Genomic DNA, 144,179 nt, shown 5'->3' with positions numbered 1-144,179 from the left:
TCTGTTTTCATCGATATGAACGTAACGCAGAATTTCAGAAACCTGATCTTCATGGGCAATATCTGGAGTTGAATCTAGCATTATGCTAAAATATTTTGCGTCCTTAATTTCGGAAATTATATTTTTCTTGACAGTTTCACCAAGAAGATTGATTATTTCGTTTTGAATTCTGTTGGACAAGTAGGTGACACTTTTTGGTTTCTCTTTCCCTCTCTGCAAGTGTTTTGCTAAGATGTCATCATATTTGCCAAAAGTCTGATTGTTGCTAGAAAGTTTCCTGTATTTTCACTGACTGTCTCCCCTGGCTCTGATAACCCAGATATCCCTTCTCCTCAATGTCCACGATAGGCCAGATTCTGTTTTGCCAGAAAGGATATAACCTCGACAATCCGTTCAGTTATAGCTTTCCATCTTTTCTTTTCAGCAGACTTTTGCTGTTTCATTTTCTATCTCAACATTTCATTTTCTATCTCAAAAACCGTAAGACGCATGAGAAAATGGGAAGAAAATGGTAAACAATCGGTCAGTTGCAGATGGATAAACCATATTTCATTTCTTTGTTCCTTCGTATCAAATTATTTCACACTGATTTCCACTGATAATGTTGTGCAATTTATATCATAGACTTGCAAATTAGTGGTATCTGTATTCGAATATTAGAATGTTAAGGAATAATGTCTTCTATTCCGAGATTAAATGCCATAGCAGTCCTCTGATCATCCAGGCTTCACTCTTACTACATCCCATGTAAATATTTCATTAAATATCACCAAAAAACCTATAAAAAACGTAGTTGCACCCGTTCTAGAGCTATTCACTGACCTGCGTAGGTAAAAGAACTAATCTAGATGCACAAAAAGCTGAAGAAAAGACAAGTTATGACTCGAGGAAACGCAGGAACGAACAGCCACGTCTGCTTGTTGCTTTTGATGGTTGCACCACGTACATCATGCGCATGCGTGTGGGGGGATGGGGAGAAGCACCATTTTCTCTAGACAGAAAGGGTACACCATGTTAAAGGAATAAAGGGCTAACAACTGCCTCTGCAGTGCGGTGAGCCTCCAAAAATTGATTTATCACCGCTGAAATTTTAAAATTACTATCTTATTTCCTTCTCTGGGGCAGCACGGTGGCCTAGTGGTTAGCACAACCGCCTCACGGAACTGAGGTCCCAGGTTCGATCCCGGCTCTGGGTCACTGTCCGTGTGGAGTTTGCACATTCTCCCCGTGTCTGCGTGGGTTTCGCCCCCACAACCCACAAAATGTGCAGAGTAGGTGGATTGGCCATGCTAAATTGCCCCTTAATTGGAAAAAATAATTGGGTAATCTAAATTTAAAATTTAAAAAAAAAAAAAAAAAAAAATTATTTCCTTCTCTGATTGGATGCCCCCATCCAATGGATGCCCGGGGCCAATGCACCATCGCACCCCCCCCCCCCCCCCCCCACCTCTGCACGCCACTGCTTTCTCCTGAACTTTATAAACGACTACTGGGCGGCAAATATAGCTATGGTCAGGAAATGAGTAGTGGGGAAAGGTTCGGTGTGGGAGCGGGTGGAGGCAGCCTCATGTAAGGGTACGGGTTTAGGGGCACTACTACTGGCACCCTTGCCATTACTCCACAAGCCCGGTAGTGGTGGCGGCTCTGAGGGTGTGGGGACAGTTGGGGAAGCACATGGGGCTGGAGGTGGCATCGGTGTGGGCATCGATATGTGGCAACCACTGGTTTGCTCCATGGGGCTGAATGGGGGCATTTCGGAGGTGGCAGCAGGCGGGGATCAAGCAGTTTGGGAATCTGTTTATAGATGGGGGCTTTCCGTGTTTGGAAGAGTTGGAGGAGGACTTTGAGCTGCCCGGTGGAAATGGGTTTCGCATACTTGCTGGTGAGGGACTTTGTGTGGAGGCAGGTATCGACCTTTCCGCATCTACCGGCCCAGGGGCTACAGGATAAGGTAGTGTTGAAAACAGAAGTGGCGGAGGGGAAGGTATCGGAAATCTATAAAGAGCTTATGGATTGGGAGGGAACCCAATAAGGGAGGTAAAGCGGAAATGGGAGGAACAGTTGGGTGGGAGTTAGAGGCTGGGTTATGGGAGGAGGTCTTGAGGCAGTCAATGCAGCCTCGTCATGTGCCAGGCTTAGCCTGATACAATTTAATGTGGTCCACAGGGCACAGATGACCGTGGCCCGGATGAGCAGGTTTTTTTGAAGGGGTGGAGTATAGGTGTGGGCGGTGTGCGGGTGGGTCTGCGAATTATGTCCATATGTTCTGGGCATTTCCGAAGCTTAAGGGATTCTGGCAAGGATTTGCCGACATTATCTCGTAGGTCCTGAAGGTGAAGGTGGTTCTGAGTCCGGAGGTGGCGATCTTTGGTGTGCCAGGAGACCCGGGGGTCCAGGGGGCGAGAGAGTCCAATGTCTTAGCCTTTGCCTCCCTGGTGGCCCGGAGACGGATCTTGTTAGCATGGAGGGACTTGGAGCCCCCAAAGCCAGGGGCATGGGTTAATGATGTCATTCCCCTGTTCAATGCCATGCGATTAGAGCTTGTCACCAAGGGATGTGACCTCAGTTACTCCAAATTGGCACTTTTGCTTGTTGATTTCTCCTGATGCTCGTGAGAGCTTTAAGCGACCTCATATTGTGCTCTTCTATGGTTAAGCCCCAACACGATGATATCATCACCTACACATGTGCACCTTCAATGCCTTCAATAATGTGCTTCATGGTGCGGTGAAAAATTTCTGATACCGTAATTATGCTAAACGGCATTCATAGAAAGCTATACCGTCCAAATGGCGTATTAAAAGTGCAGTACTTTGTACTCTGTTCCTACCAGGTCCTAGTTTTAGGTCTGATTAAAATTGGGCATTTTAAATTAAAGAATTGGGCACTTTAAAACAAGACAGTCACTCCAGCACCAGGAATTCGAACTGGCCAAGTTTGAATACACTAAAGGTCAAACAGGCTGCCAAAACATCTCCAGACCTGCCCTGTCATTGGATAGGCATATGGACGATAAGGGAATAGTGTAGAGGGACTTTAGAAGAGTTTCACAGGACTGTGCAACATCGTGGGCCGAAGGGCCTGTACTGCGTTGTAATGTTCTATGTTCTGTCAATTGGTTATCAAGAGATAATCGATCCAATTGATATGCACCGATCTAATGTTGCAAACCCAGGCAGGGCCAAACTCTCGGATACCCAGAGTCCACGCCATCACCTTATTTGGTAAAGATGTATGTGCGAATAACACCTGGGGCAGGCGCAGGTGACCTGTCTATCGGGCATCAATTGGATCATTGGACACTGAAACGCCCTCTCGATACCCCATTGGCAAAAGGTCACCGGAAGTGGAAAAAGGGCGCGAAGCCAAGGGGGGATAAAAGTAGTCTCTCCGGACCCCTTGGCATTAAAGACTCGACATGGGAGGTGAGGAAGGAAGGAAGGAAAGAAGGGAGGGAGGGAGGAAGGGAGGAAGCCTGAGTTAAGAGGGCTGAGTTAAGTGAATGAAGGAGTAATAGAGACTTAGACCAATAAAATTGGGTCATAAGCTAGGTGTCTGGAATGCAAGGTTTACAAACTGTATTTAGCATTAGGATTGCCAAGAGAATTGGGAATACTCTGTGTGAGGGAATTTAGTGCAAACCGGACCACGATCCCGATCAGGAGAACCCTAAATTTAGAAGTAGTAATGGCCAGTCGTGGCGAGTGGGAGGAAGCCCTCCGTACATCTTTGAACAGTAAATGGCCCAAGTGGCTGCAGTGGGGTGTCACCCCGAAATTGGATCATGGATCCGAAGGAGAAAATCGTTGTTGTCACGCCCATACAAAGGTGGGTAAGTGGGCCCTCAAACTAAGTGAGGCGATTGCGATCGCAAGTTGTCTAGAACAATTCCATGAAAATGAGAGGGAGGTAGTCAGTATTAAACAGGACAGAGAAGGCCAGACATCCAAATTGAGGGCAGACAAAGAGGTCAGTGCTACTCAGCTAGCACAGTTATAACAAGACATGGTGGGCGCTACCGTGTGCATTCACCAATTAGAAGCTGACGTAGCACCGAGCGAGGAGAGATACCGGCTTAATCTCATTCAGATGAGCCAGTTTCAGGCTCAGTACAATAAAGCTAATCAAAAGCTACAACACGCCATCATAGAGAAAGACAATGCGCTAACAAACTTGAAATAAGTCAAATTAAAATGCAGCGACCTGCAGGCTGCAGTAAATGTCTTACACCAAGCAGGGAAAGAGAATGGTGCCAGTACAGCGGTCCATACAAAATGCCTGCGCGGGATACAGAAACTACAGTCCCAATTAACAGACATTCCGAGGATAATGACCCAGGGGTAGAATGGGAGGAATTAGAAGAGGGTACCTGCAGCTATGCGACAGCCAGCCCCACTACCGGTTGGGGACCCCCCCACATTCGTTCCAAGCGGCGGAGCCCACCACACCCCCTGCACTATTCCCTGAACCAACCCCCATCCCTATGAATCCGGTCACCACCCACAGACAGGATGGACAGAACCCCAATGTAACCTCCGTAACACCCTACACCATGACCCAGCTCACCGACATAGTGATGCGACTATCAATTCACTCAAGACACGAGAGGACGTAAACTGTGGCTTTAATCAATTGAGCCTGCCTGCGACCAGAAGAACTGAGGGCAGACTCATAAGACCGCAGCACTTTATACTTCTGGTAGTGGGAGGGGCCATGGGCGGAGCCAAGGGTGGAGTCCTGTACAAGCTCCTCATCTCCCCCTGTGGGCAGAGCCGCGCAACGGCTCACAGATGGAGCCCACAGGGACACAGTGATACACAGTGTGAATTATGCATTATACATTCACCACACATAGCAAAATCAATCGGGGTATTTGAACCCTCCGGGGGCCCAAATGCACTTTTTGACAATGTCTCATAGTACTGGGTTCTAAATGGCCTGGATGAGGCAGAGGAGGTTAAACTTATTTTATTATGTTTGAGCCCCGCGATTTGTTCACCCTACCCGCTTCCCAAAATATAACTGGAGGCACGCTACCAAAGATCAAAGCAGCTGTTCTGACTGTTGTAGGGTACAATAGTGGCGACTCGGTGAACTGTTTAAATAGCTGCCAACAGAAACAAGGGGAACATCCGATGGCAAGAATCCATGATCTGGTTAGATATGCCCAATGAACTACCTTAAATTGAATCAGGCTGAGTCTAGTGCATGAGGAGGTGGAATTCACTGTGTGTAGTGTCTCGCTCCACCCTCCCCCTCTCAAATAACTGACCCAGCTCCCTCTCTGACTCCCTCTTGACCTCATCCAGTGGAACCTATTCCATCGACACAAGCCAAATATAAATATCTAACATCTTTCCTCCCCTACATGAAGCATGAAAATAACTATACCTATCAATGAGAGTGAGGGTGCCAAGGGGAAGGAACAAGTCTCCTTGTGTACAAAGTCGTGGACCTGATAATATCGAAACAGGTTAGCTCTTGTAAGCCGGTTGTCCAACCACTCCTCAAAACCAGCAAACTTCCCATCTATAACCAAATCCCAGAACTGCTCCAGCCCCTCCTCCCTCCACGTCCCAAACGATGAATCCAAAGCTGCTGGTCCAAAACGAGGATTTTCACAGATTGGGCCAACAATGACAAATGACCAGCTTAAAATGCTGACTAAACTGTCTCCATAATCTCAAGGTGGCCACCACCACTGGGCTGGAAATCCATTTTGCCGGGGAGACCAGAAGGGGAGCCGTAAACAAGGCTCTCAAACTGGAACCTCTGCAGGCACACCTCACGATCCATCCCCACCCCCCCCCTGAACCCCTCCACATCATCTCAATATTCGGAACCCTATAATAAAAAACACATTGGGCAAAGCAAGGCCTCCCGACTGCCTACCCTTTTGCAAAAACAGTCTGCGAATTCGTGTGGTCTTACCCACCCAAATAAGAGAAGATATAATTTTCATGACTTTCACAAAGAAAGGTTTAGCGAGGAAAATTGGAAGGCACTGAACCAAAAATAGAAACGTTGGGCGGATATTCATTTTTACTGACTGAACCCTACCCAGCAAGGTCAGCGGGAGGTTTTCCCACTTCTTCAGATCAGCCTTCACTGCATTGATCCCCAAAATTTAGATTATGGAGCGAGGCCCAATCATGGGCCATGCGATTCCCAGCTATGCCTGGACCTTGCCAGGCGAAAGGGTAACCTCTTAGGAACAGCTCCACTCCCTGAGAGATTCACCAGAAAGCATTCACTTTTGCCAATGTTTAGTTTTGCCCTAAGAAGGAGCCAAACCTCCCAAGCAGCTTCATTATCTCCTCTGCACAGGAGAGAGGGTCCATCACATACAACAAACCGTCCGCATACAATGACACTCTATGCTCCCTCCCCCCTCCCTCTCTATTACCCTCAGTGCTATGGCCTGAGGCTCAATTGCGAAGGCAAACAATGGCAGGTACAGTGGACACCACTATCTCATGCCTCTCTTCACGTGGAAATACTTCAAACTCAGAGCATTTGTATGAACGCTCGCGGTGGGGATCCTAAATAAGAGCTGGATCCAAGCTATAAATTTAGGCCCAAAGCCAAACCTTCCAATGATCTCAAACAAATAACCCCACACCACCCTATCAAACGTCTTTCCCGCATCTAATGAAATAATCATCTCCTGCTCAGGGGCTGGAGAGGGAGACAAAACAATATTAATCAGTCTCCGAACATTGACCGACAATTGCCTACCTTTAACAAACCCTGTTTGCTTCTCCAACATAATCCCTGGGAGGCAGGGCTCCAAGCATACAGCCTTGAGATTCGGCAACAACTTTGTATCTGCGTTTAGTAACGAAATAGGGTGATACCACACTCTGTCGGATCCTTCTTTAAGATCAAGGAAATCACGTCTGCGCCAATGTGCCCGGCATCATCCCTAGAGACTTAGAATCCTTAAACATTTCGAACAGCAACAGGGATGTGGAACTGAATTGAGAATTAGGGATTTAGTTTTCTATTTGCCTTGGGGGACCGAGGGTTCTGTGACAAAATTGAAAAAGTAATCGAGGAATATATAAGTTTTAACTGCACAGGTGAGGTGTTCAAGGCGGTTGTCTGGGAAGCTTTAAAGGCCGTGGTGAAGGGTGAGATGATCTCGTTCAAGGCTAGGCTAGACAAAGAGGAGAGGTTGGAACTGCAGAAGGTAATAGATGAGATGTTGGAGGGCGACAGGAGGTATGCAGAAGATAGGGACCCAGTGCAGTTGGAAAAGAGGACAGAACTCCAGGCGAGCATCAACTGAATATCTACCAGGAAGGCGGTATGCCAACTGAGGCGAGCAAGGGGGCAGTTTACGAGCATGGAGAGAAGGATGTTGGCGCGTCAGCTCCGTAGGGAAGCTGCGGCAAGGGAAATTGTCCAGGTGTGGGACAGGGCAGGGAAGTTGGTGGTAGCTCCAGATCAGATTAACAAGTTATTTAAGGAATTCTATGAGAGGTTGTGCAGGTCAGAGCCACCTGAGGGAGGCTGGGAGATGCAGGAATTTCTAGATGGGCTGGAGTACCCGAGGTTAGTGAAGGGGGACAGGGCTACATTAGAGGTGACGTTAGTGGAGCAGGAACTAAAAGATGCGATTGGGAGGATGCAGTTGGGGAAGGTGGCAGGGGCCGGATGTGTTTCAGGTGGAATATTATTAAAAATTCAAAAATAAGCTGGTACCGCTGATACTTGGGATGTTTGAGGAGGCGATAGGGAAGGGGATGTTACCACAAACTTTGGGGCAGGCATCGATTTCCCTGTTATTTAAGAAAGATAAGGATCCGACGGAGTGTGGGTAGTATAGGCCCATATCACTTTTAAACGTGGACGCAAAGATATTGGCGAAGGTACTGGCAGGTAGGCTAGAGGAGTGCCTCCCGAAGGTGATATGTGAGGATCAGACGGGGTTTGGGAGAGGGAGGCAGCTTTTTTCGACCATTAGGAGGGTTATTGAACGTGGTTACGGTACCAGCGGAGGGGAAGGAAACAGAGGTGGTTGTGGCATTGGACGCCGAGAAATCATTTAACCGGGTAGAATGGGGGTACTTGATGGCAGTTCTAGAGCGGTTTGGAATTGGATCCAGATTTGTGGACTGGGTAAAGCTATAATGTAAGAAGCCGAGGGCCAGTATCCGCACAAATAACATGCGGCTGGTTTAGCACAGTGGTCTAAACAGCTGACTTGTAATGCAGAACAAGACCAGCAGCGCGGGTTAAATTCCCCTACCGGCCTCCCCGAACAGATGCCGGAGTGTGGCGGCTAGGGGCTTTTCACAGTAACTTCATTGAAGCCTACTTGTGATAATAAGCGATTATTATTATTATCAGCTCAGAATACTTTTCTCTCCACAGTGGGACTAGGCAGGGATGTCCTATGTCCCCGCCCCTGCTGTTTGCACTCGCAATTGAGCCATTAGCTATCACATTAAGAAGTTTGGGGATATGGAAAAAGATAGTGCGGGGGGGGGAATAGAGCATAGGGTGTCCTTATATGCCGGTGACTTGTTATTATACGTGTCAGAACCGAGTCTGTCAATAGGGGGAATACTGGAGCTACTTCAAGTGCTTGGGTCTTTCTCGGGGTACAAATTAGATCTAGACAAGAGTGAATATTTTGTGGTGTCTCTGCCAGGGGTTGGGGGGGGGGGGGGGGGGGGGGGCTGCCATTCCGTAAGTCAGGGACTCGATTTAGACACCTGGGGGTGCAGGTTGCTCAAGATTGGAGGGGGGCTCCGTAGGGACTAGTTTAGTGGGGAGGGTGAAAACTGATCTGGCAATGGTCTCCCTCTGTCACTGGTGGGTTGGGTGCAGGTGGTTAAAATGAATGTGCTGCCGCGATTCCTGTTTATTTTCCAATGCTTCCGATTTTAATGCCAAAGGCATTTTGTTTTAGAGAGATTGAAGGGATGATTACCTCGTTCATATGGGGTGGGAATGTGGCCAGAATTAAAAAAGTGCTACTACAGAGAGGAAGGCAGGCAGGGGTTTTCGGTCTTCCGAACCTCATGTATTACTACTGGGCAGTGAATGTGGAGAAGGTACGGAGCAGGGTCAGAAGGGTTGACTCCCAATGGGTTAGAATGGAGAAGAGTTTGGGTCGGGGGTCGGGATTGAAGGCGCTAGCGACAGTGTCACTGCCGACAGCCCCGGGGAGATACTCAGGGAGTCCAGTAGTAATAGCTTTGTTGAGAATTTGGAGGCAGTTTCGACAGCACTTCGGGTTGGGGGCAGGGTCAAGGGAAATGCCGATTCGGGCGAACCATGGATTTGAGCCAGGGAGGTGGGATGGAAAGTTTCAGAGATGGGAGGAGAAAGGAATTAGGACACTAAAAGATTTATTTCTTGGGGTTGCTTTGCGGTATTGAAGGAGCTGGGAGCGAAGTATGGGCTGGAGCAGGGAGAAATATTTAGATACATGCAGGTTCGAGACTTTGCCAGAAAGGAGATACAGAGCTGCCCAGTGGAGCTGGCTCCCACATTGCTGGAGGAGGTGCTGACCACAGGGGGACTGGAGAAGGGGGTAGTATCGGCGGTTTTGAGGCGGAGAAGGCACCACTGGAAGAGTTCAAAGCAAAGTGGGAGGACGAGATGGGAGAGGGTATGGAGGAGGGGTTCTGGTATGAGGTGCTCCGGAGGGTGTACGCCTCCACCTCGTGTACGAGGTTGGGGTGATACAGCTGAAGGTGGAGTATCACCTTACAAGGGTGAGGATGAGCCGGCTTTAAGGGGGTAGAGCACATGAAACAGGACCCAGACTCTTGGGAGGCCATATTGGGGGTGTCGGACCAGCCGGGGTTGAAAACGGGCGCGGAGGCAGATGTTGTAGCCTTCGCCTCATTGATCGCCCGAAGGCGGATCCTGTTAGGGTAGAGATCAACCTCTCCACCCTGTGCCCTGGCGTGGCGGGGGAACCAGCTGGAATTCTTGATGCTTGAAAAGGTCAAATTTGATCTGAATGGAAGGATGGAGGAGTTCTACAATTCATGGGCGTTACTCATTATGCATTTTTGAGAATTGGATCACATCGAACATTAGGGGGGAACTGGGAGGGTTGGGGGGGGGGAGGGTCTGTATGTGTTAATGGTGACTACGGGTGATTCTTGTTTCCTTTTTGTCATTTGTTTATGTTAACATGCGGGCTAATGTTTGGGGGTTTGGTTGGGTGGGATCGTTGTTATTGATATGGGGATTGACATTACATTCGTTACTGATTATTGTTTATTGTTGGTTGTAAGTTTCGAAGAAAATGTGAAAAAGGAGGTGAATAAAAATATTTTTAATAAGCTTTCTATTTGCCGATTTTCTTTAGATTAAACATTAGCTGGAATTCTCCGGCCTTTGGGATGCTCTGTTCTTGCCGGCAGCGCTCCCTCGTCTGCAGGGTTGGCTTCAATGGAAATTCCCATTGACAAGCGGCGGGAAGAGAGAATCCCACTGCCAGCGAACGATGCGCCAACTAAAAAAACACACGGCTAGGGACGACAGAATCCCTGTTTGCTGCTGGATTAATTAAGGTCACAAGGGGGCGCCAAATGTATGTTTTATTGTACAAGGTTCAGGAACTTGTGAATGTAAAGTTTTTGCATTTGGATTGGCGCTTAGGCCTTTGCATCAAGTGCAGGTTCAGACCCCACACAGTGTCAGGAGCAGCCACCAGAAATTGATTTTGGCTGATTACGTCAATTGGTGGTCAGGAGAGGCGGGGGATGCATTACTATCCAATTAAGGACAATGGGTAAGCTATTGCGATATTCGACACCCTCTCAGCACTTCTAAAATATTTGAAATAAAAAATAGCCACAGGTGCTCAAACTTCGTTATGGAGGAAGAGTCTGATTGGGCCTTCCTAAAAAATGGCTTGAAGGGGGTTCTTAAGATGAGACCTCTTAGAACTAGATAGCTAGGCTAGCACTGGAATAGCTCAACATAAGTTAGTTTATTGAGGGCAGCACGGTGGCTCAGTGGGTTAGCCCTGCTGCCTCATGGCGCTGAGGTCCCAGGTTCGATCCCGGCTCTGGGTCACTGTCCATGTGGAGTTTGCACCCATGTTTGCGTGGGTTTTGCCCCCACAACCCAAAGATATGCAGGCTAGGTGAATTGGCCACGTTAAATTGCCCCTTAATTGGAAAAAATGAATTGGGTATTCTAAATTTATACAAAAAAAGTTAGTTTATTGAGGACTGAAACTAACCCTAGAAAATATATCCAGTAAGCATTAAGCATGTACTCTTAAAACAAGTCATTAAACTCTTGCTAATAGTGGCCACAATGTATAGTGGGATTTAAGCTAACTAACTTGACCACATTCCTGAGAAAGACAGAATCACACAGAAATAATGTGGTTAGCAGAAACACATCCAGAGGAAGCTGCTCTTATCAGCAGCCCGAGACATCCGATACACAGACAGACAATGGTACAGTTAAGAACCAAACTAGGACAAGGAGAAATGGGAGTGCGGAGAGTGAAGGACAGCAGCTGAGGGGTCTTGATGGCCAGGAGGCAGGACATGACTACCCCATAAGCTGATCATGCAATTACCATGCTGCCTAAAATAAAATTCATTGGTCAAAGTATAACCTATAGCTACAAGGATTGGACCGAGCCCTTCTGAAGCAGGGCTATTGATTTTTGGAAATTGTGCAATTGTTGAACCAAAATCAGTGTAAAGCAGAGTTGGTTTTGGCACTGACCCAAATCACTCTCCCTCGTACATTGGCCAAGCTTGGAAAATGAAGCCATCTTTGTGTTAGCTGAGCCGTAATTAAGAGGGGAAATCCCCCATGGGAAACACAGCTCAATACTTAGCCTCTGAAAACACTCCTACATGGCTCTGAGGTGAGAATGGTCTGATATGACCTTTGAGCATTACTCCTCCCATTAAAATTTACAAAGGTAACACTTAAGTGGCACTGGAGCGTGTCCAGCGGAGATTCACACGGATGATCCCTGGAATGGCGGGTCTAACATATGATGAACGGCTGAGGATCCTGGGATTGTATTCATTGGAGTTTAGAAGTTTAAGGGGAGATCTAATAGAAACTTACAAGATAATACATGGCTTGGAAAGGGTGGACGCAAAGAAACTGTTTCCGTTAGGCGAGGAGACGAGGACCCGTGGGCACAGCCTTAGAATTAGAGGGGGTAAATTCAGAACAGAAATGCGGAGACATTTCTTCAGCCAGAGAGTGGTGGGCCTGTGGAATTCATTGCCGCGGATTGCAGTGGAGGCCGGGACGCTAAATAGCTTCAAGGCAGAGATAGATAAATTCTTGATGTCGCGAGGAATTAAGGGCTACGGGGAGAATGCTGGTAGGTGGAGTTGAAATGCCCATCAGCCATGATTGAATGGCGGAGTGGACTCGATGGGCCGAATGGCCTTACTTCCACTCCTATGTCTTATGGTCTTATGGTCTTATGGTCTAAGTAGTTTTTTAGAAGGGAACTTTTTAATTATTATAAATGTACACATGTAAGAAATTGAAAAGCCTTCTACAAGTTAGATTTTGTATATTTGTACTTATTATGCAAAACTAATAATTTTCTGTGGTTGAAATCTTCATCACAATGAGAATGTGATGGGCAGCACGATGGCACAGTTGTTAGCACTGCTTCCTCACAGCTTCAGGGTTTCAGGTTCAAATCCGGCCTCGGGTGACTGGCTTTGTGGAGTTTGCACTTTCTCCCTGTGTCTGTGTTGGTTTCCTTCGGGTGCTCCGGTTTCCTCCCACAGTCCAAACATATGCAGGTTATGTGGATTGGCCATGCTAAATTGCCGCTTAGTGTCCAAAAGGCTATGTGGGGTTACTGGGTTACAGTAATAGGATAGAGGTGTGGGCTTAAGTAGGGTGCTCTTTCCAAGGGCCGGTGCAGACTCGATGGGCCGAATGACCTCCTTCTGCACTGTAAATTCTATAATTCTATGAATGTTTCTCAGGGATCCCTTCAGTTCTCTTGGGAGGTGACGAGGGTTCTACGGCTGGAAAAGTTTGGAAAACCCAGCATTAGACCACTTTTGTTTCCTAATAGCAAGTTAAGATTTAAGCTAAAGTAAAATGTATAATGCACATGAACATTCAAACATATATTGCTTTATATATGATTTTCTGATTATAAAAGTAGTATTATTGCATGTTTTCCTGCACATCTTATTCCAAAAGTCCTTCATGCATGTTTTTCTTCTCACTAACTCAAAATATATCAGAATGAAAATAAACGTCACAGTGCAATAAAACAATACCAAACCTCTTCACACTATTAAAAACAGCATTGTGATATTAGAAATAAAAGTTGTCATTATTCCTCATTTAAACTGTTTTTACCGACATGCACTAATGTCAGCTGCCAGCGTTTGCTTCACACCATTTCATTCTGTCCCATATCTTCATAATCCTTTAGTTTTATATAAATTTTAGTCAATCTGCAATGACATTGCTCAAATGTGTCAGAGGATTCACTGATTTATAATAATGTGCTTGTGTTTCCTGCATAAAGGACACCATCAGAGCAACTGCGTTACATGTCTGAATAATTAAACTTTATTTTTATTAAGTGCTTTCCTTCAAATCTTTATTCGTGTTTTGGGAATTGAATCTACAGCTCTACTCAGTGCTCTGTGAAAATTGTACATGAGAGGCCTTATTTATATAAACATCTAATTCCTTTACATACATTTAAAATGTATCCTATTCTCATTTCTTATTACTCTTTAAAAGTTGAGAATGTGCAGAAAAATGCATCACATCCAGCTGGATATTTCAGTCTGGAAATTCCTGGGGGACCTGTTCTGCTGCGGTGTAACAGAATAGAATCCCCATTAATTCTAGCTTCTGACCAGGAACATCATCACAAATCTTTTCCCCACTTTTTGGCAACAAACAGAAATGTCAATCCTCCAAGAAAGGTAACCATCTGCTTCTGGGGTTAATTATATTAGCCTGCTGAACATGTGAGATAAGAGTGTGATGAAAGGGGAATAAGGGTAGTCAAAGTTTCAAGTAGGAGATCTCTTTGTGGAGGTTAAGTACACTCCTGATAGCCAATTGGTGAAGAAAGAACCAGTCTACAGTTAGAATATGTTTATTTGCAGAGTGAAATATTACAGGTATACATCTCATGACTCCCCCAACCAATGTGTGAGTAAATGTCTCTTTATATTATTTTAATAAACTAAAAATCAATAAATTAAACAAAATGAGCAGAAATTACAGCTCCTCCTCGGACATTGTAACTAACACAAAACATCAAACAAAGCTTAACTAACTAAACCAAGTAAGAAGTCTTACAACACCAGGTTAAAGTCTAACAGGTTTGTTTCAAACACGAGCTTTCGGAGCACGGCTCCTTCTTCAGGTGATTTTTGTCAAGACCTCAGCAATTTCCTCTCTAGCCTCCTTCAGTATTCTGGGGTAGATCCCATCAGGCCCTGCGGACTTATCTACCTAAATATTTTTCAAGACGCCCAACACCTCGTCTTTTTGGATCTCAATGTGACCCAGACTATCTACACACCCTTCTCCAGACTCAACATCCACCAATTCCTACTCTTTGGTGAATACTGATGCAAAGTATTCATTTAGTACCTTGCCCATTTCCTCTGGCTCCACACATAGATTCCCTTGCCTATCCTTCAGTGGGCCAACCCTTTCCCTGGCTACCCTCTTGCTTTTTATATACGTGTAAAAAGTCTTGGGATTTTCCTTAACCCTATTTGCCAATGACTTTTCGTGACCATTTCTAGCCCTCCTGACTCCTTGCTTAAGTTCCTTCATACTTTCCTTATATTCCACACAGGCTTCATCTGTTCCCAGCCTTCTAGCCCTGACAAATGCCTCCTTTTTCTTTTTAACAAGGCCTACAATATCTCTCGTTATCCAAGGTTCCTGACATGTGCTGTATTTATCCTTCTTCCTCACAGGAACATGATGTGGAGATACCAGTGAACCCCCCACCATCTGGCCTGGACTTGCCAAATCCTACCAACTGTCCTGGCTTGAGACAATTCACACCTCTTTAACCTGGGATCACCCCCTATCTCTGGATCTGTAATGATTTGATTATCCCAAATGCTCGCATTCCAAGCATCTCTGACTTTGTCTATATAAATGATTCTGGAACATACCTCTCCATTCACCTGAGGAAGGAGCAGTGCTCCAAAAGCTCGTGTTTGAAACAAACCTGTTGGACTTTAACCTGGTGTTGTAAGACTTCTTACTGTGCTCACCCCAGTCCAACGCCGGCATCTCCACATCATAACTAAACCAAAGCATAGTCATAGAATCACTAGTGCAGAAGGAGGCCCATCGAGTCTGCACCGCCCCTCTGAAAGAGCCCCCATCCTATCCCATAACCCAGTAACCCCATTTAACCCTTTGGACACGAGAGGAAATTTATCATGGTCAATCCACCTGACCTGCAAATCTTTGGACTGTGGGAGGAAACCGGAGCACCTGGAGGAAACCCACGCAGACACGGGGAGAACGTACAAACTCCACACAGACTGTGACCCGAGGCTGGAATTTTACGCAAGTCCCTAACGCTGCGAGGCAGCAGTGCTAACTACAGTGCTACCATGCCACCCTAATTAAACTAATTCAGCAGGGGCATGGGAACCTGGATTGTAGTTTTGGGGTACGGGAGATTGAGAGTAGAGAGGTCAGGAGCACAGATTTGACTTCGCAGGAGGGCGCCAGTGTTCAGGTCGGTGGTTTGAAGTGTGTCTATTTCAATGCCAGGAGTATACGAAATAAGGTAGGGGAACTGGCAGCATGGGTTGGTACCTGGGACTTCGATGTTGTGGCCATTTCAGAGACATAGATAGAGCAGGGACAGGAATGGTTGTTGCAGGTTCCGGGGTTTAGGTGTTTTAGTAAGGTCAGAGAAGGGGGCAAAAGAGGGGGAGGTGTGGCGCTGCTAGTCAAGGACAGTATTACGGTGGCAGACAGGATGCAAGATGGGGACTCTTCTTCCGAGGTAGTATGGGCTGAGGTTAGAAACAGGAAAGGAGAGGTCACACTGCTGGGAGTTTTCTATAGGCCACCTAATAGTTCTAGAGATGTAGAGGAAAGGATGGCGAAGATGATTCTGGAAAAGAGCGAAAGTAACAGGGTAGTTGTTATGGGAGACTTTAACTTTCCTAATATTGACTGGAAAAGATATAGTTCGAGTACATTGGATGGGTCGTTCTTTGTACAATGTGTGCAGGAGGGTTTTCTGACACAATATGTTGACAGGCCAACAAGAGGTGAGGCCACATTGGATTTGGTTTTGGGTAATGAACCAGGCCAGGTGTTAGATCTGGAGGTAGGTGAACACTTTGGAGACAGTGACCACAATTCGGTGACCTTTACATTAGTGATGGAAAGGGATAAGTATACCCCGCAGGGCAAGAGTTATAGAAGGGCAATTATGATGCCATTAGACATGACTTAGGATGTGTAGGTTGGAGAAGTAGGCTGCAAGGGTTGGGCACACTGGATATGTGGAGCTTGTTCAAGGAACAGCTATTGCGTGTTCTTGATCAGTACGTACCAGTCAGACAGGGAGGAAAGGGTAGAGCGAGGGAACCGTGGTTTACCAAAGAAGTGGAATCTCTTGTTAAGAGGAAAAAGGAGGCCTATGTGAAGATGAGGCGTGAAGTTTCAGTTGGGGCGCTTGATAGTTACAGGGAAGCGAGGAAGGATCTAAAGAGAGAGCTAAGACGAGCAAGGAGGGGACATGAGAAGTCTTTGGCAGATAGGATCAAGGAAAATCCAAAAGCTTTCTATAGGTATGTCAGGAATAAAAGAATGATTAGGGTAAGAGTAGGGCCAGTCAAGGACAGTGGTGGGAAGTTGTGTGTGGAGGCTGAGGAGATAAGCGAGATACTAAATGAATACTTTTCGTCAGTATTCACTCAGGAAAAAGATAATATTGTGGAGGAGAATGCTGAGAATGCTTTATCCTAGGATTCTCTGGGAAGCAGGGGAAGAGATTGTTGAGCCTTTGGCTTTGATTTTTAGGTGATCATTGGCTACAGGAATAGTGCCAGAGGACTGGAGGATAGCAAATGTGGCCCCTTTGTTCAAGAAGGGGAGTAGAGATAACCCCGGTAACTATAGGCCGGTGAGCCTAACGTCTGTGGTGGGTAAAGTCTTGGAGAGGATTATAAAAGATACGATTTATAATCATCTAGATAGGAATAATATGATTAGGGATAGTCAGCATGGTTTTGTGAAGGGTAGGTCATGCCTCACAAACCTTATCGAGTTCTTTGAGAAGGTGACTGAACAGGTGGACGAGGGTAGAGCAGTTGATGTGGTGTATATGGATTTCAGTAAAGCGTTTGATAAGGTTCCCCACGGTCGGCTATTGCAGAAAATACAGAGGCTGGGGATTGAGGGTGATTTAGAGATGTGGATCAGAAATTGGCTAGTTGAAAGAAGACAGAGAGTGGTGGTTGATGGGAAATGTTCAGAATGGAGTTCAGTTACGAGTGGTGTACCACAAGGATCTGTTCTGGGGCCGTTGCTGTTTGTCATTTTTATAAATGACCTAGAGGAGGGCGCAGAAGGATGGGTGAGTAAATTTGCAGACGACACTAAAGGTGGTGGAGTAGTAGATAGTGCGGAAGGATGTTGCAGGTTACAGAGGGACATAGATAAGCTGCAGAGCTGGGCTGAGAGGTGGCAAATGGAGTTTAATGTGGAGAAGTGTGAGGTGATTCACTTTGGAAAGAATAACAGGAATGAGGAATATTTGGCTAATGGTAAAATTCTTGGTAGTGTGGATGAGCAGAGGGATCTCGGTGTCCATGTACATAGATCCCTGAAAGTTGCCACCCAGGTTGATAGGGTTGTGAAGAAGGCCTATGGTGTGATGGCCTTTATTGGTAGAGGGATTGAGTTCCGGAGCCATGAGGTCATGTTGCAGTTGTACAAAACTCTAGTACGGCCGCTTTTGGAGTATTGCGGGCAGTTCTGGTCGCCTCATCATAGGAAGGACGTGGAAGCTTTGGAATGGGTGCAGAGGAGATTTACCAGGATGTTGCCTGGTATGGAGGGAAAATCTTATGAGGAAAGGCTGATGGACTTGAGGTTGTTTTCGTTAGAGAGAAGAAGGTTAAGAGGTGACTTAATAGAGGCATACAAAATGATCAGAGGGTTAGATGGGGTGGACAGCGAGAGCCTTCTCCCGCGGATGGAGGTGGCTAGCACGAGGGGACATAGCCTTAAATTGAGGGGTAATAGATATAGGACAGAGGTCAGAGGTGGGTTTTTTACGCAAAGAGTGGTGAGGCCGTGCAATTCCCTACCTGCAACAGTAGTGAACTCGCCAACATTGAGGGCATTTAAAAGTTTATTGGATAAGCATATGGATGATAAGGGCATAGTGTAGGTTAGATGGCCTTTAGTTTTTTCCATGTCGGTGCAACATCGAGGGCCGAAGGGCCTGTACTGCGCTGTATCGTTCTATGTTCTACGTTCTATAAATCATAGTCATAGAATTATACAGCACAGAAAAGGACCTTCGGCACACCGCGTCTGGGTTGGTCAAACACAACTACCTCACCATTCTAATCTCATTTTCCAGCACTTGGCTTATAGCCTTGTATGCCCTTGAAGCCTATGATGCACACCATCCCCTGCGCCACCACTGGCTGCAGGGTTGTCTTTTTATCTGGCCTCAAGTAACCATCTAGTCAATGCCCTCCACCTGTATGTACATAACCTCAATTGATCCAATGATCACAGAGGACTGAGGTACTAAATCAGTGTTTTATATCTATCTTTACCACAGACACTGCTGCTGTCAATGTTAAAGTATAGGTAGCAGAGAAATTGGATAGGATAAAAATAGATAAAGAGGAGGCATTAAAGGTTTTTCAGTGTTCAAAGTAGAAAAGTCATCCAGTCTGAATAAGATGAATTTTCAGTTGATGAGGGAAATAAGATTAGAAATTACAGAGTTTCCGGTACATGTTTCCAATTTTCCATCGGCCAAGAGTGGTTTCAGAGGAAAGGAGGAAGAAAACCCTGCATTTTTGTAGCGCCTTTCACAGCATTTGGAAATTCAGAATTCTTTACAACCAATGAGGTAGTTTTCAAGTGCGGTCACCATTGGAAATATAGGAAATGCGACAGCCAGTTTGGGCACAGCAAGCTCCCACACACAGCAATGTGATACTGCCCAAATAGTCTGTTTTTGTGAAATTGATTGAGGGATAAATATTGAGCAGAACATTGGGGACATCTCCTCTGCTCTTCTTTGAAACAGAACCATGGGATCTTTTATATCTCTGAGAGAGCAGGGAGGACCTTGGGTTAACATCTGATCCAAAAGCCACTACCCTCTCGGTACTGCACGAGAGTGTCAACCTAGATTATTGCACTCAAAGAACAAAGAACAAAGAAAAGTACAGCACAAGAACAGGCCCTTCGGCCCTCCAAGCCCGTGCTGACCATGCTGCCCAACTAAACTACAATCTTCGACACTTCCTGGGACCGTATCCCTCTATTCCCATCCTATTCATGTATTTGTCAAGGTGCCCCTTAAATGTCACTATCGTCCCTGCTTCCACCACCTCCTCCGCCCAGCGAGTTCCAGGCACCCACTAACCTCTGTGTAAAAGACTTGCCTCGTACATCTACTCTAAACCTTGCCTCTCGCACCTTAAACCTATGCCCCCCAGTAATTGACCCCTCTACACTGGGGAAAAGCCTCTGATGATCCACTCTTTCTATGCCCTTCATAATTTTGTAGACTTCTATCAGGTCACCCTTCTACCTCCGTCATTCCAGTGAGAACAAACCGGGTTTATTCAACCGCTCCTCATAGCTAATGCCCTCCATACTAGGCAACATCCTGGTAAATCCCTTCTGCACCCTCTCTAAAGCCTCCACATCCTTCTGGTAGCGTGGCGACCAGAATTGAACACTATACTCCAAGTGTGGCCTAACTAAGGTGCTATATAGCTGCAACATGACTTTCCAATTCTTATACTCAATACCCCAGCCAATGAAGGCATGCAGGCCGTATGCCTTCTTGACTACCTTCTCCACCTGTGTTGCCCCTTTCAGTGACCTGCGGACCTGTACACCTAGATCTCCCTGACTTTCAATACTCTTTAGAGTTCTACCATTCACTGTATATTCCCTACCTGCATTAGATCTTCCAAAATGCATTACCTTACATTTGTCCGGATTAAACTCCATCTGCCACCTCTCTGCCCAAGTCTCCAAACAATCTAAATCCTGCTGTATCCTCTGACAGTCCTCATCGATACCTGCAATTCCACCAACCTTTGTGTTGTCTGCAAACTTACTAATCAGACCAGTTACATTTTCCTCCAAATCATTTATATATACTATGAACAGCAAAGGTCCCAGCACTGATCCCTGCGGAACACCAATAGTCACAGCCCTCCAATTAGAAAAGCACCCTTCCATTGCTACTCTCTGCCTTCTATGACCTAGCCAGTTCTGTATCCACCTTGCCAGCTCACCCCTGATCCCGTGTGACTTCATCTTTTGAGAGAGAGAAATACAGCACCGAACAGGCCCTTCGGCCCACGATGTTGTGGGGCAGCAGGGTAGCATGGTGGTTAGCATAAATGCTTCACAGCTCCAGGGTCCCAGGTTCGATTCCCGGCTGGGTCACTGTCTGTGTGGAGTCTGCACGTCCTCCCCCTGTGTGCGTGGGTTTCCTCCGGGTGCTCCGGTTTCCTCCCACAGTCCAAAGATGTGCGGGTTAGGTGGATTGGCCATGCTAAATTGCCCATAGTGTCCTAATAAAAGTAAGGTTAAGGGGGGGGGGGGTTGTTGGGTTACGGGTATAGGGTGGATACGTGAGTGTGAGTAGGACGATCATGGCTCGGCACAACATTGAGGGCCGAAGGGCCTGTTCTGTGCTGTACTGTTCTATACTTTTATCCTAGGTTAATCAGAGAATTTTGGACACTAAGGGCAATTTATCATGGCCAATCCACCCAACCTGCACATCTTTGGACTGTGGGAGGAAACCGGAGCACCCGGAGGAAACCCACGCACACACGGGGAGGATGTGCAGACTCCACACAGACAGTGACCCAAGTCGAAATCGAACTTGGGACCCTGGAGCTGTGAAGCAATTGTGCTATCCACAATGCTACCGTGCTGCCCTCAAGAAGAATTATCTGCACTCCATTATTCTACCCTAATCCATGTACCTATCCAATAGCCACTTGAAGGTACCTAACGTTTCCGACTGAACTACTTCCACAGGCAGTGCATTCCATGTCTACCATGAGGGACCTTGTCAAAGGCCTTACTGAAGTCTATATGGACAACATCCACTGCCCTACCTGCATCAATCATCTTTGTGACCTCATCGAAAAACTCTACCAAGTTAGTTAGACACGACTTCCCCTTCACAAAACCATGCTGCCTCTCACTAATATGCCCATTTGCTTCCAAATGGGAGTAGATCCTGTCTTGAAGAATTCTCTCCAGTAATTTCCCTACCACTGGCGTAAGGCTCACCGGCCTGTAGTTCCCTGGATTATCCTTGCTACCCTTCTTAAACAAAGGAACAACATTGGCTATTCTCCAGTCCTCCGGGACATCACCTGAAGACAGTGAGGATCCAAAGATTTTTGTCAAGACCTCAGCAATTTCCTCTCTAACCTCCTTCAGTATTCTGGGGTAGATCCCATCAGGCCCTGCGGACTTATCTACCTAAATATTTTTCAAGACGCCCAACACCTCGTCTTTTTGGATCTCAATGTGACCCAGGCTATCTACACACTCTTCTCCAGACTCAACATCCACCAATTCCTACTCTTTGGTGAATACTGATGCAAAGTATTCATTTAGTACCTTGCCCATTTCCTCTGGCTCCACACATAGATTCCCTTGCCTATCCTTCAGTGGGCCAACCCTTTCCCTGGCTACCCTCTTGCTTTTTATATACGTGTAAAAAGTCTTGGGATTTTCCTTAACCCTATTTGCCAATGACTTTTCGTGACCATTTCTAGCCCTCCTGACTCCTTGCTTAAGTTCCTTCATACTTTCCTTATATTCCACACAGGCTTCATCTGTTCCCAGCCTTCTAGCCCTGACAAATGCCTCCTTTTTCTTTTTAACAAGGCCTACAATATCTCTCGTTATCCAAGGTTCCTGACATGTGCTGTATTTATCCTTCTTCCTCACAGGAACATGATGTGGAGATACCAGTGAACCCCCCACCCCCCACCATCTGGCCTGGACTTGCCAAATCCTACCAACTGTCCTGGCTTGAGACAATTCACACCTCTTTAACCTGGGATCACCCCCTATCTCTGGATCTGTAATGATTTGATTATCCCAAATGCTCGCATTCCAAGCATCTCTGACTTTGTCTATATAAATGATTCTGGAACATACCTCTCCATTCACCTGAGGAAGGAGCAGTGCTCCAAAAGCTCGTGTTTGAAACAAACCTGTTGGACTTTAACCTGGTGTTGTAAGACTTCTTACTGTGCTCACAGGATCATGCCAGTCCTGAATTCCTTTAAACTGACACTTGAAAGCCTCCCACTTGTCAGATGCTGATTTACCCTCAAACATCCACCCCCAATCTAGGTTCTTCAGTTCCCGCCTAATATTGTTATTTACATAGAATCTACAGTGCAGAAGGAGGCCATTCGGCCCATCGAGTCTGTACCGGCTCCTGGAAAGAGCACCCCACCCAAGGTTAACACCTCCACCCTATCCCCATAACCCAGTAACCCCACCCAACACTAAGGGCAATTTAGCCTGGCCAATTCCACCTAACCTGCACATCTTTGGACTGTGGGAGAAAACCGGAGCACCCGGAGGAAACCCACGCACACACGGGGAGGATGTGCAGACTCCGCACAGACAGTGACCCAAGCCGGAATCAAACCTGGGACCCTGGAGCTGTAAAGCGATTGTGCTATCCACAATGCTACCGTGCTGCCCCAGTTATAATTAGACTTCCCCCAATTTAGCACATCCACCCCAGGACCACTCTTATCCTTGTCCACCAGCACTTTAAAACTTACTGAATTGTAGTCACTGTCCCCGAAATGCACCCCTACCATCTGGCCGGGCTCATTCCCCAATACCAGGTCCAGTACAGCCCCTTCCCTACTTGTACTGTCTACATATTGTTTTAAGAAGCCCTCCTGGATGCTCCTTACAGACACTGCCCCACAGAAGGGCAGCACGGTAGCATTGTGGATAGCTCAATCGCTTAACAGCTCCAGGGTCCCAGGTTCGATTCCGGCCTAGGTCACTGTCTGTGCGGAGTCTGCACATCCTCCCCGTGTGTGCGTGGGTTTCCTCCGGGTGCTCCGGTTTCCTCCCACAGTCCAAAGATGTGCAGGTTAGGTGGATTGGCCATGATAAATTGCCCTTAGTGTTCAAAATTTCCCTTAGTGTTGGATGGGGTTACTGGGTTATGGGGATAGGGTGGAGGTGTTAACCTTGGGTAGGGTGCTCTTTCCAGGAGTCGGTGCAGACTCGATGGGCCGAATGGCCTCCTTCTGCACTGTAAATTCTATGATCTAAGCCCCTAGCACTAAGTGAGTCCCAGTCAATATTGGGGAAGTTGAAGTCTCCCATCACAACAACCCTGTTGTTTTTACTCTTTTCAAAAATCTGTCTACCTATCTGCTCCTCTATCTCCCTCTGGCTGTTGGGAGGCCTGTAGTAAACCCCCAACATTATGACTGCACCCTTCTTATTCCTGATCTCTACCCATATAGCCTCACTGCCCACTGTCCTCCCGTAGTACAGCTGTGATATTCTCTTTAACCAGTAGCGCAACTCCGCCACCCCTTTTACATCCCCCTCTATCCTGCCTGAGACATCTATATCCTGGAACGTTTATCTGCCAATCCTGTCCTTCTTTCAACCAGGTCTCTGTAATGGCAACAACATCATAGTTCCAAGTACTAATACAAGCTCTAAGTTCATCTGCCTTACCCGTAATACTTCTTGCATTAAAACATATGCATTTCAGGCCACCAGACCCGCTGTGTTCAGCAACATCTCCCTGTCTGCTCTGCCTCAGAGCCATACTGGCCCTATTCCCTAGGTCTCCCTCAATGTTTTCACCTTCTGACCTATTGCTCCGGTGCACACCCCCCTGCCATACTAGTTTAAACCCTCCCGTGTGACACTAGCAAACCTCGCGGCCAGGACATTTATGCCTCTCCAGTTTAGATGCAACCCGTCCTTCTTATACAGGTCACACCTGCCCCGGAAGAGCTCCCAGTGGTCCAGATCTCCCAGTGGTCTTGCACCCTGGCACCAGGGAGGCATCATACCATCCTGGAGTCTCTTTCGCGTCCACAGAAGCGCCTATCTGTGTCCCTGACTATAGTCCCCTATGACTATCGCTCTTCTGCGCTTTGACCCTCCCTGCTGAACATCAGAGCCAGCCGTGGTGCCACTGCTCTGGCTGCTGCTGTTTTCCCCTGATCGGCTTTCCCCCCCCCCCCGACAGTATCCAAAGGGGTATACCTGTTCGAGAGGGGGACAACCACAGGGGATTCCTGCACTGACTGCCTGCCCATTCCAGTGGTCACCCATTTCTCTGCCTGCACCTTGGGTGTGATCACATTTATATCACTATCTATGCTATCTATGACGCTTTCCGCCACCTGCAAGCTCCTAAGTGCATCCAACTGCTGCTCCAAACCATGTAGTCTGTGAGGAGCTCCAGTTGGGTGCACTTTCTGAAGTTTAAGCCATTCGGGACGCTGGCAGCCTCCTGGACCTGCCACATTTCACAGTCAGAGCACTGCACTCCTCTAATTGACATTGAGTCAATTAATTAGTAAATTAAATTAAAAAGTTTTTAAAAAGTTACTGTTAACTATATGTTTCCTCGCACTAGATTTCGACTATAAATGTGAAAGCTAAATACAGTCCTCTCCGATCTCTGGCTTAGATACCCCTCTAAATTATAATTAAGTAATGAGTAATTATGTTTAATTAGTTTAACAATGCTTAATTTTTAAATTTAGTGCAGTTTCCCAACCAGCCAATCAGGTCGCAGCTTTACTGTGATGTAACTACAGTCCCCCCCCCCCCCCGCCACACACACAATTTGAAAAGGTAATAAAAATAAATAAAAATCACTTACCTTCCCAGGTTCTCAGGTGCTCTCTGGTTCTCTCCCTGCAGATTAAAAGTTACAGGCCAGAAGAAAGAGAGAGAACAAAACAGTAGGGAAAAAGCACCTTCTCCCACTCTGCACCGAATTACCTCACTGCACCAAATTACCAAGTTCCAAATTCCCACTCTGGATGTGTCTCACTCCAGCTGTGTCTCCTCTTCCAATGCTTCAACTCAGAGGAAAGACTGTTACCAATTGTGCCACAATAGATATCCTTGATCAATAAAGGCGAGCCAATACATTCAGCAATTACAGCGAGGAAACATTTATAAAGAATAAACCAGGGTTAAATTAATTAGCGTTTGGAAAAATTAATAAATGATTAATTTATAACGGATTTAATAAATGAAAGCCCGCATAGATTTGTTGAAGATTTTATTACTTGACTGAATTCCTGAAGAAATGGAGATGATTGGTAAGGACAGTGCATGATGTTGTAAAAGAGGAATCCAGAAACACGGATGCGGAAGTATAACATGAAAAACAAAATTGAAGCCCATGGGACCAGAGACAGTGGCAGCAGGAATACAAATTGGCTAAGGGACACAACAGAAAGTAACAGCCAATAGTTGATTTTCAGATTGGAGTGAAGTGCCCCAGGGGTCAGGGTTGAGCTAATTGTTAATTTTGATACATATATATTAATGAACTGGTGTACAGGGAATAATTTTAAAGATTGTAGGTTGCACAAAACTTAGACATACAGTAAACAGTGAGAAAGACAGTAACCAAATTCAGGGGGCATAGATAGCTGGGTGTAATGAGCAGAAACATGGGAGATGAAATTTAATGCCGAGAACTGTGAAGTAACTAATTCTGGTCGAAAGAATAAGGAGGCAATATTGATGATATGATACGATTTTAAAAGGGGTGCATGAACAGAGCGTCTCAGTGATCAATGTTTGCAAGCGTTTGAACTTGCGAGGACAAGTTAAGGCAAATGGGACCCTTGGCCCCCCAGGTAAAATCCCCCTTTTGTTGCTTGCCCTGTGCACATGGGTCCCAGATTCCTTGCAGAGGGTGACACAGTGGTTAACACTGTTGCTTCACAGTGCGAGAGTCCCAAGGTCGATTCCCGCTTGGATGACTGCGGAGTCTGCACGTTCTCCCTGTGTCTGCGTGGGTTTCCTCCAGGTGCTCCGGTTTCCTCCCACAAGTCCCGACAGACGTGTTTGTTAGGTGAATTGGACATTCTGAATTCTCCCTCTGTGTACCTGAACAGGCGCTGGAGTGTGGCAATTAGGCGATTTACACAGCAACTTCACTGCAGTCTTAATGTAAGCCTACTTGTGACAATAATAAAGATTATTACTCAGAGAAAGGGATTTCTGATTACAGTACATTGCCGTGTACAAGTCCATTGAACATCTGTGGACATTTTAAGTGTCATGAACAATGGGTGCCATTAAGTTCAAAACCCATGCCGATTGATTCAAATTTCGAGAATTCATACCCACCTAGTAAGAAAACATTTTTCATTCAAACTCAATAAACACGAAGTAAAAGATGTTTCCTATAATTGAAGGAAAGTTAGAGGCGGCAGCATTTGAGAAGAATCCTGTACTGTTTTAATATCGCTGCGTACGTTTGATTATGCACATTTAGCAATGAAACTGAAACTTGTTTCTGTTCCAAATCGGAATGAATGTGGGAGGTACCGAGTGAGTGATAAATTAGGAGTGTCCTGAATATTAGTGCAGAGAGCTGGGGTCACTCTACTCTGAAACACTCGGTTTATAGTTTCTCCAGAGGGGGATCAGAAGACCTGATCAGGGAGACACTTTCCGCACCGTAATAACTGATTGAAATAAGCACTATGAATTCCATTATAAATGCGGAAGGAAATGACTAAAACAAGTTTGTTGAGTGACGCCTTTCATTAACTTGCAGATTAACAAGAGAGGAAGAGCCGAGAAAAAAAAACAACAGCAAAAGTGAAAGAAATGGGGAAGAAATCGAGGCCACGGTCCGGAGACAGTCCTGAAAGTAAGGGTTTGTAAAGTTGTTATCGAATGAATTAATAATCAACAAATGTCGTTAACCCGCTCTGCCTAGAAACATCCGTGGCGAAGGAAGTCTTTATTTTTTTTGTATCTCCAACTGCACACATACACTTGTCAGAAAACAGCTAAAAGGATTCAGTCGGCAGCCACTGCTGAAAACGAAGCTATAAACCAGGATAACAAAATATAACACCTAGTAAAATGGTCCAACGCAGAATATATTCAAAGAAAATCTTCGAAAGGAAATGTTTAAAAATGTCTTGGTCAAGAGGACCCCGGGTAACTGTACGGTGTTTCCGTGGGTCTCACCCCCACAACCCAAAGATGTGCAGGGCAGGTGAATTGCTCTCATTAAATTGCCCCTTAATTGGAAATAGTTGGGTACTGTCAAGTTATTTTTTAAAAAATACTTGGTCAAACAACAACCTTTTTTATAAAGCACCTTTAAAAACAGTAAAATGTCCCAAATCAATATTAAAAAATCCACGGGCGCTACCAGGGGCGCGATTCAACGCAACGGAACGTTTTTTGGCACGATTGGTGGGGTGTTTTGCGACGGCCATGTTGGCGAGATCACGGACGGTATTCAACAGCACTTAGTGCCAAAAATGAACTCCCACAAGATTCTCACCAATATTCGCTGCCTAGCCCCAGCTGCTCACCACTAACAAGGGGGAGCTGCTTTTAAACAATCCCAGTCAACACTCAAGCATGGCTGGGCCCGCACATGGGCTGTCTTAAGTCTCTGTTGATGTTCCTGCCGCCGCTTTCTTCGCCGTCTTGCCGCCTGGCCTGCCACCAGCACCGCGAGGGCAGCCTCTGCTGGGTCCAAGATATTATTCATCTTGTGTAATATCTGGAGGAATGTGAGGATGTGAGGCTGACTGATCTGCCTCCCATTCCGGGACACTCCATTCCCCCATAAATCACCCCCCCCCCACATCCCCTAACATCAGAAACCTCCTGCCCATGCACTTCCGGCCGCAGAAGGGGCCCCTGATCACCGGACCCCACACACTGTACCCCAGACACCAGCACATAACGTTAGCATTGGTCTGCTGCCCGGTGTACACACCTGCCTTCTGGTCATGGAAATGTCCCCGGTGCTAGGCCCCAGCCCTAGGTTTTCAGATGTCGGCTGCTGCATTCGTGGTGTTGCTTCCTTGAGTGTTCAGGCACAGTGTCCAGGCATCACCGTCTGATTGGGATGCTAAACAATAATTTTCACACACCTCATGGCACCCCTACCCATGGGAATTCACTTGGGAGCTGTGAAGTGCTCACTTAATTACGATTGCCAATTCCCAATTAGCAATAGCCTTCAGCCACATGGCCAGGATTAGTGGGAGTTTTGGGTGGTCGGTGGGGCAGGCAGTCAGGGGCTGGAATTGCCCCCGTAATGGGTACACATGATCCAGCAACTGCTATAGCAGTCCCGTGGGAGCTGAGATTCCCCCCCCCCCCCCCACCACCACCCCCCCGCCCCAACAAGCACTGGGGCAGCAACCTCAGTGCCCCAGGCTGATTTCCTGGCAGTGAAGATGGTTACTCATCTCTTCAGACCCCCACAACAGCCATTCCGCCAGCTTCACATTTTTTAAAAGGTGTACTAATTGGTGCCCAGTTGACCGCTTGCTGGGGAGGCAGGTAGATCAAGGGAGGCCATTTGATAGGGGGTCTTTCCCGTTAATTGTATGGAGATTAGCTTTAAGTGGGATCTTAATTTTGCCAATGGGAGCTGGCCTGTTAGATTGTAAACCGATCGTCGCCTGGCGCGGTTCTCGATTTTGGCCTCTCCCGTGATCTAACGCCCATTTTACGCTCTCGCTCGAATGGCCGCGGTCATTAAATTGCACTCTTAATCACCCTTGGGTGTTTCTCTCCGGGCTAGCCCACACTTAGAATTACTTTCATCACTGGGGAGCTGAACCTGCTGGCAAGACCAGCTCCTCAGAGAACGGGCCACCATTTTGGAAGGTTGCCCCAATCTCGAAGTGGACTTGAGGGTACCCCACACCGCCCACCCATGGGCAATGTCACCTCCCACACATATGGGCATTACCCCACATCCCCCCATGTGAGGACACCCCGCTATGGGGTCACTGAGGCCCCCGTTTTCAGGCCTTCCCACGCCCACTACCAGGACCCCATCCTTCAGCCCCCCAACCTACCAGATTCCACTTCATTCATGCCGTACACCCCGCTACTCTTCATACCCCCCTCAACCTACCCTTCATAGGCAAGGCCCCCTCAGGCACAAATGTTGGCAGTGCCACCCTGGCACCGCCACCCTGGCACCTTGAGTGTGCTCCTGCTGACTTACCAGTGCCACCCAGACACTGTTGCAATGTCAGACTGCCAGGGGCAGAGCCATGGTGCCACCCTACCCTGTCCCTGCCCACCATGGGCCTCCGGTGGCCTGGGAGACACCCCTGCGTGTTGTTCAACCTGGTCCACATTTGTGTGAAACAGTACTAAATGGCGCCTTGCTGGGGTCTCCCTGGGGAGTGTTAGATGCTGGGAGCCGGTTAGATCTGGTGTCAGCACCTTTAAGTGAGTTTTAAACCCCCTTAGGCATACAAGGCCCATTGTGGGCGGGATCCTGATCGCGATGCCTTGCAAGATCTGAAACTTCTGGTGGCAACTCTGAGGGAGTAAGTCGCACATCTGCCGGCTCCCGCTCGTTCCCTCTTGCCAACTCAAACTTCTCCTCCAGCACCCTCAAGCTAGGGAAGCTCCCTTCCAGGAACAAGTCCCCCATCCTCTCAATTCCCGCCCTTCGCCATACTCGAAACCCCCCATCCAAGCGCTCCGGGGCAACCCGGTGATTGTCACATATTGGGGCCCAACCCGATATTCCCCCGGCTCCAACGTACCTCCTCCACTGACCCCAGATCCTCAAGGCCGCCACCACCATGGAACTGGTGGAATATCACGCCGGCGGGAACGGCAGAGGTGCCGTTATCAACGCCCCCAGACTGGTGCCCCGACATGAGGCTGCCTCCATCCGCTCCCAATCCGCCCCCACCCTCACCACCCACTTCCTTATCATGGCTATGTTGGCCGCCCAATAGTAGTTGCTGAAGTTTGGCAGGGCAAGTGTACCCCTCTCCCCGATTCCACTCGAGCATCACCTTCTTCACTCGCGGGGACTTACCCGCCCAGACAAAGCCCAAAATGATTTTATTAATCCTCTTAAAAAGGACCGCGAGATGAAAATTGGGAGGTATTGGAATACAAATAAAGATCTCGGTAGGACCGTCATCTTAACCGTCTGCACCCTCCCAGCCAGCGACAGCGGTAGCGCTTCCCATCTCCGAAACTCGCCCCTCATCTGTTCGACCAACCGGGATAATTCAACTTGTGTAACCGGCCCCAGTCGCGCGCCACTTTTATCCCATGGCACCTAAAGCTGTCCCCCACTAACCTGAACGGTAGCTCCCCCAGCCGACCCTCCTGACGCCGTGCCTGAACTACAAACATCTCGCTCTTTGTCATGTTCAGTTTATATCCTGAAAACCGGCCAAATTCCCCCAAAGTCACCACGATCTCAGCCATCCCTGCCCCTGGATCTGCTACATATGAGCAGGTCGTTCGCGTACAGCGAGACCCCATGTTCCACCCCCCCCCCTCCCCCCCCCCAAACCAGCCCCTTCAAGCTCTCAGAGAAATTGCCAGTGACTCTATAGCTAACGCAAACAGCAGTGGGGAGAGGGGGCATCCCTGTCTTGTCCCCCGGTGCAGTCTAAAATAGTACAAGTTCGTCCTAGTCATCCTTACACTAGCCTCCAGGGCCTGGTACAACAGCTTAACCCAGTCGATGAAGCCCCTACCGAACCCAAATCATCCCAGCACCTCCCACAATAGTCCCACTCCACCCGGTCAAACGCCTTCTCCGCATCCATGGCCACCACTACCTCAACCTCTCTACTCTCTGGGGGCATCATAATCACATTGAGCAGCCTTCTTATATTGGCCACCAAGAGCCTGCCCTTGACAAATCCGGTTTGATCCTCCATAATCACATCTGAAATTAAAAAAAAGAAAATCGCTTATTGTCACGAGTAGGCTTCAATGAAGTTACTGTGAAAAGCCCCTAGTCGCCACATTCCGGCGCCTGTCCGGGGAGGCTGGTACGGGAATCGAACCGTGCTGCTGGCCTGCTTGGTCTGCTTTAAAAGCCAGCGATTTAACTGAGTGAGCTAAACCAGCCCCTCTGGTAGACAATCTTCAATCCTGGAGGCCAAAACTTTGGCCAGCAGCTTGGCATCTACATTAAGCAGTGAGATCGGCCTATAAGACCCACATAGCTCCGGGTTCCTGTTCCACTTCAATATCAACAAAATAGTGGCCTGTGACATCGTTGGGGGCAGCACCCCTCTGTCCCTTGCCTCATTGAAAACCTTGACCAACAACGGCCCTAATATCCCCGAGAATTTCTTGTAGAATTCCACTGGATACCCGTCCGGCCCCAGAGCTTTACCCGACTGCATTGCCTTCAAGCCCTTGTTGCTCGTTTTGGGTGAGTGTGCTTAACACTCACTTGGCTCTGTTTCTCGTTCTAAGCTCTGGAGTCGCCAGGTGCCGTAAAGACACCGTCACAAGTATCAAGGTCAAGTTCAAAGCAATAAAGCTGTACACCAATTAGTAAGTCCAAAACAATTAGAGTTTATTATAACACAATTATAATAACACTCATGCACACGCTAAAGACTAACTTACTTCTACCACTAAACAACTAATACTTATCTAAGAAGGAACTGCGAGGTCAGGGAACAAGGCCTTTGTTCCGTTCTGGGCTGCAGGCTTCGGGTCACTATCGGTCGGCAAGGGTATAAGTAATGCCGGGGTCAGGTAGCGATCGTCGTTAGGCACTTACTTATTGGCGGCTTCAGTTCAATCGGCTGATGGAGAAGACAGGGGTCTCGAGGCTGGATTCAGAAGCCGGAATCAGGAGAAAGAATCAGAAGACTGAACCGTGCGTGGGACCTCTCTTTATAGGTCCCAGGGGTCCGCGCCTCTTGGGGCGGGCTTCCTCAGGATCGATTGGGCCTCTTCCCAATCGATATGGTTTGAACTCCCCAATCCTAGGGCCGTCCCTTGATGGCTGGGGCGGTTCTTAGGACCCATTGTCCTGGGCTTCTCTGGCTCCATCGTGTCTGGGCTGCTACTGTATTAAAAGTATCAATTGATACTTAATTGTATCCATTGTACCTGGGACTGCCCGGTATCACCTCATTACTCTGTTAACGGCTTTCCCATTTACAGCGCTGCCTGATCTCTGCAGCTGCCAGGAAACTGGTTTCTGAAATTGTTTCAATGCATAATTGCTTCTGCAAGCAGTTTGCTCTTTAACATGTCCGTTTACCCTGCACTCTTTGCAGTCTTCCATTTTGTGTCCGTTTGTGGCCATCTTAGGTGGCTACACCCTCAACTATTTCTTCGGCCCTGATCAGGACCCCCAGCTCATCCACCAGCTCCCTGCCCACCCTTGGGAAGGTCAGTCCGTCCAAAAAGCGTCTCATCCCCTCGGGCCCCGTGGGGGGTTCCGAACAATAGAGTCTACTGTAAAGTCCCTGAACGCCCTGTTTAGCCCTGCCGAGTCCCCTACCAGATTCCCATCCCCATTAACCACCTTTTCTATTTCGCTGGCCGCCTCCCTCTTCCTAATCTGCTGTGCCAGCATTCTGCTGGCCTTCTCCCCATGTTCATAAAACGCATCCCTCGCCTTTCTAAGCTGCCCCACTGTCTTACCTGTGGACAACACCCCGAACTCCGCCTGCAGCCTCCGACATTCCCTTAAGAGCTCCACCCCCGGGGTCACCGCATACCTCCTGTCTGTCTGCAAGATCTTCTTAACCAGCTGGTCTGTCTCTGCCCTATCCGTCCTGTCCCTATGAGCCCGGATCGAAATCAGTACCCCTCTCACCACTGCTTTCAGCACCTCCTAGACCACCGCAGCTGAGACTCCCCCCCCCCCCCCCCCCCCACGTGTCATTGACCTGCAGGTAGTTCTGCATGCACTTCCTCACCCTCTCGCACACCGCCTCGTCCGCCAACAAACCCACGTCCAATCTCCATTGCGGGCGCCGGAAGCTCTCCTCACAAACCTGAAGTTCCACCCAGTGTGGGGCATGATCCAAAATAGTGATGGCCAAATACCGCATGTCCATCACCCCCGCCAGCAAGTCCCTGCTCAAAATGGAAAAATCAATCTGGGAATAGACCTTCTGCACATGCGAAAAAAAGAAAACTTCGCTCCCCATCGGCGGCCTAAACCTCCATGGATCGACCCCCCCCCCCCCCCCCCCCCCCCCCCCGCCATCTGCTCCATGGACGCTTTGTCATTGCTGGCACTCTCCCCGTTTTCGAACACGACCGGTCCAGGCCGGCGGCGATGACCGTATTAAAATCCCCTCCCACCACCAACTTGTGCGAGTCCAGATCCGGTATCTTCCCAAGTACCGTCTTTATGAATTCTACATTGTCCCAGTTTGGCGCGTACATGTTAACCAAGACTACCTTCCTCCCCTCCAGCTTACCGCTCACCATGACATAATGCCGCCCCCCGTCCGAGACTATACTGCCCACCTGGAATTGCACTCGCTTATTGATTAAAATCGCCACTCCTCTAGTCTTGGTGTCCAGCCCTGAATGAAAGACCTGACTGACCCAACCCTTCCTTAGCCTCACTTTATCCGCTACTTTCAGGTGTGTCTCCTGCACCATCACCACGCCTGCCTTCAAAGCCCTCAGATGCGCGAACACACGTGCCCTCTTGACCGGCCCATTCAACCCCCTAACATTCTAGGTGATCAGCCCCCAGGCAATGCGCCGCGCCTCCATCGGCCCGCCTCTTGGCAGCCCCCACCCCCGACCTCCTCTCTGTCCCAAAACCTAAGTCCCTCCCTCGTCAGAGTAGTAACTACCCCCCCCCCCCCGCAGGAACACCGCCTTGTAACCTAACCCCTGCCATATATTGAACATATACACCACCCCCCCACTGTGCTTCCGTAGACTAGCTCACCCAGCTAGCCTGGTGACTCTCGCCTCTGGCGCCAAGAAATCTCCCACCTATTGTTCCCTACTCTCCTCCCCCCCCCACCACCACCCTCCGCCCATGGAAACCACTTCCCTCATCAAACCGAGACTGAACAATCTCACAATTACCATAGGAGACAACCCAAAACAAGAAACCCACAAAGAACCCCCCAAAATAGTGCAAATCAAAATAATAAAAAGTCAAAAGCCCTCACCAGCCATCCCCACCAAAATACCGAAAACCCATAGAAACCGAATAACTTTTACTTCCCCATCTTTCCCCAAACTTAAAAGCGGAAGAAAAACGACAATCAAAACATATACACATCACTCGTAAAAGTTAAAACTTAAAACCAAAAAGTTCTCAGTTCTGCACCAGCCCCTTCTTCTTGGCAACGTCCATCTTGTCTTCGGGTGATTCAAAATAATGGTGCTGGTACTCGTGCGTAATCCACAGACGTGCCGGGTAAAGCAGCCCAAATTTCACCTTCTTCTGAAACAGGATCTCCTTCAATTACCTGAACCCTGCCTTCCTTCTGGCCATCTCCACACTCAGGTCCTGGTAGACATGCAATATGCTATTGTCCCATTTGCAGCTCCTAGTATGCTTATCCCACTGGAGAACACACTCCTTATCCAAAGGTCTGTGGAACCGGACCACCATCGCCCTTGGGGGGGTCCGCTGGCCGTGGCTTCCTCGCCATCGCCCTGTACGCCCTGTCCACCTCCAATGGTGGGGGAAAAGCCCCCTCCCCCAGAAGCTTCTGGAACATACTCACCACAAACATGCCAGCATCAGCCCCCTCAGCCCCTTTAGGGAGACCGACAATTCTTAAGTTCTGCTGGCGAGCTCTGTTCACCAGATCCTCCAACTTCTCCAGCAGCCTTTTTACAGGTGCGGGACTTTCTGCGCAGGCAGGTATCACCCTTCCCACTCTTGCCACTAAGGAGGATCCAGGATAGGGTAGTGTCTAGGGGATGGGTGGGAATGTCTCGGACATCTACAAAGAACTAATGGGGGCGGAGGAGACGCAGACCGAGGAGCTGAAGCACAAGTAGGAGGAGGAGCTTGGTGGAGAGATGGAGGACTTATTATGGGCGGACGCGTTGAGCAGAGTCAACACGACTGCTACATGCACTAGGCTCAGCTTGAGCTAATTGAAGGTGGTCCACCGGGCCCATATGACAATGGCCTGGATGAGTAGATTCTTTGGGGTGGAGGACAGGTGTATAAAATGTGCGAGAATACCAGCGAAACATGTCCACATTTTGTGGGCGTGTCCAAAACTTCAGGGATATTGGCAGGGGTTTGCGGACGTCATGTCCAGAGTATTGAAAACAAGGGTGGCAATGAGTCCGGAGGTGGCGAGTTTTGGGTTGTCGGAAGATCCAGGAGTCCAGGAGGAGAAAGAGGCAGACGTTCTGGCCTTTGCCTCCCTGGTAGCCCGGAGACGGATATTATTAGCTTGGAGGGACTCAAAGCCCCCGAAATCGGCGGCCTAGTTAACCGACATGGCGAGCTTTCTCCTCGGCCTGGAGAAGATTAAGTTCGCCCGGGGGGAGGGGGGGGGGGGGGGGGGTGCACGCCACACGCACCTCAGCTCGACCTCATCACCCTTCACACACACAGGCACTCACTTCCCACCCCACCACCGCACGCATCGGACAGAGCACAGAGGCAGCTTCCGTAGGTGTAAAAGTGAGTTTAATGACAGACAGTTCATACACGTGCCCTAGCCATGTATGGGGGGGTTGCTTCTCCCACCTCCCTCCACAGGCGCCGGGTGGTGTTGGCAGCGACCCTGCGGCCTTGTCGGGGTACAAGGCCTCCCTCCTTTGTACCACGGCATCCAGGAGCATCTCCATGTCACGGTCCTGGAATTTTGGCGCTGCGCGGGGATGGGGCCATCTTCCCGCGTTGGCCTGTGTCTGTGCGGGTGGCATCTCTTTAAGAGTAACGTGGCGTCAATTACGCTGCGCGCGTCTGTGGCTCCATTCCAGGCTGCGCCGTCACACTTCCCGTGACTCCCATGCGAGCCCCTTCCGTGGCACACTTTTTATTATACGCACTTTTGCTCAGCTCGACGCTGGAGTTGCTCGCACCGCTTTTGACGCCGGCGTCAGAACTTGGCCGCGATATCGGAGAACCCCGGCCCATGTCAGCATTTGACTGAGTAAGGGACCGAGGAGCCCTAGCAAATGTGGAGTCAAATGGAAGCGACCCGGGGGGAGGGGGGGGGGGTGCACGCCACACTCACCTGAGCTCGACCTCTTATCACCCTTCACACACACAGGCACTCATTTCCCACCCAACCCCCGCACGCATCGGACAGAGCACAGAGGCTGGTTGTACTGGTTGTAATCATACCTCACACAAAGGAAGATGGTTGTGATGGTTGAAGGTCAATCATCTCAGACACAGGATATCACTGCAGGAATTCCTCAGGGTAGTGTCATAGGCCCAGTCATCTTCAGCTGCTCATCAATGGTCGTCCTTCTATTGTAAGTTCAAGAGTGGGGAAGTTCGCTGATGACTGCTCAATGTTCAGCACCATTCACGAATCGTCAGATACTGATATAGTCCATGTCCAACTTCAGCAAGATTTGGACAATATCCAGGCTTGGACTGACAAATGATAAGTAACATTCGGACCACACAAGGCATTACCATTGACCAAAAACTGAACTGGACTATCCATGTAAATAATGTGATTACAAGAGCAAGTCAAAGATTAGGAATCCTGCGGCAAGTAACTCACCTCCTGACTCCCTAAAGCCTATCCACCATCTAAAAGGCACAGGTCAGGAGTGTGATGGAATATTGCCCACTTGCCTGGGTGCAGCTCAACAACACTAAAGACTGTTGACACCATCCAAAGAAGCCCACTTGATTGGCACCTCTTAACCATCTATGAACAGTGGCAGCAGTGTGTATCATCAACAAGATGCACTGCAGGAACGCACCAAGGCTCCTTACACAGCACCTTCCAAATGGACAACCATTACCATGTAGATGTATCAGGGCAGCATACACAAGGGAACACCACCACCTGGCAGTTCCCCTCCAACCATTCACCATCCTGACCTCGAAATATATTGATTCCTTCATTGTGACTGGGTCACTATTCTGGAACTCCCTTCCGAACAGCCTTTGCGTGTACCTAAACCACATGGACTGCAGCAGTTCACGATGGCAGTTCACCACCACTTCCTCAAAGGTAATTAGGAATGGGCAATAACTACTGGCCTAGGCAGCGAAGCTAACATCCCGAAAATGAATAAATAAAAATTATTTACTTATGCTATCCCTGATTGGTATTCCCGATTAGCATCGATGTTGGGATTGACAACAAAAGATAGGAAAATATTTGAACTCTTCAGCTTGATTTCGCAATATCCAACCTTGTGACATGTATAACATTGTGACATTGTAGCACAGTGGTTAGCACTGTTGCTTCGCAGCGCCAGGAACCGGGTTTGATTCCTGGCTCGAGTCTCTGTCTGTGTAGAGTCTGCACGTTCTCCCTGTGTCCGTGTGTGTTTCTTCCGGGTGCTCTGGTTTCCTCCCACAAGTCCCAATAGACGTACTTGTTAGGTGAATTGGATATTCTGAATTCTTTCTCTGTGTACCCGAACAGGTGCGATAGTGTGGCGACTGGGGGCTTTTCACAGTAACTTCATTGCAGTCTTAATGTAAGCCTACTTGTGACACCAATAAAGACTTTATTATAAACATAAGTTGCTTATTTATATTTATTTAAAATTACCACAGTAAAACATTTGTTCTGTGACATGTATTCTTTTTTAAAATTAGTGTGAAAAATGCAACAGAATTCCACAGAGATAGGGGGCAGGATTCTTTGATCCTGAGGCTAACAGGCCCCCAGGTTCAGCGATCCTGTGCCCTACAGGGGGCCAGCACGGCACTGGAGTGACTCACGCAGCTCCAGCTAACGTTACCGCCGTCAAATGGGCGCCGCGGGCCTGCGCATGCGCGCTGTGACCAGCGCAAACCCGCGCATGCGCGCTAGTTGCCTTCTCCGCACTGGCCTCAATGCAACATGGTGGAGAGCTACAGGGGTCCAGCGCGGAGTAAAAGAAGCCCCCATCAGGAGAAGCTGGCCTGCCAATCGATAGGCCCCGATCGTGGTCCAGGCCACGATGGACGCCCCCCCCTGAGGTCGGACTCCCCCCCCTTCCTCCCACCTGGCTGCCCCCCTTAGGATGGACGCCGAGGTCCCGCCGGGTAGGACCACATGTGAATGGCGCCGGCGGGACTCGGCCTACCTCGCCGGTCACTCGGCCATCCCACGTGGAGATTCGCTCGGGGGCTGCGGTGACCGGAGAATCGGGGGACCGGCATCGCGTGAATCGCGCCCTACCCCCCCACCCGTACCCCGGCGATTCTTCGACCCGGCCCGGGGTCAGAGAATCCCTCCCAGGAAATCTGGAATACACACAGGTACATGGAAACGAGCATTCATTTGTTTATCGTCTGTCAAGAAACTCCACGATTTCTACATTAGTGATCACTGTTATTGAAGTTTTTATTTATAATTAGGTTTTTCCGGAATAAAAAACCAAGGAGCCACTTGCTACCTGAATACATTGCTTCAGACTCTCTACATGACTCCTGAAATGAAGGAAACTATCAGCAGGTCTGTACAGTTAATTAAATAATAATGAGCTTCCAAGTATATCTCAGCCACATGTATTCTAATGAGTTTGAAGTGTAAAATGTTTTAGGTTTGAATATTTACATACTAAAAGCAAGTAATGCGTTATGTAAAAGTCATACTCTACTGGAAATGTTTAACATTATTAAACAAATAATCCTCCCATTAGATTTGTGCAAAATCCTCCGGAAACGCTTGATAAGAAAACCAGCATTTGCTACCACCTTGATGCACTGTTTACAGATTTAGGTGCAAAAAGGACAGCACAAACACGTGGGATTACAAGGAACCTGGGCATGAGTGAGAAAGATGGTAAGTAACAACATGCAGCAAAAGCCAATATATATCAGCTGCCAATTATCATGAACAATAGTATATCTTTTAAAATGTCACATATTTGCCAGTTCATCAAAAGCATTCTTTTTTAAAAAAATGTTTTTATTCCAAATTTTTCAATAATTTTTACAAAACACTAGAAAAAAGAAGATAGTGCAAAGAAAACAAAGCAATATATCAACAAGAACCACTTAACCCTCTATCCAGCCAAGAATTTAACAAACAAAACAAAATGGGGCACACGCCCCTAACAAATAATGTGAAAACAGTTCACCCATCCCATCCACTGCCTCCACCCCCCCCCCCCCCCCCCCCCCCCCCCGGATTGCTGCTGCTGCCGTCCTTCACCTATCGTTCCGCGAGAAAGTCAAGGAACGGTTGCCGCTGCCTGGAGAACCCCTGCAGAGACCCTCACGAGGCAAACTGTATCTTCTCCAACCTGAGAAATCCTGCCATGTCACTGACCCAAGCCTCCACGCTTGGAGGATTTGCATCCCTCCACATTAACAAGAGCCTTCTCCGGGCTACCAAGGAGGCAAAGGTCAGGACTCTGGCCTCTTTCGACACCTGCACTCCCGGATCATCCGATATCCCAAATATCGCTATCCCCCAGCTCGATTTTACCCGCGTGTCCAAGATCTTGGATATAGCCTTTGCAAAGCCCCTCCAACATTCCGTAAGTGCCGGGCATGCCCAGAATATATGAGCATGATTAGCTGGGCTCCCTGAACACCTCACACACCTGTCCTCTACCCCCAAAAACTTACTCATTCTCGCCCCTGTCATATTAGCCCAATGCGCCACTTTAAACTGAATCAGGCTAAGCCTGGCGCAAGATGAGGAGGAATTGACCCTGCCCAGGGCGTCAGCCCACAGGCCCTCATCCAGCTCCTCACCCTGCTCCTCCTCCCACTTGCCCTTCAGCTTTTCCACTGAGATCTCCTCCGCCACCTGCAGCTCCTGGTATATTTCCGATATCTTGCCATCCCCAACCCACACGCCCGAGACCTGTCCTGTATCCTCCGAGCAGGCAGCTGTGGGAATTCCCGCACCTGCTTTTTCACGAATACCCGAACCTGCATGTACCTAAAGGTATTCCCCGGGGGTAGCCCAAATTTCTCTTCCAGCGCCTTCTGACTGGCAAAGGTACCATCAATAAATAAGTCCCTCATTCTTTTGATTCCCGCCCTATGCCAACTTAGGAACCCACCATCTATCGTACCTGGAACGAACCTATGATTGTTCCGTATCGGGGTCCAAACTGAGGCCCCACCTGCTCCCTATGCTGTCTCCACTGCCCCCAGACCCTCAATGTCGCCGCCACCACCGGGCTCGTGCAAGCGGCAACGGTGCCGTCACCAGTGCCCCCAAGCTAGTGCTTATACAGGACGACACTTCTCGCCATATCCACGCCGCCCCCTCTCCCTCCGTTACCCACTTCCGAATCATAGACACATTCGCTGCCCAGTAATAGCTGCACAAGTTCAGCAGTGCCAACCCACCTTCCTCCCGACTGCGCTCCAAAAACAGTCTCTTATTTGCCCACACAAATCCGGTAATACTCCTATTTACCCGCTTAAAGAAGGACTTGGGGATGAGCATAGGCAGGCACTGGAAGGCGAACGGGAACCTAGGGAGAACCGTCATTTTTAGTGACTGCACCCTACCCGCCAGGGAGAGTGGCAACACATCCCACCTCCTAAAGTCCTCCTCCATCTGATCCACCAGGCGCGCTAAATTGAGCTTGTGTAAAACCGCCCAACTCTTGGCTGTCTGGCTACCCAAGTACCGAAAGCTCTTCTCCACCATCTTGAGCGGTAGCTCCCCCAATCTCCTTTCCTAGCCCTTCGCAGGCACCACAAAAAGCTCGCTTTTCCCCACATTTAACTTGTATCCCGAGAAGTTTCCAAAATCCCTAGGAATCTGCATAACCTCCCCATCCCCTCCACCGGATCCGCAATATGCAAAAGCAGGTCATCCGCATACAGTGAAACGCAGTGTTCCATCCCCCCACCCCCGGACCAATCCCCTCCAGTTTCTGGATTCTCTCAACGCCATGGCCAGCAGCTCAATCGGCAGTGCAAACGGCAGGGGGGGGGACAAAGGGCACCCCTGCCTCGTTCCACGATATAACCTGAAATACTCTGACCGCAGCCGGTTTGTCGAAGCACTCACTACCAGGGCCTGGTACAACAATTTGACCCATCCTATGAATTCCTCCCCAAACCCAAACCTGCCTCACACCTCCCACAAGTACTCCCACTCCACTCGATCAAAGGCTTTCTCTGTGTCCATTGCCGCTACCCTTCTGCATCCTCCCCCCCCCTCTGAGGGCATCATGATCACATTCAGGAGCCTTCACACATTCGTGTTCAGCTGCCTGCCCTTCACAAACATCGTCTGATTCTCATGAATCACTCCCGGGACACAATCCTCAATCCTAGTTTCCAGGACCTTCGCCAACAGTTTAGCATCTACATTATGAAGCAAAATTGGCCTATAGGAGCCGCATTGCACGGATCCTATCATGCTTGAGGATAAGCGAGATCAAAGCCTGCGACATCGTCGGGGGAAGGATTCCCTTTTCCTTCGCCTCAGGTTCTCAGCAACAGCAGGCCCAACAGCTCCAAGAACTTCCTGTAGAACTCAACGGGGAATCCATCTGGCCCCGGGTCCTTGCCCGACTTCATACTCCCCAACCCCTTAGCCAACTCCTCCATCCCAATCGGAGCCCCCAATCCCTCTAACCGACCTTCCTCCACCTTTGGGAACCTAAGTTGGTCCGGAACTGTCACATCCAGTTCTGACTCGTACAATTCACCGTGGGCGCAATTCTCCGCTCCCCACGCCGGGTGGGAGAATCGCGGGAGGACCGGGCGAATCACGACACGTCGCCCTTGCACCCTCTGCGATTCTCCCACCCCCCAAAATGGCGTGTCGCGTTTTGTGACACGCCGCTTGGAGAATCGGCGCTTGCCGTTTCTCACGGTGACTGGCGATTCTTCTGCCTGGATGGGCCGAGCGGCCTGATGAACCCGACCGGTTTACGCTGACGTCAACCACACCTGGTCACTGCCGGCATGAACATCGCGCAACCGGTAAGTGTGGGGCCTGTGGGTGGCGGAGGGAGGATCGAGCACCACGGGTGTGCTCTTCAGATGTCTGTCCCGCGATTGGTGCCCACCGATCGTCGGGCCGGCATCTCTAAGAGAGGCACTCTTTTCCCTCCGCCGCCCCGCAAGATCAAGCCGCCATATCTTGCGGGGCAGCGGAGGGGAGGATGGCAACCGCGCATGCACGGGTTGGAGCTGGCCAACCTGCGCATGTGCGGCTGACGTCACTTAGGCGCCGCTGGCCGCGTCAATCTCGGCGCGCTGCTTTGACGCAAGCGTCAAGGCCCGGTGCCCGAGATTTGCGTACCGCCGCTCCTAGCCCCGGGGGGGGGGGGGGGGGGGGGGGGGGCTCTGACGCCGGAGTGAAACACTCTGGGATTCACTTCGGCGTCGGCTGTTTCTCTCCGTTTCGGAGAATCGCGCCCCATAAAAGTGCTTAAAGACCTCATTTATTTTAGCTGGACTCCGCACCGTGTCCCCCCTCCTATCTCTAATTCCCCCAATCTCCCTAGCCGCCTCCCTCTTCCGCAGCTGATGTGCCAACATCCGGCTTGCCTTCTCCCCACCGTCATATACTGCTCCTTGTAGCTTCCTCAACTGGGCCTCAGCCTTCCCCATGGTTAGCAAGTCAAACTCCGTCTGGAGGCTCCGACGCTCCTTCAACAGCCCCTCCTCGGGGGATTCCACATATTTCCTATCCACCCTCAGTATCTCCCCACCAATCGCTCCCTCTCCATACTCTCCCTCTTCTCTCTGTGGGCCCTGATTGAAATTAACTCCCCCCTGACCACCGCCTTCAGCGCCTCCCAGACCACACTCATCGACACCTCCCCATTACCATTGGCCTCCACATATCTTTGGATACACCACCGTATCCACCCACAGACCTCCTCATTCGCCAGTAGTCCCACGTCCATTCGCCACAACGGGTGCTGACCTCTCTCCTCCCCCATCTTCAGGTCCACCCAGCGTGGGGCATGGTCCGAGATCGCAATGGCCGAGTACTCCACCCCCTCCACTTTCGGGATTAGCGCCCTGTTTACCACAAAAAAAATCTATCCGCGAGTAAGCCTTGTGTACATGGGAGAACAAGGAAAACTCCCTCGCCCTTGGCCTAGCAAATCTCCACGGATCCACTCCCCCCATCTGGTCCATGAACCCCCTCAGGACCTTGGCCGCTGCCGGTCTCTTACCCGACCTCGATCTCTGACCGATCCAGTGTCTGGTCCAGAACCGTATTAAAGTCCCCCCCCGCCATTATCAAACTACTTGCCTCCAAATCCGGGATCCGACTCAACATCCGCTTCATGAACCCTGCATCGTCCCAGTTCGGAGCACACACATTCACCAGCACCACCCGGGCCCCCTGCAGCTTACCACTCACCATAACATATCGACCCCCTTTATCCTCCACAATACCCGCCGCCTCAAATGCCACCCGCTTACTCACCAAAATTGCGACCCCCCCTGTTTTTCGCATCCAACCCTGAGTGAAAAAACTGTCCCACCCATCCCTTCCTCAGCCTAGTTTGGTCTGCGATCTTCAGGTGTGTTTCCTGTAGCATGGCTACGTCTGCCTTCAGGCCCCTTTAAGTGCGAAAACACTCGGGCCCTCTTGACCGGCCCGTTCAAGCCTCTCATGTTCCACGTGATCAGCCGGATCGGTGGGCTACCCGCCACCCCCCTGCCGACTAGCCATCTCCTTTTCTAGGCCAGCCACGTGCCCACGACTCCCGCACTCTCCAGCCCCCCAGGCGGAGGCTCCCCACCCAGACTCTCCCTCTTACCGTCAACTCCCCCTCACTCAGCACAGCAGAAACCCAGTTCCTCCCCCTAAACCCCCCCCCCCCTTCCCTGGCCAAGCAACTGCTTAACCCCCCTACCCCCTCCATTGCACTCCCGTAAGCCAGCTGACTCATGCTGACCCCGGCCGCTCCCGCCTCAACCTCCGATCCCCTTTTGGTTTTCCCATCCAAATCACCCAGCCCTCCCCCCACCAAAGTGGGGTAGTCACCCCCCCCCCCCCATATAGACCAACGAGGACATCGAACACAGCCCCCCCCCGCTTCAGGTACCGCCCCCACCATTTCGCGGGAAAAAGCCACGCTCCCTGCCTGGGCTGACCCCGCCCCCTGTGGCGCAGTTCCCTTTAACTGCAACCTCACCCCAGTCCCCGAGGGCCCCGGGCTACGGGCCCCCCCATTCCCAAGAAAACACGGGGGAAAAAAGAAGTAAACCCCAGCCGAACAAGCATCGCCCCCACTCCTTCATCAACATCCCACATAACATACTGCAAACCATTAATTCAAGTCCAGCTTCTCGTTTTTGATAAAAGTCCACGCCTCATCCGGCATATCAAAATAGTGGTGTCGGTCCTGGTATGTGACCCACAGTCTCGCCGGCTGTAACAGCCCGAACTTCACCCCCATCCCGTGGAGGATCGCCTTAGCCCGGTTGAATCCTGTCTGCTTCTTGGCCAGCTCTGCACTCCAGCCTGATAGATACGGATCTCGGTATTCTCCCACCTGCTACTCCGCTCCTTCTTCGCCCATCGCAGGACACAGTCCCTGTCGGTGAAACGGTGAATCCTCACCACCATCGCCCTCGCCGGTTCGTTCGCCCTCGGCTTCCTTGCCAGGACTCTGTGCACTCCATCCAGCTCCAGGGGCCTCGAGAAGGCCCCCGCACCCATCAGCGTGCTCAGCATCGCGGTCACATACGCCCCAGCATCCGACCCCTCCACGCCATCAGGGAGACCCAGAATTCGCAGGTTCTGCCTCCTCGACCTGTTCTCCAGGTCCTCCAGCTCCTCCTGCCATTTTTTGTGAAGCGCCTCGTGCGCTTCTACTTTAACCGCCAGGCCTAGAATCTCATCCTCGTTGTCAGAGACCTTCTGCTGCACCTCCTTAATCGCCGTCCCCTGCATCTTCTGGGTTTCCACCAACCGTTCAATCGACGTCTTCATAGGGGCCAACATCTCCGCCTTCAAGTCAACAAAGCAGCTTTTTAAAAACTCCTGCTGCTCCCGAGACCACTGGGCCCATGTTGCCTGGTCCCCGCACGCCACCATCTTGTTTTTCGTGCCCGTTCTCCTCTCTGCTCTAAAGCCATTTTTTTGACCGCTCCGCACCTGGTCCACTCCATACAGTGCTGGGGGACCCTCACTGCTACCTTCCCACACCGGGAATCATCAAACAAATGCCGCTGAGGCTCCTTAAAAGAGCCCAAAAGTCCGTTATCGGCGGGAGTTGCCGACCGTGCGACCTACCCAGGCATAGCCGCAACCGGAAGTCCCATCAAAAGCATTCTAAATGTTCTACATCAATGTTACTATTAAGTTACTCAGCTGGATTCTCCGTTGGCAGGATCCTCCACTTCTCCGGCAGCGCACTCATGGACACGGATTTCCTGATGGCGTGGGAGTGCTCACAATGGGAAACCCCATTGGCTGGCTGCCGGGAATGAGGATCCGCTGCCGGCGGGGATGCGCCGCACCAGAAAACGGGTGCGGAGGGACGGAGAATCTGGCCCACTGTCTTTGAAATCATGTGAAATGTTCATCTGAAGTACCTTTCTCTGACATTTTATCAGAAGATTTACCGTAGATCGTGGCTCGAATATGACTTCCCAGAATGGCGTTTGATTCTGTGCCAAAAATAAAATGAACTGCTGGGTTTGGTGTTTTGGTTGCCACTTTGAAATGTTAAAAAATGCATAATATTGGTAATTCAGATCAAATCAACGTGACACATTTTATTAAATTAACTAATTCTACAAACCTACCTCTGAATACAATCAAGGAGCACAATTATTCCAAAACAATTCTAAGTGTTGCCCCTTGTGAGAAAACATAGAACATAGAACAGTACAGCACAGAACAGGCCCTTCGGCCCTCGATGTTGTGCCGAGCAATGATCACCTTACTCAAGTCAACGCATCCATCCTATACCCGGAACCCAACAACCCCCCCCTAACCTTACTTTTTAGGACACTACGGGCAATTTAGCATGGCCAATCCACCTAACCCGCACATCTTTGGACTGTGGGAGGAAACCGGAGCACCCGGAGGAAACCCACGCACACACGGGGAGGACGTGCAGACTCCGCACAGACAGTGACCCAGCCGGGAACCGAACCTGGGACCCTGGAGCTGTGAAGCATTTATGCTAACCACCATGCTACCGTGCTGCCCACAAGTGGTGAGATTCCCGCTGGGTGGGTCAGTGAGATCCAGATCACAATCCTGTCACACATAGCCATTTTTTTGGACCTTGGGGAGATTGCTGCCAGGAAAGAGATGCGCAGAACCGAAAGCCGCTGGCGAGGCTGGCTCTTCGGAGATCAAAGTGAGAGGCACTCTGCTTGGGGGCCCTGTGTGAACCCTGTTTGGGGGTTCTCCTGCTATTCCCTGGGAATAGTGGGATGTGTACCAGGCACAATGCGGGCAGACAATTGCCCCCAGTATGTTCTAAAAATCATCAATGAAGCATTTTTATTGTCTTTGTCATCCAATGTAAACAGTTCATCAATTTAATTCTGAATCACTTTGGCGATGGATCCCACTCTGGATCAGATTTGGCATTTTCAGTTTCAGAATAACTCCGCTATTACAAATCATCTTTCTGTCCATGCATTTCTTTGGAATATTCTGCATTTTTGAATATTCTGATGATTAGTTTGTGCATTAATAGCATCCCATAATTTGATAACTAAACCAGACAAAACATCAAGTGGGGCAATTTTCACTTTTTTAAAAAAGATTATTTTCTCCATCAACCATCCACCTAGCCCATTCAGCATGGGTGCCTTGTTTAGACACACATCCACACAACTGCAATTTAGCTGTTATTTCTTTGGAGGTAACTTGTGATCATAGAATGATAGAACTTACAGTGCAGAAGGAGGCTATTTGGCCCATCGAGTCTGCACTGACCCTTGGAAAGAGCACCCTTCCTAAGCCCATACCTCCACCCTATCCCAGTAACTCCACCTAACCTTTTTGGACACTAAGGGCAATTTAGAATGGCCAATCCACATAACCTGCATTTTTTTGGACTGTAGGAGGAAACCTGAGCACCTGGAGGAAACCCACGCAGACATGGGGAGGACATGCAGACACAGCGCAGTGTCTTCCACACTAATAAGCTGTGTCCTATACATAAGTCACTGGGATGGCTCTTCTATGCAGTATTGATCCACAACTTCACTGCATTCTCATCCATCCATCCACAGTCACGGCCATGCAAAAAATAACTACGGGGAACTTGATTTTCGGCTTGGTTTCACATTTGAAAGTGACCATAGATTTTAAGTTTGTTTCATTGGCCACATAGGTTAGTTGCACCATGAATCTTCACTTCTCCTGTCCTCTGGTTTGCACTCGAACCTTTGTCTAAACCTTCTCACTCCACAGTTCGACAGTTGGGCTTATCGTAATTCATCCATGTTGCCAAAGTGACATCATGGTATTCATGGGTAGAATTTTAAGGGTGGCAAGCAATTGGAGCTCGCCATCCTGAGAGTCGGTGCCTAATGCGCAGTCACCATCTCTTTAAATGCCACTGCCATTTAACGCTCACTTGAGATCAGCGAACAACTCTTCAACTCGGCCAGGCAGAGCACTGCAGTGGCCAGAAGCGGTACTGCAGCGTTCTGTTTGAGATTAAGTCCCGGGACTTTTGAATAGGTAACTAAAAGGTATGTCCTGGGGTGGAGGGGGCTAAAAATTGAGACTGGGCTGGATAAAGCCCTTTAGTAGCCACTTAAGTGCCTTAATAGGTCTCTCGCCCGAGGCCCTGCCTGCCCAAACTTGAATTTGCATCTTGGTGTGGGCGGAAATCCTGTCCATTCACTTATACACTACCGTCCCGCAAACCGCCCCCCTCCCCCGCCGCCGCCTCAGCACTCGCCTCAGGGAGAGCATAATGTTTTGCCCATTTTGCTGCTGTCTGATGTTCTTTGCTGGAATCTGGTAATTTTGTTAGTCTCTGAGTAACCTTTGTTTTTTTGATGCAATGCTGTAAATTTTATTTCCATAAAATGACTTTACCAACGAGCAATTATACTCATTTAAATATTCATTCACAGGATTTTCCCGACGCCCGGGACCTAACAGCTGTACCTGGGAGATCTCACCAGGGCGCCATTTAGTCCTGGTTTCTGCAAACATCGACCAGTCATAATGGCACCTGGGGAGTGGTCTCCCAGGCCGTTAGAGACCCCAGGGTGCTTGGAGACAGGACAGCGTGGCACCCCGGCACTGCCAGCTTGGCACACTGCCAGGGTGGCCGGGTAGCACTGCCAAGCTGACGTGGGCACTGCCAGGGTGCCCAGGTGCCAGGTTGTCACTGTCAGGGATCAGGTCTGAAGGCCCTTACGAGGTGGAGTGGGGCGAGGAGGTGTTCCCAGGGGCCTCCTCGAGGTTAGGAGGGAGGGTTGGCTGAAAAGGGAGGGGAAAGATTGACGATACAAAACGATGCCCCAATCTGCGAGGAGCTTTTCCTTCTTTGCTCGCCAGCAGCAAATGACTTAAGTGGCCTTGGCAGAGAGAAACTGCCCAGGGCAAAAAAATGTCAAAGTCCTGTTAAATTACGGGGTGTTACTTGGAACTGCAGTTGCCAAGAAACACCCCGCTAAACACGTTCAAAACCGGGCGCAGATTTTTTTCCAGTTAAATCGCACCCATTGTATAACTGAAAAAATAATACATATCATCATTTATGGAGACTAAATTTTCCTGTATCATACATTGGCGAATTAAGGACTGAGGTAATGCACGTTAATTTGTCGTATCCTAGCTTTCTTATTAATGAGAACCTGCTTGTCAGAAATTGTATTATTTTGCACCTCAGAGCGGGTGATAGATTTTTTAAATTATAAAGTGATTTTAATTATTTATTTTATTTCCACACTGATAATTAATTAATTAATGCAACTGCTAATCTCTGAGAAGTATCCGGTGTTGACATTGTAATACTCCAAATGTCATTCTCTATGCAGGCACTATGTTTTGCAATACCACTGATTGTTTCCTGAATTTTTAACAATAAATATAGCTTTTATTCCAAGTTTAAAATAATTGAATAGAACTCTAAATATTACTTCTGGTTTATCTTAAAGTATTTGAACAACAGGATATAGAAGAATATTTCAGACGGATACTGAATGAAGTTGACAAAGAAAGTAATGGGTCCTTCAATATATTGCAGGTGAGCCTATAACCAAGCAGAGATTTTAAAATCAATTCTTACATGTTAATAAAGTTGATCTAAGCAAGATTTGATCCTGACCGTCCTCGAGGTTCTTTATCTCGTTGACAAGTGTTGCTTCAATCACTTGCATGAAAATGACGACATCTTTGGTAGGATTCTTCGCTGCCTGATGCCGGAATGCAAAACGCAATTGGGCGGAGAATCGGTTCCAACCACGAAATCGCGGCAGGCGCTGATTTCACACTAAATTGCAATTCTCCAGTGTCTCGACAGTGGCATCAATACGCTCTAGGACACAATAACAATAACCACCATTGGCATATCATTAGTGGGCCCGACTGCTATTCTCCACCTCCAATTGGCCGAATTCCCGACGGCACGGTTCACTTGTGATGCACGATCAATAACTCCCGAAGTGGGATTGGAGGACAATTGAATGCTTTATTGGACTAGATGTTTCCCCCAGCAGCGCAGGTACACAATGCAGCAGCTAGGGACACAGACTCTTATACTCCACCTTACTGGGTGGACCCAGCAGGCAGGCTTCACCAATGGTCTTACAGTATCAGGTACCTCCAATATCAGGTACCTCCATTGGAAGTCCAATCCCAGGAGCATGGCAGTGCAGAGGTGAGGAAGGACGTAAAGTCGGAAATTCTTAAATTCTCTTCCCTGGACTGTGAGGGTAGCTATGCAGTACCCTTTGATCTCTACAGAGTGAGACCCGGAGGCCAGGGAGATTCTTTGCTTAACTGGGTGCATGGGAAGGGAGCAGCGCCTTATCGAGTCGGGGTGTATAAAGCTCTCTGTGCTCCCGGAGTCGATCAGGCAGAATGTCTTGTGTCCGTTGATGAGAACAGTCATCGTGGCGGTTTGGGTCTGAGACTGGTCCAGAGTCACCGAGGTGAGTCATGGCAGAAGCTGGGTTTCCTCGGGCGGTGTGCGGTCATCCGAATCGGGGTCCTGAGACTGCAGCCAAGATGGCGGTGATGTGTTGGGTAACCTGGGTCTATGTGGACTGCGTTTGATGCAGTGTAGAGAGAGACAGACTTCCAACACTTGATGAGATGCAACACGATTTTATTTAACATCTAACTATATTACATGCTTAACTGTGGGTTGACACTATGCTGATTTGACTGGAGACCTGAGGCTAGCCTGACCAGACTAACTGACTACCACATGGTGTTTGCACTGGCTACTGCTCACGAGCTCTGACTATCTCAGAGGCTGGATCCCGAGAGAGCGGGAAAACTGGTGCCCTCTGGCTTTATAGTTGTCGTGCCTGTCTGGTGATTGGCTGCTGTGTTCTGTGTGCTCACTGGTCATCCTGTGTGTCAATCACTGCCTGTCTGCACTCCATCATGTACATGGATGTATATTATGACGGGCGGCGCCCACGGGTCGCACATGGCTGGGGTGGACAAGATGGCGACGCCCACGTATCGCACGTGGTCCCTGGGGAACAAGATGGCGATGCCCGGGGTCCGCACGTGGCTTGCGGGATCGAAGATGGCAGCGCCCACGGGCCGCATGTGGCCTGCGATGAGAGTTGTGGCGGCGGCCCCGATTCGCCCCCGGAGACAACAGCGACCGCCCGGGCCTGGCATACCGCCACAAAATGCCCCTTTTTGCTACAGCCTTTGCAAATTGCGGAGCGGGCCGGGCAACGTTGCTGGGGGTGCTTGGCTTGCCCCCAAAAATAACAACGGGGCACCCCGGGGTTGCCTGGCAGCCGCGCGGCACAAGCATGTGGGGGGATGGGGGATGCACCGGGGTCGGCCGCAGGTGGGTTCCATGCTGCCCATGGGGCTGCCACGCGGTCGAGGACGTATGCTCAGGCGTTGCGGGAGACCACATCTAGGGAGCTTGCGAGGGCCCGTGCCTCCTTGAGGCCTAGTGTCTCTTTCTCCAGCAGCCGCTGACGGATTTGGGAGGACAGCATACCTGCAATGAATGCGTCCCAGATTAAAAGTTCGGTGTGGTCGTTGGCTGAAACTTGCAGACAGTCACCGTTCCTACCTAGTACCAGAAGTGCGCGGTAGAATTCGTCTAGCGATTCCCCTGGGATTTGTCATCTGGTCGCAAGCAGATGTCGGCCATAAACCTGATTTACTGGGCGGATGTAGTGTCCTTTCAACAGGGCCATCGCGGCCTTGAAATCGTCCGCATCCTCGATGAGGGTGTAGATCTCTGGGCTCACCTTTGAGTAAAGAACTTGCAGTTTCTGATCCTCCGTGGGTGCAGTTGTGGCCGTCCTGAGGTACCCGTTGAAGCACACCAGCCAGTGTTTGAAGGTTGCCGCTGAGTTTGCCACGTGGGGGCTAAGTTGCAGATACTCCGGCTTGATGCGGAGCTCCATTCTTCAAATCTAGTCCAATAAATTGATGCACGATCAATAACTCCCGAAGCGAGATTGGAGGACAATTGAAGGCTTTATTGGACGAGATGTTTCCCCCAGCAGTGCAGGTACAGAATGCAGCAGCTAGGGAGACACAGACTCTTATACTCCACCTTACTGGGTGGACCCATCAGGCAGGCTTCACCAATGGTCTTACAGTATCAGGTACCTCCAACACCAATAGTCTTACAGCATCGGGTACCTCCAACCTAGGTACCGTAATACCCCTAATACCGACTATCACAACCTGAAACTGGTGCCACAGCTGATGAGGGACAGAGAGGAGATTGGTCACAGAGAGGAGTGAATGTGGGCTTCTGGCACGGCTGCCTGGAGTGGACGGGGCCTTACTAGGGCTGGAGTGTGTGGTGGTGGCGGGGGAACAGGCCATGTGGCTAGGGTGACCCCCACATGACTGGGAAATGTCCAGGCACAGACCGCCATTGCTGCGGCCTGCAAGACAGCCATCTTGCTGCGCACCACTGACCACCCACCTTGACCGATAGTTCTGCAGAGTAACACCGGCCATATGGATGCCCGACCCACCGTGTACCCCAGCTCCCACCCTCCAACATACCTCCTCCCCGGCCACCACCCGCCGGCATGGCATCACGCGGCCCACCCAAGGGCAATGCCCACAGTAGCCCCTACAGGGGCGTAGGACAGGGGCAGCAGAGTGCAATGTTGGCATGGGTAGCGCCAGCCAACGCCACCCCTAGCAGCAGGGACCAAAGGCCAGAAGGAGGATGGGGGGTCATGCAGGAACAGGCTCCGCATGTAGCCTATTGGACCTGGTTGTGCACGGGGGTACACACCATGCTAACATGTCGGCCTATCACCTCATGCAGACAATGGATATTGCAATACAGCCAGAAATGGTGGCCTTCCCGCTGGTTGCAGCAGCCCTGGGGGATGCCCTGCGTCTGTGCGAGTTGGACCCGCTCGAGGAGGAGGAAGCTGTAGCAGCAGAGTTTGCAGCAGCGAAGCGTGCCGCAGAGGAGTAGGAGGCAGCCGCCCAGGGTGGAGAGCCAGCTGTCTAACAGCCTGTTGTCTGCAAGTGATGAAAGGCCAACATGTTAGCATGGTGCGTACCCCGTGCCCAACCAGATCCAACAGGCAACATGGTACCTCCGGTTGGCACTGCGGGCTCAGCCCCCACATGTTCCCAACACTTCCTCCTCTCCACACCCCAGGTCCCGTTGGTGGCCAGAACCATGGGGGCCTCTAGCCCTGGTGCACCTCCCTGCTGCCAGGAGTACAATTGGCTGGCAGTGCCCTTGCCAGCGGTAAGCTCCAAGGCACCCATCCGGCATCCCATAGGGGCGACTTTGGGCACTGCCCTGGATGGGCCGCCTGATGCCCCACCACCGAGTGGCGGCCGATTGGGGGGGAGATAATGGTGGAGGGTGGAGTCTGGGGTGTGGGGGTGATGGGGTGGAGGGTGGGGGTGGGATGCAGGGGTGGGGGAGGTCTGGGGCGTGGCGATGCGGGGATGAGAGCACTCTGCGTCACTCTGCAGAACCAGGGATCAAGGTGGGTGGTCAGCAAGCTGGCCGCCTTGCAATGATGGTCCATGCCTGGGCACTGCCCAAGTCCTGTGGAGGAACACATGGCCTGTTCCCCACTACCACCCCCTCCCGGCCCCCCACCCCAGCCAGCCCGGCCAGTGCCCGGCCCAGCAGCCCATGGTTGCCCCTTTCTGTGTCCCACCTCCTCTCATTCCCTCAACGACCCCGGCGCCAATTTCACAGTTTTTAAAACAACAAGTGAACCTCGCCGTCGGTTATTCGCCCCAGTGGAGGCGGAGAATCGTGGAGAATACCGGGTTAGAACCGCTAATGATATGCCAAGGGTGTTTTATTTATGTGCGTTTTGGAATGCGTTGATGCCGCTGTTAAGGCACCGGAGAATTGCGATTTGGCGTGATATCGGCGCCCACCAAGATTTTGGCATTGGAACTGATTTTCTGCCCAACCCCGATTCCTGATTCCGGCGTCGGTCAACGGAGCATCCGCCCTTGGTATTGTATTTGTCTCACTCCCATCTCCAACTGAAATTCCCTTTGAGCATAACTCCCACCTGGCTCTGTGACAGAGCTGTACAAATCCTCTAGCAAGACAGCAACTAACATGAACACGGTGAAGGGCAATTCAGTTAGGCTTTATGTCTCTGGTGAAGCATGGGTAAAATGAAAATAGTCAAGAGGCGCGATTCTCCTCCCCCCACGACGGGTCGGAGAATAGCGGGAGGGCCTTCCCGACATTTTTCCCGACCTCCCACTATTCTCCCCCCCCCCCCACGGCCGCCCCATGACACGAATCGCAGCTCGCCATTTTTTTACGGTGAGCAGTGATTCTCCCATAGCCGATGGGCCGATTTCCCAGGCCTTTACGGCCGTTTTCATGAACGGCAACACACCTGCTCTCACCGTTCGTGAAAACGGCCGCAAAGTGCCGTTCTGGGTAACCATGGCACCGATTGGCACGGCCGCACCACGGCCGTGCCAATGGTGCCATGGGCCCGCGATCGGTGGGCACCGATCGCAGGCAGCTGGTCCGAACCCCGCGCACTCTTTGTTCATCCGCCGCCCTGCTGGATCAGTCCGCGGGGCGGCTGAGGGGCATACCGGCCCGCGCATGCGCGGGTTTCACGCATATGCGTGATGACGTCATCCGCGCATGCGCGGGTTGGAGCCGTCCAATCCGCGCATGCGCGGCTGACGTCATCGTGCGCGTCAGCCGCCGTTAACTTTGGCGCGCGGGCTTAGCAAATTTTGCTAAGCCTGCGATGCCGAGGTTCACGGGGCCCCACTGCTAGCCCCGACTGGGGAGCAGAATCGGGTCCCGGGAGGGGGCGCGGAGGCTGCCGGGAAACACGGCCGGTTTCACGGCAGCCTTCACGACTCTCCGCATTTGCGGAGAATCGCGCCCACGATTCCCTGTTTTGATTGCTGCAGAGAGAACATGGGTGGATTTTGGTTGAAGACAAAACTCTGATGCCTCCTTGATGAGCAAATAGCAATCTGGGCTCACACATGAAGAAGAGTCCTTGTTCAAAATACCACGGGAATGTTCATTGCTATGGAATCACATCACGGCATGCATGCATAGAAACATACATAGAAAATAGAAGCAGGAGGAGGTCATTCAGTCCTTCGAGCCTACTCCACCATTCATTATGATCATGGCTGGTCATCAAGTTCAATACCCTGATTCCGCCTTCCTCCCATATTCTTTGATCCCTATCTAATTCCTTCTTGAAATTGCACAACAGTTTGGCCTCAACTATTTTTTGTGATCGCAAATTCCACAGATTCACCACTCTCTGGGTTAAGAAATTTCTCCTCACCTCAGTCCTCAAACGATTAATTCTAGTTCTGGACTCCCGCACCATCGGGAACATTCTTTCTGAATCAAACCTGTCTAATTCTGTTAGAATTTTAAAGTTTCTATGAGATCCTCTCTCACTCTTCTGAATTCCAATGTATATAATCCTAACCGATTTCGTCTCTCCTCATATGACATTCCTGCCATCCCAGGAATCAGTCTGGTAAACCGTCGCTGCACTCCCTCCATAGCAAGAACATCCTTCCTCAGATAAAAACACTGTTGAGTTCATGGAAGGCGCCACACAGGAAGTGTAAGGAATGAAAGATTTATTTACAGTAAAACAAAAACTCTATGTACACTTATTCCAGAAAGGACTAATAGCGCCCATCCCACATTCGGGCCGTGGTTTTTATGTCCTGGTTTGCTCTCTCTAGGGTTATAATCTCAGGATTACTCTCTGTGCCACGTGCCAGTGAGGCTAGAAATAGGATAGTGCAGCTAAACACGTGGCTAAACTGGTGGTGGATGAGGGAGGGTTTCAGATTTCTGGATCTTTGGGATCTCTTGTGGGGCAGGTGGGACCTGGACAAGAAGGACAGGTTGCATCTAAACTCGAGGGCCACCAATATCATAGCTGGGAGGTTTGCTAGAGTGACTCGGGAGGATTTAAACTAGTGTGGCAGGGGGGTGGAAACCAGAGCATTAGCTTAGAAGATGTCATAACTGAAGGGGAAATAGAGAACAAAAATAACATCACCCTCAGGTAGAGCTAAATAGGTGACAAGTGTGAGAAGGGAGGTGGTCAATGCAAAATTGAGGGTGTTGTATCTTAATGCGTGCAGTATATGGAACAAGGTAAATTAAATTGACTGAGACGATGTTGTGGGCATCACAGTGACGTGGCTTCAAGGGGATCAGGGCTGAGATCTAAATATATAAGGATATGTGTCCAATCAAAACAACAGGCAGATGGGCAAAGGGGGCTGGGTCGCATTGTTGGTAAGGAATGAAGTTAAATCGATAGCAAGGAGTGATACAGTAGTCCCCCGTTATAACGCGGGTGTTGGGGTCCAAGACAGCCACCCGCGTTGCATCCGAGCCGCGGATATCCACGATGGGGGTTTTAAATTTATTAAAAAATCTATGCATGCGCTTCCCATTGTGAGTCTATGGGGGGCGGGGGGAGAGGTCAGACCCCCGTAGACTCACAATGGGAAGCGCATGCATAGATTTTAAAATAAATTTAAAACCCCCATCGTGGATCTAATTAGAAACTTACAGAAACTAACAGAAACTTACCAGGAACTCTGGTGGGTTTCACCAAACTGGAGGAAAGGATTGCCTTTCAAAAATATGTTCTGACCGCCACCGGTTTAAAGAACCTGTCTGCTGTGCACTATCTCACTGAATCTCCCTCCAGCCGGCAGTGTCAACTTCAGCGGCTGGCTCACTTTGATCCGGAGAGGGAAGCTGACAGTTGGGGTCCATAAGCCCCCCCGCCGTATATCGCGAACCGCAGTATTGCGGAGCGTGGTATAACGGGGGACTACTGTATAGGGTCAGAAGGCAGAGAATCTCTGTGGGTAGAGTTGAGAAATCGCAAATGTAAAAAGACCCTGACGGGAGTTATGTACAGGCCCCCGAGCAGTAGTCAGGATGTGGGGCAGAAAATAAATCAGGAGATAGAGAAAGCATGTAAAAAAAGCAATGTTACAATAATCATGGGGGACTTCAATATGCAGGTGGACTGGGAAAATCAGGTTGGTAGTGGATCCCCTAAAAGGAATTTGTGGAATGTCTAAGAGATGGTTTTTTGGAGCAGTTTGTGACAGGCAATTCTGGATTTTGTGATGTGCAATGAGGCAGATTTGATTAGGGAATGTAAGGTGAAGAAACCCTAAGGGAGCAGTGACCACAATATGTTACAATTTAGCCTCCAGTTTGAGTAGGAGAAGCTGGAATCAAATGTAACAGTATTACAATTAAATAAGGGTAACTACAAAGACATGAGGGAGTAGCTGGCCAGAGTTGATTGGAAAGGGAGCCCAGCAGGGAAGATAGTGGAACAGTAATGGCAGGAGTTTTGGGGGGTTATTCAGGAGGCACAACAGAAATTAATCCCAAGGAGGAGGAAACATGCAAAGGGGAGGACAAGGCATCCATGGTTGACGAGGGAAGTCAAGGACAGCATAAAACCAAAAGAAAAAGCATACAAAGTGGCAAGGATTAGTGGGAAGCCAGACGATTGGGAATCGTTTAAAAGCGAGCAGAGGACAACTAAAAAAGCAATAAGGGGAGAAAAGATGAAATATGAGTGCAAGCTAGCTAGTAATATTATAGGAGATAGGAAGAGTTTTTTTCAATATGTAAAAGGTAAGAGAGAGGCAAAAATAGACATTGGATCGCTGGAAAATGTGACTGGAGAAGTAATAATAGGAAACAAAGAAATGGCAGAGGAACTGAATAGTTACTTTGCATCAGTCTTCACGGTGGAAGACACCAGTGGGATGCCAGAGCTCCCGGAGAATCAGGGGGCAGAGGTGAGTGCAGTGGCCATCACGAAGGAGAAGGTTCTGGGAAAACTGAAAGGTCTGAAGGTGGATAAATCAACTGGACCAGATGGACTATACCCAGGGTTCTAAAAGAGATAGCCGAGGAGATTGTGGAGGCATTGGTTGTGATCTTTCAGGAATCACTGGAGGCAGGAAAGGTACCAGAGGACTGGAAAGTGGCTAATGTAACACCGCTATTTAAGAAAGGAGGTAGGAAGAAGACGGAAAATTATAGGCCGGTTAGCCTGACTTTGGCCATTGGTAAGATTTTAGAATCCATTTTTAAAGATGAGATTGCGGAGTACTTGGAAGTGCATGATAAAATAGGACTGAGTCAGCAAGACTTTGTCAAAGGGAGGACATGTCTGACAAATCTGTTAGAGTTCTTTGAGGAAGTAACAAGGAAGTTAGACAAAGGAGAACCAGTTGACCTGATGTATTTAGATTTCCAGAAGGCCTTTGACAAGGTGCCGTATAGGAGGCTGTTAAATAAGTTAAGAGCCCATGATGTTAAGGGTAAGATCCTTGCATAGATAAAGGATTGGCAGAAGGAGAGAGTGGGGATAAAGGGATCTTTTTCAGGATGGCAGCCGGTGACTAGTGGTGTGCCTCAGGGGTCTGTGCTGGGACCACAATTTTTCACAATAATGATCTGGAAGAAGGAATTGAAGGCATTGTTGCTAAGTTTGCAGATGATACAAAGATCTGTGGAGGGACAGGTAGTATTGAAGAAGCAGGGGGGCTGCAGAAGGATTTGGACAGGCTAGGAGAGTGGGCAATGAAGTGGCAGATGAAATACAATGTGGAAAAGTGTGAGGTTATGCACTTTGGAAGGAGGAATGGAGGCATAGACCAGTTTCTAAATGGGGAAATGCTAAGGAAATCAGAAACACAAAAAGACTTGGGAGTTCTTGTTCACGATTCTCTTCAGGTTAACGTGGAGGTTCAGTTGGCAGTTAATAAGGCAAATGCAATGTTAGCATTCATGTCAAGAAGGCTAGAATACAAGACCAGGGATGTACTTCTGAGGCTGTATAAGGCTCTGGTCAGACCCCATTTGGAGTATGGTGAGCGGTTTTGGGCCCTGTATTTAAAGAAGGGTGTGGTGGCCTTGGAAAGGGTCCAGAGAAGGTTCTCAAGAATGATTCCTGGAATGAAGAACTTGTCGAATGAGGAATGTTTGAGGACTCTGGGACTGTACTCATTAGAGCTTAGAAGGATGAGAGGGGATCTTATTGAAACTTACAAGGTACTGCGAAGCCTGGATAGAATGGATGTGGAGAGGATGTTTCCGCTTGTAGGAAAAACTAGAACCAGAGGACACAATCTCAGACTAAAGGGATGATCCTTTAAACAGAGATGAGGAGGAATTTCTTCAGCCAGAGGGTGGTGAATCTGTGGAACACTTTGCTGCAGAAGGCTGTGGAGGTCAAATCACTGAGTGCCTTTAAGACAGAGATAGATAGGTTCTTGATTAATAAGGGTATCAGGGGTTAGGGGGATAAGGCAGGAGAATGGGGATGGGAAAAATATCAGCCATGATTGAATGGCGGAGCAGACTCGATGGGCCGAGTGGCCTAATTCTGCTCCTGTGTCTTATGGTCTTATGATGAGGGAGCTCCGCCTCTCAGAGGGGAACTTCATACTCCTCGAGACTTACGGCAAACCTAATCAGCCCCGCCCGTGAGTCTTGTGTCGGTAATAATAGACACCAAAATGGCACATAGTACTTCAGGTGTGGCCTTACCAATACCCTGTACAATTGCAGGAAAACATCCCTATTCCTATACTCAAATCCTCTTGCTCTGAAGGCGAACTACCATTTGCCTTATTTACCATGCTCCTGCCGCTTCTTTCAGCGACTGATGCACAAGGACACCAAGGTCTCCTGAGAATCCATCCCAATCAGTTTACACTTATTCAAATAATAATCCGCCTTCCTATTTTTGCAACCAAAGCATATATCCTCACATTTATCCACATTATACTGCATCTGTCATGCATATGCCCACCCACTCGGCCTGTCCAAATCCCACTGAAGCATCTCTGCATCCTCCTCACAGCTTATCCTCCCACCCAAGTTTGTATCAGCTGAAACTTTGGCAATAATACATTTAGTTCCCTGGTCCAAATCACTAATGTATAATGTGAACAGTTGGGGTCCTAACAGATCCCTGTGGTACCCACTAGTCACTGCCTGCCAATCAGATAAAAAAACATTTATTCCAACTTTTTGTTTCCTGTCTGTTAACCATCTCAAGACACTACCTGCAGTCCCATGCGCATTAACATGGGAAACCTTGTCGAAAGCCTTCAGAATGTCTAAATAAACCACAGCCATCAGTTCTCCCTGGTCAACTTTACCAGTTACATCTTCAAAGAATTCCAGTAGATTTGTCAAGCATGATTTCCCTTCATAAATCCATGATGACTTTGTCTGATCACACCACTGCATTCTATATGCTATGAAATCCTCGGTAATGGAGTCGAACGTCCCTACTACCGATGTTAGGCTCACTGGTACCCAATTATTTTTTTCCAATTAAGGGGCTATTTAGCACGGTCAATTCACCTACCCAGCATATCTTTATGTTGTGGGGGCGAGACCCATGCAGACATGAGGAGAATGTACAAACTCCACATGGACAGTGACCCGGGGCTGGGATCGAACCCGGGTCATCGGTGCCGTGAAACTGCAGTGCTAACCACTGCGTTAATGTGCCAACCTGGCTCACTGAACTATAATAATAATAATCTTTATTAGTGTCACAAGTAGGCTTAGATTAATACTGCAATGAAATTACTGTGAAAATCCCCACACTCCGGCGCCTGATCGGGTACACAGAGGGAGAGTTCAGAATGTTCAATTCACCTAACAAGCACGTCATTCGGGACTTAGCTCCCTGTTTTTTCTCTCTCTACCTCCCTTTTTGAATAGCGGGGTTATATTAGTTGCTCTCCAATCTGTAGGAACCATTCTAGAGTCCAAAGAAGTTTGGAAAATAAGCACCAATGGATCTACTATTTCTAGGGCCACTTCCTTAAGTACTCTGGGATGAAGATTATCAGACCTTATCCACATTCAATCCACTTAATTTCCCCAAAACCATTTCTCTACTAATACTAATTTCCTTTAGCTCCTCACTAAAAGTTGTGTTTCTCAGAACCTCCAATATATTATTCATGTCTTCCTTTTGAAGACAGAACTAAAGTACAAATTTAGTTCCTCAGCCATTTCTTTGTTCCCCACTATGAATTCCCTCGTTTCTGACTTTAAGGGGTCTACATTAATTTTTATTAATCTTTTCCGCTTTACATATCTATAGCAACTTTTACAGTCAGTTTTTATGTTCCCCACTAGCTTACTTTCACATTGCATTTTCCCCTTTTTAATCAATCCGTTAGTCTGCCTTTGCTGAATTTTAAATTGTTCCCAATCCTCAGATCTATTTCTTTTTCTTGCTAATTTGGATACACATATTTGAATCTAATACTATCTCTAATTTCCCTTGTAAGCCATGATTTGGCCACAGTTCCCTTTCTACTCTTGGGCCAAATAGGAATTAAACGACTTTTAGAGTTCACCTATTTGTTCCTTGAATGCTTGCCATTGCGTGTCCATTGTCCTTTCTTTCAGTAATATTTCCCTGTCCATCATAGTCAACTCATGCTTCATACCATCATAATTACCTTTATTGTGATTCAGGACCCTGGTCTCAGAGTCAACTACCTCATTATCCATCTTGATAGAGTACTATCATATTATGGTCATTCATCTCTAAGGGTTCTCTCACAACTAGATTATCAACTAATTCTTTCTCGTTGCACAACACCCAGTCCAAGATGGCCTGTTCTCTTGTTGGTTCCTCAATGTATTGGTCCAGAAAACTATGTGGTATACACTCAGAAATTCTTCCTCTATTGTACTGTGACTAATTTGAGTCCCCCAATCTATATGCATCATCATCTAAAAGATACAAGGGGAAAGGAAGAATGGAAATAACAAAATAAATGTTTCTTTGTTTCTTTAGTCATTGAGGAAATGTGAAGGATCGTGCAGAGGGGAGAAAAAAATATGGAAAAGGTCAAGATTCTTATGTAATCTTTTTTTCCAGATCTACCAAAGTAACGTGATTAATTCGATGACATGTTTGAAATGCGCGATTGAAACCCCAGAGAAATGCCCTCTTTTGGATATCCCTTTGCCCATTCGCTCATTTGAACATTCATTTAATTTCAAATGTGTGGTAAGTAGCACATCAATGTACTTACTTATAATTTCAGCAAATCCTGTTTAATAATAGGTCCACGTGAGCGTTAGCATCAAACTGCAAATAGTTAATGCTGTACCAATCTGGAAATCTAGGCTACAAATTCATGTCCTGACCTTTTGGTATTCATCTGAGGAAAAATCATCTTTTTCCTTTGCAATGCACCTGTTTCTGACCTCAGTCCATATCTTGGCATTTAAGCATGTAGTACAGGCACATTTGCCAGTATAGCACCTATGTGGCACATACTTAAGCGTACGAGGGATGGTTGAGGTGGAAGGGGGGCGGGGAGGACGACTGCAGAATTGGATCCAGCCCAGCAAATGTAAAACATTTTTTAAAGGACTTGTGGCTCTGTAAACCAATTCCTGAATAATGTCAATTTCACTGTGATTGATTTCACCATCAATAGGGACATTGGTTAGCACTGCTGCCTCACAGTGCCAGCGATTAGGGTTCAATTCCGGCCTTGGGTGACGGTATGGAGTTTGTATGTTCTCCCCGTGTCTGCGTGGGTTTCCTCTGGGTGCTCCGGTTTCCTCCCACAGTCCAAAGCTGTGCAGGTTAGGTGGATTGGCCATGCTGAAATGTCCCCTTAGGGTCCAAAGATGTGCAGGTTAGGTGGGGTCATGGGATTGTGGGGATTTACATAGATTTACATATAGAATTTACAGTGCAGAAGGAGGCCATTCGGCCCATCGAGTCTGCACCGGCTCCTGGAAAGAGCACCCTACCCAAGGTTAACACCTCCACCCTATCCCCATAACCCAGTAACCCCACCCAACACTAAGGGCAATTTTGGACACTAAGGGCAATTTATCATGGCCAATCCACCTAACCTGCACATCTTTGGACTGTGGGAGGAAACCGGAGCACCCGGAGACAACCCACGCACACACGGGGAGGATGTGCAGACTCCGCACAGACAGTGACCCAGGCCGGAATCGAACCTGGGACCCTGGAGCTGTGAAACCATTGTGCTATCCACAATGCTACCGTGCTGCCCCCTAATATGGCAGGGCAGTGGGCCTTGGTAGGATGCTCTTTAGAGGGGCGGTGCAGGCTCGATGGGCCTCCTTCTGCACTGCAGGAAGTCTATCTCAAACCTTATGCGAGGGCTCCATTACAATCTTTTCAAGACAAATCACCTAGAATAACATTGGGCTGGATTCTCCGGTTGCCGACGCCAAAATCATGTTCGCCGCTTGGCCGGAGAATCAGTTCCCGACCAAAGCGGGGTGGCCCCACTTTCGCGATGATCCGGCCCCTCCAAAACAACGTCCTCACAGAGTATGCTGTGCCATGTATTGACAGCTTCAGGACATTGCCTGAGGCCCACGCCCCGATGCTCCGCCCCCAACTGGCCGAGTTCCCGACGGCGTCGGTCGTATGTGGTCTCATCTGTCGGGAACTTGGAGTGGCGACTGCGGACTCAGTCCAGCGGCACCACAGTCGGGGGAGGGCCGATCCGCATGCGGTCTTAGGCAGGGGCTGGGGGCACTGTGGGGTGGTGGTGCCGGGCACGTGAGCCGGCCAAAGTGGGGGGGGGGGGGGCACTATTTTGCGGGCCGGGTCAGCGAGCGGTTTCTGCCATGTAGCACGGCGGGGCCAATACAGGCTGCCGCCATGCGTATGTACGGCCAAGGACCCGGCAATTCTCCGGGCCACATCGGGAGCTAGAGCCGGGTTCTCTACGCTGCCGGCATGCTAGCCCCCAGTAAAACGGGGAATCGGTGACCGTTTTATGCCATTTTTTCTGGTGTAAAACACCAACGTTCCAACGCCGGTGTGGGGACATAGCCCCAGAGATTCGGAGAATCCAGCCCACTGTCTTTCAATAAATGAGAAAGCCATATTTTGAATCCAACACAGCTACATAAACTTCACTGAGGCTCAAAGCAGTCTTATTCAAAAAATGGAAATTGTCTGGAGCACATCACATCCAATAGCAATTTCTACCTATGTTGATCCATGTGTGTTCCAGGTTATCTTTAATCTTTTCCAGATGCTGCGGCATAACTACCAAGAGGCAAGCCTGTTGAACCACTTGCTCTTTTGCCTGTGATGATCTTGGCAGGCATCCTTTGGTTACTGGAGACTTTCAGGGACTCTGCATAGTGAGAGAACCCTGCTCAATGACAGGTGTCTCCTGTGCTACTTCATCTCCCTGAGACACCGGTGTCACTGGAAGGGGCATGGATGACAGGCTGACAGCTTCAGCTTGCCCCGAGAGGAAACCTGAGAAACTGACAGTTGCTTCCCATTTGCCTTCATGAGGTTCACTTGTACCTCCTGCTCTCTGGCAGAGAGTCCAGGTACCTTATCCTCTATTGCTGTGACACTAGTTGCTTGAGCTGAGTGACAAGTCAATAGTATGCAGTTCAGCTTCATCTCTGGCAGTTACTGAGAGATTGCTGAATATGGCTCTCAAGGTGAGTTGCCAGTTTCTTGATGGAAGAAGACACAAGAGGGAGCAATTAAGGGGCAATTTAGCATGGCCAATCCACCAACCCTGCACATCTTTGGGTTGCGGATGTGAGACCCACGAAGACACGGAGAGAATGTGCAAACTCCAAATGGACAGTGAACTGGAGCCGGGATTAAACCTGGGTCCTCGGCGCTATGAGGCAGCAGTGCTAACCACTGCGGCACCATGCCGCCCCGATTGCAGCACTCATGACCTGGATGGACTCCTCCATTCCCTTTACCAGAGTGCCCCATCTCTGGTATCTCTGCTAGATCTTCATGCATTTCCAGCCTTAATGATTTATCCTCGAGCTTGCTATCAGCCTGGACTCAACATCACCCAGTGCTTCTCCACTCCTCTAAGTGTCAGGGTTCTGGTCTGTCACAGCCTCATGCGTCCACTCTGGCATCAGTGTGGTGGTCAGTCTAAGTATCCACATTATTTAGTCATAGAACAAAGAACAATACAGGACCAGGCCCTTCAGCCCTCCAAGCCTGCGCTGATCACGTATCCCATCTAGACCAACCGTCTGTATCCTTCTATACCCCGTCTGTTCATGTGCCTATCCAAACAAGTCTTAAAGGTTGCTAACGTATCTGCCTCAACCACCTCACGGCAGTGCATTCCAGGCCACCACCGCCCTCTGTAAAAAACATCTCCACTGAACCTTCTCCCCCTCACTTTGAACTTGTGCCCCCTTGTAATTGTCATTTCCGCCCTGGGAAAAAGCCTCCAACTGTTCACCATATCTATAATCCTAATAATTTTATGAACTGCTATCATGTCGCTCCTCAGCCTCTGTCTCTCTAAGGAGAACAATCCCAGTTTATTCAATCTCTCCTCATAGCTAATACCCTCCATACCAGGCAATAATCTGGTACATCTTTTCCGTACTCTCTCCATAGCCTCCATGTCCTTCTGGTAGTGCAGGGACCAGAATTGGACACAGTATTCCAAATGTGGCCTAACCAACGTTCTATATAATTGTATCATGATTTTCGAGCTTTTATACCCGATACCCTGTGCTATGAAGGCAAGCATGCCATATGTTTTCTTCACCACCATTTCCACCTGTGCTGCCACTTTTAAGGATCTGTGGACCTGCACACCCAGATCTCTCTGTGTCTCTATGCTCTTGATGGTTCTGCTATTTATTTTATAGATCCCACCTGAATTGGATCTACCAAAATGCATCACCTCACATTTATCCGGGTTAAATTCCGTCTGCCATTTCTCTGCCCAATTTTGCAGCCTATCTATATCCTGTTGTATTCTCTCACAATCTTCATCATTATCCGTAACTCCTGCAATCTTAGTATCATCCACAAACTTGCTAATCAGACCCACTATGTTTTCTTCCAAGTCATTTATATATATTACAAAGAGCAGAGGTCCCAGAACTGATCCCTGCAGAATACCACTAGCTACAGACCTCCATTTGGAAAAACACCCTTCCACTGCTACCCTCTGTCCTCTATGGCCAAGCCAGTTCTGAATCCATCCAGCTAGTTCACACCTGTCCCTATGTGATCTGATCTTTTGCACCAGCCTGCCATGAGGGACCTTATTAAATGCTTTACGGAAGCCCATGTAGACAACATCCACAACCCTTCCCTCGTCAATTATTTTTGTCATCTCCTCAAAAAATTCAATCAAATTAGTGAGACATGACCTCCCTCGTACAAAACCATGCTGTCTGTCGCTAATCAGACCATTCACTTCCAAATGTGCATCGATCCTATCTCTGAGAATCTTTTCTAACAATTTCATTATCACTGATGTCAAGCTCACTGGCCTATAATTACCCGGATTATCCTTGTAACCCTTCTTAAATAACGGTGCAACATTGGCTATCCTCCAATCCTCTGGGATGTCACCTGTAGCCAATGAGGACACAAAGATTTCTATCAGAGGCCCAGCAATTTCATCTCGTCTCTTTCAGTAAGCTAGGATAGATGCCATAAGGCCGTGGGGATTTGTCTACCTTAATGCTTTTTAACACACCTAACACTTCCTCCCTCGTAATAACGACATGTTCTAAAGTGATTACACATCCCTCTGAGACACCACCAATCAACATGTCCCTCTCCTTTGTGAATACCGATGCAAAATACTCATTAAGGACCTCACCCCTCACCGATTTCCTCTGGTTCTACACATAAATTACCTCCTTTGTCCTTGAGTGGGCTTACTCTTTCTCTAGTTACCCTCTTGTTCCTAATAAAACGCCTTGGGTTTCTCCTTAACCCTGTCTGCCAAGGACATTTCATGACCCCTTTTTGCGCTCCTAACTTCCTGCTTGAGCTCTTTTCTACTTTCCTTGTATTCCTCAAGTGCTTTATATGTTTTTAGTTGCCTGTACCTCACATATGCATCTTTTTCCTTTTTGACAGTATTCTCAATTTCCCTGGTCATCTATGGTTCCCGAATCCTGCCTTTCCTGTCCTTCCTTTTTACGGGCATATGCCTGTCCTGCACTCCTATCAACTGCTCCTTAAAAGACTCCCACATGCCAAATGTGTATTTATCCTCAAACAGCCTCTCCCAAACAACAGCCTCCAAATCCTGCCTAATCTGGTTGGAGTTAGCCTTCCCCCAATTTAACTCTAGGACAACACTTGTCCTTTTCCATGAGTATCTGAAAGCTTACGGAATTGTGGTCACATTACACCACATGTTTTCCCACTGCAACTTTGATGACCTGGCCGGGCTCGTTCCCTAGTACTAGGTCCAGTATAGCCCCCGCTCTAGTCGGATTATCCACATATTGTTCCAAAAAACCTTCTTGGCCACACATAACAAATTCCTCACTATCCAGACCCCTATCCCTCAAGGATTTCCAGTCAATATGAGGAAAAGTCTCCCACTACAACAACCCTATTATTTCTACATCTATCCAGAATCTGCTTACATATCTATTCTTCAACTTCCCGTGGGCTGTTCGGAGGCCTGTAGTAGACCCCCATCATAGTGACTGACCCCTTGCTGTTTCTGAGTTCTACCCACAGTGCCTCGTTACTTGATTTTCCCAAGGTGTCCTCTCTCTATACAGCTCTAATATATTCCCAAACCAGTATTGCAACTCCCCCACCGCTTTTACCTTCTTCCCTGTCTCGCCTAAAGCACCCACATCCTGGAATATTTAGCTGCCAGCCCTGTCCCTTTTTTAACCAAGTCTCCGTTACAGCAACCACATCCAAGTTCCACTCGTGAATCAAGACTTTAAGTTCATCTGTCTTCTCTGTTACACTCCATGCATTGAAGCAGATACACTCCAAACCTCCAGTCCAACAGAGTTCGACCTCCCACAATCTACCCTTCCTCTTAACCAACCTGACCCTGGTACCATGCTCATTCCCAGTCTCTACACTTGCTGGTTTACTGTCCTGATTCCCACCCCCCTGCCAAATAAGTTTGAACCCACCCGAACCATACTAGCAAACCTCCCAGCCAGGGTATTGGTGCCCCTCCAGTTCAGGTGTAACCCGTCCTTCTTGCACAGGCCCCACCTTCCCTGGAAGACATCCCAGTGATCCAAAAATCTGAAGCCCTCCCTCCTGCACCAGTTCTTTAGCCACGTGTTCAACTGCACTTTATCCCTGATGCTAGCCTGGCTAGCATGTGGCACAGGGAGTAATCCTGAGATTACTACCCTAGAGGTCCTGCATTTTAATCTTCTACCTAGCTCCCTAAATTGCTGTTGCAGGACCTCGCTACTCTTTCTACCTATGTCATTCGTGCCAGTGTGGCCTATGACCTCTGTCTGATTTCCATTTTAGGATGCTTTGTACCCACTCACATCCAGGACCCTGGCACCAGAGAGGCAAACCTGGAGTCCATTTTGCAGCCACAGAAGAGCCTATCTGTGCCTGTGACTATTGGATCCTCTACCACTATTGCTTTTCCATGCTTTGTACCCCCCCCCCACCCACCCCCCCCCACCCCACCACCCCCCCCACCCACCACCCCCCCCCCACCCACCACCCCCCCACCCACCACCCCCCCACCCCACCCACCACCACCCCCCCCACCCACCACCCCCCCCACCCACCACCACCCCCCCCCACCCCCACCACCCCCCCCACCCCCCCCCCCCCACCCCCCACCACCCCCCCCACCCCCCCCCCACCCCCCCCACCCACCCCCCCACCCCCACCACCCCCCCCACCCCCCCCCACCCCCCCCACCCACCCCCACCCCCCCCACCCCCACCCACACCCCACCCACACCACACCCCCCCCCCACCACCCACCCCCCCCCACCCACCCAAGGAACATATATTGCCACTTTTGCCAATTGCTATGTTCATCACACTTATAAACTCTCAAATGTGTTTTTCTGCTATTTGGATAATGGTTATCACTGCGCCAGGCTGAGTGGAGAAGGTGACTTAGCCTCTTCTCATGTGGTAGAAGATGCTGCAGCTGCTGACCTCTGCCACATCCACCCAGGCTTGCTTGGTCAGCCTTGAGGTCTCTTTTTCCCGTTCTGTGGCATTGGCACATTAGACCGCTCATTGAGAGCTTGGAGGAAAGCACATGGGGAACCATCATCAAACCATGGGGCAATCCGGGCCCTGGAGTCCTCCATAGTGACTGGATGCTTTTAGTGTGAGACTGGCTGGAGGGAAACAGAGTGGAAGGGGTGATAAGGAGGCGTACCATTGAGGATCTGCTCCTTTCACCCTTCATTTATACGATGGGAGAGCAGCTGCTGAGGAATGTTCAGTGTTGAATGATCAGTCACGACAGTTTTTAAATGGTTGTCATCTTAACTGCAGTCTGTGCCCATGGAGCTGCATGAATGATGTTGTTGGTCCTTTAAATGCCAGGCCCAATCCTTCTGGGTCATGGTCCAACCCTGCTGCTGCTGGATGTCCTGCCCTCAGGACATCATAACTCACTGGGTTAGGCGACTCCACATTGGTTGAAATGCCAGCAGGGTGGGCTTTTATTGGACGTGACACTTAATGGGGCGAGAAAGAGAGCTTTTGTGCTACTCACTACTTCTCTCATTATAGAATCATAGAATTTACAGTGCAGAAGGAGGCCATTCGGCCCATGGAGTCTGCACCGGCCCTTCCACCCTATCCCCGTAACCCAATAGCTCCCACCTAATCTTCTTGAACACTAAGGGCAATTTAGCATGGCCAATCCACCTAACCTGCACATCTTTGGACTGTGGGAGGAAACCGGAGCACCCGGAGGAAACCTACACAGACACGGGGAGAACGTGCAGACTCTGCACAGACAGTGACCCAGTGGGGAATCGAACCTGAGACCCTGGAGCTGTGAAGAGACAGTGTTAACCACTGTGCTACCGTGCTGCCCCACCCTGCTACTGTGCTGCCCAATCCAGCCTGTTATCTGCAGTTCTCAATTAGAGACTTGTCATTCACTCCTATCAATTTAAATTTGATCTCTGTCACTGATATTTCCATTTAATGAAAAAGTTGTTTTGTTGGTTGTTGAAATAAACTAATGTGTTTACAATACCACAGATCACCATTTGTAAAGTGACTGAATTGGTGAAAATGTGACAGAAAGAATGTCATTCATCTTCCAATTATTATCTATTTTTCATAAAAATCTGATGGAAAAAATCACTTAAAATATATTTTCTAATTGTCTTTTTTAGAATGAATCGCTTAGAGAATTTTTGAAAATTACACCTTTGGGTGGAGACAATTCATGTTACTGTGAAAACTGTGATGAGAAAACAGAGACTGAGACAGTGAGTTAATTTTCTATTCCTCTAACCTAAACAGCTACTCTGTAGCTTTGTTGCATACATTAATTAAGACAAGCAAAATGTTCCATCGGTTTGATATTAGTGGTACTGGGCAAATTTTAAAAGCATAACCAAGATTTTACCAACGATAAATATTCAGGCACGTTCTAGTTTAAGGTTGTTCGAAACGTGATTGTTAATACCTGATACAACGTACAACTCATTGCTTTAAGGATTTTTCTCCTTTTTAAGTCACTTTTTGAAGTATTGTTCACCCAGTTCCGGGAACTATTAAATGAGATCCAACTGAAAACAATGATCAACGATGCAGTAAGCACAATAAACTAGCACAAAGTGGTCACTCAGACACAGATCGGAGATTGAGGTGAGAGTAAACCATCGGAGGTGGTATGATTCTGTATATCATGGACCTAGACTGGAGCAGGATTACACCCATCAGATATTCCAACCTGCTTCAAAAGGTTTCATGTTTGCCATTGAACATTTAAAAACTGAGTCAAATTAGATATGGATGGGTATAAAATATTAGATGTGCAGAACTGTGTAGAATATGTAGCTGAGTTCTTTAGACTAGTGCTAAAGTCTTATAAATGATCAAGGAGGAGTAATAGACTGATGAAGTGCTAATAGCACTTGAATTTAGTCGATCAGTTTATGTGTATAACTATTCACAAATCTAATTCCAGATTTGGGTGCAGGGAGTGGAGGTCGAACAGCAGTGCATGGAAATGTGTATGTCAGTGAAATTTAAAGGGAATTGTATAAGGATTGGTGAGACACACCAGTTTTGGTCTCCATGTTTAAAGATTGATATACTTGCATTAGAGGTGGGACAGCAAAGGTTCACTGAATTGGTTCCTGTAGTAATCCACGGGAGGCAGGAGTTCCGTCACCACACCAATATTTATTTACAATAACGATATTACAGGAGCAGCTACAAACAGTGCTGCTAGCAGTCCAGTCAACTTAAGACTGCTCACAAAGCCTACACAGGTGATTATATGGGCCGCCTCAATGAGCTATCATTGAGGGAGCTCATACTCCAATTGGCCAACCAATAAAGCCAATTGGAGTTCATTACAGTTTCTTAAATGACAGAGGTGTTCAGTGATGAGAGGCTGAGTAAATTAGGTCAAATCTCTGTGATTTAGAAAAATGAGTGATGATCTCATTGAAACATACAAGATTTGGAAGAGCTTTGTTTTCCCCGGTTCAGGAAGCAAAGGAACATAAGACATAGTAGCAGGGGTAGACTATTCGCCCTTTAAGGCAGCTCCGCTGTTTAATAAGATCATGGCTGATCTGGCTGTGATCGCAACTCCACTTTCCTGTCTGCCTCCATAATAACGACTTCCCTGTCTATCAAAAATCTATCCAACCCAGCCTTGAATAAATTCAATGACCCAGCATCCACTGCTTCCTGGGGAAGAGAATTCCACAGACTGATGGCCCTCTGAGAGATAAAAATTCTCTTCATCTCCATCTTAATAAGGAGACCCCTTATTTTTAAACACATGTTCTGAAGTTCTGGACTCCCTAAGAAGAGGAAACATCCTCCCAGCATCCACACTGTCATGTCCTCTAAGGATCTTTATAATAGGTCACCTCTCATTCTATACCCATACCAAATGAGTATAGGTCCAAAATGTTCAACTTTTCTTTATAAGTTAAGCCCTTGATCCCAGATATGAGTTGTGTGAATCTTCTCTGAACTGCTTCTAATGCATTTATATCTTTTTTCAAACAAGGAGAGCGAAATTGTACACAGTACTCCAGGTATGGGCCTGAATTTCATGCCTGGTGTGTGCACAACGTTGGCAGATCCGAGAGATATGTAAAATACGGTCCAAGGTGAGATCGCATTCTCAATGTGATTTCACGCTGGGTGACCAATTAAGGCCTGACAGTGCAGACAGGGTGGGAATGAGTCAGGCACTGGTTCCAATTGTATCGACTTTGGTAATGTCAATTAAACTTCCAGAGTTAATACTACGGCTTTTTGGCTATGAATTGATCCTGACTAAAACCTTCACTGAAACAATGGGCAGGATTTTCCGATGTCATCCATTTCTGCTCAGCTGCGAGTGAGAATGGAGAATTTGCATTGAAGCCATAACTCCATTCACTTTCATCCAGCCCAGCAACTGCTAGCTAAACTTTGTGGCAACAGTGAGGAAGCTGTGGTTGGAGGGAGGGGTGAGAGTGTTGGGGAAGGGTTCACTTCATCTACTTACATTAATGAAGGAATAAAAAATAATGAATAAGAATTTCTCCAGCTCCTTTCATGACCTCAGGATGTCACTTTTTGAGGTGTGCTCAGGGCTATAATGTGGAAAATGTGGCAGCCAGCCAATTTATACAAAGCAAGCTCCCATAGCCATTAATGTTGGATCTTTTCCATCACTCTGAGAGGGTATATGTGGTCTTAGGCTAACACCGCACCTGAACACTGGCATCATAGACAGTGTCGCAATCTCTCAAGACTGCGCTGAGACTGTTAAACCCACATGCTCAACTCTCTGGAGTGGGATTGTAACCTATAACCTACTGAACTCCAGAGAGCTGAATCACCAACATGATAGACACCCATCCCATCAAAGGTGCATCTGGTCTACATGCCATTGCAGCAGCTCTGGGCTCTATGACTGAGGTGGCACAGCTAGGGCTAGTGACCAAACTGTTTTTATTGATGCAGGGATATGGTCATATTACGTGTCTAGTGCTGGGTCATTTGGGGAAAATGATAAACCAGGAGTTTCTGTATCCTGGCTCATAATGAAGGCATGGGTCATGGGGTGTCTGACCATCAGAGAGCTCCTATCCTCAGCTCAACACCAGCCCAACCTGCCCTCCCCATATAATTACAGTGGCAATATGCCAAATATTATTAAATTAGGAATATAAAGCTAGTCTCAATGTAAGTAACATCACCATAGTCTCAAATAATCATAGACTCTTTTATCTTTGAGGGGTGAGCTGATGGTGATTTAACCTGTGGATCACTACACCTCGGGCGACGGGCAAGGTTGAGAAGGCATAGCCTTCATGAATAGCCTCAGCCGGTACAGGAATTGAACCTGTGACGTTGGCCTCGCCCTGCATCACAAACCAGTTGCCTAGCCAACTGAGCTAAGCTGATTTTCAAGGCCTATACCTTTTGTATAGGTCAATATTCCCCATGGGTTGTGCAGACTGATCATCCCGTTAGAACTTTGGCACCAAGTGAACCAGCTTATAAACCTAGTACAATCAAAAGGAAATTTAACAATACTCAGAAATATGACAGCAGCAACATCACAAATGAAATGTACTTGTGCTCCCTGGGTCTTTGATCCCATCCTTGGATGATAAATTGATAAAACCGTAACACTTGCTTACCCTTTTTTGCCCACTAGATAAGCACAAAATTGCATGATCAACGTAAAATTTATGTTAACAAGCTTTTTAATGGTCTTTATTAGCCTTTTCATTGTTGGTGGGTGTGACCTCTGAATCCTGCATGCACTGCCGACCTCAATATTGAATGCGTGCGCGATGTTGTCAAGACACACATCTGACGAGGGACTTCCGGTGGGGGCCATGGTGTGAGTGATCACACATTTGGTGGCTATTGCCCATGGCGGATTTTCCAGAACTTTTCCCCAGTTTACGAGTGGATGTGAGGAGGCAAAAAAGTGCAGTAGAGTGAGTGGAAGAGAGTGATTCACTGGTGTATGGAGCTGAGGGCCAGAAGCGGTCGCAAAAGTAAGGATCAGATTGCAAGAGTTGGTGCGGTACCTGCGACGCACATGAAAATGGCGGAGGGTCAGGGAGGCCCTGTCCCTCAGTGGGCAACACAGCAGCTGGCAGGCTTCCTGAACAAGAAGTTCACCCAGCAACGCAAGGAGAATCTGGAGGACCTGGCCCAGGCGGATTTGATTTAGGCGATGTCCGATCGTGTGGAGACGAAGCTGGAGGCCCAGGGTCAGGCGATCCAGAAGATGGAGAAGGTAGTGGGGAAACATGAGGAGCAGTTCTCCTCGATGGCAGCGGAGATGGGGCTGATGCAGGATCAGCAGAGGTGGCTCCAGGGGAAAGTCGAAGACCTAGAGAACCGGTCATGCAGGCAGAATATTAGGATTGTGGACCGGCCGGAGGGGAGTGAAAGAGCCTATGCCAGCGCATATGTGGGGAGGATGCTGGAGAAGCTGCTGGGTAGGGAGCAATCGCACGGTCTCTGGAGGTGGATCAAATGCATCGGGTGCTAATGAGGAAGACCCAGGGGAACGAGCCACCGAGGGCGATGGTGCGTTTGCACCGTTTCCTGGACAGGTAGCGGATCATTGGATTGGATTGGATTGGATTTGTTTATTGTCACGTGTACCGAGGTACAGTGAAAAGTATTTTTCTGCAAGCAGCTCAACAGATCATTCAGTACATGGAAGAAAAGGGAATTAAACAAAATTCAGGAAAATACAAGAAAATACATAATAGGGCAACACAAGATATACAATGTAACTACATAAGCATTGGCATCGGTTGAAGCATACAGGGTGTAGTGTTAATGAGGTCAGTCAATAAGAGGGTCATTTAGGAGTCTGGTGACAGTGGGGAAGAAGCTGCTTTTGAGTTTGTTCGTGCGTGTTCTCAGACTTCTGAATCTCCTGCCCGATGGAAGAAGTTGGAAAAGTGAGTAAGCCGGGTGGGAGGGATCCTTGATTGTGCTGCCCGCTTTCCCCCGGCAGCGGGAGGTGTAGATGGAGTCCATGAATGGGAGGCAGGTTCGTGTGATGGACTGGGCGGTATTCACGACTCTCTGAAGTTCCTTGTGGTCCTGGGCCGAGCAGTTGCCATCCCAGGCTGCCATGCAGCCCGATAGGATGCTTTCTGTAGTGCATCTGTAAAAGTTGGTAAGGGTTAATGTGAACATGCCGAATTTCCTTAGTTTCTTGAGGAAGTATAGGCGCTGTTGTGCTTTCTTGGTGATAGCGTCGGCGTGAGTGGACCAGGACAGATTTTTGGTGATCATGAGGTGGGCCAGTCAGACTAGGTGCTGAACCTGGAAGGACAGTGAACTTCGAATATATCATGACCTGGGTGCAGAGCTGGCCAAGAGGAGAGCAAGCTTCAATAAGGCCAAGGCGGCTCTCTTCAAGATATGCTGTGGTGTTCTGACTCCACCCCTGCGGGAATCACCGGCACAGAGCCCATCATCTCCTCCTCCCTCGGGGGGGCCCGATGGCCCCTGGGCCACTCCTTGTGACAGGGGTGCATGCAGGGTTAGCCCCTGGAGGCCTGCTCCCGTCTCAACCAGGGTCTCGGTGCACATGGCCATGGAGCACAGGGAGTGGACCACTTCCCCCTGTGACTGTGCCATGTCACCCAGCGACTGTGGCACCACCCTCTGGGTCTGCGCTCCATCAGGCAGTGACTGTGCCACCTCTCTCTCGGTCTGTGCCACATCAGTTACTGACTGCGCTACCTTCCTCTGTGCCTGGCTAAGGCCAACCAGCACCTGGGCATTGCTGCCGACGCCCTCAGCCATGACCTGCTGTGGCTGGGTCATACTGTGGAGCGCCACTGCAATGTCCAGGTGGCCCTTGTTAAATGGCTGCCTGTGACAGGGGAACCACCGGACCTGCGGAACCAGGTTGATGGGCCCGAAGGATGGCATCGGGTGAGCAATTGAGACCCCGCTGAGTTGTGGTTCCCCATGGCACGTGTGTCGCCACAGCCACCACCAGCACAACAGCCCCCCCCCCCCCCCCCCCACACACACACACACCCCTAACCCGAGATCCAATCATGTATCATGTCTTGAATCTTGCAAGATCTCCTGGCAATGAGGCGGACACTTTTGGTGTCCTCCACCCCTTATTCCAAACACAACTGCAAGCGGATAGCAGCGAAGAAGAGGACATGGACAGCGACGTGAGCCCTCGAACCGCAGCCCAAGACACCCTGGAGCACCAGTCTGGGGTTGACACTGACTTCCCAACACAGCTGTATCCAACACCCTCCACCATCCCAGAGACACTCATCTCGGTTGGGCATGTTAGTGAAGAGGCTCCTGGGGCAATATCTGAAGCGCACTACGCACATGTGCTGTGGTACATCAGGAACCCCCGAGCACGTGGACGGTGGGAGGGTGGCCCGACCCCAGGGACTAGCTACCGTCCGGACAGGTTTCGGGGTTGTGGAAAGGGCGGTCCTGTCGATAGTAGAGATACAGTCACAGAATGAGGGACTGTATGATGGGGTGCCGACGATCATGCGTGCTGCCCAGCCAACACCACACGGGTGGTGTCGACGGTGGACGCCTTGAGGGCGAAGGTCGCCTTGAGGGCGAAGGTATCGGCCATCCGTCAGGATGTCCAAGACCTGGGGCATTCTGTGCTGGCAATGGCCAAGGTCCAGGACTTACCTCTCCCGGTGGGAGGAGGAAGACAGAAAATGCACACTGTTAGACAGTCGGACGCATGCAGCACAAGAGTCGGTAGCTGTTGGCCTTGGTGGTCAGGGCACCTGGCCATGGCAGACGGTGTGGATGCTGGCATGTCATAGAGTCATAGATGTTTACAGCATGGAAACAGACCCTTCGGCCCAGCTTCTCCTTGCCGCCCAGTTTCTATCACCAAGCTAGTCCCACTTGCCCACATTTGGCCCATATTACTCTGTACCCACCCTGCCCATGTAACTGTCCAACTGCTTTTTAAAAGACAAAATTGTACCTGCCTCTACCACTGCCTCTGGCAGCTCATTTCAGGCGCTCACCACCCTCTGAGTGAAACAATTTCCCCTCTGGTCTCTTTTGTATCTCTCACCTTAAACCTATGCCCTCTAGTTCTACATTTCTCTACCTTTGGGAGAAGATGTTGACCATCTACCTTATCTATGCTGCTCGTTATTTTATAGACCTCTCTATGATCATCCCTAAGCCTTCTACGCTCCAGGGAAAAAGGCCCCAGCTTATCCAGCCTCTCCTTATAACTCAGATCATCAAGTCCTGGTAGCATCTTTATAAATCTCTTCTGCACTCTTTCTAGTTTAACAATATCCTTCCATATGGTGACCAGAACTGAACACAGTATTCCATGTGTGGTCTTACCAATGCCTTGTACAACTTCAACAAGATGTCCCAACTCCTGTAATCAATATTTGGGCCAATAAAACATTGCATGCTGAATACCTTCTTTACCACCCTGTCCACCTGCGACTCCACCTTCAAGGAGCTATGAACCTGTACCCTTAGATCTCTTTATTCTGTAACTCGCCCCAACTCCCTAGCAGTAACTGAGTAGGTCCTGCCCTGATTTGATCTTCCAAAATGCATCACCTCACATTTATCCAAATTAAACTCCATCTGCCATTCATCGGCCCACTGTCCCATTTGGATCCTGTTGCAAACTTATATAACATAAGAACTAGGAGCAGGAGTAGGCCATGTGGCATCTCGAGCCTGCTCCGCCATTCAATGACATCATGGCTGATCTTTTGTGGGCTCAGCTCCACTTTCCGGCCCGAACACTATCACCCTTAATCCCTTTATTCTTCAAAAAACTATCTATCTTTACCTTAAAAACATTTAATGAAGGAGCATCAACTGCTTCACTGGGCAAGGAATTCCATAGATTCACAACCCTTTGGGTGAAGACGTTCCTCCTAAACTCAGTCCTAAATCTGCTTCCCCTTATTTTGAGGCTATGCCCCCTAGTTCTGCTTTCACCTGCCAGTGGAAACAACCTGCCCGCATCTATCCTATCTATTCCCTTCATAATTTGATATGTTTCTATAAGATCCCCCCCCGCATCCTTCTAAATTCCAACGAGTACAGTCCCAGTCTACTCAACCTCTCCTCGTAATCCAACCCCTTCAGATCTGGGATTAACCTAGTGAATCTCCTCTGCACACCCTCCAGTGCCAGTATGTCCTTTCTCAAGTAAGGAGACCAAAACTGAACACAATCTTCCAGGTGTGGCCTCACGAACACCTTATACAATTGCAGCATAACCTCCCTAGTCTTAAACTTCATCCCTCTAGCAATTAAGGACAAAATTCCATTTGCCTTCTTAATCACCTGTTGCACCTGTAAACCAACTTTCTGCGACTCATGCACTAGCACACCCAGGTCTCTCTGCACAGCAGCATGCTTTAATAATTTATCATTTAAATAATAATCCTGTTTGCTGTTATTCCTACCAAAATGGATAACCTCATATTTGTCAACATTGTATTCCATCTGCCAGACCCTAACCCATTCACTTAATCTATCCAAATCCCTCTGCAGACTTCCAGTATCCTCTGTACTTTTCGCTTTACCACTTATCTTAGTGTCATCTGCAAACTTGGACACATTGCCCTTGGTCCTCAACTCCAAATCATCTATGTAAATTGTGAACAATTGTGGGCCCAACACGGATCCCTGAGGGACACCACTAGCTACTGATTGGCAACCAGAGAAACACCCATTAATCCCCACTCTTTGCTTTCTATTAATTAACCAATCCTCTATCCATGCTACTACTTTACCCTTAATGCCATGCATCTTTATCTTATGCAGCAACCTTTTGTGTGGCACCTTGTCAAAGGCTTTCTGGAAATCCAGATCTACCACAGAAGGGAATAGATAGGATAGACCTGCCCTTTATGAACCCATGCTGCATCTGCCCAATGGGACAATTTCTATCCAAATGCCTCACTATTTCTTCCTTGATGATAGATTCCAGCATCTTCCCTACTACTGAAGTTAAGCTCACTGGCCTATAATTACCCGCTCTCTGCCTACCTCCTTTTTTAAACAGTGGTGTCACGTTTGCTAATTTCTAATCCAGCGGAACCACCCCAGAGTCTAGTGAATTTTGGTAAATTATCACTAGTGCATTTGCAATTTCACGAGCCATCTCTTTTAGCACTCTGGGATGCATTCCATCAGGGCCAGGAGACTTGTCCACCTTTAGCCCCATTAGCTTGCCCATCACTACCTCCTTAGTGATAACAATCCTCTCAAGGTCCTCACCTGTCATAGCCTCATTTCTATCAGTCGCTGGCATGTTATTTGTGTCTTCCACTGTTAAGACTGACCCAAAAAACCTGTTCAGTTCCTCAGCCATTTCCTCATCTCCCATTATTAAAACTCCCTTCTCATCCTCTAAAGGACCAATATTTACGTTAGCCACTCTTTTTTGTTTTATATATTTGTAGAAACTTTTACTGTCTTTTTATATTCTAAGCAAGTTTACTCTCATAATCTATTTTACTCGTCTTTATAGCTTTTTTAGTAGCTTTCTGTTGCTCCCTAAAGATTTCCCAGTCCTCTAGTCTCCCACTAATCTTTGCCACTTTGTATGCTTTTTCCTTCAATTTGATACTCTCCCTTATTTCCTTAGATATCCACGGTCGATTTTCCCTCTTTCTCCTGTCCTTCCTGTTTGTTGGTATAAACCTTTGCTGAGCACTGTGAAAAATCTCTTGGAAGGTTCTCCACTGTTCCTCAACTGTTCCACCATAAAGTCTTTGCTCCCAGTCTACCTTAGCTTGTTCTTCTCTCATCCCATTGTATTCTCCTTTGTTTAAGCACAAAACACTAGTATTTGATTTTACCTTCTCACCCTCCATCTGTATTTTAAATTCCACCATATTGTGATCGCTCCTACCGAGAGGATCCCTAACTATGAGATCATGAATCAATCCTGTCTCATTACACAGGACAAGATCTAGGACCGCTTGTTCCCTCGTAGGTTCCATTACATACTGTTCTAGGAAACTATCGCGGATACATTCTATAAACTCCTCCTCACGGTTGCCTTGACCGACCTGGTTAAACCAATCGACATGTAGATTAAAATCCCCCATGATAACTGCTGTACCATTTCTACATGCATCAGTTATTTCTTTGTTTATTGCCTGCCCCACCATCTCGTTACTATTTGGTGGCCGATAGACTACTCCTATCAGTGACTTTTTCGCCTTACTATTCCTGATTTCCACCCAAATGGATTCAACCTTATCCTCCATAGCACCGATGTCATCCCTTACTATTGCCCGGATGTCATCCTTAAATAACAGAGCAACACCACCTCCCTTACCATCCACTCTGTCCTTCCGAATAGTTTGATACCCTCGGATATTTAACTCCCAGTCGTGACCATCCTTTAACCATGTTTCAGTAATGGCCACTAAATCATAGTCCTTCACGATGATTTGTGCCACCAACTCATTTACTTTATTCCGAATACTACGAGCATTCAGGTAAAGTACACTTATGTTGTTTTTTTTACCTCTGTTTTGAATCTTAACATCTCCAGTTTTATTCCTTTTAGTATTACTGGGCCTATTCACTGAGCTCCCCTCAGTCACTATACCTTGTACTGTCGCCCTTTTTGCTTTTTGACTTTGGCTTCTCTGTCTTACACTTTCCCCCTTACTTCCTTTTGCTTCTGTCCCTGTTTTACTACCTTCCAACTTCCTGCATCGGTTCCCATCCCCCTACCACATTAGTTTAAACCCTCCCCAACAACTCTAGCAAACACCCCCCCCTAGGACATCGGTTCCAGTCCTGCCCAGGTGCAGACTGTCCGGTTTGTACTGGTCCCACCTCCCCCAGAACTGGTTCCAATGCAGGAATTTGAATCCCTCCCTCTTGCACCATCTCTCGAGCCAAGCATTCGTCCTATCTATCCTGACATTCCTACTCTGACTAACTTGTGGCACTGGTAGCAATCCTACCTTTGAGGTCCTACTTTTTAGTTTAACTCTTAACTCCCTGAATTCAGCTTGTAGGACCTCATCCCGTTTTTTACCTATATCGTTGGTGCCTATGTGCACCACGAGAGCTGGCTGTTCACACCCCCCCCCCCCTCCCCCCCCCTCCCCCAGAATGTCCTGCAGCCGCTCCAAGACATCCTTGACCCTTGCACCAGGGAGGCAACATACCATCCTGGAGTCTCGATTGCGTCCGCAGAACCGCCTGTCTATTCCCCTTACGATTGAGTCCCCTATCACTATCGCCCTGCCATTTTTCTTCCTGCCCTGATGCGCAGCAGAGCCAGCCACGGTGCCATGATCCTTGCTGCTGCTGTCTTTCCCTGGTGAGCCATCTCAGAACACAGAACACAGAACAGTACAGCACAGAACAGGCCTTTCGGCCCTCGATGTTGTGCCGAGCAATGATCACCCTACTCAAACCCACATATCCATCCTATACCCGTAACCCAACAACCCCCCCCCTTAACCTTACCTTTTAGGACACTACGGGCAATTTGGCATGGCCAATCCATCTAACCCGCACATCTTTGGACTGTGGGAGGAAACCGGAGCACCCGGAGGAAACCCACGCACACACGGGGAGGACGTGCAGACTCCGCACAGACAGTGACCCAGCTGGGAATCGAACCTGGGACCCTGGAGCTGTGAAGCATTTATGCTAACCACCATGCTACCTTGCTGCCCACTGCCCATCTCCCTCAACAGTATCCAAAACGGTATATCTGTTTTGCAGGGAGATCCCTCACTAACATTTCCGTCACCTGCCCTTTCTTATTCCCCAAGAGGAGGTCAAGTTTTGCCCCCTCTCTAGTCGGGCCATCCACATATTGAATGAAGAAATCTTCCTGAATACACTTGACAAATTTCTCTCCATCCAAACCCCTAGAGCTGTCCCAGTTAATATTGGGAAAGTTAAAGTACCCAACTATTACCACCCTATTTTTTCGGCAGCTATCTAATCTCTTTACATATTTGCTCCTCAATATCCCGCTGACTATAGTACAGACCTATCAAAGTGACCTCACACTTCTTATTTTTCAGTTCTATCCATGTAGACTCAGTGGGCGAATCCTCGGATATATCCACTCTCTGTACTGCCGTGATACAGTCCCTCATCAAAAATACAACTCTCCCTCTTCTACTAATCTCCTCGTCTATCTTTCCTGTAGCATCAGTACCCTGGAAGATTGAGCTGGCAGTCTTGCCCCTCCTTTAGCCATGTTTCAGTAGTAGCTACAATATCCCAGTCCCATGTACCTATCCATGCCCTGAGTTCATCTGCCTTGCCCATTAGGTTTCTTGCATTGAAATAAATGCAGTTCAATCTGTTTTTTTGCCTTCCTCTTTTCTCCTTACTGACTTTTGTTTCTATCCCTTCTTTACTACCCTCTGACTTCCCATCCCCTGCTATATTTGTATAAACTCTCCCCAACAGCGATAGCAAACAACTCCCCAGGACACTGTTTCCAGTCCTGCCCAGGTGTAGACCGTTAAATTTGTAATGGTCCCTGATGTGTTAGGTAGGTTGGGTCGACGTGGACTGCACTTGATGCAGTATAGCGAGAGACAGACCTCTAACACTGGATAAGATGCAACACGATTTTATTTAACATCTTAACTAATATACATGTTCAACTGTGGGTTGACACTATACTGACTTGACTGGAGACCTAGTACCAGCCTGACCAGACTTACTAGCTACCGCATGGTGTTTGCACTGACTAGCTCACAAACTCTGACTGTCTCAGAGGCTGGGTCCAGAGAGAGTGGGAAACCTAGTGCCTTCTGGCTTTATAGTGGTAGTGTCCTGTCTGGTGATTGGCTGCTGTGTTCTGTGTGCTTACTGGTCATCCTGTGTGTCAATCACTGCCTGTCTGCAATCCATTATATACATAGAGGTATATTATGACAGTCCCACCTCTCCCAGAACCGGTTCCAATGTCCCAGAAATCTGAATCCCTCCCTCCTGCACCATCTTTCAAACCATTCATTCATCCTGCCTCTCCTGTCATTCCTACTCTGACTAGCACGTGGCACTGGTAACAATCCCGAGATTACTACCATTGAGGTCCTATTTTTAGTTTAGCTCCTAACTCCCTAAATTCAGCATATAGGACCTTATCCCGTTTTTTACCTATATCGTTGGTGGCTATATGCATCACGACAGCTGGCTGTTCAACCTCCCCCTTTAGAATGTCCTGCAGCCGCTCTGACACATCCAGGACCCTTGCACCCGGGAGGCAACATACCTCCCTTGAGTCTCATTTACGGCCGCAGAAACGCCTGTCTACTCCCCTTACAATCGAACCCCCTATCATTATAGCTGTAGCACTCTTTATTCCTGCCCTCCTGCACAGCAGAGCCAGCCACGGTGCCTTTAACTTGGCTATTGCTGCCTTACCCTGGTGAGCCATCTCCCTCAACAGTATCCAAAACGGTATACCTTTGGAAGTAGATGACCGCAGGGGACCCCTTTACTGCCTTCCTACTCTTCCTCTGTCTGATGGTCACCCATTTCCTATCACCCTCAGTACTCTTTACCTGCGGTGTGAAAAACTCGCTAAATGTGCTATCCACGACGTACTCAGCATCATGGATGCTCCAAAGTGGGTCCATCCACAGCTTCAGAGCCATCAAGCGGTCTAACAGGAGCTGCAGCTGGACACACGTCTTGCACGTGAAGGAGCCAAGGACAGTGGTGGACGTGTCCCTGAACTCCCATGTCGCACAAGAAATGTGGTGCAGGGTGGGGAGTGCTTTCCCTCATGGTGGGGGGGGGGGGGGGGTTGGTGACGGGGGTTGGTGCGAGGGCCACGGGGCTGCTACTCACCCTGGCCACCCTGAGGAGGTCGTGCGGCACTGCTGTCCGGTCCTGGAAGCGGGGACCTTGACGCTCACACCATCTGCCCAGGCTCGGTATACGGCGGTGCCTGGCAACCACCTTCCGACCCTGGGGTACAGGGTAGCCCGCCTCTCCTCCATGGCCCCAGTAGGGTCTTCAGCTCTACATCTACGAACTGGGTTGCTGGTCTCCGTGCTGCCATCTTTTTGGCTGGGATGACTGTGTGTGGGGATTGGGTGTTAATATGCGACTGCAGCTTGTTAGCCTCTCAAATGTCAATCCCAAATCTGGCGTATCCAACACCGTTCTTCATTGGAATTGTTCGTGTTCTATGTGGCGCCGGTGCTAGCCCATTAATAGTTGTTGCATTGCTCTAGGAGCGGCGCCAATTTTGCTGGTGTAGAAGTTCACCGATTCTGTCCTGGTGTAAACACTTGGGGCACGATTCTCAGGCTTTGTTATGCTCTCACTCGAGCGGAATGAGGCCGGTGAATAGTGGGAGCGGCTGAAAGCGAGAACCGTGACAGACGCCAGTTTGCGATGCAACTGGCCTGCTCCCATGGGCAAAATCTCATCTTGTCGTAGCGTAGCAAGAAACAAATTATCACCACTTAAGCCTTATTTCCATACAATTAATGGGAGAGATCCCATATCCAACGGCCTCCCGTGATTCATTGGTTTCCCCAGCAAGTGAGCCTGGGGCACTGGGCTTGTCGTCCCAGTGCTTGGCGATGGGGTGGGACCGTCGGAGGGGGGGGGGCAAGCGATTGGGGAGGGAGGGAGGCGCTGTGGGGCCGCAACCGTAGGTGGCTCCCACTTGCAAACCCCTGGATCGTGTGTACCCGTTGCAGGGGCAACCCTAGCCCATGCCCGTCTGTCCCGCTGACCACCCATAACTCACACCGACTGCCGAGGCCTCTGGTTGTGTGGCTGAAGGCGATTGCTGATTCGAAATTAGCAATTGTGATTAAGTGAGCACTTCACACAACCCACGTGGATTCCCATGGGTGGCCGGGCCATGTAGCATGCGGAAGTCATTGCCTAACATCCCAATCACACCTTGATGCATGGACAATGTGCTTAAACACTGCGGGAGATAACACCACACACGCAGCAGCCAAATTTCGAACACCCAGGGGATGGGGCATAGCTCCAGAGACATGTCCACAGCCGGAGGGTGGGTGAGTGCTACGGGGAGGGGAAGGATGCTCAGAGAGATGGGCCAAGGATTTGGAGGTCCGGCTGCATTGCAGAAGAAAGTGATAGAGACGTCATACTGCTGTGGTCAAGGGTTTTTAATGTGTCGCAGGTGTCCATCAATGCCCCACTCTCCTGATGGTACTCCACTCTCCCCATCTCCTCGCACTACCCCCCCCTTCCTAGCCCCCCCCCCCTCTCCCCCCCGTCGCCCCATCCTCCCTCCGTTGGTGCCCTCAGTGATCCTCAAAGTGTTTACCCTTCCTTGCTCTACTGCTACGTCTAGGTGTTTACCCAGGATGCACATCTGAGGTGGAGGCAGCCAGCTGCTTACCACGTTCCGTGGTCTTTGATGCCCCTGATGGCATCCTCTGGGGCCGGAGGATCCTGGTACACATGTTGATGGCATATGCACAGCTGTGCCACCCTGTCCTGTGTGCTGACTTTGAGACACGGCCTCATCAGAGGGGTGGAACTCAGGGGAGCTCGTAGCCACCATCCCCACTCCATGTGTTGGATCCGGGTTGGCACTCTCCTCCTATTCACTGCCCATGGGGACCTGGGTTCACCTCGGGATGGAGTGGCAGTTGGTCCGAGCCCTGGCTTCCCCTGCAGTACCTGGTGCCTCCCCGCTGTCTGCAGCAACGTGTCGACGTCCTCGGTGGTGATCCTCAGTAATTGGGCAATGCTCACCTGCGACTGAGCCAAGCTCCGCAGCGCCTTGACTATTCCCAGCTGAGAGCGGGATGTGTCTCACAGAACCTCATCAAGGTCAGCCTAGTGCTGGGTGACATCCCCCAGCGAGTCAGGCATTCTGCCGAGACCCTCAGACCTGGCTGACATTGTCTGCACCATGCCTTGGACACCTTCACTCATGCTGCCAACATTGTGCTCTAGGCTCTCCACTGCGGTCACCACCCTATCAACGTTGGCCTCTGGTGCCACGCCAACATCTCCTGAGCCGTAGCCTCTGAGACTCTCCAATCAGCTGTGGACATGCTGGAGTGTCACTGACATCTCCCTCTGGATGTCCCGGCCGCTCCCTAACGTCTCCATTAGGTCTCGGTAAGCCTGTACGAGAGGCTCAGCATCAAGTTGGGGCACAGCTGGGTCCTGGGATCCAGCAGACCTCTGACTGCTGTCTCACCTGGGGGTTCCTGCCTCAACCTGATGTGCATCACCAGCAGTGTGGTGCTCACCAGATTGTGCCCCAGAAGCCTGTCCACTAATGTTTTCCACCGAGGTGTATGTATTTGCGCTGGTGTAGGATGAGGATGACAGCTGTGACACGTCGAGCGTGGCATCGTCGGAGCTCTCTGCTGAGGTATTCCCCTGGAAGGCTGAAAAGGGGCCACTCGGGATGGGCTGGCATCGTCGGCTGGTGGACCTGCGGGAGAATGGACATATGGTCAGTGAGAGGGATGGCAATAACAACTCATATGTGACAGGCCCTCCTGGTGGGGCCCGGTGGATCCTCACCGCTGCGGTGTCTGCAAACCTCCGCATTGGTGACTGGCCCGTTCCTTAAAGGCGGTGAGGATTTGTAGGTCCGGCACCCCTCTGCCGGTATGGGCCCTCTCGCGGTGATTGTGGGAGAGTTTCTCCTGCAGAGACACAAAGGGCATCGTTAGCTGCCCCCCGGTTCATAATGGTGGAGAGGCGGGTTTAACAGTGAGGGGGGGTGAAGGGAGGGTTGGCGGAGGTGGATTCGCGCTTGGGCAGCAGGATCTCGGGCTGGGTGGGGGGGGGAGGTTGGGAGGGTGTTGGTGTCAACTCACCCATGCTGCCCCGTGTAGATCGGTGACCTTCTTACAACACTGGAGGCCAGTCCTCTTGGTCACACTCCCTGAGCTCTCACGGCCACCGCCGCCTCGTCCAAGGCACCGTTGGTTGCCCCGTGGCTCATCCTCTGGAACCCTTGGGGGAACAGGACATCCCCCCCCTGGCATCCACCGCATCGAGGGCCCTCCCTTCTGCATCCCTGAATCTTGCAGCTGGCCAACTTGGGGCCATGGTTGTTAGCTGACTGGGGTTGGCTGTGCAAGTGCTGCTTAGGTGCTGCTCGACCTTGTTTGGGGCAGGCGGGGGGGGGGGGGGGGGGGGGGGGGGGGGGGGGGGGGGGGGGGGAGGGGGGGGGAGCTGGCAAGTGGGCTTCCGGCAAATTGGTTGGTGAGCCTTCATTTTGCGGCGAGAAGCCTGTGGGGCCTCATTGAGTGGACCAATTAATGTTGAATAGCGTTTCTGGCCTCGTAGTTCCTGCTCGCTACCACATTTTGAAAACTTTCCAGAGAATCGGCTCTTAGTCTCTGAAACGGAGATCCTGCCCACAGAATTGCTTGTTAGTTTGCATTCCCAGGGATTCATAAACCAGTTGCAATTCACCTCCCAAATGGAAAATCTCGCCCATTATCTCCCGATGCGAATGTGAATAAAATTTGGGGGGCAAAAATGAATGATGAGGGAATCCAAAATGAATATCTGAAGAAGTTACAAAATAACTCTAAAACGACATTGAAGAAGTAACTCTAACTCTTTCTCAAATGGATGCTTTTTTGCCCTCAGTGAACGTGTGTAATGTGTGCAATTGACAACAAGAGAATCAGTGTGTAAGATCTTTTGACTATTCCTGCTCTGCAACATTTATTCTGCACCAGTTCATGAGACATGGGTGACACATAATGTGACAAATAAACTGACATCAACATAACTGTTTGCCTGCTTTTTAATTTCAGAGATACTACTTTGAAAGTCTGCCAAACATACTGGCTCTGCAGCTGAAAAGATTTGAGTTTGACTATTACATGATGTGTTTCACAAAGCTGCATGACTTGGTAGAGATTCCATTGAAGTTACAATTCCAGAAGGTACATATTTATTCAAATGATGTCCCGGAGGACTGGAGACTAGCCTATGTTGTTCCTTTGTTCAAGAAGGGTAGCAAGGATAATCCAGGGAACTACAGGCCGGTGAGCCTTACGTCAGTGGTAGGGAAATTACTGGAGAGAATTCTTCAAGACAGGATCTACTCCCATTTGGAAGCAAGGGGTCATATTAGCAAGAGGGAGCACGGTTTTGTGACGGGGAGGTCGTGTCTCACTAACTTGAGTGAGTTTTTCAAGGTGGTCACAAAGATGATTAATGCAGGTAGGGCAGTGGATGTTGTCTATATGGATTTCAGTAAGGCCTTTGACAAGGTCCCTCATGGCAGACTGGTACAAAAGGTGAAGTCACACGGGATCAGACATGAGCTGGAAAAATGGATACAGAACTGGCTAGGTCATAGAAGGCAGAGAGTAGCAATGGAAGGGTGCTTTTCTGATAGGAGGGCAATGATTAGTGGTGTTCCGCAGGGATCAGTGCTGAGACCTTTGCTGTTCCTAGAATATATAAATGATTTGGAGGAAAATGTAACTGGTCTGATTAGTAAGCTTGTAGACGACACAAAGGTTGGTAGAATTGCGGATAGCGATGAGGACTGTCAGAGGATAAGCAGGATTTAGATGGTTTGGAGACTTGGGCGGCGAGATGGCAGATGGAGTTTAGTTCGGACAAATGTGAGGTGATGCATTTTGGAAGGTCTAATACAGGTAGGGAATATACAGTGAATGGTAGAACTCTCAACAGTATTGATAGTCAGAGAGATCTTGGTGTACAGGTCCACAGGTCACAGAAAGGGGCAACACAGGTGGGGAAGGTAGTCAAGAAGGCATACGGCATGCTTGCCTTCATTGGCCGGGGCATTGAGTATAAAAAAAATTGGCAAGCCATGTTGCAGCTGCAGAGAACCTTAGTTAGGCCACACTTGTGGAGTATAGTGTTCAATTCTGGTCGCCACGCTACCAGAAGGATGTGGAGGCTTTAGAGAGGGTGCAGAAGAGATTTACCAGGATGTTGCCTGGTATGGAGGGCATTAGCTATGAGGAGAGGTTGAATAAACTTGATTTGTTCTCACTGGAACGAAGAAGGTTGAGGGGCGACTTGATAGAGGTCTACAAAATTCTGAGGGGTATCGACAGAATGGATAGTCAGAGACTTTTTCCCAGGGTAGAGGGTTCAATTACTAGGGGGCATAGGTTTAAGGGGCAAGGTTTAGAGGAGATGTGCAAGGCAAGATTTTTTACACAGAGGGTAGTGGGTGCCTGGAACTCGCTGCCGGAGGAGGTGGTAGAAGCAGGGGCGATAGTGACGTTTAAGGGGCATCTTGACAAATATATGAATAGGATGGGAATAGAGAGATACGGACCCCGGAAGTGTAGAAGATTTTAGTTTAGACGGGCAGCATGGTCGGCGCAAGCTTGAAGGGCTGAAGGGTCTGTTCTTGTGTTGTACTTTTCTTTGTTCTTTATTTTGATTTTCTATTTTTTTTTAAATATTTTCCCTTTTTTTTAAATCTTGCATTAGGAACAATGACAAAATGGAATAAGCCTGTGCCAATGTCAAAATTAAGACACAATTAGTGCCTCCCTGTTATTTTAAGAAATTATTGGATTTGCAAATGAATTAAAGTTGCTAGAAAGTTCTATCTGGTAATTAGAATCTGGTGTAAGTGCTCTATTAACTTTAATTGTTACAGCCTTGGTTCAAACATGGACAAAAGAGATGAACTTCAGAGGTGAAATGAGAGAGATTGCCTTTGACATCAAGGCAGAATTTGACCAAGTATGGCATCAAGGAGCCGGAGCTAAACTGGAGTCAATGGGAATCAGGGTGAAACTCTCCACTGTTTGTAGTCATACCTAGCACAAATAGATGGTTGTGGTGGTTGGAGGTCAGTCATCTCAGTCTTGGGACATCACTGCAGGAGATCCTCAGAGTAGTGTCCTAGGCCCAACCATCTTCAGCTGCTTCATCAATGATCTCCCGTCCATCATAAGATCAGGGGCGAAATTCTCCGACCCCCAGCAGGGTCGGAGAATCGCCTGGGACCGCCGAAAATCCCGCCCCCGCCGTGGCAGAGATTCTCCGCCACCCGGGAATTGGCGGGGCGGGAATCACGCCACTCCGATCGGCGAGGCCCCTGCGGCGATTCTTCGGCCCGCGATGGGCCGAAGTCCCGCCGCTGGGAGGCCTTTCCCGCCGCCAAGGTTAGAACCACCTCTGGTGGCGGCGGGATCGGCGGCGCGACCGGGCCCCCGGGGTCCTGGGGGGGGGGATCGGACCCTGGGGGGTGCCCTCACGGTGGCCAGGCCTGCGATCGGGGCCCCCCGCTCAGACTCCGGGCCAGTGCCCTGGGTGCACTCTTTCTCCTCCGCCACCGCCACGGCCTCCGCCATGGCGGAAGCAGAAGAGAAACCCACATCGCGCATGCGCCGACTGGCGAAAGCCTTTCGGCCAGCCCCGCTGCCGGGCGGCGGGCCTGAAAGGCCGCTGGCGCTGGTTTTTTGCGCCAGTCGTCTGGTGCCAACCGCTCTGGTGCGGGGCTAGCCCCCAATGGTGCGGAGAATTCCCCACCTTTGGGGAGGCCCGATCCCGGAGTGGTTGATGCCACTCCCCTACGCCGGGACCCCCCGTCACGCCGGGTAGGGGAGAATCCCGCCCCAGATGTGGGAATGTTCCTGATGATTGCATAATGTTCAGGACCATTCGCGACTCCTCAGATAATGAAGCAGTCCACATACAAATGCAGTAAGACCTGGACAATATTCAGGTTTCGACTGACAAGTGACATTCGCGTCTCACAAATACCAGGCAATGACCATCTCCAATAAGAGAGAATCAAACCATCGGCCCTTAACATTCAATGGCATTTAAATTATTGAGTCCCCACTGTTGTCAGCATGGAGCCCGGGGCAGACGCATGTGCAATATATGTATGCGTGTTGAATGCATATCCATGGACAATCCATAGACACACATTAATCACAAATACACTATAAGTATACACACTTACTAACACACATACCACAGTACATACTAACAATCCAAGCTCATGGACTTGACCATTTGTGAAATTTGTTAATTCCCACAGACATACATGGGAATGGCTTACGCAGCGAGATATCCCTTATCAACAGCTGCCTCTCAGGAATGCTACTTGTAGCACAGAACCCAAGGACAGTCGATAAGGGGGACCTCAACCTGTTGTGGAGCAGACCACGCAGCCCCACGCTGCCTGGCAAACAATAATTGTTGTTGAATTTTATCCAGCCAACATGGGCTGTGTAAATGTTTCCATGACTCTATGAACATTAATGATTTCCAATGCTCGGCGGACAGGCACTTGGTATTCCCAGTGGATTGCTCCCTGCCAACGTAATAAACCATTTGATGTTGATGTATACCCAAATGACTAGTGATTCTTCTAGATTCATTTTCGCTAACACTATCAACATCTTGGAGGTTACCATTTACCAGAAACTAAGCTGAAGTAGCCATAAAAATACTGTGGCTACAAGAGCAGGTCAAAGGTGAGGGATTATGTGTCGAATAACTCAAATCCTGACTCCCCAAAGCCTGTCCACCATCAACAATGATGTGGAGATGCCGGCGTTGGACTGGGGTGAGCACAGTAAGAAGTCTTACAACACCAGGTTAAAGTCCAACAGGTTTGTTTCAAACACGAGCTTTCGGAGCACGGCTCCTTCTTCACCTGAAGAAGGAGCCGTGCTCCGAAAGCTCGTGTTTGAAACAAACCTGTTGGACTTTAACCTGGTGTTGTAAGACTTCTTACCATCAACAAGGCATTAGTCAGGAGCGTAATGGAATACGCCCCACTTGCCTGGATGAGTGCAGCACCAACAACACTCAAGAAGCTCAACACCATCCAGGACAACTTGATTGGCACCCCTTCCACATATATTCACCCCCTCCAGCACCGAAGCACAGGAGCAGCAGTGTGTACCTTCTACAAGATGCAATGCAAGAACTCACCAAGGCTCCTTAGGCAGCACCTTCCAAACCCACTACCACTACCATCGAGAAGGACAAGGACCAGCAGAGGGCAGCAGAGCAGAGCTACTGATCAGCTGTTCTGGGGAAATTTGCATACGTGCAGTGCGGTCAGCCTAAGTTGAAGGTGAACCTGCGAAGAAGACCCAAGGAGTTTGAGTAAAGGCAAGCAACCAGCAGAGGGCAGCAGAGCAGAGCTACTGATCAGCTGTTCTGGGGAAATTTGCATACGTGCAGTGCGGTCAGCCTAAGTTGAAGGTGAACCTGCGAAGAAGACCCAAGGAGTTTGAGTAAAGGCAAGCAACCAGCAGAGGGCAGCAGAGCAGAGCTACTGATCAGCTGTTCTGGGGAAATTTGCATACGTGCAGTGCGGTCAGCCTAAGTTGAAGGTGAACCTGCGAAGAAGACCCAAGGAGTTTGAGTAAAGGCAAGCAACCAGCAGAGGGCAGCAGAGCAGAGCTACTGATCAGCTGTTCTGGGGAAATTTGCATACGTGCAGTGCGGTCAGCCTAAGTTGAAGGTGGTTTGTGGAGGGGCTGTTGGCAAGTGACAGTTAAACCCAAAACACTTTGTGAGTGTTTCCCACCCTACCTCCTCCTCGAACCAACCCCCCCACCCCACGGTGGTTGGGAAGCGGGAGCAGGGGCCTGTCGTGAAGGTGAGTGAGTGCCTTTAAATTTGCCTACCTTTCAGCGGGATCAGAGTTTGAGGTAATATCAGGTAAGCTCTTCCTTTCTTTTTCTTTTTCTTGTTTTTTTTTTAATCTAGAGGGGATGTCAGGGAAGGCAGTACAATGCTCCTCCTGCAGAATGTTTGAGGTGAGGGACGCCGTCAGTGTCCCTGCTGATTTCATCTGTGGGAAGTGCACCCAACTCCAGCTCCTCAAAAACCATGTTAGGGACCTGGAGCTTGAGCTGGATGAACTTCGGATCATTCGGGAGGCAGAGGGGGTCATAGATAGGAGCTTCAGGGAAGTAGTTACACCAAAGACTGGAGATAGATGGGTAACTGTAATAGGGACTGGGAAGAAGCAGTCAGTGCAGGGACCCCCTGCGGTCGTTCCCCTGAGTAACAAGTATACCGTTTTGGATACTTGTGGGGGGGACGACTTACCAGGGGTAAGCCATGGGGTACGGGCCTCTGGCACGGAGTCTGTCCCTGTTGCTCAGAAGGGAAGGGGGGAAAGGAGTAGAACATTAGTAATTGGGGACTCAATAGTCAGGGGCACAGATAGGAGATTTTGTGGGAGCGAGAGAGACTCACGTTTGGTATGTTGCCTCCCAGGTGCAAGGGTACGTGATGTCTCGGATCGTGTTTTCCGGGTCCTTAAGGGGGAGGGGGAGCAGCCCCAAGTCGTAGTCCACATTGGCACTAACGACATAGGTAGGAAAGGGGACAAGGATGTCAGGCAGGCCTTTAGGGAGCTAGGATGGAAGCTCAGAGCGAGAACAAACAGAGTTGTTATCTCTGGGTTGTTGCCCGTGCCACGTGATAGTGAGATGAGGAATAGGGAGAGAGAGCAATTAAACACGTGGCTACAGGGATGGTGCAGGCGGGAGGGATTCAGATTTCTGGATAACTGGGGCTCTTTCTGGGGAAGGTGGGACCTCTATAGACAGGATGGTCTACATCTGAACCTGAGGGGCACCAATATCCTGGGGGGGAGATTTGTTAGTACTCTTTGGGGGGGTTTAAACTAATTCAGCAGGGGCATGGGAACCTGGATTGTAGTTTTGGGGTGCGAGAGATTGAGAGTAGAGAGGTCAGGAGCACAGTTTTGACTTCGCAGGAGGGCGGCAGTGTTCAGGTCTGTGGTTTGAAGTGTGTCTATTTCAATGCCAGGAGTATACGAAATAAGGTAGGGGAACTGGCAGCATGGGTTGGTACCTGGGACTTCGATGTTGTGGCCATTTCAGAGACATGGATAGAGCAGGGACAGGAATGGTTGTTGCAGGTTCCGGGGTTTAGGTCTTTTAGTAAGGTCAGAGAAGGGGGCAAAAGAGGGGGAGGTGTGGCGCTGCTAGTCAAGGACAGTATTACGGTGGTAGAAAGGATGCAAGATGGGGACTCTTCTTCCGAGGTAGTATGGGCTGAGGTTAGAAACAGGAAAGGAGAGGTCACCCTGTTGGGAGTTTTCTATAGGCCACCTAATAGTTCTAGAGATGTAGAGGAAAGGATGGCGAAGATGATTCTGGAAAAGAGCGAAAGTAACAGGGTAGTTGTTATGGGAGACTTTAACTTTCCTAATATTGACTGGAAAAGATATAGTTCGAGTACATTGGATGGGTCGTTCTTTGTACAATGTGTGCAGGAGGGTTTTCTGACACAATATGTTGACAGGCCAACAAGAGGTGAGGCCACTTTGGATTTGGTTTTGGGTAATGAACCAGGCCAGGTGTTAGATCTGGAGGTAGGTGAACACTTTGGAGACAGTGACCACAATTCGGTGACCTTTACGTTAGTGATGGAAAGGGCTAAGTATACCCCGCAGAGCAAGAGTTATAGCTGGGGGAAGGGCAATTATGATGCCATTAGACATGACTTAGGATGTGTTGGTTGGAGAAGTAGGCTGCAAGGGTTGGGCACACTGGATATGTGGAGCTTGTTCAAGGAACAGCTATTGCATGTTCTTGATAAGTACGTACCAGTCAGGCAGGGAGGAAGGGGTCGAGCGAGGGAACCGTGGTTTACCAAAGAAGTGGAATCTCTTGTTAAGAGGAAGAAGGAGGCCTATGTGAAGATGAGGCGTGAAGTTTCAGTTGGGGCGCTTGATAGTTACAAGGAAGCGAGGAAGGATCTAAAGAGAGAGCTGAGACGAGCAAGGAGGGGACATGAGAAGTCTTTGGCAGGTAGGATCAAGGAAAACCCAAAAGCTTTCTATAGGTATGTCAGGAATAAAAGAATGACTAGGGTAAGAGTAGGGCCAGTCAAGGACAGTGGTGGGAAGTTGTGTGTGGAGGCTGAGGAGATAAGCGAGATACTAAATGAATACTTTTCGTCAGTATTCACTCAAGAAAAAGATAATATTGTGGAGGAGAATGCTGAGACCCAGGCTATTAGAATAGATGGCATTGAGGTGCGTAGGGAAGAAGTGTTGGCAATTCTGGACAAGGTGAAAATAGATAAGTCCCCGGGGCCGGATGGGATTTATCCTAGGATTCTCTGGGAAGCCAGGGAAGAGATTGCTGAGCCTTTGGCTTTGATTTTTAGGTCATCATTGGCTACAGGAATAGTGCCAGAGGACTGGAGGATAGCAAATGTGGTCCCTTTGTTCAAGAAGGGGAGTAGAGATAACCCCGGTAACTATAGGCCGGTGAGCCTAACGTCTGTGGTGGGTAAAGTCTTGGAGAGGATTATAAAAGATACGATTTATAATCATCTAGATAGGAATAATATGATTAGGGATAGTCAGCATGGTTTTGTGAAGGGTAGGTCATGCCTCACAAACCTTATCGAGTTCTTTGAGAAGGTGACTGAACAGGTAGACGAGGGTAGAGCAGTTGATGTGGTGTATATGGATTTCAGTAAAGCGTTTGATAAGGTTCCCCACGGTCGGCTATTGCAGAAAATACGGAGGCTGGGGATTGAGGGTGATTTAGAGATGTGGATCAGAAATTGGCTAGTTGAAAGAAGACAGAGAGTGGGAGTTGATGGGAAATGTTCAGAATGGAGTTCAGTTACGAGTGGCGTACCACAAGGATCTGTTCTGGGGCCGTTGCTGTTTGTCATTTTTATAAATGACCTAGAGGAGGGCGCAGAAGGATGGGTGAGTAAATTTGCAGACGACACTAAAGTCGGTGGAGTTGTAGACAGTGCGGAAGGATGTTGCAGGTTACAGAGGGACATAGATAAGCTGCAGAGCTGGGCTGAGAGGTGGCAAATGGAGTTTAATGTGGAGAAGTGTGAGGTGATTCACTTTGGAAAGAATAACAGGAATGCGGAATATTTGGCTAATGGTAAAATTCTTGGTAGTGTGGATGAGCAGAGGGATCTCGGTGTCCATGTACATAGATCCCTGAAAGTTGCCACCCAGGTTGATAGGGTTGTGAAGAAGGCCTATGGTGTGTTGGCCTTTATTGGTAGAGGGATTGAGTTCCGGAGCCATGAGGTCATGATGCAGCTGTACCAAACTCTGGTACGGCCGCATTTGGAGTATTGCGTACAGTTCTGGTCGCCTCATTATAGGAAGGACGTGGAAGCTTTGGAACGGGTGCAGAGGAGATTTACCAGGATGTTGCCTGGTATGGAGGGAAAATCTTATGAGGAAAGGCTGATGGACTTGAGGTTGTTTTCGTTAGAGAGAAGAAGGTTAAGAGGTGACTTAATAGAGGCATACAAAATGATCAGAGGGTTAGATAGGGTGGACAGCGAGAGCCTTCTCCCGCGGATGGAGGTGGCTAGCACGAGGGGACATAGCCTTAAATTGAGGGGTAATAGATATAGGACAGAGGTCAGAGGTGGGTTTTTTACGCAAAGAGTGGTGAGGCCGTGGAATGCCCTACCTGCAACAGTAGTGAACTCGCCAACATTGAGGGCATTTAAAAATTTATTGGATAAGCATATGGATGATAAGGGCATAGTGTAGGTTAGATGGCCTTTAGTTTTTTTTTCCATGTCGGTGCAACATCGAGGGCCGAAGGGCCTGTACTGCGCTGTATCGTTCTATGTTCTATGTTCTATGTTCTATGACAACAGATACATGGGAACACCATCGCCTGGAGGTTCATGCCAACGGAAGGATGCAAATAGTTGCAAATGGGTCCTAAGAAGTCCATCCAAGGGCCACCCTCCCCGTTTCCCCCCCTCCCCACCACAATGCCAGACCTGCCCACCCGAGACAATGCCAAACTGCCCCCAAGACCCCCTAAATAAAAAGACAACCCACAGAGACACCCTACAGAGACCCCCTAAATAGGAGTATACCCCGAGACCCTCTAAGTAAGGGGATCCCCACACAGAAGCTCCCTAAGTAGGGGAACCCCACCCCACAGAGACCCCTAAATAGGGGGACCACCACAGAGAACCTCCCCCCCCCACCCCCCTCTGCACAGAGACCTCCTAATTAGTCCCCCTAAATAGGGATATCCCCCACAGAGACCCTCTTTTGGGGGTGTTTGGGAGAGGGTGGGTCAGGTCATCCCCATACTTAAAGGATTCCAAGGATATGGGTCTGCTTTGCGATGCGAGGTGTGGTGAGGGGCTGCTTTGCAATCGTGTTGGGGGGGAAGGGGGGGTGTTGACCAGCTGCGGGACCTCGCTATCGGGCCACTCGCTCAATATGGCAACCCGATAGCGGGATTCCTCAGGTATCCCTCATAATCCTCGTCATGCATAAAGTTGCTTGGCAAGGGATGGTGTAATGCTTCTTGATCCGCGCTCCCAGTGGAAGCTGAAATCAGTTCGATTCACCTCTGGCAGGAGAACATTAGGCAGGATTTTCCGTTGCCCGCCGTCAATATCATAATTGGCGATTGGGCGGAGAATACCTTCCGATTCTCAAATCAGGGGCGATGCCGATTTGACGCCGGTTTTCGAGTCTCCGCCCTCTCCGAAATGGCATCATCACGTCATGTGCCGCGCGCCATTGGAACGGCGTTGGCGCATCATTGGAAGGCCCTTTCCCGATGCTCCGGCCCTGATGGGTTGAGTTCCCAACCGCACACGTGTGGTCTCAATTTTCTTGAACCCGATGTGGCGGCTGCGGATTATGCCCAGTGCCGCCACAGTCGGGGGAGGAGCAGTGATGCTGACAGGGGGGGGGGGGGGGGCCTGGTGGTGGCTGGCCTGGGGAACATTATCTGGCAGGTCGGGTCAGCGCGCGGCCGGCGCCATGTTGTACGGCACAACTGCTGCAGGTCGTCACGTGTGCATGTACGGCCACGCACCCGGCCATTCTCCGGCGGTTTTTGGCACGGGCTGCTGGCCCCTCACAGGTCCCAGAATCGGTAAGGGTTCGGCGACGATTTTGTCGTCGTAAAACGTCATAGTTCCCAAGCCGGCGTCGGCACTTAGCCACTGAAACGGAGAATCCAGTCCATCGTCTCCCAAATGGAGAATACCAACCAATATCATTTATACATTATCGACACTCCAGGGATCCTTCACAACCCAAAACAAGACGCCATTAGTCAGCCAACTGTAAACAGGTCCTTAAGCACAACTCCTTAATCACAGTTTTAGCAGATATACTCTGTGTGTATCTTAACCCAAGTTTTTAACAACATTACTGCAACAAATATAAAATATGAAATATAACAATTTCTTACATTCATCAGAGCTGTGCTATTAAAAATTGGCAGGGCAAGCTAGATTTATAAATCTGTTTCAACTTAGTATTTCTTTTTCACAGATTAATAACGCTAATAAAACCGAGTGGCGTCTGATCCCTGTGGTAAGAATTCTTCACTTTCAAAAATTATATGTGTTGCAATTTATCTCTTGCTTTGACAATCTGGGGATTGGTTTGGCATTTGCAGGGAAATCTCACAATTCTAGGTAGATTATACCAATATTAAGGGCAGCTTCATGATGTTACTACACTTCAGAGTATGAATATATTATGCTACACGGTGTAGGAATGCTGACTTGATTCTATCTTTGTTACAGTCAGACTGAAAATCTGTTGGCTCAGTAGTCAGTCATTGGCATTGTCATAAGTTGAATATAAACAGCACTTTCATATGAGGAGAGATTGGGTTGACTGAGCCTGAATTCACTGGAGGGGCAGCATGGTGGCATAGTGGGTCGCACTGCTGCCTCACAGTTCAATTACGGCCTCGGGTGACTGTCTGTGTGGACTTTGCACTTTCTGCATGGGTTTCCTCTGGGTGCTCTACACTTGCCTGGATAGTGCAGCTCCAACAACACTAAATAAGCACAACACCACCCAAGGCAAAGCGGTCCATTTGGTTGGCACCCCAACAGCCTCCACTTCCTCCACCATTGATGCACAGTGGCAAGTTGCAGTGTGTGCTGTCTACATGATGCACTGCTACGACTTACCAAGGCACCTTTGATAGAACCTTTCAAACCTACGACCAGAATCATCTAGAACAGGGGTGGGCAAACTTTTCCATGCAAGGGCCACATTCAGAAATTCACAATTTTAAAGGGCCGCATAGTATATTAATTAATAGTCCCGGTTGTAACCAATTAGCGTGCGGCATATACCTCAGCGCTTCCCCCGGCGGCATCCTGCCTTTAGCCCTCTTTTTCTCTACTTTTCAAAAATGGCTCTTCACCCGGTTATGATTCTGGGCGCCTCATATAGAACATAGAACAGTACAGCACAGAACAGGCCCTTCGGCCCTCGATGTTGTGCCGAGCAATGATCACCCTACTCAAGTCAACGTATCCACCCTATACCAGTACCCCAACAGCCCCCCCCCCCCCCCCCCCCCCCCCCATTAACCGTATTAAAAAAAAATAAAAAAAATTTAATTAAAAAAAAAATTCTTTAATCTAGAACGACCAGAGCAGTAGATTCATGGGAACACCGCCCCCTCCAAGTCACACAACATCCTGACTTGGAAATATATCACTGTTCCTGGGTCAAAAAACTGGAACTCCCTCTGCGGTAGGAATTGAACCCGCACTGCTGGCGTTCTTCTGCATCACAAACCAGCTGTCCAGCTAAACCAGCCCTTCCAGTTAAACCATTAGAATCCTAGACTGTAGACCATTAGGTCATGGGGTTTGTCAGATATTAGTCCTTAGGTTTCTCCAACATATTTTTCTGTTTATAATAATTACTTGAAATACGTCACTCCTATTAACTCCTTCGTTACACTTTATTTCTTGTGAGCAGTTTGTATTTTCTTCTGTGAAGACAGACACACAGAAATTATTTTTTCAATGTCTCTGCCATTTCTTAATTCCTATTATTTCTGCAGTCTCTCTCTCAGGGATCAGTGTTTATTTTAATCACGTCTTCTTTTTATACACTTGTTATAACTCTCACAATCTGTTTTTATATTCAAAACTAGTTACTGTCAAGTACAATTCTTTCCCTTTATCGCAACTTTTTGGCTGGGATTTTTAGGTTTCTAAAACTCTCCCAATCCTCAAGTTTGCTGCTATACTTTGCAAAATTATAAACCTCTCCTATTAAGCTAATACTATCTAACTTCCCTAAAAAGCCACAGGTAGATTTATGTCACCGGGTTTTTCCTTTTAATGGAATGGGTATTTGTTGAACATTTTAGGGGCTTTTCACAGTAACTTCATTGAAGCCTAATTGTGACAGTAAGTTATTATTATTATTATTATTTTAAATCATTCCTTTAATGTTAGGCTGGATTTTACAGAGACTGCTGTGGTTCCAGACCCCGGCTAAAAGTTGGTGAGGTGGTGGGGGGCTGGGGGAATGACACTGCCAGCTGCTCTTCAGCATCTTAACACTGGGAGCAATGTTAATTGGATTAAAGCGAGAGAGACATCTACTCCTAACAAGGGAGGAAGGACCATCTTAAAGAGCTGCCGGATAATCAGATGGCTGATTTTTGTCCTATTCATTCATGAGATGTGGGCATTGCCAGCATTTATTGCCCATCCCTATTTGCCCTTGAACTGAGTGCGTTTTGAGAGCCAACCACATTGGTGTGGATCTCGGGTCACATGTAGGCCTGACCAGGTAAGCATGACAGATTTTCTTCTCTGAAGGACATGAGTGAACCAGATGGGTTTTATTTATTGAATTCAAATTTCACCATCTTGGGCCTTTAGATTGGTAGTCCAGTAACAGTACCCTATGCCGTCAAGCGGTAGCCATCACTGAAGTACAGGCAGTCCCAGAGAGTTGTGTGCTGCAATGGGGAAGAACTTGAAGGTGACTCCAAGATATCTCCGGGGTCAGGCTGGACGATCCCGGCAAGGAGTGTGAGGAGGCGAGTGGGTCAAGTGTGAGAGGACAGGTGGAGATAGTTGAGGCAGTAGGGTATGGAGGGGCGGGTGAAGCCCTTGAATGACCATTTCTTTACACCTGACACATCTACCACCCCCATAAAATTAGAGACATATGAGTTTGGGCAGATAGGCAACCGGCAGGGCACACATTGCATTTTACAAGCACTGCCATGAAATCAGGTGAGGAGGGCATAAAATGCAGCTCATGTGCTCATATCAACACAACAAAACAATTGGAGTAAAGAAAATGTACTTAAATAATATATAATCCTATGTATTTTCCAGAACATTCTGTAGACAGCGTTTACTTATATTGTGCTGCAATCATAAATATTTCTAAGAAGATTACAATGTAAAGTGCTTTAACTGTCCACTGAACAGATTTCAATTGAAATTTTCCATAGGAATCCAAAAATGCAGCAAATTTAACAAACCCGGGACCACAGCCATCGAAAAGACCAAGAATTGAAGAAAGCCAGAAACTACCAGAAGATGAGAGACAGGAGGTAAAGGGTGCTGAACATAGCACATCAAACAAGGCACACAGCTCTGTCTGAGGCTCATTAATATACAGTATGGGAGATAATTTTATGGAATGTTTTAACACTTAAAAAAGACTGTAGATATATAAATATAAGTTTTTTTGCTGTTCTTGCTGAGGCGTTTAGAAATTTTCATGCATCTTGTCATTGCATCATTGGTTGCTTGGCATTGAAATGAACTATATATCAAATAGGCAGAATTCCAGCCAGGCTCTTCTTAAATGGGTGCAAATCAACAGCAATGTGCACTTCTGTATCACCTTTCACACAATATAATATCCTATTCTGCTTCACTGACGTGTTTTACAGCAACGTTTGACACCAAGCCATATGAGGAGATACTAGAATAAGTTATTGGTCAAACAGGCAGTTTTTAAGAAATGTTTAGAAGGGAAAGAGGCGGTGAGATTTAGGGAGGTAATTCCAGAGGATGGGGTCCAGTGAGCTGAAGGCACAATTGTAAATGATGGAGTATTCAAATCAGGGATGTATAAAAGGCCAGAATTGAAGGAATGAAGCGATCTCGAAAGTTTGCAAACAATTGAGGCTATACTTAAAAGGATGGGGGGATTTGAAGTCAAACAAATTTTTTAAATATATATATTTTTATTAGAGTTTTTCCATTTTTCCAAATAACGCAACAAATCCCCAGGATTGTACAGCGCAGCACCTCAGCATACATGAATACAGGAAAGGACAGGCAAACAACAATACAGTTGGTTCAGTGTAAATACTAAAGTTGGTGGCTCCATATGTACCAAAGAATGTACTCGGGAATGAGGGAGAAGAGGATGAGACCATGAAAACAAATCCCTAAAGCCCGGTGCAGTATTTATCATTCCACACATTTACACAGAGACAACCAGCAAATTGGTTCAGATTATAACATTGTGGTCAGTGTCTCCCATTGTCTATCAATGATAAGAAGTATTACCAAGAGCAGAGGATCTCAGGATAGCAGGGAATCACGTAAGAGCCAGGAGCACCTGGTCCCATGGCACATGCCCCTCACCACAAGACAAAAAAGGAAAAAGCTGCTCATTCTAAACTTCCTTCAGCCTCTTCAGACATCCCGGTGAATAAGGAACAACTGAGGCTTAGGGGAACAACAGGATACCCGTGACAGTACAAGACATGGCCTGACATCCTTGTATATGGGAGCCTGTAAACCAGGGATACCCACACCATGCCAAGACTCACTACACAGCCAACCTTACTCCTCTACCCACAACAGAGGCACCACACAGGCCCCGTTGACACTGGAAGATTTACACCATCCTCCACTACGAAATCCCACCATCAAGGAGAAGAATAATCTTCAAGACAACCACCAACTGGACATCTCAGGAGAACAATCTTCTGTCCCTCGACATGTTAAGAAAACCCCCCTAAGACACAATCTACCAAATCAGTGCTTGCATCAGCACCCAACCTTCCGAAATAAGGAAAGGAAATGCCAAAAAGAGAGGAACTCCAGGATTATCCAAAGAATGCTCCACAAGATCAAGCATCATATGCCACCACAAAAAGAATACAATCGGCAGAACAATGCAGCCTGACCAGAGATAGAACATTACCTGCCCAGGGGAGCCCCAGCTTCAAAAAGGAGGGCAATTTAGAAGTCACTATATAGGACGACGTGGAGGTGGGCACCTATCTCCCCTATTCAGCCTACCTTCAAACTGAAGAACTCCTGACAACATTGATCCCCAGCACTCAGACTCTCACTTAAACCCTGCAACCCACAGGTTACGACCTCCTCTGTTGGACCCCATCTTGAGAGGGAGAGCCGAACAAGAGTCGCGAAAAGGTAAACAACTCAGGGAAGGGCAATCCACTGCACCAGCCAACATACCCTCCACCTGACCCAGGTCAACACAGTTACTCCTGCCCTAACCTAGCTGAACAAGTGACCATAGCCACTGCCCACGCAGCCATGTGTCTGTTAAAGAAGAGTAGCATATTAAGGATTAACCAACCACACCAAACAGAATTCTCTGGCGTGCGATTAGGGAAGTGAAAGCAAGGGCGTTGGCCCCCTTCGCCATTTGTAACTCTGGCTGCTCCGATACCCCGAAGATTGCCACATTTGGGCATGGCTTCACCCTCACCCCCACAACCTTGGACATTGCCTCGGAGAAGGCGGTCCAGAACCCAGCAAGCTTGGGGCAAGCCCAAAACATGTGGGTGTGGTTGGCCGGTCCCCTCTGGCACCATTCACATTTGTCCTCTACCTCCGGGAAGAACCTGCTCATTTGGGTTCTGGTCAGGTGTGCTCTGTGCACCACTTTGAACTGCATGAGGCTGAGCCTTGCGCAGAAGGAGCTGGAGTTGGCCCTACTCAGTGCTTCGCTCCGGAGTCCCCACCCCGATTCTGTCCCCAGCTTGTCCTCTCATTTCCGTCTGGCCTCGTCCAGTGGTGTTTGGGCTCTGTCCAGTAGCTGTCTGTATATTTTCCCCACAGAGTCCCCCTTCCTCATTGTCCATGATCATCAGGTCCACTAATAGTGTGGTCTCCAGGGCCGAGGGGTATCCTACTGTCTCTTTGCGGAGAAAGTGTTTTATTTGCAAGTGTCTGATTTCCTGTCCTGGCGGTAGTTCCCATCCCTCCGTCAGTTTGTTTAGCATCGCTAGTCTGTTTCCTATGTAGAGATCCCTGACTGTCAGCGTTCCCCATCCTCTCTCCATTTTTTAAAAGTTGCGTCTAGCATGGCTGACGGGAATCTGTGGTTCCCGCAGATAGGGGCCATGGGGGACAGCCTGAAGTGCTGTCTTAGTTGGCCCCACGTTTTCAGTGTGGCTGCTCTCACTGGGCTCGATGAGTATTTTGTCGAGGGGGATGGGAGTGCTGCCGTGACCCGGGCCTGCAGGCAATCCGGGGTATCAGAGCAGCCAGAGCTACACATGGGGAAGAGGGCCGATGCCCAAGCTTTCTCTTCCCAAATTGCACACTGGAGAAGCTGCAATAGGCATTCCCGGGAATGGAAGGAGAAGTCATCCTGAAGTCCATTTTAGGATCAATTACAATTGCAATGGTCTGATTCAGCCTCGGATGATTGACAGAGAGAGGGATGGAGTTGATGTCTAGGGATCAGCGTTTGTGCCCCAAAGTGAAGATTATGGCTCCAAACTTGACTCCATAGCATCTGAATTTTTGGCATCTTAGCTACCATCTTAGATGAAAAATAGCACCTGCACCTCATGCTCACATCTGGTACAGTTGTGCCAGATATTTGGTGAAGGTATTAGTTCAGAAGTTACACATTGGAATTTAATCCTAAAAAGTGCAAGGTGATACATTTTGGAAGGAGTAACACGACAAGGGAGTACTGAGTGAATGGCAGGACACTCGTAAGCTCATAGGAATGGAGGGATTTGGGGTGCTTGTCCACAGATCCCTGAAGGCAGCAGGACAGGTTAATAGCGTAGCTAAGAAGGCCTACGGGACACTTGCCTTTATCAGTAGTGGCATAGATTAGAAGAGCAGAGAGATTATGTTGGAGCTTTAGAAAACTTTGGTTAGGCCACAGCTAGAATACTCTGGTCCCCTCACTACAGGAAGGATGTGATTGCACTGGAAAGGGTGCAGAGGAGATCACCAAGATATTGCCTCAGATGTAACATGTGAGATGAAGAGAGGCTGGATAGGCTTCGGTTGTTCTCTTTGGAGCAGAGAAAGCTGACGGGGGACATGACTGAGGTGTATAAGATTATGAGGGGTATGGAGAGGGTTGATGGGAAGCAGCTGTTCTCCTTAGTTGAAGGGTCAATAACAAGGATGCATAATTTTAAGGTAAGGGGCAGGACGTTTAGAGGGGATTTGAAGAAAAATCTTTTCACCCGGAGGGTGGTAGGAGTCTGGAGTGCACTGCCTGGGAAGTTAATAGAGGAGGGGAACCTCATAACATTTAAAAACCAGGTGAATGAGCTCTTGAAATATCCTAATATTCAAGGCTATGGGCCAAGCGCTGGAAAGTGGGATTAGTGTAGATTTAGGGCGCAATTCAGAGGATTTAAAACATAGTCCGCTGTCAGGTACATTTAGTGGGGTGTTTCTTGGTAGCTACAGTGCCGAGGAATACCTCGCTATTCACCGGCACATTGCCATTTCTTTTTGACCTCAGGGGTGTTTCTCCCCACCCATGGGATTCTGCCGAGCGGAGCAAGTCGGGTGTTCGCTAATGGCCTGGCGACCAGCGCACAGCCTGATTGGGTCTCTCGCACGATTCAGCCATTGCGCCCGGCTCCGTGCCGCATGCAACAAGGTCACTGAATCGCACCCTTAGTGTATTTTTGTCAGTACAGATTTGATGGGCTGAAGAGCGTCTTCTGTACTGTATGACTCTATGACATGTATCATCACTTTACATGCATATTACTTAGTGTGCTGCATCTAAATATAGAAATACAGAGAATACAAATCCAAGTGACACGCTCATTGAATATGCAGTTGTTGTACAATTACACTCAATACAACATACAAATGAATGCCTGCTATTATGGGCCAGGGTTTATCATGGAGTTTCAAAGTGTATCATGGAGTTCACCTGACCCACAACTTTTAATAGGTTATGGTTATGGGGAGCACAAGGGCCTACTCTGCAGGTGTGATGCAACAGAAATCTACAGTACTTTTAAATTAAAACAATGTTTATTTATGAAACCAATTAACACTTTATAAACCCACAGTAAACATCTTAACAACTATAAAAACCAATAAATCCCCCAAAGAATACAGTACTCTATAAGTAACTCTTAATCTTTCCTTGCAACATGCATAAGACAAAAATAACCCTTTTACAGAAAGACATCAGGTTTAACTTCTCTACTGAGAGCAGTTACCACTTTGAGATCACCAAATGAACATTCTTTAGCTTGCAGAGACTCATACACACCTCGCTGTGACTGCAGCTTCACCAAATCTAAAACAAAATTAAACACACTCTGTAGCAGACAGCCTAAAGCGAAAGTAAAAGCAGATAGCCAGCCCAGCTCCATCCACACTCTGACATCACTGATAGACATCACTGATAAACATCCATTTCTTAAAGCTACATCCACTACAGCTATTTAATAAACACCCATTTCTTAAAGGTACTCTCACATGACACTGCTAAGTTTGTATCATGTATGATGCTTTTATTCAGAGCCAGTCCACTGAATCATCAGTTTTTAAGCCACCACAACAATTCAGAGGGTGGCTGTTAGGTGACAAGAGCTTTCTCCTGACCACATGGCTCATGACTCCAGTGTGTAATCCAAGCGCAAGTGAGCAGCATGCACACATCGAAAGCCATAAAATGTCGCTGAGTCAACCATTGGATTGCTTATGCAGTGCTTCCACTGCCTGGACTGAGATACTTTCCAGAGCCTGTTGTCACATCTAGGTCCGTTATAACCTATACAACATCTCCATCATGAAGGCACAATCTCTGCTAGTGGATTCGCAGCAAGCCGCTTCACACAACAAATCCCCCTTGTGTTTTCACTTGACTGCATTACTAATGTACATGCCCCCGATTTCCTATTTAAAAGCAAATGCAGTGGGTGAAAGTTTATTCATTCTAACAGAAACGGAGCAAAAAGATCACGGAAGACAAGGAAAGCTGATAATCCAGGAGCACACAGTCGGGGGATGGGCAACGATGAGCCTGGCCGAGACAAATTAACACTTAAATACATAACTATTGTATGCCCATCATTGAAGGCAGATGAACATCGAAAATGACAAATGTGGAAGGCACATTAAACAATTGTGGTACTCAAGTGCATTCATACCAAGCAGCACAAAGACCCCTTGGAGAAGCTTTCACATAGGCGAAAATAAAAATACCCTATCACATCATATCAAACTTTCTTTTAAACTGGACTGCAACAATTCTGCAGTTACACATTATGTTGTTTTTTTAAAGCGTACTGGCTGTACTTCCAAAATTCGCACCATTATGGTACCCACATTCCTGTGCAAATCGGCAGTGATTACATCATTTTGAGTGGTGATGTAATTGTTCATCTATGCATGTGCAGACATTGGCCGGGATTCTCTGAGCCCGTGGCGGGTCGGAGTATCGCCATTCACGAAAGAAAGTCGCGCGTCGCCGGTCCAACGCCGTTTCGCTATTCTCCGCAGGAGTGAAAACGGCACGGTCGTGAAAGGCGTTGTGCAGCCCGGAGAATCGCCTGAGGTGGTCCGATGAGCGATTGATACTGCGGCCCGGATGGGCACACCGGTGCAGTTCTAATGTGGTTAGCAGGAGGTAGGGGTCAACGTGGGGGGGGAACCTAGGGCTGGCGGGACGGGCACAGGTGTGGCTGGGGGGGGGGGGGGGGGGTGGCGAGGTGGGGGAGGCCCTCCAGGTTCGGGTGAGGGCGTGGGGAGGACAGTCCCGCCGGCGGGGAATGGCCTGCCATGGCAGGGCGTTGCCAAAGCCACGAATGCCATTATGGCGGCCAGGGTGATGGACACAGACCCCAGGCGCTGGCTGCTTTAACAAGCAGCTTTGACAAAGAGTCATCGGACTTGAAACGTTAGCTCTTTTCTCTCCCCACAGATGCTGCCAGGCCTGCTGAGATTTTCCAGCATTTTCTCTTTTGTTTCAGGTTCCAGCATCCGCAGTAATTTGCTTTTAACCAGGGCGGCCATGTAGCCCATGGAACCTGGTTGTGGAGGGGGTCATGCGCCATGGTTAAACGTTGTCTACCCCCGCACCCCCTGCAGATCATAATGTTTGGGCCCCAGCCAGCGATGTTGTCCCTCGCTGCCCTGCATGCAGCCCTGTGGCACCATCAGCGCAGGCGGCTCAGAGGCAGTGGAGGCTGCAGCAGAGCGACAGGCTGCAGAGGGGTAGGTGGCAGCCATGCAGGCTGGAGGGCCACCCGCCTGACAGGCGCAAGAGAAGGAGGAGGAGGAGGTGGACCACGACGAAGGTGAGACACAGAATGAATGAGGATACCGATGAGGAATAGGAGGAGGGGGGAGGAGGTGGTGCCATGGCGCCGGAGGCGCACAATGAGGCCTCGTGTGTACTGGCGCCGCATGTCCCTCGATGACCTCCCGGACAGGGCATGCAGGAGGAGACTCCGGATGAGCCGGGAAACCGTCGCCCATATCTGCCACCTGATGGCACCTGGCACCGCGTGGGACTGGAGGAGGACACCCTCTCCCTGTGGCCATCAAGCTGACGGTGGCCCTGGACTTCTAAGCAATTGGATCGTTCCAGTCGCCGAATGAGGACCTGTCCGGCATCTCCCAGGAATCCAGTTCCCTGTGGACCGCGCCCACTAGGATGCCTGGGCAGCGGGCTTCGCTGCTGTGGCCAGGATACCCATGGTATAGGGGGTGATTGATGGGGTGCAGGTCGTCATGCGGCCACCAGTGGATAACAGGGACGTGTTCATGAACAGGAAGGGATACCACTCCATCAACGTGCAGGTGGTCTGTGACCACCAGATGAAGATCCTGCACGGCTGTGCACGTTACCCAGGCAGTGTGAATGACTCATTTATCCTGGTGCAATCGTTCATCCCCGGCATGTTTGAGGGACACCCCCCCCCCCCCCCCCCCCCCCCCCCCCCCCCGGGCTGAGGGGCTGGTTGCTGGGCGACAGGGGTTACCCGTTGCGGTCGTGGCTGATGACGCCTATACGGAAGCCACAGACCGACTCGGAGAACCGCTACAACGATGTCCATTGTGCGACAAGGGTGTGGTTGAGAGGTGCTTTGCGCTGCTGAAGATGCGCTTCAGGTGCCTGGACCGCTCTGAAGGGGCCCTCCAGTACCCGTCGGAGAGGGTCGGCCACATCTTAGTAGTCTGCTGCGTCCTCCACAATACAGCCCAGCAGAGGGGCAATGTGCTGGAGGAGGAGGAGAGGGGAGGCAGAGGGGCAGGAGGAGCACAAGGAAGGGCACGGCTCTCCAGATGAGGAGGATGGGGAGGGGGGAAGCAATCGATGGGACATGTGCAGCTGGACATGGAAGGGAGGCTGCACGACGCCACCGGCAGGGCCAGCTAGCACGCGAGGCATTGATGGCTGCACGTTTCACCAACTAGGGGGGTGGGGATTCGCTGAGAAGGGGCACTGACACCACTGTACTGCACCACTTCACCATCCACCGCCCTCACCTCCCACAACACCCATGAGACCCACCTCCCCCACCACCCACCACCCTTAGCTCCCACACCACTGCATGCACACCACCCCTCCATTAGACATCCACCTGCAGCACAACGGGCTGGGCTCACACGGTTGCTTGTGGAAGCGGGTGTGGTCCATGCCGTGGAGGATGAGGACAACCCGTTGTGCGATGAGTTCTGAGCTTCAAATCGTTAGACAATGTCTGTCTCATGGCCACAGTTACACCCTCCACCTGGGAGGTCCCTGTATGCATGCTGGACACTCCATCACATGGCCCTGTTGAATCGCTGGGGGCAGGATGGCCTGGATGTCCGGGAGGGAGGGGGGGGGGCACACATTCCACCCACCGGGGCTCAACATTCCATCACCCCTCGACATCGGTGGCACTCATTCCCCTACCCAACCCGCAAGCATCGGACATAGCACAGAGGCAGCTTGCATTGGTGTAACAGTGAGTTTAATTAGAAAAGCTACATACACGTGCCCTTGCCCTAATAACTAAGCTCTGTCCTGCACCCATGCCAATTTACTAGGTGCGTAAAGTCCTGACCTTATGGGCCCTATGACTACGTCTTTGTGGTTCCCCAGATGGTACAGCAGCAGTGGAGACGGACTGTTGAGACTCCTGCCCTGCGACCTGGGTCCCCGTTGGCGCCCGGCCTGGATAGAACAGGCAGCAAGTTGGGCGTCCTGGATGGTGTGATGCCACCCTGTTCTGCCCGCTGTCCACCAGATGCGCCAGGAACAAAATGGGGGGAGTCCGAGGTGCCGCTGTGTTCTGGGACCTCCCCCTGCAGCAGTCACCGGCACGGGCCCCAGCACCTCCCCCTCCCTCGGGGTGCCCGATGGCCCCTGGGCGTCTCCTTGGGATGGGGGTGCGAGCGGAGACAAGCCCCGAGGCACCACCGACACCTGGTACTGCCAGTCCTGGAAGCCCGCTATGGTATCGACCAGGGTCTGAACGATAGCAGTGATGGAGCTCGGAGTGGGCCATTCCTGTCTGGGGCTGCGCCACCTCCCTCAGGGCCTGTGCGACACCATCCAGCACGTGAGCAATGCCGCCGATGCTGGTGGCGCACCACACAGCCGTACCGGTACAGCAGGTGGAGGTAGGGGCCGATGCTCTCAGCGATAGCTTGCTGACACTTGGCCATACTGCGATGCGCCGCTGAAATCTCCAGCTGGCTCTGGCACATGGCTGCCTGTGAGAGGGCAGCCCTGTCCTGGGCCATGGATGACACATGCACATGAAGCCCCATGCCTTGTATATCCTGACCCATGTCGACCGTCGTCCCCATTGCCTCTACCGCACATGCCACCCGTGCGGTGTCGGCCTGGGTGGCAGCCATGGCCGGCACCACTCCCTGCTCCTGGATGCGGATGGACACCACCTGCGTCTGACAATGCTGGAAGCCGGCCGTCATCCCGTTGTCTAGTCCCTGGGTGTCTGACTGCATCGGGTCTCTGGGAGGGTCTGGTACTTCCAGGAACCCGGGACCCGTCTGGGCGGCAGCTGGTTGCTGCTCCTACCTCCACCTGCTGTACCGGTATGGCTGTGTTGTGCGCCACCAGTGAGTGTAGTAGACGCCTCATCGCTTAATTGCCCAACCGAGGTGAGTATCTCTGCGGCGGTGGAGGTTGTGGAAGACAGCAGTGAGGAAAATTCCATGTCGTCATCGTAGCCAAAGTCTGGGGTCTCCTGCATCGACCTTTGGCCTGATGGTCCCTGTGTCACCCCCGTCTGCGTCTCACTGTCTGGTCTGTCCGTCCTCTGTGTGTCCCTCCACTTTGTGTCCGTCCGCTGGGTGTCCGTGTCCTGGGTCTCTATGTCAGTGCCAGGCCATCTGTGACGGCTGCCCTCCCCGCCATGGCCTGCGTCCCTGGGGGCACTGGACCTGGCACTGGCTGTGGGACGACTGGCGGCTGGCCCTGTAAGACACAAGACAGCATGTATCGTTAGACAGGCGGATGGGTGTGAGGGTATGGAGTGGGGGGCTGGGATGAGGGGGTGGAGTGAGGGGCGTGGGTGAGGGGGTGGAGTAGGGGGCAGGGGTGAGGGGGTGGAGTGGGGAGCTGGGGTGAGGGGGTGGAATGGGTGCCTGGGGCGAGGGGGTGGAGTTGGGGAGGGGGGGCAGGACGGAAACAAACATCAGTGTTAGGCGGACCGACGCATGCAGCGCAGCTGTTGGGTATATGATGGTATAGGAGCACAGGGCACCTGGCCAATGCGGCTGGCATGGGTGGATGCAGCCCACATGGGTCAGGGAGGGGGTTGTGCCGTCGTCCTGGGGGAGGCGTTTCACATGTGTGGGGGGTGGTGCCAGGAGCACGTTGCTGTATACTCACTCTGGCTGCCTCGTTAGGTTGTGCAGCTTTTTGTGGCACTGTTCGCTGGTCCGTGGGGTGTGCCCCACGGCGCTGACGGCCTGGCCCACCTTCCTCCACATACGCCGGATGATGCTGCGCGGGTTGTTGCGGCTCAGTCCGGGGTACACGACCGCCCTCCTCTCCTCCACCGCATCCAGGAGCGTGTCGAGGTTGTGATCCCTAAACCTCGGGGCAGCACGGCGGGCAGCGGCCATCTTGCGAGCGTCAGCAGTGAGCGCCGCTCGCTCAATTTATGCGGCATGGCCCATGTATCCGACGCCGGTCTGGGTCGCACCACCCGCGCTTCCCACAGCGCCCGTGCTGGCCCCTTGTGTGCTGCAGGATCACTGCTCTAGTGGCCTGCAGACACAGTCGTTCAACACTTCGGCGTTCACGACGGCGTCAACACTCTGCCGCTAAACAGAGAATCCCGCCCATTGTCTTCTATTTTTAGACTTTGCAATATTCTCTATGCCTCCTCAAACTGTGCACTTCTGATCTTGGCAAAATAGCTGGGACTTTGCATTTACGTAAACAATCCAATGGGCGTGAATACTCTTGAGAAACCCAAATCGCATTTTACAAGTCGAATATCGCAATCTCATTAAAATAAATTTAAATCTAATTATCTGGCCTCTATGCTTGATAATCCTTTATGTTATATTATTCATTCACATCAGCCTGAGGGCAGGGGTCAGTCCTGGGATGGAGGGAAGTTCTGTTTATACTTTTATGTATTAGAACTGCCTTTAAAAACGGCAAATTGAGCTTTTTAAAAAAATCTCACCCTGCCCCACTGGCCCCGGGCATTGGATTTTTTTCAATATTCAGTGGAGAAAGCCACCCCATTGGGGCCGGAGGTTTCAACACCACTATTCCCACTCGCTATTCCCACCCGCTGACACACTGCAACCTAAAAAAAAAGAAAAATTCGACCCATAATCTTGTGTGATGGTGTAACTTCGCTTATGTGAACAATATATACCGGCAAGATGAACGTTGACATGTCTTTGAAGAGGCCGTGTGTTGATCTGCACAAATACAAACTTCACGCATGCACAGATTACCAGCAAGGTCAGCAGCAACAGCGCATTTTTCAACAATAGTCCCAAACTCTATAATTCCTCTATTCCAATGGGTGGTGCTGAAATAAAATCCACCACAAAACAAACAACATTACAAGAAAAAAATAATATATCATATAAAGATCATCTAATCATCTCTGTGCATTCCTTTACTGTATGTCTTGTTTGTGCCTTCAGCTGTCCTGGTGCTCCTCTGCATTGCAGTATAGGCTGTAGAAAGGCTGCTGACTTTCAGTGGAGGCGACAGCAGATGCTTTACATACCAACCTTGAGCAGCTCAGACACTAAAAGGCCTGGTATTGGATTACAGCACCTTGCTATGGGTGGCAACAATCTGGTTGGTTGATTTACAGGAAGCAGTAAGGGGTGGCAGAGTGGCAGGGGTGGGAGGACACATGGTGTGATCCTGAGAGAGGACAGAAGGTTTGTGCTCATGGAATCACAGTCATGTCTCCAAGCAGTGTCTAAGCAAGCATAGTGATATGTTGAAGGAAAGGTTGCTGGACTGCTGTGAGATGCTGCAAATACTTTGAGCACTAGCATTAACAACTAGTAAGGAGTGGTCTGAACCTCCAAGGCAGGCAAGTTTTGCTTACTTGACTTCAGTCTGAGTTTACACTTCACCAATCAGATATTGGAGAGGTATGGGAATGGAGGCTGAGACATCAGCCATTAGACAATGCATCACAGGCGAGTCTGCAACTCATCAAGTTGGCCACCACGTCCTTGCCAGGAAGGACAGACTTCAGAAGTCACACAAAACCCTGTGCCATGCTCCTCATCAGTCACAGCAGGCCTTCTGACAGACCTGTCAATACAATTTCTGTGCACATTCTCATCAGCATCTTTCTGCACACTGCCCCATCAAAAATTTCAGACAGGTCAAGGGTGAGTGGGTAAGCATTGGGAAGCTCACTCAGAGAATTCAACTGCCCCACCTCCTGCAAACTAAAACATAGAACATACAGTGCAGAAGGAGGCCATTCGGCCCATCGAATCTGCACCGACCCACTTAAGCCCTAATTTCCACCCTCTGGCAGTAGGGTCTGTTTCCATGCTGCAACATCTATGACTCTATCTATGACTCTATCCCCATAACTCAATAACCCCTCCTAACCTTTTTTGCTCACTAAGGGCAATTTAGCATGGCCAATCCACCTAACCTGCACGTCTTTGTACTGAGAGGAAGTCAGAGCACCCAGTGGAAACACACGCAGGCACGGGGAGAACGTGCAGACTCCGACAGACAGTGACCTAGCGGGAATCGAACCTGGGACCTTGGCGCTGTGAAGCCACAGAGCTGATCACTTGTGCTACCGTGCTGCCCAACTAACCAGTGGGTGCCTGTAAAATTCTGCTCTTTTGGTTTAATCTGAATATGTGTCTATTTCCACAGATGAGAAACTGCTGTTGAACTCATCAATGTGTATTGAGGGAAAGGCAGAATTTCTCCATACCAATTAAGTAAAATATTCATTTGCTCACCCATTAAGTGGAAGTAGATGATTCCTCAAACTGTTGGTCAACTGTCCATAAGGAAATTGCTCTGTGAATTGTACTGGGGAAAATGGAGTTTCTTTTTCCCAATTTCCTGCATTATACTCTCAAGATTTCATAGAATATGGTGCTGTCTCTAATTGGGAGACTGGTTTACAATAGGGACACAATAACATTTTTATTAATTTCAAAAGGTTTTTAACACATCCAACATTAAAAGCAGGTTTAATAACAGAGCATTACATATTGACATGGGTATCAAATTTCAAAGTCCTTGTAAGGATTTTATAACATTTTTTGCATAATTTTTTTCATGACGTTTAAAGTGTGATTTAATTCCCTTTATTGTATTGTGCTTCAATCACTCTCTAGGATTACACAACCTTCGAGCTGTTTTCAATCTGTAATCATTCGGGAGGATATGGCAGTGGCCATTATTTTGCTCACATTAAATCAAGTTATTCCAGTAAATGGTACTGTTTTGATGATACAAATGTCAAAGAGGTAAATATTATATCTTCTTTACTGAGACTTGCACAGTATACTTCTTAAATTTTCTAGAGTAATCTTTCAAACACTTTAGATAGTCCAAATATATTTTGGAACTTTACTTAAAAAGATTTGCTGTGGATAAAATCAATTTATAAAAGTTGCTTTCTCTCGGCACAGGCCTGTTCCATGTCAGAGCAATAGAATTCTCTAAAAGCACAGCAGACAGTCCCACCCTGCAGAGGCAGCATCATTTTGGAATCGCACCCTTCCAACATAAAAGAGGGAGTCACAGCTTCTTGTGCCCAAAATGAAAAGGATTACAGTTTCCTGAAAAGTTCTCCCTGTGACGTTCAGTCAATCATGGACTATTTTGGGATCAATCATTGAGTGCCTGGATAACTCTGTAGCCTATATTCGGCCAATTAGAGAGACTGTTTGTGCTTTTGTCAACTGCAGATACTGCTGGACCAATCAGATGCAAATCTGGCAGGTTTCTTCGGAATGTCCTGTTAGATGAATTCCCAAATTAATGCTGGAAGAGTGGGCAAAAAACGTGCCCAAGACTCTGAATCAGAATTTGTCATGGACCGAAGAGAGCCAGAGGCTCTGACAACCTAGATTCTGTCCCAATTTCCATTTCTCTCAAACTTCTGTTTGCTTGTGGACAGCCTGTTTGTCCTTGAAGCATAGCCGACACCAAGCTGTTTAGAGAGAGTACTGCTGTACACATCCTCTCCCTTTATTCATCAACATGTGTTTTGCATTATATGAAATATATTGCTTGATTAGAATTATTTATTTTACAGAAGACTGATTTCAATTCCGAAGCATCCTGTAATGATGGAGGGAGCCCATCGAGCATGTCTTCTATAAGGTATCTGCTGTGTTGCGTTACTGGGTTTCTGATTAAATCTTCTTAATTATCCATTTGTTTGCTTGCTACATTAATCCCAGAATTTGTGACCATAAATTTAAGATTTTTTAAACAATGTTTGCATTTTTACCGTAGCTCAGAAACAGCATACATGCTAATGTACAGGAAGGAGGGAGTGAACATCGATCAAGGTAAATAGAGCCTTCCATTCTGATATGGCATTGATAAGTTGTATTAAGCAACTTTAATATCTGCATCAAATTCTCATAGACGACTTTTTAATTATAAGGATGCATTTCATTGAAATTCAAAAAGCTGAACAGCTCTTGTCATTAATTATTTTTTGAAAAATATTTGAATTCAAATTTTTTACATATTTTGCAATGCGCAAACCCAATCCCTATGCCACACCCCCCGAACTGTCCCTCCCCCTACCCCTTGACAGCAACCAGATCCCCAGAGCGTAAGATAAATAAACCCCATCTCTTGTGGAACCCCTCATCTGTCCCTCTCAGAGCAAATTTCACCTTCTCCAAATACAGGAACTCTATTAGATCCTCCAGCCATGCCGAGGCACGGGGGAGAGAAGCTGTTATCCACCACAACTCAGCCTTCCCGTGAGCAATCAATGAGGCGAAGGCCAAAACATCTGCCCCCACATCTGTCTGCAGATCCGGCAGGTCTGACACCATGAATATGGCCTCCAGGGGATCAGGATCTAAATCCACTTGCAGGATCTCAGACATGCTGCTGAAAAATGACCCCCAGAATTTCTCCAATTTCAGGCAGAAGCTGAATATATGGGGTGGATTTTCTCAGCCCATGCCGGGTCGGAGAATCACTGGGCTGGGGGCAAATTTCGTCACGCCGCCCCGACACCGTTGCGATGATTCTCCGGTGAGCAGAGAATCAACGCCATTGGCGGCGGCGCGGCGCTGGTCGGGGGCTACTCTACGCGGACCCCCGGCAATTCTCCGCCCAGGATGGGCCGAGTGGCCGCCCAGAAAAACCCGAGTCCCTCCGGCGCCGTTCACATCTGGTCTTACCCAGCGGGACCTCGGCATCCATCCTGTCTGGGGCGGCCTGGTGGAAGGGGAAGGGGGGCCTACTGATCGGTGGGCCGGCCTCTCGTGGTGGGGGCCTCTTTTGCTCCGCACTGGCCCCTCTAGCCTTATGCCATGTTGCGTTGGGCCGGTACGGAGAAGGAGGCTACCGCGTATTCGCACCAGTCGGAGCGCGCATGCACAGACCCGCAGCGCCCATTTGACCCCGGTATCGGCAGCTGGAGCTCTAGGGCCATGCTGGCCTCCCGAAGGGCAGTGGATCGCTACACATAGCGGTCCGTTAACTCCGTCTTTAAACTCTCCAGTTTTTACAACGACGTCAACACTCTGCCTTCAGATGGGAGAATCCCGCCAATGGACATGATGGGCTGGGGCCCTCCTACACTGCTCGCAGCTATCCTCCTGCCCCTCAAGGAGACGACTCATCTTCGTCTTCGTGAGGTGTGCCCTGTGCACCACTTTTAATTGAATCAACCCCTGTCTCGTGCATGAGGTCGATGCGTTAACCCTTCACAGCACTTTGCACTATTGTGCTTCCTCCAACACCCATCCCCAACTCTTCCTTCCACTTGGCTGTAATCCTTTCCATGAACTCTTCGTCCTCCTCCGTAATCCTGCTGTGGATCAACCCCACTCTCCAGCACCCCCACCAACGCCGAGGAGGCCGGTGTCACTGGAAAGTTCGGGAAAGCCTTTCTTGCGAAATTCCGCACCTGCATATACCTGACGCCCCCCTCCCATGGGAACTCATACTTCACTCCGAGCTTCTCCCAAACTTTTATCCCTTTCTCCTTGCATCCCCGGAACCTCACATCTGTCATAATATACACCAGTATATCATGGTGCAGACACACACTGATGGACACACACAGGGACCAATCAACATGTACAAACACCGCAGCCAATCACCAGTTAGAATACACACACTATAAAGGCAGAGGGCACCATGGTTCCTGCTCATTCTGGGTGCTGCCTCTGAATGTAAAAAGAACTCATCCAGCCCACCACAGACTCACGCCACGTGCTGAGAGAATCAACTGGTTCGGACAAGGCTTAGGTCTCTAGTTTAAATTAGCATCATTTAGACCCACAGTCATCGTGTGTTAGTTAGTTAGAAGTAGTTAATAAAATTGAGTTGAACCTTCATAAGTGTTGGAAGTGTCTGTTCATCTCTCAAGTCTACACTAGCTAACACCAACATCCATCCTCCCTGGCTCAAACCCATGATTGCCCATTATCGCATCACCCTCAAACCTGCCCTCATCTTGAAGTGCAATCGGAATTGTACCCAAATCTTCAGCGTGACTACCAACACAGAACAGTACTTCCATAGGGCGAACGGTAGCGGCGTCATTTCCAGCGCCCGCAACCCCAACCCTTTACAAGAATCCGCCTCCATCCGAACCCACAAAGCCTCCGGTTCTCTACTCCTGCACCACACCTTCTCTGCATTCACCGCCCAGTAATGGTGTAACAAGTTCAGAAGGGCCAAAACCCCAACTGCTATCTACTTTGAAATACCGCCTTTCTTATCCTGGCTACCTTCCCTGCCTACACAATCAACGAGACCAACCTGCCCACCCCTCGAAAGAATGACATTGGCAAAAAAGACCAGCAGACACTGGACAGAGACAAGAACCCTGGCAGAATGTTCATTTTCACTCCCTGCACCCGGCAAGCCAGCGACAAGGGGAGAATATCCCATTGACCCTCCCCACCATAGATTATCACGGAATTTACAGTGCAGAAGGAGGCCATTCGGCCCATTGAGTCTGCACTGGTTCTTGGAAAGAGCACCCGACCCATTGTCAGCACCTCCACCCTATCCCCATAACCCAGTAACCCCACCCAACACTAAGGGCAATTTTGGACACTAAGGGCAATTTATCATGGCCAATCCACCTAACCTGCACATCTTTGGACTGTGGGAGGAAACCGGAGCACCCGGAGGAAACCCACACACACACGGGGAGGATGTGCAGACTCCGCACAGACAGTGACCCAAGCCGGAATTGAACCTGGGACCCTGGTAGCTGTGAAGCAATTGTGCTATCCACAATGCTACCGTGCTGCCCCAGAATGAGTACTCCCTATCCCATGGATGTAAATACCTCCACGGGTTGCGCCCGCCTATCTCCTTCAGATACCCGGCCAACACCACCCCATGCGAAGGGACCAGCGAGCGTGGCCAAGACCTGTCCACCTTCAAATCCAAAACCATATTCCATTCCTCCTCCCAATATCAACTAGTGAGTATCTACGTTCTGTATGGCCGCCAGCATTTTCTTCAAAATCCCAGCATCATTCAAATTTGGGGCATATATGCTAGCTAGCACCACCAGCCTCCCTTCCGACGCCCCCATCACTACATCACTATCACGTATCTGACCCCCTGGTTCGCCACCACTTTTTCCATTTGGAACCTCGCCCCCATACCCACCAGCACTGCCATCCCCGGGCCCTGTCGAAGCCCAAAATGAATACCTAGCTCACCAGATATTCCTCAACCTCATCTGAGCATTTACCCTCAAATGGTACTCCTGTAACAGCACCACGTCCACCTTTAGGCCCCTTAAGTGCGAGAAAACCCATGCTCTCTTCACCAGACACCCCCAACCCTCACAATTCCACATGACCACTCTGACCGGGAGTGTCTTACCTACCTGCCATTGCCATCCTCCCATACGCCGCCTAACAGGCGCAATCCAGCCGTGGTCCTAGTCACCGGCATCACCACCACCACCCTTGCCAGAAACCCCTCCATCACTTCCTCCTGAAAACACCTCACCCGGTATCGTCCCCATCCCTCCACCATTTTCACACCTTCGAGGCCCATTGAAACCTACCCATACAGGTTCTAATGACCGCGGCCTTCCCCCCCCTCGCTGCCGTTCAACCGGCCAACATTATGTTTGCTAGCACAGTGGCTTCTGCCAGAGCTCCCATCCACATCAAAAAACACACCAGCTCCAAAACCTCCCCACACCCACCCTTTCTAAACTCCAACCACCACATATCCAAACAAATGCCAAAAAACGAAACAACCATAAATCCCCACCATCCCTCCCAAACCACCCTGACCCAAACATCTATTACACAAAACAGTTAACCATAACATCCATAAGGGAAAAGTACAATATAAAGAAAAAAAGCCGTCAAAAGTTCAAATTCAGTGCAGTCCCAGGCGGTCTGCCTTCACAAACATCTCCGCCGCCATTGTGCGTGATCCGCAATTTTGCCGAGTAGAGCACACCAAACTGCACATTGCATTTATACAATGCCACCTTAGATCGACCGAAGGGTACCCATCTCCTTGCCAGCTCCGTTGACAAGTACTGGTATATAGTATACCATTTCTGTCCCATTCCACCTCCCGCTTCTGCTTCGCCCACCTCCGCATCTTCTCCTTCACTTGAAAATTCTGAAAGCAGACAATCACAGCTCTCAGCGGTTCATTCGTCCTCAGTTTCGGCTGGAGCGACCAGTGGGCCCTGTCCAATTTGTACTGGGGGGAGGGATCCCCCCCTGCCCACCAATCAACATGGCCAGCAGGTCGACAAAGTGCTCTGATGGCCCTGCACCCCTCAGGCACACCCACAATCCTCAGATCTTGCCTTCATTACCTGTTCTCCAGGTCTCCTACTTTGGCGCTCAGCCCTCTGTTGATCTCTGCCACCTTCCGCAGCTCCTCACCCATCAAGGTGAACTAGTCGCCATGCTGCAACAATGCTGCCTTCCATCTATCTTGCCCGGGACAAATCTGTGATTGTTGCGTATCGGGGTCCAAACAGGCTCCCTCCACCCCGTGCCTTCTCCACTGACCCCAGATCTTTAATGCCGCCACTATCAACGGACTGGAGGAGTAGCGGGCTGACGAGAACGGCAGAGGTGCCGTTACAAGTGCCCCTAGGCTGGTACATTTGCATGAGGCCTCTAACTGCTCCCCGTCGACCCCTCTCCCAATACCCATTTCCTAATCATGGCTATGTTAGCCGCCCAATAGTAGCTGCAAAAGTTCACGTGCCAGCCCCCCCCCCCCCGCCCCCGACTGCACTCCAGGTACAGTCTGTTTACTCGCGGGGTCTTATCTGCCCATACGAATCCCGAAATGATCTTGTTCACCCGCTTAAAGAAGGACTTAGGGATGAAGATGGGAAGGCACTGGAAGACGAACAGGAATCTGGGGAGAACCGTCATCTTAACGGTCTGCATCCTCCCCGCCACAGATAGCGAGAGCATGTCCCACCCTTTGAAGTCCCCCTCGATCTGCTCTACCAGCCGAGATAGATTAAGCTTGTGGAGGGCACCCCACTTTCGAGCCACCTGTATCCTTAGGTACCGAAAGCTCTTCCCAACCACTTTCAGCGGAAGCTCTCCCAGTCTCTTTTCCTGCCCCTTTGCCTGGATCACGACCATCTTGTTTTTCTTCTCATTTAGTCTGTACCCCGAGAAATTGCCAAAGTCCCTCAGAATCTGCATGACCTCTCCAATCCCCTCTAGTGGGTCTGAAATGTACAGGAGCAGATCATCCGCATAAAGCGAGATCCAATGCTCCGCCCCCCCCCCCCCCCCCCCCCCCCCCCCCCCCCCGCCCCGAACCAAGCCCTGCCAGTTCTTTGAAGTCTGCAGCGCTATAGCCAGCAGCTCTATCGCAACGGCGAATAATAACGGGGAGAGGGGGCACCCCTGCCTCATCCCCCGGTGGAACCTAAAGCATTTCGACCTCACCCTGTTCGTGCGCACACTTGCCACGGGGGCCTGGTAGAGTAGCTGGACCCAACCTATGAACCCCTCACCAAATCCGAACCCTCTTAGCGCTTCCCACAGGTACTCCCATTCCACCTGGTCAAAGGCTTTCTGCTCGTCCATCGCCGCCACCACTTCTGCCTCCTCTCCCTCTGAGGGCATCATGATGATGTTTAGGAGCCTCCGTACATTGGAGATTAATTTCCTGCCCTTGACGAAGCCTGTCTGATCCTCCCCTATCACCCCAGGGACACAGTCCTCAATCCTAGCAGCTAAAATCATGGCCAGCAGTTTGGCATCTACGTTCAGGAGCGATATAGGTCTATAAGATCTACAGTGTCGCGGATCTTTGTAGAATTCTACAGGGTAGCCGTCCGACCCTGAGCTTTGCCCGACTGCATGTCCCCCCCCCCCCCCCCCCCCCCCGTGGGGTCTCTGACTCATAAAATCTACCGTAAAATGCCCTAAAGACTTTGTTCACCCCCTCTAGGTCTATGACCGTGTTGCCCTCCGTTCACTAAACGTTCACTTGCACCACCTGAGTCCCCTGCAGTTTCCCGCTAACCATTATGTATCTGCCCCTCTTGTCAGCCACAATATTCCCTGCCTCAAAAGCCACCCGTTTGCTGACCAGGATTGCTACTCCTCTGGTCTTTGAATCCAGCCCCGAATGGAAGACCTGGCCCACCTACCCTTTTCTCAATCTTGTTTGGTCCGCAAGTTTTAGGTGCGTCTCCTGCAGCATGGCTACATCTGCCTTTAGCCCCTTTCGGTGCGAGAACACGATTCAGGCCCTGCACATTCCACGTGATCAGCCTGGATGGGGGGGCTAACCACCCCCCTGCCAATTAGCCGTCTCCCTTTTTCGGCCAGCCACGAGCCCGCATCCCCCGCTTACTCGAGCCCTCCCATTGGAGGACCCACCCACTTCTTGAGCGACCTCATCATCTCTGTCCGATGCCTTTCAAAATGTTTTGAGAACATCCGCTCAAATTCTCCAGCCGTCACTTCAGACATCTTTTCCACCGTGATGGGCATGGCCCAACCCAATGGGCTCTCTCCTGCCATCTTTACCCCTGCAGCATTCTTCGCCACGCTTGACGGCGGACTTTTCCTGGATTCTTTTTTCCAGCTTTTGACATTCTATAAATGCCTCAGACCTTCCCACAGCTTCTTGCAAAAGAGTTTTCCCAAAGACTGGGTGCAAAGGGCCTGAAAAAGATTATTCTGGCAGGAGTCAGCAAACATGTGGCCTCCACCTACATGCCACAAGTGGAAGTCCCTGTCATTAATTATTAAAATGATAAATAAATGTGAGGGCAACAATGATTATTCACAAGGATAATTTAATTACATATTTAAGTATGTCCTTATGGAAATTCACTATGGGTACAAATATTAACCTATAATCAAAGATGAAAAAAAGAGAAAGAATTCAGGCGAGATTCTCTGGTCTCCCAGCGGCGTGTTTCTTGGTGGCTGAGGCGGTCTGCCTTTGGCCTATGGCAGGATCTTCTGGTCCCACAGCTGTCAATGGGATTTCCTGTTGTGATTTCCGGGATCGGAAGATCCCTCCGGCATGAACAGCAGAGAAAATCCCGCTGTACATCAACAAAATAACAACCTGTGTTCCATGAGTGCAGCACCAACATGCAGCCAAAAGAGAATAAAGCGAGATAGAGATAGTGTCTCTGGTCAGACTCCCTTCCCAGCTCGGGTAAACCCAATGGTTATGTCAAGACTGTTCATATGGTTGAATTCCCCAAACTGTCTTCTGTACCAGGCATCAGTGGTGTATTGAGGGGAATGGAGCTGAGGCAAATGCAGAGTTTTGGGAAGCTCTCCATTCCCAGCTAGTGACAGTCTATCGATCGGCACTCTTAATATCCTGCTATTTCTCTGCTTCTGGAAAGCTCCCATCAGAGGAGACTGCCTGCTTTTGCTGGCTATACCACACCCTTAGGCAGAGAGATTCTGGCCCAAAAGGTTCCTTGTTGAACAGCTACAGCTCAAATGCAGAGACTCCCGCCTTCTTGTCAATATTAGTAATGTACTGAACAACTTAATTGATTCAAGTTTGCAGCCATTTATTACCATTTTACTGTATGTGTGGAGTAAATCAAATGGAAATTAAATTCCACTCCGGATGCAACAAAAGTTAGTGCCATTTAAATATTTTACACTTTAACTTTCTTCCCTCCAAATGTTGATTACACAGTGATCACACGGGAGAAGGGCCATGCTGCGGGTGCGTGTGGGGCAGCGGGGTTAGTGCCAGGGGCACAGAGCAGCCAACTAACCCTGGCCGCCCTGCGGAGGTCGTGCAGTTTCTTCCTGCACTACATGCTGGTCTGGGCGATGTTGCCCATGGCGCTGACCACCTCAGCCACCTGCACCCAGGTACGGCACCACCTGGCGGCCTTCCTCCCAGGCCGGGGTCCAGGATCATCCGCCTCTCCTCCACGGCGTCGATACGGGTCTCCAGCTCAGTGTCCCTAAACCATGTTGCTGCCTCCTTCCAGCCATCTTGTTGGCTGGGACGCTGTGTGTGGGGAGAAAGACCGTTTAAGTCCGGCTGCTGCGTGTGAGCTTCACGTGCGCCAATCACGGACCCGGCGCAGTTTTGTATGGAATTGATTGTGTTCCACGTGGCGATGGTGCTAACCCATTTAAATCGGTGGAGCTGTTGCGCCATTTTCTCTGTCGTAAAATGCCACTGAAATTAAATGAAAATCGCTTATTGTCACGAGTAGGCTTCAATGAAGTTACTGTGAAAAGCCCCTAGTCGCCACATTCCGGCGCCCGGGGAGGCTGGTACGGGAATCGAACCGTGCTGCTGGCCTGCTTTGTCTGCTTTAAAAGCCAGCGATTTAGCCCAGTGAGCTAAAACAGCCCCTACTGTTTTTGTTCCATGCTGGTGTCGGCACTTAGTCTCAAAATCGGAGTATCCATCCCTATGTTTCCTAATTTGAAGACCACCATAAAATAACACGAGGTTTTGAATCTAATTGTAGCCACTATGAGTGGATTATTTATATTGTTTATCATTTTTCCAAAGGAGAGAATACAGATGAAGATGGAGCAGGCAATCACGATCTTGAACAAAACATTCAACCTCCCGTTCCAATAAAAGATCTTCCAGAAAAGAATGCAACAGTAACAAAACAGGAAAAAGGGACAATAGAAAAAGGAAAGTGTGAAACCATGGTAATGGGAATTCCGTCAGAAGAAACTGATGTGAAAGTAGATGTGCAGGTTATAACAGAAAATAGTACTGAAATGGCTACAGCTGAGAAAACACAAGGAGAGCAGAGTCAGATAGGCAGGAAAGAAAATATTATGGGAGAGGACGGTGTGGGACAGCAAAAGGACAGTAAGAGGAGAACTATAAGAAGAATGTTAGATATGGAGAAGGAAAATGGGGATGAACAATTAAATGAAAAGTTTATAGAAAGCAATGAAGATGAAAAGAATAGGAAAGAGGCAAGTAGAATAGGAGGAACAAACCCATGCATTGAAAGAATGGAAGGTGAAAGGATTGTACAGGAAGGAAATGATACAATAGGTCAAAATAAAACTGAGTTATTCCATAAGGAACAGAAATCCATAGTACCATCCAACCAACATGCGGGATCTCAATGTGCCAATATAGTGGAAGAAATCAAACATGAGGAGCCTGTTGGTATGGAACAAACTAAATATCCTTCATTAAGTGAAGAGGATACAGATGAAGATGGAGCAGGCAATCACGATCTTGAACAAAACAATCAACCGCCCGTTCCAATAAAAGATCTTCCAGAAAAGAATGCAACAGTAACAAAACAGGAAAAAGGGACAATAGAAAAAGGAAAGTGTGAAACCATGGTAACGGGAATTCCGTCAGAAGAAACTGATGTGAAAGTAGATGTGCAGTTTATAACAGAAAGTAGTATTGAAATGGCTACAGCTGAGAAAACACAAGGAGAGCAGAGTCAGATAGGCAGGAAAGAAAATATTATGGGAGAGGACGGTGTGGGACAGCAAAAAGACAGTAAGAGGAGAACTATAAGAAGAATGTTAGATACGGAGAAGGAAAATGGGGATGAACAATTAAATGAAAAGTTTATAGAAAGCAATGAAGATGAAAAGAATATGAAAGAGGCAAGTAGAATAGGAGGAACAAACCCATGCATTGAAAGAATGGAAGGTGAAAGGATTGTACAGGAAGGAAATGATACAATAGGTCAAAATAAAACTGAGTTATACGATAAGGAACAGAAATCCATAGTACCATCCAACCAATGTGCGGGATCTCAATGTGCCAATATGGTGGAAGAAATCAAACATGAGGAGCCTGTTGGTATGGAACAAACTAAATATCCTTCATCAAGTGAAGCGGATACAAATGAAGATGGAGCAGGCAATCACGATCTTGAACAAAACAATCAACCTCCCGTTCCAATAAAAGACCTTCCAGAAAAGAATGCAACAGTAACAAAACAGGGAAAAGGGACAATAGAAAAAGGAAAGTGTGAAACCATGGTAACGGGAATTCCGCCAGAAGAAACTGATGTGAAGGAAGATGTGCAGTTTATAACAGAAAGTAGTATTGAAATGGCTACAGCTGAGAAAACACAAGGAGAGCAGAGTCAGATAGGCAGGAAAGAAAATATTATGGGGGAGGACGGTGTGGGACAGCAAAATGACAGTAAGAGGAGAACTATAGGAACAATGTTAGATATGGAAAAGGAAAATGGGGATGAACAATTAAATGAAAAGTTTATAGAAAGCAATGAAGATGAAAAGATTAGAGATGATAGAGGAAGCCACGAGGAAGAGGTACAACCTTTGGTAAAGGTGATAAATAAAGAAGAAGGAAGTCAAGATCAAACATCTGGGAAATGTATACCAGAGAGGCAAGTTGAATCAGAGCTAACAGGGTCAGCAATAGAAAGCCATAAAAGAGAAAGAAGAGAAATTTTAGTTTTTAAAAATTATTTCAGAAGAAATAAGACAGGACCCAAAAAAGAGGGTGTAAAACAAAGGATGGATTACAAAAAAAAGTCCAAGCGACTACGCTGTTCCTGTTTAAAAGGGCAAGATTAAAATTAAAGGGAGATGCAGACTGAAAAAAAATGTTAAAAGTACAAAAGCCATATTTTCGGTCTACTTAAAATGAATTTGTTTAATCACTGTTAACTGCATTTGATCGTGATTTACACAAGAATTCAGAAACACATCATTTGCAACTGATCTGAATTAATTGATTTTCTTGTACATGTTTAAGTCACACAAGGCAGCACCAATAATTCTCTTGAGTAATTCAGGTTCATTTGGCAGGATATATTATTTGCTCAGAGAATTGCCATTGTGATTTTTAAAATCTCTTTCGTACCCATTTGTTTTTATTCTGTATTTGTTTGCCATGGGTGTGGTGAGGACATGACTGACCGTGAACACCAGAAGTGTAGTTTAAATCAACTGTTTGTATATTGTGAGGAAAAGCTTGAAATTAGAGAATGAATTCCCAAATAATTTGTGATGACTTTGAATTTTAAAAAAATGTTTATCTAAAAATAAAATAAAGACTTCTGGTGGCGTATGTGAGCGGGGTGGCAGCATCAAGAAGAGCTCCCACCGATGGCCACGATTTGCGGCGCTTTCGGGGATTTCCCAGATTTGTCGATCTCCCCCCGACTATCGTCGGCCTTTGGGGCCGTCACGGGCAGCTAGCGGGGCCGGTTTAAAAACTGGCGAAGAACCCCGCACATTGATGAAGGATGGGAGGGTGAAGGGGGAGGAAAATCAATAAGCCGCTAAAGGATGCGAAGAGCAGCGTCGAAGAAACGAGGAAATGAGGGTTCGCCGCTGAATGAGAGGATGAGCAAAAGTGCTGACAGGATGGCGGAAGCCGATCCGCAAGGCGGAGCCACACTACTTGTGGTGGCGAAGATGACTGAGGTGATGGCGGTGGAGCTGGAAAAACAGTTCGCGAGGCATATGGAGGCCTTGAGGAAGACGGGTTTTGAACGTCGTTATGACACCAGCGGAAGAGAAGGAAACAGAGGTGGTTGTGGCGTTGGACACCGAGAAGGCGTTTGACCGGGTAGAATGGGGGTACCTGATGGCAGTTCTGGAGCGGTTTGGGATTGGACCAGTATTTGTGAACTGGGTAAAGCTACTATATAAGGAGCCAAAGGCGAGTGTCCGCACAAATAACATCAGCTTGAGATACTTTTCTCTCCACCGTGGGACGAGGCAGGGATGTCCTATGTCCCCCCCTGCTGTTTGCACTTGCGATTGAGCCGTTGGCCATCACATTAAGAAGTTCGGGGGCATGGAAAGGAATAGTGCGGGGCGGGGGGGGGGGGGGGGGGGCGATAGAGCATCGGGTGTCCTTTATATGCCGACGACTTTCTATGTGTCAGACACTGTGTCGACATTTATGTGTCAGATCCTTGTGTGTCGATAGGGGGAATACTGGAGCTACTGCGAGTATTTGGGTCTTTCTCGGGGTACAAGCTGAACCTGGACAAGAGTGAGTATTTTGTGGTGTCTCAGCCGGTGGTGGGGGCGGGGTGGAGGGGCTGCCATTCTGTAGAGAAGGGACTCACTTTAGATACCTGGGGGTGCATTGCCCGGGAGTGGGGAAGCTTTGCAGGTATAACATTACGGGTTTGGTGGGGAGAGTGAAAGCCGATCTGGCAAGGTGGGATGGTCTCCTTCTGTCACTGGCGGGTCGGGAACAGGCTGTTAAAATGAATATGTTGCCGCGATTTCTGTTTATTTTTCAATGTCTACCGATTTTCCTGCCAAAGGTTTTTATCAAGTAGATTGAGGGAAGGATTACCTCGTTCATATGGGGAGGGAAGGTGGCCAGAGTGAGAAAGGTGCTGCTACAGAGGGGAAGGCAGGGAGGGGGTTCATGTTTTCCAAACCTGATGTACTACAACTGAGCAACGAATGTGGAGAAGGTGCAGAGCTGGGTCAGAGGGGTTGATTCCCAGTGGGTCAGAATGGAGGAGGGTTTGTGCAGGGGGTCGGGACTGAAAGCACTAGCAACAACGCCGCTCCCGATAGCTCCGGGGAAATTCTCAAAAGAGTCCAGTAATAATAGCTTCATTGAAAATCTGGAGGCAGTTTCGCTAATACTTCGGGTTAGGGGCAGGGTCAAGGGAAATGCCGATTCGGGGGAACCACAGATTTGAGCCAGGGAGATGGGATGGAAATTTTCGGAAATGGGAAGAGAAGGGGATTAAGACACTAAAAGATTTGTTTCTTGGGGTCGGTTTGCAGGATTGAAGGAGCTGGAAGCGAAGTATGGGCTGGAGCAGGGAGAAATGTTTAGATACATGCAGGTTCGAGATTTTGCCAGAAAGGAGATACAGAGCTTCCTGGTGGAGCCGGCCTCCACATTGCTGGAGGAGGTGCTGACGACAAGGGGACTGGAGAAGGGGGTAGTGTCAGCGGTGTACGGAGCTATTTTGGAAGAGGATAAGGCACCACTGGAAGGGATCAAAGCAAAGCGGAAGGAAGAGTTAGGAGAGGTTATAGAGGAGGGGTTCTATGTGAGGTGCTCCGGAGACGGAATATCTCCACCTCGTGTACGAGGTTGGGGCTGATATAGCTGAAGGTGGTATACAGAGCACACCTCACAAGGGCGAGGATGAGCCGATTCTTTGAAGGAGTGAGATGTGTGTGAGCATTACGGGGGGGAGGGGGGGGGGGGCTAATCATGTTCACATGTTCTGGTCCTGCCCAAAGCTGGAGGATTACGGGAAGGAGGTTTTAAAGGTAATTTCCAAGGTGGTGCATGTGAAACTGGACCCGGGTCCCCGGGAGGCCATATTCGGGGTGTCAGATCAGCCAGGGTTGGAAACGGGTACAGAAGCAGATATCGTAGCCTTCCTTCCCTCCATCTCTCCACACAACTCTCTACCCGCCAATTCTGTACATCCCTCCAACTCTCCACTTCCCTCCCTCCAACGTTCTACCGTCCCTCCCCTAAACTCTCTACCCCCCTCCCCCCCCCCTCCCCACCTTCTAACTCTCCAGCCATTCACTCCAACTCTCTACCTCCCTCCAACTCTCTAACCCTCCCCTCCCCCAACCTCTGTTCAAATCTGAAGGCTCAGGGCCTTGTTGACCTTGAGCCCAGCTTGCACACTGACTTGATCCCGGCCTGGACAGTCACCTTGACCCTTATGCGGACACTGACCTTGATCCTGTCTTGGATGTTGACCTTGTATCAACTGGTTCTCAGCACTCTGGTTGTAGAGTCTGGTTTAGCTGGGAAAGAGAGGGGTGTGGGAAACAGGGAAAGGGAAAGAATGGACAAGGAGGGAGAGCAGGCTCAAAGAGTGAAGGGAGCAAAGTGAAAGGGGCAAAGAGGAAAGAAGGGAAAGGAGAAGCAAGGGAAAGAGGGGAGGGGAAATAAAAGGTTTCAGGAGGGAACTATGGGTGTGTCAAGATGGAGTGGAGAAAGAAGAGGGAGACAAAGAGGTTGGGTCCAGGTGTAGAGGAGTGTGACCCTACACAAACTTTACACAATTAATAATAATAATAATCTTTATTGTCACAAGTCGGCTTACATTAACACTGCAATGACATCACTGTGAAAAGCCCCTAGTCGCCACACTCCAGCACCTGTTTGGGTCCACAGAGGGAGAATTCAGAATGTCCAAATTACCTAACAGCACATCTTTTGGGACTTGTGGGAGGAAACTGGAGCACCCGGAGGAAACCCACGCAGACACAGGGAGAAACGTGCAGATTCCGCACAGTGATCCAAGCCGGGAATCAAACCTGGGACCGGAGAGCTGTGAAGCAACTGTGCTAACCATTGTGCTATCGTGCTTTCTCTGGGACTATGGAAAATGTTGTCTGTATATATGGTCATACTTTGTTGTGATCACTGTGGGATGGCAATAGATAGCAATTAAGTCAGTAGACAACTATCATTTGACATCGCAATTGTAGTTATGTGTGAAAATTATAGCTAAATGGTCAGTTCTGAGTGAAAATGAAATGAAATTATAGCCAGTCGATTACTTGTGAGTGCAAGTAATATCAAATTATGACAAATTGATAACATTTGAGAACAAATGACATAAATAATGCCAAAATGATTGTAGCTGAGAGAAGTTGAGGTTAAATGAAAGTGTTGAAAGCAATGTTAAATAATATGAAAAAATACAGGTAGGGTAACTACAAGTGGCCACAGTGCTCAAATTGTATGCCAGTGCGTCCTTCCAGTCTCCATTCCAGGAGATCACAAATGTCAGCTTTGCAAAGGAGAAGCAGCACAATGAAGTTGACATCAAAGGAGTCGATGGTTAGCTCCTCCAATGTACGGATTCCGCCTATGAAACATTGCATTGGCTAGACAGGGAAGGCATGTTTATCAGGCCATAATAGCCACAACATTCATGGAGGTTAATGACAAGATGAAGTGAGGAGAGTCCTGACATCCTCACATTACATCTGTGAGCGTTTGACTCATTTCTGGCTGATGGCAGCAGGCAGAGTGTATCTCGGTGATCAGAAACCTGTCACGGAGGCACGATGGAGGCCCTAATCATCATAATATTCCAGGGGGGTGATGATAAAGTGCGATGAGGACAATGAATGTATGACTTCTGTGTGGCTGATAGCAGCTCGTGTGAACAGGGTCATATCACGGAGTGATCAAAGAACAAAAAACAAAGAAAAGTACAGCACAGGAACAGGCCCTTCGGCCCTCCAAGCCTGCACTGACCATGCTGCCCGCCGAAACTAAAATCTTCTACACTTCCAGGGTCAGTATCTCTCTGTTCCCATCCTATTCATGTATTTGTCAAGATGCCCTTAAACGTCACTATCGTCCCTGCTTCCACCACCTCCTCCGGCAGCGCGTTCCAGGCACCCACTACCCTCTGTGTAAAAACCTTTCTGTGTACATCTCTTCTAAACCTTGCGTCTTGCACAAAACCTATGCCCCCTAGTAATTGACCCCTCTACCCTGGGGAAAAGCCTCTGACTATCCACTCTGTCTATGCCCCTCATAATTTTGTAGACCTCTATCAGGTCGCCCCTCAACCTTCATCGTTTCAATGAGAACAAACCGAGTTTATTCAACCTCTCCTCATAGCTAATGCCCTCCATACCAGGCAACATCCTGGTAAATATCTTCTGCACCCTCTCTAAAGCCTCCACATCCTTCTGGTAGTGTGGTGACCAGAATTGAACACTATACTCCAAGTGTGGCAAACCTAAGGTTCTATACAAGGTGCCGGGGCCGGATGGGTTCCTGGTTGAATTTTATAAGATGTATGCAGACCTGTTGGGCCCCCTGTTGGTTAGGGCCTTTAACGAGGCAAGGGAGGGGGGGGGGGGGGGGGGGGGGGCTTTGCCCCCGACGATGTCTCGGGCGCTGATCTCCCTGATTCTTAAGCAGGATAAGGATCCCCAGCAGTGTGGGTCGTACAGGCCGATCTCACTCTTGAATGTGGACGCCAAGCTGTTGGCAAAGATCTTAGCCACGAGGATAGAGGACTGTGTGCCGCAGATTATCCACGAGGATCAAACGGGGTTTGTGAGGGGGAGGCAGCTGAACACTAACATACGGAGGCTCTTGAATGTTACAATGATGCCGGCGGTAGAAGGGGAGGCGGAGATAGTGGTGGCACTGGACGCAGAGAAGGCCTTTGATAGGGTTGAGTGGGGGTACTTGGAGGAGGAGTTTAAGAGGTGGGACATGTTGCCGCTGTCTCTGGTGGGTAGGGTGCAGTCAGTCAAGATGACGGTGCTTCCGAGATTTCTGTTCCTGTTTCAGTGCCTCCCCATCCTTATCCCGAAGGCCTTTTTCAGACGGGTTAACAGGAGCATTACGGGGTTTGTGTGGTTACATGGGATCCCGAGGGTGAGGAGGGTGTTCTTGGAGCGGGGCAGGGATAGGGGGGGCTGGCGCTACCCAACCTCTGTGGGTACTATTGGGCTGCCAATGCAGCGATGGTGCGTAAGTGGGTGATGGAGGGGGAGGGGGCAGCATGGAAGAGTTTGGAGATGGCATCCTGTGTGGGCACGAGCCTGGAGGCGCTGGTAACGGCGCCGCTGCCGTTCCCTCCAAAGAGGTATACCACGAGCCCGGTGGTGGTGGCTACCCTCAAAATTTGGGGGCAATGGAAGCTTCACAGGGGGGAGGTGGTGGCCTCAATGGGATCCCCGATACGGGGGAACCACCGGTTTGTTCCGGGGAGAATTGATGGCGGGTTCCTGAGTTGGCACAGGGCAGGTATCAGGAGGTTGGGGGACCTGTTTATCGACGGGAAATTTGCGAGCCTGGGTGAGCTGGAGAGGAAGTTCGGGCACCCCCGGGAACGCCTTTTGGTAGATGCAGGTGAGGGCGTTTGTCAGGCGGCAGGTGGCGTGGTTCCCTCTGCTGCCGCCGCGTGGGGTCCAGGACAGGGTGCTCTCGGGGGTGTGGGTTGGGGAGGGGAGGATCTCGGCGGCGTACCAAGTGATGCAGGAGATGGATGAGGCCTTGATTGAGGAGATGAAGGGTAAATGGGAGGAGGAGATTGAGGAGGGGATGTGGGCAGACGCCCTGGGGAGGGTGAACTCCTCCTCTTCTTGTGCGAGGCTTAGCCTCATACAGTTTAAGGTGCTGGACAGGGCTCACATGACCGGGGCAAGGATGAGCCGGTTCTTTGGGAGTGAGGACAGGTGTATCAGGTGCTCTGGGAGCCCAGCAAATCATGCCCATATGTTCTGGGCATGTCCAGCATTGGGGGAATTTTGGAAGGGCGTGGCAGGGATGTTGTCGAGGGTGGTAGGATCCAGGGTCAATCCGGGCTGGGGGCTCAGAGTATTTGGGGTTGCAGAGGAGCCGGGAGTGCAGGAGGCGAAAGAGACTGGTGTTCTGGCCTTTGCGTCCCTGGTAGCCCGGCGGAGGATTCTTCTTCAATGGAAGGACGCGAGACCCCCAAGCGTGGAGGCCTGGCAGGGTTTCTCAATCTAGAGAAGGTGAAATTTTCCCTAAGGGGATCAGTGCAGGGGTTTTTCAGGAGGTGGCAGCCATTCCTGGACTTCCTGGCAGAATGATAGAAACAGGCCAGCAGCAGCAGCAACCCGGGGGGGGAGGGGGGGGGATGTTTTGTACTAAAGGGACGGGCATAATTGTTCTGTGCCAATGTCGGGCATTAATTCATTTCCTCTTCTGTGTATACGCGGGGGGGAGGGGGGGGGGGTTCTGTCCTGTCTATTTAAGGGACGGGCAGATGTTTTGGGGGAATGATGGGTGTTAGTTTATCTCTTCCGCTGTGTATGCGCGGGGGGAGGGGACTGTTCTTTCTGTTCTTTGTATTAAAAAAATTTCTGTCTTTTTGTTGATATTATGCAAAAATTTGAATAAAAATTATTTTTTAAAAAAAACTAATGTTCTATACAGCTGCAACATGATTTGCCAATTTTTATACTCATGCTGAGATCACAGAGAGAATGACGGAGCTCAGTGACCCCTGCCCACAACATTCTGGCAGCAAATAAGCCCTATCTAAGTTCAGGCATCACTAATGTGTCCAGTGCGTGTGAAGCATGGACCATCACTTTGCTCTGACCATTACACATTGCACAGGGAAGAAAAAGGCCCTGGACTGAAACACTTGTCTTTATCTTTTGCAGGAACCAAGGTTTGCACTTCAGACTGATAGGAACACTGCTCATCATAAAAAGGAGCCATCGACAGGGTGAAATTAGTATTAGCTTATTTACACTAGTCAATATTATTTACAAGTGATTATTAACACCATGCCGCAGAACTACATATTCTTGATCTTTCTAACCCTGTTGCTTGGCCTTGGTGCATCCCCATCACCCACAGTGGAGGTGGAGGCAGCCTGCTGAATGCCACGCCCTGTTGTTTGTGATGAACTTGTCAGATATTTTCTGGAGGGCTGAGACCTTGGAGGCCCAGACCTGCTTTCAGGTCCTGCTGTGTGGAAATGCCAGCCTTGTCAGCCTCTGGAGCTGGAGCTAATTGGATAACAGGAAGAAGAGGTTGGATGGGTTAGTCACTTCTGGAGTCACCTGCGTGGATGGCCCTGGGATATGCACGTGCTTATCCACCTCTTTACAGGTGCCCTAGCTCCTTCCTTGGCATAGAGGGGCAGCTGCAGTGACCTTGAGAGGCCGTGCCACTGCTCTGCCGTTGTTACTCATGGACGTCAACAAGTGCCTCAGCCATCGTGTGCAGCTCCCACAGCAGTGCAGGACAGATGTTCTGGACCAAGGACTCCACGGTGGTCGTCACCCTCCCAGTGTTGAACTTGGAGCATTACCATGTCAGCGCTATCGCCTCAGTCTGAACAGAATCCAGCTAGCCCTCGACCGCTGGTCAGAGCTGGTCCGGTCTGCCCATACCTATGGAAAAGGGGTGCTAAACATGCACCGGAAAGAGCAGAGCCTGCTGTCCCTCTGAGAACTAAAGTGGTGATGGTGAGAGGACCACAATGAAGTTGACCATAGCAAGCCTCAACATTAACAGCAGCAGAGAGGCACAAAGCAGGTTCCAGAACTTCTCCGTCCTCTTGGACGGGAAGCATGCTGTGTGCTTTCTACTGTTCCTGGAGATGAGGCCACGTGGCTCCTGGAGTGGCAAGGGAGGGGCTACATGAGTCACCTGGGCTCCAATTCTGGTGGGGTGACTATCTTGTTGTGCCCTCTGGTTTCAGCCAGATATTGGGGGTCAAGGATCCTGTGCCAGGCCGATTGCTGCAACTAATGGCCTATGAGGGGGTGTGGTGCGTCACTTTGTGAATGTCCATGCTCCCCTGACTGCACAGCAACAAATGACTTTCTTTGAACAAGTGTCCACTCTATTCGGCTCCATCAACATGTGCGAGTGCATTGTCCTCAGGGAGTGGGGGGATTTCAACTGCACCCTCGGGGCAAGGACTGCCTCAGTACCCAGCGCCGCACTCCAGCAGTGGTGAGGGACATGGTTGGATCCCTTGACTTGGTGGAAATCTGGTAACATCTCCATCCTGATTCCAGCGTCTTTACTTTCATGAGACCTAGAATCAGAGCATCCAGGATCGAGCGCCTTTTCAATTAGAACGTGTGCTTGCCCTGCGTTCCATCGGCTTCTGTGCAGTAGGTGCCACGCTGGACCACTACCTGGTGTGGGCGGAGCTCGTTCTGTCTTGCGCTCGAGTGGGGTCCGCGTACTGGCACTTTAACAACCTGCGGCTGGAGGATGAATGGTTCCTGGACTTTTGGGCCGTCTGGAGAAAGAAGTGGGGAGGCTTCTCTTTGAGGCCATGACAAGATGCGGGCAAACTCATGTCTGTGTCTTCTGTCAGGTGTATACTAGAGGATCAACAAAGAGGCGGAAATACAGGATTAAGGAGTTGGAGAAGGAGATGCTCGACCTGGAGTCACATCTCCGTCAGCCCGGTGAGGACATGGCCCTGCGGCTGGCATACGAAGAGAAGAATGTCATGCTGAAGGACCTAGAACTCGCCAGGACCCGCGATCCATCCGTGATGTCGGTTCCTTAAGGATTTGGACTGCGGCTCCCCCTTTTTCTACTTGGTGGAAAAAAGGCACAGGATCCATCCGCAGCTTCTTACGCTGCTGGCCGATGAACCAGAGGGCATTGGGGCCCACGCCCCAAATTTCTACGTTGCTCTTTTATCTCCAGATCTATACAGTGAGGATGCTTGTAGAATTTTGTGGGAGGACCTGCTGCAGGTAGGTCCAGAGGGTGCCGGATAGCTTGATGCCCTGTAAGCCTGGGGAGCTTACCGGAGCCGTCGTCAGCCTCCCCGGGGGCCAGACCCCAGGACTGGACGGGCTGAGCATGGAGTTCTTCAGGGCGTTCTGGGATGTCCTGGGGAATAACTACGCAGTGGGTCCTGGGGATAGTATGGTGACTGAGGAGACACCTCTTACGTGGCACAGGGCCACTGTTGCCTTGCTGCGCAAAAAGGTGGATCTCCACCTCCTTAATAACTGCCAACTGGTCTCCCTCATCATGGATTACAAAATATTTTCCAGGGCAATCCTGTTTGCCTTGGCACCGTGCTGGGCCATATGATTCACCATGACCAGTCCTACAAGGTCCCAGGCCGGCTATTTTACAGCACCTGGACCAGACCCCAACAACTTTTCAATTTGTAAACTATGAGGAAAGGATACTTCGCTCCAGGAATGATTCCACTGACAAACTAGTGGCCCTTAATCACCTCATTATAATCCCTAGATACCTTCTTTGATAGTGATGCAAACACTTTACTGGCTCCACACACCAACTTTGTTTGAAACAGCACCACCCACATGGCCTTTGGTCAATTCAATTGCTTAGCCACTTTCTCAAATTTAAAAATAAAGGCTTCCACATCTTTCTTGTCAAACTTTGGCAGTCCTTGAACATAGTTGAACATACCCCCACTAAGCTTTTGACTGGAAAGTCGTTCTCCTTCCTCCAGATCTTCCTCAGCTTCTGCCTTTAACTCCAACCTTTTAAATTGATGTTCTCTTTGCAGTTCTGGTTTCCAAAATTCACATTCCCTCTTTCCTTATCTCTTTTTTATTTTATTAATCTTTCCATTTCTACCTCAAGCTTCCTCCTTTACATTTTCTTTTGAAAAGCCCTCTCTTTTTCCCTTTCTGCCCTATTTCTTTCATTTTCTTCTGCCATTGCCAATCACTCCTTTCATTTCCAATTTCTTCAGTTCTGTTTCTTTCTGCTTATCTTTCCCCACATTTCTAATTCTTTCATTTGTAATTGAATTCTAGCTAATTATGTTGATTCAGGCTGTGTCAATGGCAAATTTAAATGCTGAGAAATTGCATGTATTATCTCTACATTCCTCAAACCTTCAGATAAGGTTAACAGCAGCTTGTCCACCAAACACAAAAGTTTTGTTTTAGTCACCGTTTTAAACCAGCCCCGAGTGACCTCTTCCACACCCAGGAAAATGTTTACAATGGAAAGAACCACCTCCAGTCACTGCCAATTCAAACTTCAAGTTTGAAAGAATGTACGAGTTCCACACACACTCACTATCTTCAAGTTCAATAACCCCAAGCCAAACAAGCATTTATACTTTAAGATCCTGGTAAAGAACCCCTTTTTAAGTCCCACCCTTTCAGGCTCCCCCCATGCGTCCACTTCAGCCCCCCTCACACACACACCTTCATACCCCCGCTTCATAACCCCTTTCATTTTCTTTTTAATTTAGAGTGCCCAATTATTTTTTTCCCCAATTAAGGGGCAATTTAACATGGCCAATCCACCTAGCCTGCACATCTTTGGATTGTGGGGGTGAAACCCACGCAGCCATGGGGAGAATGTGCAAACTCTACACAGACAGTGACCCAGGGCCGGGATTCAAACTCAGATCCTCAGCGTAGTAGGCAGCACTGTGCCACGTACCACCCTTTCAACCCCTTTCATGAGGACTCTTCATATATCCCACCCTTCATAGCCCCTTTCTTGCCCCTATCCTTCATTCTGCCATTGAGGCCTCCTCACTTCAGGCCGCTCCATTCTGCACCCTTTCATACCCCCTTTCAACCCCCACCCTTTCATGGGACTAATCCCCCTCAAACCCCACCCCTTTAAGGTGCCTCTTGGCACCCTAGCACTGCCCCTGGCACCTGGGCACTTCCCCAAGCACTCAGACAATGTTAACCTGGCACCCCTGCGGTGCCGATCTGGAAGGGTGTCATGTTGACACTACCAGGTTGGCACTGCCTGGGTGCCAAGTCACTGTCCTGTCCTGTCTTCAACCACCCAGGGCTTCCAATGGCCTCCAAGCCCCCAGCATGGCCATCACATCTGGTTTCTATTTTTGGAAACCAATACTGATTGGTACAGGCATCACGCTGCGCCTGCAGGTCCGATGAATCCTGCGAGCCTGACACTTCGAACGGGCTGTGCATATTTAATGAGTTTTATGACTCAATGAGGATGTGATCCATATCGTGTTGGCGCAGTGGTTTGGGAGCATCATGATCTGTTCGGCCCAGAGCGAAACCCTTTGGACTCTCCCGTCGGAATAGCGGGATCAGCACCGGGTGCAATGTGGCTGCAAAATCGCACCCAGAGTCTCTGGTCTTCATGTTCCCTCCGCAGCTCAGGTACAGTGGATGGTTATGTCTATATGTGTATATCCCCCCAGATCATCTCCTGCATTAGATGTCGGTGGTTATTGAGGGGAATGCAAATGAGGCAAATGCAGATGTGAGAAGCTTTCTCGTCCCAGGCCATTACAGTCCATCGGCAGGTGCTTGAACATCCTTATTATCATGTTATTTCTCTGCTTCTGGAAGACGAGGCTGCTTGGTTTTGTTGGCCATGCCCTACCTTTATGCAGAGGGATTCTGGCCTAAGAAGCTCCTCGCTGAGTGGTAACAGCTCCAATGCAGAGACTCTTGCCTCCTAACCAATGTTATAATGCACTGAACAATTTGCTTGATTCAAGATTGAGACCATTTATTAACATTTTATTGTATATACATATAAATCATATGGAAATTACATTTAAATTAGGTTAAAACCTAAGTTAATACTATTTATATAATTTGAACTTGACCTTTCTTCCAAATATTGATTTTAGGTTTTGATAATGTAGGTTTCACAGAACAGGTTAACTCAAATACACGTTTGGTAACTTGTTCAATTATTGTATTCTGGATAGTAAATAATAGACAGGATTCACAAAGAGATTTTCTGAAAATCTTCCCACTGTTAGAAGATTATACTTGAAGAATTCTTTACGTCTGACAGTTGGTTTCGTATAATGCAAGTTACTTGAATAATTTTGATTTTATTCCACACAATGAATAACTTTGGGTTTGAAAGGAATGTGTAGATATTGATTTTGTCAGTTGCTTCGCACCAAATTGAATTATCAACTGCAGAACAGGTCCAACCACCTTTTAATGAGGTAAATATTTGCAAACACTTGCATCATGACTTGTAAAACATCCAATGAATTGTGACACATGTATATTTATAACGTGAGATTTAATACTTGCTCAGATATTCCTCTTGTCATCTGTAATTGATAATATGGAAAGATGTGTCATTTGAAACATAGAAGTCTGGCAATATCTGGTCTGAGAGAAACATGAGAGGATACAGGGAAAGTTCCCACGAAGGGTTAACAGCAGCTGCAAAGAGCAGGATTATAAAATGCAGGTTCTTTCTCCCAAACAGGCTTAGCAAACACAGCATTTTTGTATGAAGCTAAAAACAATGGTTCACACCTTCATTGAAAGTAACTATCTTAGTAAGCATCTGGAAAAGCATGGATGAGGGTTTCAGTTGAGCTAAGTGATAAATGTAAACCTTTCATGTTATAACCAAGTGGATTTTTAGCATTACGCTAAAAGCAATGTTTCACACCTTCATTGAAATTAACTATCTTAGTAAGCAGCTGGAAAGGAAAGGATGAGGTTCAGTTAAATTTGGTGACAATTCTAGGTGTGAAATTCTGCTAACACCAGGTAAATTAAAGAATACTGGAGACTATCAGTCTACGAGAAACATAATTTAAAGCTAAAATCAAAGTCAGTTATGAGCTGGGGACACAATTGGAAAATAAAACTATAGAAGTGACAGGAACCAAACCAAAATTCACACCTCTATTGAAATCAAAGCATTTTTGAATATCACAAAGGAACTTTGAACATCGCAAAGGAAACAATGTAATCAGAGACCTGAGAGGTGAGGTCATATCAAAATGAATACTTAGTTATATTAGAATGTTTAGATCAAAGATACTTTTTACAATCAAAGTGAAATAAAAGTTAATTTACAATAAAGTCATAAAAACTTAATAACTGTTAGACAGAGAATATAAACCCAGAGACCAGGGGCGGGATTCTCCCCTACCCGGCGTGACGGGGGGTCCCGGCATAGGGGAGTAGCGCCAACCACTCCGGGGTCGGGCCTTCCCAAAGGTGGTGAATTCTCCGCACCTTTGGGGGCTAGCCCTGCGCCAGAGCGGTTGGCACCAGAAGACTGGCGCAAAAAACCGGTGCCCCCAGCAGCGGGGCTAGCCAAAAGGCTTTCGACGGTCGGCGCATGCGCCGGCGGTGGCGTCAGCGGCCAGCTGCCGCTGTCGTCACCACTGGCGCATGCGCGATGTGGGTTTCTCTTCCGCTTCCGCCATGGAGGAGGCCGTGACAGCCGCGGAAGAGAAATAGTGCACCCAGGGTACTGGCCCGGAGTCTGAGCGGGGGGCCCCGATCGCGGGCCTGGCCACCGTGCGAGCACCCCCCGTGGTCCGATCTGACCCCCCCCCCCCCCCCCGGGGCCCGCTCACGCCGATGATCCCGCCGTTACCAGAGGTGGTTCAAACCTCGGCGGCGGGAGAGGCCTCCCAGCGGCGGGACTTCGGTCCATCGCAGGCCAGAGAATCACCGCAGGGCCTCGCCGATCGGAGTGGTTAGATTACTGCCGCCGCCACTTCCCGGGTGGCGGAGAATCTCTGCCACGGCGGGGGACGGATTTTCGACGGCCCCAGGCGATTCTCCGACCCTGCTGGGGATCGGAGAATTTCGCCCCAGAGCAGGAACTACCAGAACTCAGAGAGAAGCAGAGAAGGAACAAGAGATGCAAGCAGAGTCATCTTACAATCAGCTCGGTCATGGGAAAGATAAGACATAGCAGCTGAACTAAAACAGCTAATACATTTAAGGAAGACTAGAATTTAAAGAGGAGGCAGAGTCAGCTCAGAGATAGCCAGCAGAGTCAGCTCTCACAGCTCGGTACATGGGGAAGATAGGACATAGCAACCGAGCTCAACAGCGAATACATCTAAAGAAGACCAGATTTTAAAAAGAAGATTGATTGTCAAGTTGGGACTGAAGGTCCCTTCAACCAACCAGAAGGATCCAGAAGCAAGATCTTTTTACCTTTCTGTAAAGAAAGTGATTGCAGCTTTTAAAAGAAAAAATATAATAATATAATAACTTAAAAGTTTTAACCTGAAACAGTGGTTATTCCTAAGTCTACTTTACTTATGCAGGACCCACATCGATGCTACTAAGTGGTAAGTAGATGAAATCTTCAGTGAAGGTATGGGTTATATAGGTATAGGATAACTTGAAAATATAGTTTGACCTGAATAGCACCCACTGAAACCTGCATCGGAGTCAGGGAGTGAGAATCCCTGTTCACCATTTAGAATGTCGGCCCTTTTTGGTATAGGGGGACTTCTAAGAATAGTGGTGAGTTTTCAACAACACACCTCATTTCATCTTTGGGATCAATTTGAACTCCAAGTGGGATTTGGATGGGTGAATAGGGAGCAAGCGCAAAACACATGCACTGACCCAAGTTTGAGGCCTGATATTTTAAATTCCAAGGCCGTGTTAACATACAGCTGCCCAGTGATAAAGACTGTAAAGTAGCTGCTGACCTGTGGGTTGAAGAGCACATTTCGGTGGCCAGAAACCATCAACGAAAAAGGCATCAATCAATGTGGTTTAGTTGATTGAAGCACCCGTCTAGTAAATAGGAGATCCTGAGTTCAAATTTCAGCGGTGTCTTTATCAATGTATGGCCTGAAGTCAAAACTGTGATAACGAGAATAAATGTTTGCGTTTTCCGGAGCTGGGAAAAGCTTGGGATATCCGTAGGGTTAAAAATTGCTCCACAGAAGTGAATATTTTTATTACCTTGGAGGACCTCTTCACCCTTTGCAACATCTACCAAACCTGCTTTCATTTGGTGGGAAAGCTGATCGCTCTTCCCTGCTTGGATTAAACATAATGTTTGTCCTATTAACATATCCCTATCAATAGACCTTCTTGCGGACGCAATTAGAGCTGCAGAAATGTTTAAGTTAAGGCAGAGAAAAAGAAATGAACTCTACCTGCTCAGTTTTAACTGCCCACTGCCGATATGCATCTGCCAGGTATTAAAATTAGTGTCCTTTATTTTGAAAGTTAAGATTGTTTTATTTTGACCCCCTTGGAGGCCAAGGACTATGCTCTATACGATTCCCCCTTACACCTCAGAGTATGAACTCCCCTGGTAATTGGGGCAGCCTAAACAAGGGGGGACCTCTCACTATAAAAACTCTGACCTGGTTTTTGCAGCCATCATGCATTATACCACGAACCCATTTCATCCAGGCCACTCCGAATGGTGGGGTGCCGCACATCGGGAAACTTGAACAGTTCGATGCTGGTACCGATGACTGGATCCAGTACGCCGAACAGCTACAGTATTTTATCGATCTAACGCAATTGTTGGGGACGGGTGACAAACTGTTATCCTACTGACCATAGTCGGAGGACCCACCTATACACTATTCAAAAGCCTTATCCACCGGGACAGGCCGGGCTCAGTCTTTTGCCGTGTTGGTGGCCCTGGTCGAGGCACATCTTAACCCTCAGCCCCCAATAATGGTCCGCCAGTGCCGTTTTCACTCAGCCTTGCAGGCCCAAGGAGAACCCAATGGTGACTTTTTGGCACGCTTAAGGACTCTCGCTGCCTCATGTGAGTTCGGGGCCACACTGCCCGAATCTCTGGAGGACCCTTTCGTCTGTGGACTCTGCCGACACCCAGAGGAATCTCCTTACGGAGGCCCACTCCAACGGGAGGTAGACATTGCCATTTTCCCGGGAGAGCGTGGAGCGCGAGGTCCAAGAGTTGCAGGGCTTAGGGTCCTGAACCTCAATCGCCGAAGCGACCACCAACCGGCTGCAACCAGACCCGAAAGACACAAACTTCTGCAATGCGGGAGCGACTGTCAAGCAAGGCTGTTCCTGTCATGATATGCGGACAGGCAGCCAATGAACACAGAGAACAGGACATGACCAATGAGCAAGCAGGACACTCAGGGGTGGTATCTGACTATAAAAGACACGAGGCACTCACACCCCGCCTCTTTCCACTGATGAACATCTACAGAGTGAGGCAGGGTGTATTTACAGTATCACACCTCCAGCACGTGGCTAAGACCTAGTCTGGTTCAGTCAGACAGAGTAACCACACTTAGGTTAGTAGAGAGTCAAACTCATAGAGAACTGTGCTACTGGTTCAATAAATCAGATTGAACTAACTTCAAGGTCTGGAGTATCTTTTGGTCAAATCTGCATCCAGTTGCAGCCTGTGTTATCCCAGTGTACCTCACACAACAGTTCCTTTGACACAACCGAGAGGACTCCCCTGAACCGGAGCACCAAGATGGCAGCTGCGGGCTGGGCGCCGCAACCAGGGACAGGACACCAGACAGGCCCGTGAAGGTGCCATTCCTTGCCAAACGCCCAGGCATTACCGCCCTGCTAGAGTCCAAGCAGGTTATGTCGAGGACCAGGAGCACATATACCAGCAGTTGCTGGCGTTGCAGCCCCCAGGGTCATGCCCATCCGGATTGCATTGAAGGTGAATGGCCACCCCATTGAGATGTAGCTTGGCACAAGAGCGGCAGTCTCGTAATCACCCGCTGGACGTTTGCCATGATCCTGACCGATCGCCAGACCTTGGACCTCCGGGACATGGA

At 49.0% G+C, this 144,179-nt stretch overlaps 1 protein-coding gene across 1 annotated transcript; it reads left to right on the top strand.

Moving 5' to 3' along the window:
* Positions 1 to 26,806: 26,806 nt before the first annotated feature.
* LOC119976206 lies at positions 26,807 to 127,276 on the top strand. Its single transcript, XM_038816518.1, has 14 exons — positions 26,807 to 26,959; positions 27,059 to 27,154; positions 38,774 to 38,870; positions 39,058 to 39,200; positions 49,457 to 49,545; positions 61,946 to 62,077; positions 70,206 to 70,301; positions 87,834 to 87,965; positions 98,339 to 98,380; positions 101,298 to 101,399; positions 114,892 to 115,023; positions 115,818 to 115,885; positions 116,021 to 116,076; positions 124,754 to 127,276. The coding sequence occupies exons 2-14, from the start codon at positions 27,112 to 27,114 to the stop codon at positions 126,778 to 126,780; spliced, it is 3,159 nt and encodes a 1,052-aa protein (XP_038672446.1). The 5' UTR covers positions 26,807 to 26,959; positions 27,059 to 27,111; the 3' UTR covers positions 126,781 to 127,276.
* The last annotated feature ends 16,903 nt before the right edge of the window (positions 127,277 to 144,179 follow it).

Source organism: Scyliorhinus canicula, chromosome 13 (genome assembly GCF_902713615.1).
Source record: "Scyliorhinus canicula chromosome 13, sScyCan1.1, whole genome shotgun sequence".
NCBI lineage: Eukaryota > Metazoa > Chordata > Chondrichthyes > Carcharhiniformes > Scyliorhinidae > Scyliorhinus > Scyliorhinus canicula.
This window is presented reverse-complemented; position numbering and strand designations above follow the sequence as displayed.

Excerpts from the sequence above, each read along its gene's own strand:
- LOC119976206 (XM_038816518.1), top strand. The coding sequence starts at position 27,112 with ATGGGGAAGAAATCGAGGCCACGGTCCGGAGACAGTCCTGAAA. Across the intron at positions 38,871-39,057 it reads ATGAAGGAAACTATCAGCAG|ATTTGTGCAAAATCCTCCGG; the intron begins GTCTGTACAGTT and ends TCCTCCCATTAG. Across the intron at positions 62,078-70,205 it reads CATTTAATTTCAAATGTGTG|AATGAATCGCTTAGAGAATT; the intron begins GTAAGTAGCACA and ends TGTCTTTTTTAG.